The sequence below is a fragment of the Cyprinus carpio genome, chromosome B23 (assembly GCF_018340385.1).
Source record: "Cyprinus carpio isolate SPL01 chromosome B23, ASM1834038v1, whole genome shotgun sequence".
Classification (NCBI taxonomy): domain Eukaryota; kingdom Metazoa; phylum Chordata; class Actinopteri; order Cypriniformes; family Cyprinidae; genus Cyprinus; species Cyprinus carpio.
Genome location: NC_056619.1, coordinates 18,899,253 through 19,043,431, shown reverse-complemented (window position 1 = coordinate 19,043,431; position 144,179 = coordinate 18,899,253). Strand labels below are relative to the sequence as shown.

At 36.1% G+C, this 144,179-nt stretch overlaps 7 protein-coding genes and 1 long non-coding RNA gene across 12 annotated transcripts in view; 5 read left to right on the top strand and 3 right to left on the bottom strand.

Annotated features, from left to right (window-relative positions):
* Positions 1–18,672, top strand: part of LOC109053779 (HBS1-like protein) — a 22,933-nt gene extending 4,261 nt beyond the window's left edge. The window contains exons 5-18 of one of the 2 annotated variants that reach the window (XM_042750295.1): positions 8,021–8,129; positions 10,384–10,610; positions 10,813–10,978; positions 11,074–11,191; positions 12,808–12,954; positions 13,094–13,168; positions 14,446–14,563; positions 15,189–15,257; positions 15,477–15,581; positions 16,166–16,256; positions 16,348–16,456; positions 16,563–16,663; positions 17,457–17,601; positions 17,732–18,672. In XM_042750295.1, the coding sequence (XP_042606229.1) occupies positions 8,021–8,129; positions 10,384–10,610; positions 10,813–10,978; positions 11,074–11,191; positions 12,808–12,954; positions 13,094–13,168; positions 14,446–14,563; positions 15,189–15,257; positions 15,477–15,581; positions 16,166–16,256; positions 16,348–16,456; positions 16,563–16,663; positions 17,457–17,601; positions 17,732–17,743 (1,592 nt within the window). In that variant the 3' untranslated portion in view covers positions 17,744–18,672. Of the gene's footprint in view, positions 1,231–8,020; positions 8,130–10,383; positions 10,611–10,812; positions 10,979–11,073; positions 11,192–12,807; positions 12,955–13,093; positions 13,169–14,445; positions 14,564–15,188; positions 15,258–15,476; positions 15,582–16,165; positions 16,257–16,347; positions 16,457–16,562; positions 16,664–17,456; positions 17,602–17,731 lie in introns of those variants that run through there. The other variant, XM_042750296.1, reaches the window with a different exon arrangement.
* Positions 18,673–20,471: 1,799 nt separating this feature from the next.
* On the bottom strand, positions 20,472–23,334 carry LOC109092656. The gene is made up of 4 exons (XM_042750324.1): positions 22,434–23,334; positions 22,170–22,325; positions 21,732–21,824; positions 20,472–21,524 (listed from the first exon to the last, which is right to left on the bottom strand). Exons 1-4 carry the CDS (start codon positions 22,968–22,970, stop codon positions 21,231–21,233), a joined length of 1,080 nt encoding a protein of 359 aa, XP_042606258.1. The 5' UTR covers positions 22,971–23,334; the 3' UTR covers positions 20,472–21,230.
* Positions 23,335–23,347: 13 nt separating this feature from the next.
* On the bottom strand, positions 23,348–28,137 carry LOC122141865. The gene is made up of 3 exons (XR_006158151.1): positions 27,862–28,137; positions 26,623–26,775; positions 23,348–23,516 (listed from the first exon to the last, which is right to left on the bottom strand). It is a non-coding gene; the product is annotated as an uncharacterized LOC122141865 (long non-coding RNA).
* Positions 28,138–31,353: 3,216 nt separating this feature from the next.
* LOC122141863 (2-aminomuconic semialdehyde dehydrogenase) lies at positions 31,354–35,690 on the top strand. The gene is made up of 7 exons (XM_042750322.1): positions 31,354–31,613; positions 32,272–32,419; positions 32,899–33,054; positions 33,148–33,297; positions 33,754–34,010; positions 34,769–34,930; positions 35,113–35,690. The coding sequence occupies exons 1-7, from the start codon at positions 31,479–31,481 to the stop codon at positions 35,563–35,565; spliced, it is 1,461 nt and encodes a 486-aa protein (XP_042606256.1). The 5' UTR covers positions 31,354–31,478; the 3' UTR covers positions 35,566–35,690.
* A 23,760-nt stretch (positions 35,691–59,450) lies between these two features.
* LOC109066502 (serine/threonine-protein kinase Sgk1) lies at positions 59,451–81,229 on the top strand. 3 transcript variants are annotated; one of them, XM_042750308.1, is made up of 14 exons: positions 59,451–59,717; positions 59,858–59,979; positions 62,682–62,921; positions 71,802–71,999; positions 72,258–72,318; positions 77,411–77,486; positions 77,828–77,903; positions 78,015–78,203; positions 78,315–78,446; positions 78,862–79,098; positions 79,199–79,294; positions 79,433–79,588; positions 79,762–79,851; positions 80,040–81,229. In XM_042750308.1, the coding sequence occupies exons 2-14, from the start codon at positions 59,902–59,904 to the stop codon at positions 80,205–80,207; spliced, it is 1,797 nt and encodes a 598-aa protein (XP_042606242.1). In that variant the 5' UTR covers positions 59,451–59,717; positions 59,858–59,901; the 3' UTR covers positions 80,208–81,229. The 3 variants fall into 3 exon arrangements, with proteins under 3 accessions (XP_042606242.1, XP_042606244.1, XP_042606243.1); XM_042750310.1 differs by lacking the exons at positions 59,451–59,717; positions 59,858–59,979; positions 62,682–62,921; positions 71,802–71,999; positions 72,258–72,318 and adding an exon at positions 74,806–75,181; XM_042750309.1 differs by lacking the exons at positions 59,451–59,717; positions 59,858–59,979; positions 62,682–62,921; positions 71,802–71,999; positions 72,258–72,318 and adding an exon at positions 75,258–77,278.
* Positions 81,230–85,238: 4,009 nt separating this feature from the next.
* On the top strand, positions 85,239–93,538 carry LOC109071059 (solute carrier family 2, facilitated glucose transporter member 12-like). Its single transcript, XM_042750341.1, has 6 exons — positions 85,239–85,390; positions 85,949–86,047; positions 87,090–88,481; positions 89,118–89,240; positions 90,877–91,021; positions 92,737–93,538. The coding sequence occupies exons 2-6, from the start codon at positions 85,972–85,974 to the stop codon at positions 92,828–92,830; spliced, it is 1,830 nt and encodes a 609-aa protein (XP_042606275.1). The 5' UTR covers positions 85,239–85,390; positions 85,949–85,971; the 3' UTR covers positions 92,831–93,538.
* Positions 93,539–93,742: 204 nt separating this feature from the next.
* On the top strand, positions 93,743–127,164 carry LOC109064049 (transcription factor 21). 2 transcript variants are annotated; one of them, XM_042750330.1, is made up of 4 exons: positions 93,743–93,844; positions 99,486–99,562; positions 125,649–126,095; positions 126,724–127,164. In XM_042750330.1, exons 1-4 carry the CDS (start codon positions 93,832–93,834, stop codon positions 126,811–126,813), a joined length of 627 nt encoding a protein of 208 aa, XP_042606264.1. In that variant the 5' UTR covers positions 93,743–93,831; the 3' UTR covers positions 126,814–127,164. The 2 variants fall into 2 exon arrangements, with proteins under 2 accessions (XP_042606264.1, XP_042606265.1); XM_042750331.1 differs by lacking the exons at positions 93,743–93,844; positions 99,486–99,562 and adding an exon at positions 125,432–125,558.
* Positions 94,346–99,007, bottom strand: LOC109071060 (TATA box-binding protein-like 1). Its single transcript, XM_019087531.2, has 7 exons — positions 98,763–99,007; positions 97,930–98,132; positions 96,770–96,852; positions 96,568–96,631; positions 96,382–96,485; positions 95,755–95,849; positions 94,346–94,982 (listed from the first exon to the last, which is right to left on the bottom strand). The coding sequence occupies exons 2-7, from the start codon at positions 98,062–98,064 to the stop codon at positions 94,903–94,905; spliced, it is 561 nt and encodes a 186-aa protein (XP_018943076.1). The 5' UTR covers positions 98,065–98,132; positions 98,763–99,007; the 3' UTR covers positions 94,346–94,902.
* Positions 127,165–144,179: the final 17,015 nt, after the last annotated feature.

Genomic DNA, 144,179 nt, shown 5'->3' with positions numbered 1-144,179 from the left:
AAAAAACGTGTCTTTGCTAAACCATCTATTTTTGCATTAGCGATGTGTGTGCGTGTGAGAAACCAGAAGAGCCGGTGCAATAAAGCGACTCATAATGCTTTCTTATACAGCAGACAGATGGAGAGAGTGAAAGAACGAGTGCAGTGTCCACCTCTCCATCACATCACCTCGTTTTCTTTCGACACACCCTCTCCGGATGACATAGTCAAAGCCAATCAGAGAAAAGCTTTTACTCGAGACTGACTTGAGAAACACCTTTTTCTGTATATTTTTAACATCTCCCAAACTTAAAAACTCTCTGCACTTCAGGCTTATTTTATGTTTTAGATGCCACAGCCACATTTTTGGCCATAATTTAAAGGAGCAAGGCTGTATCGAGAAGTTGTCAGACTGAATGGTGAATAGTAGTGTATATGAATGAACTAAATAGATCAGCATTTATAATTTTAGGAAAATAAGTCATGTCAGCCCTCAGATGGTTTGTACCCTGATTGATTTGAGCCCTGAAATTATTTAAAGCACTAAGACTGCTATTTAATTTCATTGCCCAATAATACTTCATACTTTTGTATTTTCGAATTTTGTATTTATTTACAGCTATCCATTGCACTGAAAAGTTAAAATGGACTCTTATTTTTTATTTCATTTTTGTCTGAAACATCACAACCTCAGATAGTAATTGAGTATTACTTTTAAAGTCTTTCCTATTTAGAATTTTTCATTTGGATTTTCATATTTTCAGAATTTTTAAAATGGTTCATTAAGCTAAATATGTATTTTTGTACTTGATTATGTAGTTTTATGACATTTTGAGAAATTATGCTTAAATTCTAGAGTTGCAAAAATAGCAAAAAAGAAAATACAGAAGCAGATACAGTGCAAAAATAATGGAAAAAACAACAACAGATTCTCTCTACATCTGTTTTGCTGCCTTTTGAAATGAGGTGCAGTGTTGGTTTACCACAAACACAGAAAGAGGGAAGACATTTGGGTTTGGGGACACCTGGAGTTTTTTCTATTACGTGTTAGACACTCAGCACTGTAAAAGTGCATTTTAGTTATTATAATAAAAGTTTGATACACATTTTCATATTTTTTCAATTAATTTTTTATTATTTGCTGACTTTTTAATTTGTTTTAAAGCACTGATGTACATAAGTGACTGCTGTGGCCATGGGCCTGACGTTTTGTATATATTCTGAAATAAAGATTTTCCAGTTTCATTTCTGAGATTGATGTTGAGGTGTGTGTGAATATGTGGGGGTGGAGGGGAACTTGATGTGTGTGTTGAGGCTGAGCTTGTTTTTGCTCACCTTAAAGGGTGTGTTAACTTGTGGTGTTTATCACTTACGTGTGTCTGCTTGACTGCGTGTGTGTGCGCATATGTACATATAAAACAGAGAGTCTTTGTGGCCACATAAAGGTGTTAACACGCCCAGAGCATATTGGAAGAGATTTTTACAAAGGCTTTGCTTTCATTGTGGTAGACCATCCACCATGGGAGATGATACACACATGCACTGATCTGAAGATGGTCTGAAAACACACACAACATACACACCCCGTGCACTTTTAGATTGACTTTATTTCCTCATTGCACACTGACCTGGTCTCCAAAACCTGTTTAATCCTGATAATCACTCGAAAAAAGGGTGTTCTTTGGGATTGTTAGTGAATTAGACTTAGTTTAAGCCTAAATAAACTAGAAGAATCAATTAAGAGCCAAAAAGTTTTGAACATTTAATCACTGACAGTTCTTTTACTAGTGGTGCTGTATGTATGTACTTCTGCCACAATTTACTTCCATTCCTCTGCAGAACACAAAATAATAATTTTGAAGAACAGTTTTTTTTTGTCCATACAATGGTAGTCAATGGGGTCCAAACACTGACTTTCATTTTATGAACAAAATATTGTGTCATACAGGTTTGGAACAACATGAGGGTGAGTAAATGACCGTTTTCTTTTGTGTGGACCTTTAAATAATACACTTTGATGTGTAAACTTTCCTGCATAGTTTGGGTCACACATGAATGAGATCTTGCAGTTTAAGGAAAGGTGTGTTTTTACATTTCTAAGAAATCACCGTTATGATTTTGCATCTGGCGGATAATTAAACTGGTGAAAATCCCCTAGACTTAAATGGAAGGAGAGACCTGTGCCATATCTAGAGACCAGAATATCTGGTTGGTGGGCTCTTTTGACTTGGAACAGTAAGCAGCAACTTTATAACCTCTTTGAATATTCTTAGCAACTCCCTGGCAAACATCTGGAAAACTCTAGCAAGACAATGGTGCTGGAGTTTTGCATGGGCAAGAGTCCACTCTTTTCTTCAGAAAATGTAAAAACCCTGTTTTACTGTTAAGATGCTTTGACTACACAGACTTTAATCTTTCTTTGTCACGTGTTGTTGTTAACTCTCTGCTTGCCGAGCCAAGCGTGGGTGAAGGCCTGTGTTTGAAAAGCATGGTGCATCTCACCTTTCACACTTGCTGTCTTTCACTCCGTTTTGCAAATTCTATCTCGTTGCCATCTGACCACCTCAAGTCATCTATCCCTTTTTTCCCCCTCTCTGTTTTCTCTGCCTTCATTTGCCACCCACACAGGAAAGAGTGACTGGTTTACAGCTGGCCGTGTTACTGCTCTTTGACGTTTTCTCCCTTTTTTGCACTTTGTGGCTTTTGCAGAGATGGTGATATGTCATTGTGCCTGTGCTGCGAGACGTGCAGCACTACATAGATTGGTCAGAGAGTGAGAACAAGAGAGATTATTGACCCTATTTGAGAGCATCAATAAAGATCATTTGTAGCTAGATTTCTCTTTCTCTGTCAGACTCTGTTTCTTGTTTTCTCATTCTTTGCTCTCCCCTGAATTCTGTCAGTAGAACTAGAGATGATTTTACCCAAATTAGACTTTGAAGACCTGCTGAGGGTTCATATGCAGTAATCTCTATACCTATTTAATTTAGCTAAAAGTCAGAATGTGAATTGATTTTTAGGTTCATTAGTGGCGTTTGCCAAGTTAAGCATCATTGTTGGAGTTGCAGATTTGAACAAACCCTAAATGCTAGAAATTAAAGTTTGCCATCAAATCGTCCTGAACTGTTTGTGCTACTAAGATTTATTTATTTATTTTCATCTGACGGATGGTAATATTAGTGATACAATCCCATAGATGTAAGCAGTAGTAACCTAAGTCATATCGAAGGGTCTGAATGTCATAGAGACATGGTTGGTTTTTCTATGAAGTAAGAAACTAGTAATTAGCAAAACTAAAACTGATTTGATTCTGAGCTGAGATTCTGAAACCTTTGCAACCACTTAGCAATGCCTTTTTGGCTACATAGAATACACATTCAGGGGTGTGTTTCCCAAAAGCATCATTAGCCAACTACAGCAGCCTGTTCTGTTGAACTCTCTTGGTAACAACATAACTTGCGACCATAGTTGCTTTTTGGAAATGCACCCCAAATCAAGGAAGCCCTAGCAACAGTCTAGCCCTTGTAACTGACCTGAGCATCCAGTTAAGTGTTTAGCAACTTGCTGTCATTTATAATACTATTATTACTATTATTATAGTATTTATTATTTTTTAAATTAGCATTTAGTTTCAGTTTTTATTTTAATTTTTGCTTAATTTTGTGCGCTTTTGTCTTTTGCAGTATTTTTGTTTAGTTTTTTTTTTTTGTTTTTTTTTTGCCTATTGGTAATTTTAGTATTTCAACTTGCGCACATCTATTTAGATGCCATTTTTTAATTAGAAATTTAAAAAAAAAATTTGTTGCATTTTTTTATTTTAGTTTTTTTTAATTGTTTTTAAAAGTATTTTTTTAAATCTATTTTTTTTACTATTTTTTAAATAGTTGAAAATCATTTGTAATCGTTTTAGTTTAAAATAGCAACACTGAATTATTGAAAAATCCTATAAAATCAGAATCAGAAATGGCCATGAATTTAACTGTAAAAGAAAAAACCTGTTAATTGGTTAACTGTAAATTCCCCTATAATATACGATGAAAAACTGTATTGGACATTTCATGTAATTTTACAGTAGTTTACCGTTTTTGGAAGTGAAAAACAATGTATAATTTACAGGGAACAATTGACATTCCCAGAATTCCCTGCATTACATTTAACATTTAATGTTTTCTTCTTTGAAATAACTGTTTCTTCTGTATGTTGTGTTACATCTAATGTTGTAAAATTAATGTTTATTTCATTATTTCAGTTTCATTTGTGTTACCATGATGGTGTTTGTGTGAATGACGGTTAGGGTTAAGGTTAGGGTTAGTTAGTCAACAAGCTGGTTGTGATTGACTTTGGTTCATCATGTGACTTTCCCATCACCACCTACTTTTGGTGGTTATCAGTGTATCACAGAGGTACTAAACAGATTTCAGTACTTCCATAAGTTGGTATTTTAACATTATATCAGTTAATGAAATTATGATATTTAAATGTAAATTTAAGTTAAATCCGTAAAACTTAAAATGTTGGTACCATATTTTTTACGGTAAAAATCTGGCAACCACAGCTGCTAGTTTTTTTACTGTAAATTTTACGGATATATATTTTTTTCACAGTGCTATCACATAGCAATGTGCTAAAATTCACTCACGATGCCTTTCACTCCATTCACTCAAATGCTTTACCCTAGCATCATGGTAGTGCATTTTTTCATGAGGTAATTGCACTCACATTTTCTTAGGACAGTAAAAAGGACACGACTAGGTCGCTGTTAGGGGTGTTCTGAATCTTATTGGTTCCTGTAGAGTTGTTCTAAGTTGGTTACAAAAGTGTTAATACATTGTTGCAAAAGTTTTCTTACAATCTTAGTTTTAAGTAGTGTTTTAAAGATGGAGGTGTTGAAGAATGTCCCATTCATGCAGACTTTTAGGCCTTTGTCAACCTTTGCCCTTCCCTGTTTGTGAAAGAGATTAAATAAGACCAGTCTGTGATGCATCTGAATGCGTCTGTCATGTTCATGTATTGTTTTCAGCAGGTGTGTACTTCATGGGCAAGGCTGTATGTGAGAAAATCTGTAATAGTGCGTGAGCTGTCATTTGTAAATTGAGGATGTCTGAATGGCAGTAGTGAGGTGAGTGTGTGGGGATTCCCCATAGTTATGGGACAGCCGTGCTACACTCAATAAAAATAACTGATATGGAAAAGAAGGGGATGAAAGATAAGCTGGAGAAAAGATAATGTAGGCTGTAAGTGTTTTGGAAAGACGACCGTTCCTTCTTGGGTTTTTGCAGGGGTTTATTTGTCCTGTTTCTTTCCAGGAGTTATTACACTAGCGCCCCCTACTGGACCGTACTGGAAAAAAAACATGCCCAACACATTGGACTTTCCAGACTTCTTTAGTTAGACTGTGTGTTTTGATGGAATCCAACTTGTATTTTTATTTATTTTAACTTTTTTGTTTACCTTTTTATTATTATTTGAAATGGAGTTTAATTTTCTTTTTCTGTTACTGTGATTGCACCCCCACGGCTCAATTGGATTTGGTTCATATGTCTAGCAAACAGGAGGTGCGAGGGCTAGCAGGTAGTTCACAGATCTAGAAGGATGGAGTAAGAACAGAGTGAGAGATGTGTGTGCAGTCACTGACTGACAGTGAGTAAATGAGATGGCAGATAATCAGGTAGAATCATGTCTCCCTGGTGTTTGAATAGTCCTGGATCCGTTTTTCTAGGAAGAGCACATTTACATATCCTGAAGGGTGTGTGTCTCTCAGGTTTTTTTTTGTATTTTTCTACATGTGTTTATTGTCATCACAGTTGGGAACAACATCCGACACAGAGACAACAATGCTTTATTGACACGATATCTGATGTTTATACAGTATTTCCAAATGAATATTTATAATGCTGAAATAGACAGTGTAGATACTCAGTAAGGTAAATGTATAAATGACGTTTATGGAGGAAATAGTAAAAATAAAAAAAAAATGTTCATCAGGAGTGAATATAATTAGTGAATGTGGCATATGGAAAGTATTAATAATAATAATAAATGCTGTTAAAATAATTGTTTGAGTGTTTTCAGAGTGTAGATGTCAGAAGGCAGTGGTTATTTTTTTTCTCCATACTTTATGGTTGTATCTTAAAAAAACAACAACAAAAAAATTTTCATTGTATGTAGTGAGCTCTTTGTCAGAATTGAGTTGAATTTGGCAGCACAGAGCGTTCTGGTGGCTGTGTGTGTAGAGATATGTTGTGTGGGTGTGGTTTGTGTGTAAAGTGTTGCTGAGTGTGTGTGTTCAGATGGGAGATATTTTGTGGGTGTGGCCGAGTATGTGTGTGCGCGAGAGAGCAGGTGAACTGATATCTACATTCCCCAGCACTTCCTGTCCCTGTAACAGGTGTTTTGTTGTCGTCTTGAGCTCTGTGTGTGTAAAGGGTCCTTGTGGTGTGGCTATTCCAAGTCAGACACATCTGGGGACTTGTATGGTGTTTATTTTTATATAATTATTAACGTTAGTTTCTATAACAACACAAATACATGTAAATTCCCACGTTATGATGCCTTAAAAATGATTAAGATCAATGTTTTTTTTCCCCAAGGTGAGTCAGACATCTCGCAAATTCTCCCGAAGTTCAAAGTGTGTTTTTTCCCGTTGTATTTTTTCCTTGAAATTTTTTTAAAATAAATATAAGATCCCCCTAACCTACTTGTTTTCTCATCTTCTATTCTCATTTAGTTCTTGGGGGTTAGAGGTTGCATTATTTTAGCACATTAACCCTCTGTGTGCTGGAAGTGCACAGTCAGTGTGGGAGTACAAGTGACGTGCCGGAGTTAACCCTTTCCTGGCCAGAGCGTTCACTGCTCAGTAAGAGATGACTGGCTGTGGCCGTTGCCACTGAAACGGCTCTACTGCTATGACGAGACACCGAGCACTCGCTGTAGCAATTTACCTTACAGGGACAGAAAAAAATACTCTCTCATCCTCGTTTTTGTTCATCCCTTCCCCCTCTCTGGCTCTGAGAGCCTGTTTTGGTGCAGTGTGGAGGAGTTGACTCATGAATTTCAGTAAGATAGTGAGAAAACAAGGCTCAGCACATGTCTATTGCACTGACACACACATCTGCTCATCTGAAAATGAGTAACCCTTTATACTGTACCAAACAGGAAACTTGCCTTCATAAAATGTACACTGTCATACATTTTATGAAAGTAGTATAGTGTAAAAGGCTTGGTTTGTGCTGAAAAAGTTTCTGGGAAAACACGTCTTTTCTTTAAAGGAATAGTTCACCCAAAAATTTTTATTTGCTCTCCCTTGGAGATGTAGATGAGATTGTTGATGAGACGTATTTCTTCATCGAAACAGATTTGGGGAAAATCACATTACATTATTTGCTCACCAATGGATCCGCTGCAGTGAATGGGTGCCGTCAGAACAAGAGTCCCAACAGCTGATAAAAACATCAATCCACGCAACTCCATCAATGAACATGTGAACATCTTGTGAAGTGAAAAGCTATATGTTTATATGAAACGAATCAATCATTGATGTATTTTAACTTTAAGTCGTAGCTCCTGATTAACCTGTAATCCAGCGCTTTCTCCAGTGAAAAAGTCATCTGTGCATATTTCTCTCCTGATTCAGACAAGACAACTTTTTTTTTTACAGGAGAAAGCAATATTATAGAGGACTAGTATTTTAGCTTAAAGTTAAAAAGTTGTTCTGAATTTATTAAAAACAAGATGTTAGTTAATGGACTGCAGTCGTGTGGATTACTTGTGATTGTTTATTAGCTATTTGGACTCTTATTCCGATGGCACCCATTCACTGCACAGGATTCATAGGTGAACAAATGATCTAATGCTAAATTTCTCCAAATCTGTTCTGATGAAGAAACAATCTCATCTTGGATGGCCTTGAGAGTGAGAAAATTTTATTTTGGGTGAATTAATGTTTTAATCTTTCTTGAAATATTACAGTTAAACATCAATACTATATATATATTATAAAAAAATCTAAATTTAGTGTATGCATGCTGTTTTCTACATTCTAGCTAAAGCACGGGAGGCTTCAGAGAGTCGTGTTGAAGCAGAGGTTGTCCCGAAGGTTGCCCGCATGACTGTGTCAGGCAAGAAGCAGACCATGGGCTTTGATGTGCGAAGGTAAGCCAATCGAGGTAATGTGGAAGTGGTTTAAAGATCTGCCCCTTGTAACCCAAACATTGTAGGTTCAAACCTTATAAGGGATGCTCTATAAACGGTGATCTATCACCGACTTGCACTGTTGAACAAAGCATTTAACCACAGCTCACTCCACGGGGACTGTCCCTGCAATAAGTATCACTGTATCAGCGTGTCCTAATCAGTCAAGATAGGTCACATTTTCAGTGATTCGTCAGCCTAGAGTGAACACTAGGGAAATGCTCACAGCCACTTACAATTTCATAGTATGTGTTGTAGTTTTAGATCAATATACAGTTACAGTTAACAGGGTTTTGAATTAGATTTTATGATTGTCAGGGCAGTGTTATTTTAGTGTTATTCATATACTATTATAATATTTAATTAATTGAATTTAATTGAATTAGCTTTTACTTTAATAATGTCTTGATTTCATTTTAGTTTTGGTAATTTAATGTGCTTCTCTATTTTATCTTTTTATGTAAGTATTTTTATTAAGCTGCATTTTTACTTCAGTTTTACTAATTTTAGTACTTCAGCAAAATGTCTAATTTTCATTTAATTTAGTTTTTGCAGGGGAAGTTGTGGCCTAATGGTTAGAGAGTTTGACTCCTAACTCTAATGTTGTGGGTTTGAGTCTCGGGCCGGCAATACCATGACTGAGGTGCCCTTGAGCAAGGCACCGAACCCCCAGCTGCCCCCTGGGTGCCGCAGCATAAATGGCTGCCCACTGCTCCGGGTGTGTGTTCACGGTGTGTGTGTGTGAGTGTTCACTGCTGTGTGTGTGCACTTTGGATGGGTTAAATGCAGAGCACAAATTCTGATTATGGGTCACCATACTTGGCTGTATGTCACGTCACTTTCACTTTTTAATTTATTACATTTATAGTTTTTTATTTATTTTGGAACATTTTGAAGTATGACGCCACAGTAATAGAAAGTTTAGGTCATTTTGGATAAAATTGTCAGATAAATTGCTAATTAGAGGGTTTACCTTGTGTCTTGATGTAGTGGAATTGAGATTTGTGTCCTTTGTTAACATGCGTTTTTGAAATGTAAAATAAATAAAAAAAGACCTTCATCTTGGTCATTTGCTATCCACAGAATAGCGTATGGCAAATAATTAATTCTCCAAACCAGGCAAAGTTTGTCTACCTGCATTGCATTCTGGGATAGCAGAAAACCACAGAGATGGCTGCTGCCTGAAGATTAATCTCTCACACTCTCTAACACAAACCCACAGCCTATCACTCCCACTCCTTCAGCCACACACCACACCCGTCGAGCTCAGTAAAAAGGGTGTAGGGGTATCTGCAGGTGGAACAACCAGTGTACTTTTATTTAATAGGTTGTTTGTTCAGAACAGTTTGTTTAAATGGCTGTTCAAGGACTCATGATAAAGTTTCCACATAATCTTTCCATTTCAGAAAAAAATTGTAGGTTTTTACTAAAAATATCTCAGCATTTTGTGTTTAAAAAGTTGAAATGTAGATTGTTCAGTACATTAACATTCAGAAAGTATGGGGTTAGTTAGATTTATTTTTTGGTTTGAAATAAATAAATACTTTTTATGCATTAAATTAATCAAAAGGGACAGTAAAGACATTTATAATGTTACAAAATATGGTAACACTTTATTTTAAGGTGTCCTTGTGACATGTTACACGTACTACTATTATAAAAACAATTAATTATGCACAATTACATGCAAATAACCCAAGCCTAACACTAACCATATAATTACATGTAGTTAGTTAATATTACTCAGTACTTATATGTATAATGGTGTAATGTATAATAACATTGTAACAAGGACACCTTAAAATAAAGTTTAACCTAAAATATTTCTATGTCAATTAGAGTAAGGTGTTTTTTTTTTTTTTTTTTTTTTTTTTTTTTTTTTTTTTTTTTTTTATATTCATCAAAGAGTACTGAAAACATATCATGGTGTCCACAAAAATATGAATAATAAATTAATAAAATAATAAAAATGTTTCTTAAGCTCCTGATCAGCATATAAGAATTACTTCTGAAGTATCAAGTAACAGTGAAGACTGGAGTAATGGCAACATTTCTAAATGTATTGAAATAGAAAAAAAAATGTCTTTAGTTGTAATAATGTCTGCAATATTACTGTATTTTAATGAAATAAATGCAGCCTCGGTGAGCAAAGCTTCTTGCAAATGCAAATGATACTGACATCTGAGGTAACATTTGATTTTTTGTGTCTTTATAGTGCGGAAGAAAACGGAGTTGTTGTCCCATCAGTTCGCAGAGGCCCGAGTCCAGAGGTCACTGCTGCACCAACCACCGAGACCCCATCCAAACCATCGGCTGTGAATGAAGACTCTGCCGCCCCGACCCCGACTCGACCAGCTGGAAAGAGCAAACAGCAGCTCAACATCCGTGCTGAACTGGAGAAGAGACAAGGAGGAAAACCGCTACTCAACCTGGTGGTCATAGGCATGATATTCTCTCTCTCTCACTATTCATCCACTTAATATTTTGGTGTTGCATTTGAATTAGTTTTATTCTTTTGATTAATCCAATTACCATAAAGTCACCCCCTAAAGTATTTGGATGCGTAATGTCTCTGTTAGATAAAAAAAAAAAAAAATTATATATGCAGTAAATGTGAAACTTGAACTTTTTTGTGTGTTTGTAGGTCATGTAGATGCTGGTAAAAGCACTCTCATGGGTCATCTGTTATATCTGCTGGGGAACGTTAATAAGAGAACCATGCATAAATATGAGCAGGAGGCCAAGAAAGCTGGCAAGGCCTCATTCGCTTACGCGTGGGTACTGGACGAGACAGGAGAGGAGAGAGACAGGTACGTTTAATACAAACACATTCAGCTGTCATTTCTGTTTGGTATAAGTAACCCGAACCAAGATTTATTTGTTTATCATCTGTTCTGTTTCATAGAGGAGTGACCATGGATGTGGGCATGACAAAGTTTGAGACCGACTCGAAGGTTATAACTCTGATGGACGCACCGGGACACAAAGACTTCATTCCGAATATGATTACAGGGGCTGCACAGGTACTTTCCTTTTTGTTTGTTTTAAATCTTCCCCACAGCACTGAATAATTTTTTCAGGCAGTTGCAATGAGCAGCAAGCAAGTAAAACTTTCAAAAAGGATAAAGAGGCACAGTAAAATAGGCCCATCCAACTTGTGCACTATATTCCCAATCTTATACATGTAATACCTTTGTGTTTGAATTACACAGAAATTTCCAACTAAAAAAGTGGTACACTGAAACCTTTGACATCTGGCCTACTGTAACTGATTGGCGTGTTCTTGAGAGAAGTGCAGTAACATTGTTTGATTCATAAATGAATCATTTTGTTGCGTTGGATCTTTAATGAAGCAGTTGATATGGGTAAAAAATGATCTGAATGAATCAATGACACATGGGACTGGTTCAGAGTTCAGCGCACTAGCTCAATGGTCTGGCCACAGTGGTTAACAGCTCACTACAGGGGAAAATTACCTTTGAATAGTGATGTAATTATGGTCTGTTTCTCACACAAAGTTATCGTATTGCTTAAGAGTACTTGGAAATTAGTGCACAAGTCATATGAACCACTTTTATGCTGCTCTCATAGTGTGTTTTTTGAAATTTGAATTGTAATTGCATGGGCACTTAATTCAAAATTTCCCCACATAAGAAAGACTTACAGATTCAGAGTGACAGTGAAGTGAGTAAATGACCTAGTTTTTTATTTCTAGTTGAACTAATCTTCTAATGAAATCCTGTTCTTTATTTGCCTCCACCCTTTTTGTGTGCACAAGTTTACGAGAGGACAACTGATGTCTGTGCATAATTTCTTGTGCAAAGCAAAGTCTCAATGAAACTTGTTATTTGTGGGATTTGGGTGCCACCACCACTAGTAGTCTGTATATGAGTGTGTGTGTTTGGATTTGGCTGATACCTACAAATGCACTGAATGAAATTAGTCACATTGTATGGGCCGGATTTACTCATTTCCTCCTGACAGTCTGCTGAGAAAGGGCTTTTGGGGGCAATGGGTGTGTGTGTATATTGAGGGTGGGTGTGTATTGGGTCTAGACTTTTACTGTATGATTTCGGAAGCTGAAATTGACATGACAAAGCAATACTGATTTAAGAATCCGAGAATCTGTAACATATATATGTATAATAAAAAATCAATACATGTGTGTGTGTGTGTGTGTGTGTGTGTGTGTGTGTGTATGTAAATGTGTATATATATATATATATATATATTATATATATATATATATATAAAATATTTTTTGTATGTATATTTTTACATTATTTATTAATATGAATATTTTTATATATATTGTATACATTATATATTATTATATATACAATATGTAATATATATTACTTGTTTATTACATATGTGTGCATTTTATATATAATTTTATATATATGTAATATTTACCCATTTTTATTTGTATTTAATGTGTGTGTGTGTGGATATATATATATATTTATATATATACACACACATACACACACATTAAATACAAATAAAAATGGGTAAATATTACACATCACAATACTTTTTTTGTGAGCGACTTCAGTGTATGGGTTAACTTGGCAGGTGTCATTAGTGGTGGATTCTGGTCAGAGTGTCTGAGGTTGTGTGTGTTTGTGTTTTGCAGGCAGATGTTGCTGTGTTAGTCGTAGATGCCAGTCGTGGGGAGTTTGAGGCCGGGTTCGAAGCGGGGGGGCAGACCCGTGAGCATGGGCTGCTGGTTCGATCCCTCGGAGTCACGCAGCTTGCCGTTGCTGTCAACAAGATGGACCAGGTGGGTAACCATAGTGACCACAACAGCATACAGTAACCCACAGCAGTGTCAATCATAATTTTATTTATGTCTGAGAACTCTGCTTCAATCCCTCTCCCACCACTCCTGCTCATCACATTGTGTGTGTGTGTGTTTGCAGGTGAACTGGCAGCAGGAGAGGTTCCAGGAAATCATCTCGAAGCTTGGTCACTTTCTGAAGCAGGCTGGTTTTAAGGTAATGTAGTCTTTGCACATAGAGGATGTTTATGTATTTTCCCCCCTCTACATGTTGTCCCCGAGTAATTTCCCCCCAAATTTTGTTACTGTCATTTATGTGCATGATTTTGTATGAGTGTGTCTGCAAGCATTTGTCTGTTAGTGCTTCTGGATAAAGTAAGGCTTTATCTGATTGATGACACATCCAGAAACTCCATTTTAAAAATATGTTTCACACGTTTCTGATTGAATCTAACACAATATGTGCTTACAGGCTGATACTTGTCAGTATTTTCTACCTGGTTTTATGACTTATTTGCTTTTGCTTGAATATGTTTTGCAAAATGTTCAGTGTGTTGTTTTTATGAACTTGATACGATATAGCTGTGTGAAAATTAGATTGAAAATCAAGTGTTGAAAATCTTCAAATATTTTAATAGAAAATATAAGAGCTGAAGACATTTGACAATGACATCAAACCTGTTTGCTGTGCATTTTGACATGCTATATTTTTTTTAATTGAGCACAGAGGAGGCCGTGGTGTAGGGGAACATTTTCCTTTTTGCATAAATCATATGAATTATGAATGACTTTGTTAAAAAGCTTACAAAGTCTTAGTACAGTAAGGCAGTTTGGATATTTTGCAAAATACAGAATATTTTTGTTTGAATGGTGCCAAATAAGGACGAGTAAAAAATGACAGAATTTTCAATTTTGTTCAAAACCGTACATATTATGACACAAGAATAGAAGAAAATTCTTACACTGTAATAATGAAATATGGGCTACGGAAGAGAAACTGACTGCAGGCCTCAGCTTTTTAGTAGTTTCACCTTTGCTCAACTTGTTTTTAGTACATCTAGTTTCTAAAATATTATGAGTGCGATGTGTTAATTCTGGTCAACATGAGAAATTCTTAACATTTTTTAAATGTAAATGTAGCTCTACTGTCACAACAATGGAGACTATTGTGCATGCAGTATTTGTTATTTTTTGGCATTTTTTAGTATTTTAGATTATATAAATAGATCTTTATTACATCTTCTTGATCTTCATTAGATGTTTTACCAGTTAACTGTATTGATAATGTTGGATATGTCATCTGTGATGTACCAGCACAAAGTGTAACTGTAAACATCCAGTGGCCGATAAAAACGTGGGAGGTGAATGGTTTGGAAATGTACAGCAACATTTAATGGTTCCTTTCAGCCTGTTGATTTACAGTAATCCATCAACAGCACATTGCACTATGGAAATGATCTGTGCCATGCGTTACAAACGTGCTTATCTTTGCAGGATTCCGATGTGTTTTACATCCCTACCAGTGGCCTCTCAGGAGAAAATCTGACTACTAGGAGTAAAGTTGCAGATCTTACAGCCTGGTACACTGGACCATGCCTACTGGAACAGATAGGTGTGTGTGTGTCCATTTTCATTTTTTTGTGTGTTTTGGATTGCATTCAAGCAAAGATGTCATGCACATGAATAGAATATAGAAAAAAATACGTTATAATGTCATTTTATTATTTAAATAGAGGAAATTTGGAAAAGAGGAGCTTTGACATTTTGAGAACTATTTTTCTGTTTTTGGGTGTGAAAATCCTTTCTTTTGTGCAAAATGAGGGTGAGTAGATAATGATCAAATGGTCTGCAGAATGTGCAACTGTGACTAAATTGACCAAATTTTGACATGTGCATTAGTTTTTCACCTCCAATACTTATGCAAATTAATTATCAAAGTTTTTTATTTTTTATGTTGCATTAAAAAAATCCACCTGGTTCAAAATTCTGATGTGGCACATTTAAATGTTTGAATGAGTGCTTCTGTGTTCATGTACAGAGATGTGTGTGTAAGAGTAGAATTCACTGCTGTGATGATTTTCACAGAAATTCTTGTGTCATGATGCCGTGAATTGATTGGTGGCTGACTGGCTAGTTTTACTTCAGCAGTTTTACTCTGACTCATCAAAACTTGATGAGGCAAACAGAAAACCTTCAGACTACTGCATCTTTCCTCACCTCTTTCTCTCGGTCTGCAGATGCGTTTAAACCACCCCAGCGTTCAGTGGAGAAGTCCTTCAGGCTTTGTGTCTCAGACGTCTTCAAAGGTCAGCATGGGAACCACCATAAAAGCAAAATGTACAAAATCTAATGGATTGTTAATCAATTGATTTCTAATTGAAATATCAAGGTGGATTCTGTGCATGTATTCCCTTGTTATTTAAAAAAAAGAAAGAAAAAGAAACAACCCCTTATTTTTACTTTCATTATAGCCAGTTAAGAGACATTTTACTTTATGATAACCTAAACAGCCCCACTGTTTTCAGATCAGGGCTCTGGGTTCTGTGTGACGGGGAAGATCGAGGCTGGCTTCATTCAGACAGGTGATAAAGTTCTGGCCATGCCTCCTAATGAGACCTGCACGGTTAAAGGTAAACACACAGCAGCTTTATCAATTTAGAGAGTCAGGCATTGCTTTAAGAGGACATGCAACACTGCCCTCTTCTGGTGTTGTCATGAAAGACTGTGCAACATATAAATATTAAATAATATGCAATAAAGACTAAAACAGTATATAAAACATTTAGTGTAAATCAAAACTAGTGTATTGATACAAAAAAAGAGTATTATCAGTATTATTGCGGTAGTTATGATACTGCATAATTTTTTTTGCCAGCAAGATCATTTCATATACATCATGAATATTATGAAAATATACACTATAGTTAAAAAAAATTTGGGTCAGTAATTTTAATACTTTTTTAATACTGCCATCGCAGGAATAAACTACATCTTAAATAGTATTAAAATAGAAAACAGTGATTTTAAATAGTAAAAAAAAAAATTACATTAAATTAACAAAGCCTAGATGAGTATAAAAGACTTTCTAAGATTTTACTAGCCTCAAACTTTTGAATGTTAATGTATCGCCTAGCCGTAATTGCCATAAATGATGGCAATTATTTTTATTTATTTCATTAATTATTTTTTAATTGATGCATCTGTCTCTCTCTAGGGATCACTCTCCATGATGAAGCTTTAGACTGGGCAGCTGCTGGTGATCATGTCAGTCTAACTGTAACTGGCATGGACATCATTAAAATAAAGTGAGTGTGCAAAGAAACACTAGTGTGAAAAACTCTGTTGATTCTGGAATCATGTATGGTGTTTTCTCGTCACTCTGTCTTCTCTTTCTAGTGTTGGATGTATATTCTGTGATCCCAAAGAGCCCATCAGAGCCTGTACAAGATTCCGAGCAAGAATTCTCCTCTTTAATATAGAAGTTCCTGTCACACAAGGCTTCCCCGTAAGAAAATGCCTTCTCTCTGTTTAGACTGTATTTACTATTTATTTATGAGGGACGTGCAAGTGCATTTGTTAACATTTACTTGTTTTTTGTGTTTGATTGTCAGGTACTGTTACATTATCAGACCGTAAGCGAACCGGCCACTATTAGGAAGTTAGTCAGTGTATTACACAAAAGTAGTGGAGAAGTTCTCAAGAAGAAACCAAAGTAAGTGGATGATTTATATGGAGTCATATTTGTGCGCATGGTCATTTATTATAATTTTATTCAACCTCATGTTGTTCCAAACTTCCATGGATGACTTACTTTCTTTAGTAAGCCAGTAAACTGTGAAAAGTGAAGTGTCTGTCATATATATATATTCAAAAAAAAGTCCTAAGGCGTTCTAAACAACCCTATATGACAGATTTTTGATGATGAACATTAAGTATTGTTGTATGATGAACATAAATTTAAGAGATTATTTGCTGAGTCTCTTCTCCTTTGATGTGTAAGTACAAATGAGATTTGAGAGCTACTGCAGTGTTGTTATTGTTAATGAAAAATAAAACTATTAAAAATAAATGTTGGTAATATAAATAAAGCTGAGGTAAATATTAGATAACTTGTAGATAATTGAATTCAAAAACTTTCCTTGGAAACTAACTAAAGTTTAAGTTGAAGAATTATTATTAATAAATGAAATAACTAAATTAATTAATAACTAAAGTAGAAATAAAAATTAATTGAAGCTAAATAGAAGTGTTTTTAAAAAATCCTATAAAAGTCAAAAGCACATACAATTCCAGTTAATAGACACTAAAATATTATTTATAATTTTTTTTTTTTTTAGTATGAATGAAAAGACAACCTAAGACAAAACTCTTTCCCATATTCCAAGTTTGAGATTGCTATTGGCACTTTCTGATATCATCTTTGGGTGAATTGTTTCTTTAATGATTGTGTTTTTGCTGAAGAATCATTGTCAGCTTGTTGTTGATGGTGTATGAATGTTGTGCAGGTGTTTGAGTAAAGGACAGAATGCTGTGGTGGAGATTCAAACACAGAGGCCTGTGGCTCTGGAGCTCTATAAGGACTATAAAGAACTGGGGCGGTTCATGCTGAGATATGTGGGCTCGACCATTGCTGCTGGAGTTGTCACTGAGGTAAAAGGCAGTACATATATCCACCTTTTCTCACGAAACACATTCCTGTTTTGTATTAATCAGCATTTTTTGATATTGCATCATGAGGATGTGTTGCTTGTTAATACTGCTAATGTTTATACTGTTCTAGATCAAAGAGTGAGAACCAGTTTGAACTGGATCCTCCAGAAAAAAAAACTGGCCGAAACCTCTGGAAAGAAGTGCAATTCCCCCTCAGAGTTACACAAACATAAAGTGAATACACACAGATGCCTGCAAGGCATCATCTAGCCACAGTTCACATTTCACCTGGTTAAAGGCCCTAGATTGAGTGTGACTGTTTGTGTGTGTGTGTGTGTGTGTGTGTGTGTGTGTGTGTGTATGTGTGTGTTAGAGAGAGACTGCATTTTGTCTTGCCCCTCAACTTGCAGTATACAATTGATCTGTGTAATAATCAATCCAAAATTTCAACTTAAACCCTCCTAAAACACACACAGAACATTTACCTGTAATTTACTTTGGTTTGCTTCCATTCATTTATTACATTATAAACTGAACTCATTGTTTTATTATTTAATATTTTATTTAGATTATTGTAAAGTGCATCATTTTTGACTACAAGATGGCAGCACATAATGGACATTTAGTTTGGGTTCAAATGGAAGGTTTTTAAGGTTAATTAATCAAATTAGTTAAGGATGTGTACATTTGTAAAAGGGAAAATAGATTAAGCAACACAGCTGGCTGCTCTCATCTCCTCCATCAGTTTCTCGTGTGAGCGGGACAGTGTGAATGAAACCTGCCCTTCCATTGCTGCTACTCAGTCTTGATCATTAATGAGAAAACAGAAGGATCGAGAACCAGTGGGCAAATGGATATTCTGTGGAGAAACTCATCCGCATGTCTATAATCTAACAGTAATCACTTTAAGGACCTAACGGACTTGACTTGTAACCATCTGCTTTGGACTTGATTATTAAGGGGTTTTAATTTAAAGAACATTTTTTTTGGGTGTATGGAAGCTGAAGTTGTTCAGTTGGGGAAAAGCTTCTTCATCAGAAAAATAAAAAAAATATTGATCACTGTGGAAAACATGAGTGTGTGTGTGTTGTTGGGCCTGTAAATCTATACACAGTATTTATACAGTCTTACATTTATTTTGCAATTTTGTTGGTTTTATCATGGAAGCCTGATTCCACCACATAATTAAAACACAAAAGTGAGATTTAAAAATAGTTGCAGTTAACATCTGTTAAAATGAGCTTTATACTTTATGACCCTGCTCAACATTTACAAACACGTCTATTATTCTCTGGACAGGAATGTATGTTTTTCCTGCATGCAAGCTGTTTGTTTTCATCCTTACAATTTTCATGGATTCTTGATTCGGCTTTTACCTCATTTTGGCCTGATACTGATTGACATGAATCCCAGTACATTGATGTTTTGTGAACATTGCAGTATAATGAGAGTTATGCGAATCATGTAATTTTCCACTTATTCCAGAAAGTGCTCACTCCGACAGATGCTCATTATATGTGCTCAAATGCTGACAGATGTAGCTAATAAGTTGTTTTCTTATGTGAGAATGTGCTGCTGTGATATTCCACTTCACGGCCTGATAATCAAAAGATTTCACGAATGCAGCTTGTTCAGAATAGATAAAGACTGGAAGATGATGACACGTTGATTCAGTGAAGCTTGGTTTAATCAATTCGTCTCTGCGTCTTGGTTGTAGAGAAATGCGCTGAAAAATTTATAGTCTGTTTCCACTCGTAGGCACAAAGAAAATATACTGAAACTGAAGATAAATATGCTGCTTAGACTTTATCCACCACACAAGATAAGAATAATTACCATCAGAAGTGAAAAATGGGGGATTTGACCTTTTAGTTTCATAGCACTGGGGTTGTTGAAGTGGTTCAATCAGTGTAACAAATGACTTCTTCTGGACTGAGGATTGGGTTGTAATGTGTATGTGCTCTGTGCTGCAGAGTTAGGCCAATTACAAGTGCAGTAATCACAGTCTCAAGAGATTCTGACATTAGCTCTGCTTTAAAAGCATCAAAGAGCTTTCTGAATTACCCACAAAGAACATTTTTGACAATAGAAACTTTTTAATGTTGTCTTTCTCTAATTTCGGCTCATTGTTCTCTTTGATCCTCTTTTTAAATCATCCAAAATAATTGTCTAATGATCGTTTCCTTCCTTTAATTTTCTGAATCACTGCATACAATGGCATTTTGACAGTAAGAGTTGTCTTTTTTGTGCTTGTTAATTCTCCTTATAGATGTTATTTTTCTAGACATGGTGGTTTATATCTTTTTCTTGAGGAATGAAATTTCAGCATCCACCCACTTTTTCTCTGCACTGTAAAAACTAATCTATAGAATTTACCCAATAAATGTGAGGTAACAATTTGCATCGACTTTGGTGGGGTAGATTTAATCCCATATATTGAGTATAAACTATCTGAAGTAAAAAGCTATTAAATGCTTGCATAAATTGGGTAACAATACCTCAAATTTATGTATATATTTACTCATTAAAATTAGGTAAAAATTATCTCTTCAAATCAAAGTTAATTAATATCAGTTAATAACAATTACTTATTCAGAGAAGGTAAAATGTACCCCCCCCACAATAAAGACATTCAGATGGTTCATCAGATCAATGTTTTTAATCCAAAAAAATCCTATGAAACACACAAAATATAGTGCAGCACAACAGCTTTACACAACATGTCAAGTAATGAACCTGTTTTATAACTCACTGATCTATCAAATGTTGTTTCAATAATGTTGGATAATAAAACATATCCCTGTTTTAGGACATCCAGATCAGAGCGGAAAAGAGAAGTGAGGAGAGAAGGGAGAAGAGAAAATGAAAGGAGAAGTGAGGAGATCAGAGCAGTGCTGGATGTCCAATCACATTAAGATTTTCTTGTATCTAAACTCTTAGACTAAACTCTTTGTGTCTCTTCAGATTTACACAACAGTGACTGACCAAATCTGTGGTCCAGGTATTCATATAACAAATAACCGAACAGCCTTGTTTATATGCAGCAATGATGCACCAAATTATCAAAAAACACAGAATAAAGTGCTAAATAAAGTAAGCTAAATAAACAGCTTCACACAACAATGAACGAATTGCCTTTTTATAACTCACTAAGATAACAGTTTGAAATGTTGTTTCTGGATAATTGGCTACTGCAAACAACACATGCCACTTATTCTATTTTAAAAATCAAAAGCACACACACAAACTCCACATGGTTGTTTCTGTGCATGTACAGTATCAAATATCTGGATAAGGATAAAACAGAACACCAAACTTCTTTAGTTTTTTAGCTTGCTCTCACTCTCAAAGATAGGATGAGAATAAAAGAAACAAACAAATGGGGAGGGAAAGAGGGTAGAAGGAGAGATCAAAATTCTTCAGGCCACTTTCTATTGGTATTCCTTTTCTGTCAATCTGGGGGAAATCACAGAGCAATGGAGTGGGCTGAGAGAGAGTGGATGGATCTGTGTCTGTGTGTGGAGCAAATAAGGGAAAAGAAGAAAAATATAAAACTACACTCCATTACAACTCCATTAAAAGTATGTCCAGACAAAAGATCCTCTTCGAACAACAGGGGAAATGTGTGTCTACTGCATGAGCTTATTTTTGAGGCTGTGGACCTTTTTCAGTAGTTTTGCCCCGTCAATTTCCAAAAAAAGTTTTTGAAAAGCTTCAAACGTGTTCTTCAGCTCCTTTGGATATTCGATGTTGATTGCATAAATGAGTCCCATCAGCAGTATGCATGCCTTTGTTCGGCTTCCACATCCTTCCATCACTTGGTTTCCCTCGATCACAACAGACAAATCTGATGGATCCTCCTCAGCCATGACACTGTGCTTCACAATCACCTTCATCGTTTTGTCTGTGTAGTCCTCACATTCCTACATGTTAAAAAGAAACAAACAAAAAGCATACACATTTTTATTTTATTTAAGATGCTGTTTCAATATACTTCAGTTTATCTAAAAGGAGAGCAGAGGGGGAGTGGAAGGCAAAAGGAGAAGGTGGATATGAGAGGAGAGGAGAGGAGAGGAGAGGAGAGGAGGATCCCTTGAGTTAATCAAAAATCTGTTATCAATATGACATACCTGGAAGTCATGGAAAAGATCTTCTTGTCTTTCACCGAGGTAGTTAATGAGGCAGCAGACAACAGCATCTCTTTTTTTCTCAATGTTCTGTGTCTGTAGGGAGATACAATTTAGTGATAAGACTGTTAGCGGTGCGGGGAGTGATTTACATATACTAAGACCGAATTCTGGCCCTGCAACAGACTGGCGACCTGTCCAGAGTGAACCCTGCCCCTTCGCCTGATAAATGCTGGGTTGGCTCAAAAATCTTGTGACCCGAACGGACAAAGCAGTAAAGAAAATGGATGGATAAGACCAAATTCACACATTGATGTTAAAAGGTTTAAGTTGGTAAGGAGCTCAACTTTGCGCACAACAAAGCAATTGTTTACAAATTACTTTACTTTTAATTCACTCATATCAATAATTACATATTTGTGAAAAAATAAAATAACATACGTCATTTAAAGTGTCCAGCAGAGGACGCATCTTGCAACCAGCTGCTCCTCCTTTGGCACGCATTAGCCGCAAAAGACCTGGTGTGTACTCATCGAGCTTCCGCATGAATGTCTCCTCCAAGGAAACTGTTGTGATGCGTCTAAACTCCTCCTTGATCTAGGAAGTAAAAGGACCAAAAATTACATTTTAAATTAAAGACCAGCTCTCATAGTAATCACATGAATGTATCCTAGTGGGAAGAAAAAATTACAAGACATCTCTCACCTGAGCCTCAGTGAATAATGCTGGCCACCTTTCTTTAAACACACCCACAGAGGGGCTGAGGCTGACCACTTCAACTCTTCGGCTAGAGAAGGTTTTATTCATTTTATCTGCAATTATCTTTGCATTGTTTTTCTTTGTAATTTCAAAAATTAAATCAAGCCTCTCTTTCTCCAGAGTCTCTTGGCTTTCACCAGTAGGGTGCGGAGGGAGGTAATTAACCTCTGCTTTTTTGGGCTTTTTTATATTTTTCGAAGGCACTGCATCACCTGGATGCTTCCTTTTTAAGGTGTTGATTTCAATTTCCGGGTAAGAATATTTACGAGATCGTAGCTTGGCACGATAATTGTGCATCTTGTTTTTTATGCGCTGCTGCCAGCCATATAAGCCTGCAAATGATCCCGGCTCCCTAAGACACGGAAACTTAGAAACCAAGGCTTCAGCCACTGAGAGGATTTGCTGATTGGTTGGGTAAGCAGTGTAAGAAAAAATTACTTTTGCAAGCTCTTGCATTATTGCTGATTTAACACTGACATCCATGAAGTGTCTTCCAGTGGCATCATATAAGTTGTTTGCCTCTGCGAGGATGAGTTCTACGTCTCGGGAAAACTCCGGTACTTGGAATGGCACTGGCCATGCAGCAGAGCGACATGAATCAGGGAGAATAATGGTGTCACTGGAACTTGACGATGCGTAGTTTAACACCTCTGAGGATGCATCATGATCTGCAGGGCAGATGTCCGTTTCAGTAGTACTTGCAGGATAGGTGCTCACTGAACTCAATGAAGATGATTCAAGTACTGGGTGTAGGTCAAGGGTTATCGTCGGCTCTTTTAGGATCACTTTGACAGTGGCCTTGTCATACAAGTCAGCAGTTGAGGTGACACTGAAAAACTCATTGTCAAAGTGTGGTCTTGGTATAGTAGTCCAATTTCCCCATGCAATTGAAAAGTTTCAGTAACTATGGAAACAAGATCTTCCACTGTATTTGGAATTCCTGTTGGAAGTTTCAGCTTTTGAATGTTGTGTTCTTCTAAAACGACTCTTAAATGGACCGCCATTGTTGTTTGGTGTGTGTTTCCTCAGCTGTAGAGACAGAGAAAGAAAAGAAATTGAGACAGGTTATTAATAGTTGATGAGCTTACTTGCATAGGTTTGCTTCAATATTCTTCTGCCAAAGCAATAAACAGATATTTAGTTCAGTGGAAATTTCAATAAATAATCTTTGATTGTCATTATTATTTTAAGAAGAGGTAGATGAGGAAAGGAGGAGAAAAAAGGAGAGTAAGTATGCATCACATTTTCCCATTTTCTGTGGCAATCGTCCCTGTTAAATAAACATTACAATAAATAAATAAGACAGGATTCCTGGCCATACAGCTGTTAAGTAATTGTTTCAATATCTACTTGAAAAGTGCACAAATATTTGATATGACAACATAAATAAAATCAACCCATTACACTTACTCTTATGTGCAAATGAAGTGTTTAAGGGTCACCATACGGCCATCTGCTGCATTGTATGCAGCCAAGGGGTATGTTTCTTTTAATTCAGAATGTTTAAGGATTTCTGTCTCTCCTGTTGGCTCTACTTTGAAACTCCTCAGGTGTTCACAATACCAACCACTAAGCAATTTCAGAACAAAGAAAGGAGTTTCACGCACAATGATTATTTGCTGGATTTCTCCAAAGTCAGGTAGGCCTCCTGTTGAGCCAAACGGCAGCACCATGCCAATATTATAGTCTGTGCCTAAAATGGTTGCTTTATTTGTCATGTTCACAAACTCTTCTCCAGGGAACTTCCTTGCGAAGGACTCCTTAATGCCATCTTTAAGAACATCAACTGCCACAAGAGTCCTCTGGGACACTGACAGTGCTGGCCTTTGGTTGGTGCAATTGTTGGTATGATACGCAATCATTGATTGGTGTTTTCTTGCCATTGTCATGAGAATGTTTCTAAAACACCCAGTCTGCCTCACAATCCTTTTAAAGAATCGATGTTTGGCTTCAAACCGCATAGTCCAGAAATGTACCAGTGGCCCGTAAACAGTTGTAAGCCATGGATAATGCTCGAGAAAGTGGTGTTTTGGTCGAACTTTCTCCTCTGGGAACACTTGCAAATATCTGTAACGGTGTTCTGAGATCTTACTTTGCATGTATCCTATTGTCTCATCTGTGTGGAGAGGAGCCATGACAAGCTCCACAACATCTTTAAGGTTCATCAAAACCTCCCAAGCAGGCTCATCTTCTGGGACTTTGTCACCAATCATGAGTGGCATCATTCTCAACAAGCACCAGTTTTCGTGTGCGTTACCTCCTACGCTTTTTCGTAAGTTGAAATGCGGGGCAATGGGTTGTGGACAGTTTCTTTTGTCACTCCATTTGTAAGGAAAGCAACGTATGGAATGGTTGAGCTCCTGAAGAGAGATGTATTTCTTTCTGATTAACACATCAAGACAGAGTGATATTTCCACAGGTACAATTCCTTCGAGCAAATCATGCAAAGCATCAGGGGGATAACCTGATATAGCATGAAATTTACTGAGTCTGTCTGAGATGGGACACTGTCTTTTAACTCCGCAGTGGTGACCTTCTGCTGGATCAGACAGTGCTGCTTTGACATGCATGGCATAGTTGGACTTAGTCCGTGGAGGAAACAGTCCTTCTCCTACTTCATGCTCCTGGATCTGTGACCGTTCTCCAATGCAAAAGCGACAGAAATGTGAAGCTGAAAAGCTTTCAACAAAGCCACCTATTGAGTGAGCACCAAGATTGTCAGCGACTACAGCAAGTACAGTGCCCTTGACCACTTTGCCCAGACTTGAAACAAAAATACCTTCATCTTCAAAGGACTTCAAATCTCTGAGCAGTGGGTCCAAAACCTTTGCATAGCCATACTGGTTGACATCATTTGCCTTGCACAAAATGGTTAAGTAAATGGAAGTCAGTGTAGATCTCAATGTGGCATGTATGTCTGCGAACACCCAGTACACTGCTGTGACTTTATGCTTCTTGCGGGATGTTCCCAGAGGGTTGCATATCTCAAAGTCATCTATATATAATATGAGTGGGAGTTTAAGTTCATCCTCACATAAAAAGCTGTTTTCTCTTAGTAAAGATCCATCATTAAACGATTTGTATCCAGAAGAGGCATCAGATGGCTTTTTGTTTTGTAATATTGTGTTTTGAATGTGGCTGTTGTTCACAAGTTGAGATAATAATGGGAGGATTGGTATATACTGAAATGATTTTTTCTCTGTACTATCAAGTATGTACTCAATTGGTTCAATCGATGAGAGATGCTCCTTACTAAATTGCTCTCTCCTGAACTTACTGCTGAAAGGCCCATCCACTCGTAAAGCAGCACAGACAGGGCTTAGCTGGCAAAGGTCTTTGACCAGTTCTGATATCACTGAGTCTTCAAATGTACAGCCATGTTTTCTCAAAGTACTCAGAATGATCTCTTTAATGACGGGGCCAGATGCAGACGCTGTAAGGAAATGAAATTCCTCTACTAGTTCATTAATGCATGAATTTGAGACATTAAAAATGTTCTCCATTTTCAGGAGGAGCAACCCCACTCTTTTAGTAATAATTTTGTTTAAGTCCTCACCCTCCTCAAGGACTAAGCCACAGTTGTTTTCATCCTCAACAAAATCACTTTCTTCATCCGGGTTGTTTTGGTGTTGATAAAGAACATTAGTCTTGAAATCTTCCAACAAATGTGGGTTGTGTTTTCTACTCTTGTGGCTGTGGAATGTTGTATATCTGTTGGTCTTGTAATCACAACCCTCAAAAACACGTCACAGTTTCAAACTTTTTTAGATGGCCACCAAGATGTTCAAAAAAATGCCTCTCATTGTCAAAAGAGCATGAATTACAGACAATGCATGTAAACGAAATGATGTTTCCTGGCTGGGTTGACTGAGAATGATGCCTTGACAAATGTGTCCTTAATGCACCCCATGTCTTGACTGTGCAAGGACAATCTGCATAGAGGCAGGGTATGGAGTGGACTCGACCTAAATGCTCATGTATTAGTCTGCTGTGTTTCAGCAGGTCCAATCTTTTTGATGTTGTGAATTTGCACAACTTACATTTCCAGTTCATTTTCCCATAACTGAGGACTTTAGTTAAGGTAACTATACCTTTAAGGACAATGTGATTTATTTTATTTGGAAAACTTGCATACCTGTACAGGATACACTTGTGGTGGGGACGTGGGTGGATGTGTCAACACTAGAACTGGTAACAGTGGTCTATCAGTGAGTCTCTGCTTGTGGAGGACAGACAAGAGGAACTGAAGAGAGGGCAAATAGTGAGTGTCCACATACACAGACTCTGCCTGCAACAGAAATAAAAACAAAAATTACACAAAACAAATTATCAGACATGTACCTGGATTAGATTTTGTACAGATGATTTTGGGTTTACCTCAATATAATGCAAATAATCACCCACTTTGGTTATTCGGGTGGGTGTTTAATACGCAAAATGGATTATAACCCCAGACGTTTAAAATAACCAGGCGGCTATTTGCACACCGGTGATTAATTGGGGAAATATGGTAGTTTATCAGTGCTCCTCTGATCTGGGCAGTCTGTCTGTCTGACAAGGGCCGGTCATGCAGAAATAACAGACTGTGTACTGACTTAAATAAAGGCATTGCAATTACATATATTAATATTCATGCTTCATATAATTAGCTTCATAGATGTAATGTGTTTCATAGAACATATTACAAAATTATGAAAACATTTATTAAGCACTGATGTTCTAACAATAACAAATATAATATAAAATCAATTCTAAAATGTTGTACGTGATCCCACAATTCCTTAAAAAACTTAGGTGCAGCAACAGTTGGTGTTTTAACACACACTCGTGGGATACAGTGGTAACGTTACTATGTTTTTATTTTTAATCCTGTGCCCATTTAATATATTAGAAAAAGCTGGCTTTGACTAGTTTATAACCTTAAAACCAGCGGTCAGACACAGTCATGCATGCTGACTAATCTTGTAAAAAGCACACCACGACGGCATTTCAACTTAACGGCAGTTGTGCAGACGGTGAAAACCCGGGACACAACAAACCGATGGCAAAGAACTAGCAGCGACGAAAGCAGACGTGCCGTTGCGTGTCAACGCATTCTCATCCTAGCAACGGCACGTCTGCTTTCGTCGGGGTCAATTTGTTTATTTGAACACATCAAACCGACGCGTGGAACACAATAAACCAAGTTGCCTGACCGACGGTCCGACGTTGTCCGACGTGACTTGATGTGTCCCGGGCCATGGTGACGCCAGCGACAGATTCAAACTTTAATTTCAAGTAATGGCATGTTAAACAAACGAAAGCCGAATACAAGTGAAGTGTAATATCATAATAAAATATATATATATACAGCACTCCTATGTAAATAGCTTACCTTCACTTCTGCTGTTCGATGGCAGCCAGAGAGAGGATCCAGCGTCGACCACACTCACTCAAAACGCGGGCTCACGCATGCGCAATTTAAAAGCAAAAAAACTCACGGTTTGGGGGTATATTTTACTGCATTTTTCTATGTGATGGTTCTTACTGTTGACGAATGGGTAGCATATGTACAATTTACCCATTACTTTAGAATTCGTTGGCTGGCTGCAATAATCATGTACATTTTATATGGTTTCCACAGATTATATTTACCACTCTCCAAAATCACTTTTTTCAGTGTGGGGTGGTCTTTTGATTTGGAATGAGCAACGTCTCTCACTCTCTGCTCTTCTCCATAAAAGATTCATGTCTTGTTCTAATGCTGCTTCATGAAACATTAAAGTGATATAAAATAAAATCTTTCTAATTAAGCTTCTCATTGACATGATGTATATACAACAGGGTTTTTTTGTCTTTTCATATTCTGATTCTCACACATTCATTATTTGCTTTCACTCTCCTGTTGTCAAGCTTTTTCTAAGTTCCCTGTTCTGAATTGGTGTAATATCTCACTCTAAACTTCAAACTGACAAATATGCCTCGAGAGACTCTTCATTGGTCTCTCAGTGAAGAGGAGTTATCTCATGAAATTGAAATTGAGGCCTAGTGTTGCATTGAGAACCTGAGTCAGATGTAGAGTGTGTGAAATTAAGTGTGATTGGATTTCTGCCAGCAGTACCATCTTCTGCAAAGTAAGAAGATGGCAGACAGCCACCAGCCATCTTGGTTTAAGTGTGGCCTGTCTCTCTTCGATGTGATTTAAGATCTCTTAAAACTTTTATCACATGTCCGCTGTTTCTATTGGAGACCTGGTTGCTATTAGCCTAAATTAAGTCACTTAATTTTCAATCTATTTACTCATAATTTAAGTCAGTAAATTTCTGTAGCTAAATGTTTTGTCATTGCTATCTTTTTAATGATATAATTTAAAACAATTTTCTTGTAGAAAAACTAGTTTTTAACAAAAACTAGAATGTATTATAAGTTGTATAACTGTACTGTATACAAATAATTGCATAAGTCGAAAACATAACAATGAATATCAGCATGTTACTGAATATCTCACTATAAAAAGACCTGAAAATCCGCACAGGAAGTTTTGTAAAGGGATTGAATCTTTTTTTTTTTAATCAGTTCATTTAACTAACCACTTCACCCGAATTTCGAGTCTGGCGTTTGCGTAATTTCCTCCTACGAAGTTATTTCGTCGTGCTACTCCAATACTTTATGGAAAAAGTAGCTTGTTACTGGAAAAGCCACAGTATTTTGAACAACTAGGCTACTGACAAACGTAAATTTTTGTAGATACGTTTACTATTCATAATACAGTAACATAAAAGAGTTCAGTTTGAGATCATTTTATATATAGATATTTTAAGGAACCAAAGGTGAAACATTGTTAGCCTGTGTAAATATAAACCATCACATGCCTTACCAGTGACTTTTCTCAACATTCGTGGACTTGTGGTGACAGAGCCGATCCTCCCTATACGCAAAGTATACAAGCTGCGTAGGGGCCCCGAAACACCAGGGTGCCCCCTTGCTCTCAAAGATGATTTAATTTTAGTTTTGTTTTTGAATTTCCCTTTCTACATAAAAATCAGTCAAATCATGTAACGTGAATGTCATACTGTGTCCAAAAAAACAACAACAAAAAAACAGTTGAACGCGTAGGCGCGGAAGAGACACTGCTTCTCAGTCATTTTCTGTGAGTGTGATTCTAGAAGGGGGGAACATGGACAAAGGCGTTTCATTCATTCATAACTCATCCCTTGCTAACTTGTTAATCATCCTAACCAAATGAGAACACCATGCAAGTAACGTGCTAATAATGCTAGAATCAAGCTAGTAGCATGCTAATCATGCTAGCAACATGCTAGTAACTGGCTAATAACATGCTAAACATGCTAGAAACATGCTAGCAACACAGTAACATTAATAATTCTAGAATCATGATGTTAACTTCTTAACCATGCTAGTAATATGCTAGTACCTTGCTAATCATGCTAGAATCATGCTAGTAACATGCTAATAATGCTAGAATCGTTATAGTAACGTTAACCATGCTATTGACTTCCTAGTCATGCTAGCAACATGCTAGTAACATGCTAGCAACTGGCTAGACATCAGCATACTGTAGTGCATTAATAAAAAATACATACAAAGACATGTTAATAATGCTAGAATCATTATAGTAACGTTAACCATGATAGCAACATGCTAGAAACATGCTTGTAACTTGCCAATCATGTTAACAGCATGCTAGCAACGTGCGTAACATGATATAAACATGCTAAAAATGTGGTAGTAACTTGTTAATCATGCTAACAAAATGTTAACACCATGCTAGTAACATGCTAATCATGTTATAATATGCTAGTAACTTGCTTATCATATTAACAACATGCTTATAACTGGCTAATCATGCTAATAAAATGTTAACAACATGGTAGTAACATGTTAACCATGTTAAAAACATGCTAGCAACACGCTAGTAACGTAAATAATTCTAGAATCATGATGTTAACTTGTTAACCATGCTAGTAATATGCTAATAATGCTAGAATCATTATAGTAACGTTAACCATGCTATTGACTTGCTAGAAACATGCTAGCAACATGTTAAACTTGCTAGAAACATGCTAGCAACTGCCAACTGGCTAGACATCAGCATACTGTAGTGCATTAATAAAAAATACATACAAAGACTTTTCTATCTATCTATCTATCTATCTATCTATCTATCTATCTATCTATCTATCTATCTATCTATCTATCTATCTATCACATTGCCTTCAAAACATTAAAACTTTAAACTGCAGAACTACTTAAAGCTATTACAGTGTTTTCAACCTTTATGGCCTGGCTTTTTCAAGCCAACTTTAAAGTTTGACCACAAACTTTACTCTTCTAGTTTCAGGCATGAAGTTCTGCACTCAGAAACACAGCAACACAGACAGTCCCAGTGTAACCTCTTAATACTGTGACACATTTATCAGCCTCCTCCACACCTGTACATATTTTGCTTTTCATTTCCTTCCAGAATGAGCTTCCTCAAAACGTGTTCCTCAAATACCTTATCAGCATTGGGTGCTATTTCTGTGCACACTACAGGATAAAAGCACCCACTCCAGTTTCCCAAATGGGCATTTCAGTATATTATAAACACGTTTGTCTCTAATAATCCCTTTAAATGTGTTGAGGATTAGTCTTCTATAGTTTATTTAGTTTTGAATTGATTTATTTGGTAAAATTTATTGTAAATGTATTGGTCAGCCATCAATAGCAGTGTTTAATATCCAACTCAAGACATCAATTCCCTTTTCAAAGGGAATGTGAATAATATCTCAAAACCTCCAGCAAGGTATGCCAAACTTGTGCTCTAATTAATGAGTGTCATATCTACTGGAGGAGCCATTTAGTTTACTATGCAACCTCTCATTTACTTGAGTAAACAGATTGCAAAAGAGTCCGGTGAAAGCTCATATGTAACCGTGTACTGACTGGTGCGCAAACATTTCAGGTTTTTCTTTCGTCTGCAAAACTGATTTTTAATCAAATTTTTCTACAATGTCAAAAGACAAATACCTTGTGCTGGAAAACTATATTGGTGGGAAGTTTGTACCATGTTCCAAGCTAATTGACTCTTTCAACCCATCGACTGGAGAGGTTTATTGCAAAGTTCCAGACAGTGGACCTCAGGAGGTAAGATTTTTCTTGATCTCTTTCTTATTATTCTCAATTTCTTTCTAATATTTGAAGATGTCAGTTTTGCATTATCAATTATCTTCTGTGTCGCTTTAGATATACTGTCTTGTCCATTTGTCTGAATGTGTTTTTTTACTAGTTAAACATTTTCATTTGTTTCTAGTGTAAAAAAAAAATTAAAAAATCATTGTAGTTTCACCTTTAATAATATGTAACTAGTTAGAAGATTATTTGGCTAAAGACACAAATTCCAAGGAAGGCAAGAGTAATGATACTGAGTCAGTGTGATGTACCTTTGGTCTCATATACTTCTCACAGTAAACACTGGTCATAATCAGGTGGGCAACGCTCAAGGTCCAGTGTTTAATTAGTAACTATTATAGCTCACACCAGAAGAACTTGTCTGGGTCAGTGGAACAGAAAATAGTTTAGATGTAGAATGTACAGTCCATTACTGTTTTGTTCTGTATTATACTATAGATTCACTTAATATATTTTATAGTCAGTATAGTCCATTTTTATGCACTTAATAAAGAGTTTTAATACTTAAATAATGGCATTACATAACACTATCATATCCTAAAATGGGCCAATGCCTGTGTAAAGGAAGATATACCCAATTCACATGAGTTAACCCTTTTCCCACTGCTTATAGGTGGATGCTGCAGTGAGGGCAGCCAAAGAGGCCTTTCCTGATTGGTCCACAAAGAGTCCAGCAGAGAGATCCAAAGTACTGAATAAACTAGCAGATCTGATAGAGGCTCGACTGGAGGAGTTTGTCCAGGCTGAGTCTAAAGACCAGGGTAAAACACTAGAAACTGCACTGTAATACAGCACAAACTAATCAGCTTACACTTAATACGTTCAAAGGACTTACTAATGCACCATAGACCAAAGGTAGACAGAATTTAAATGAGTCAGCAATGTACTTTTCTTGTGGTCAACAGATCTGGTGTTTTTCAGTGGCTTATATGTAACCTGAATGGCCACACATATGAGTGTTATTTAATAGAATTGATATACTACTATAGTGTCTTATTAATATTTTATAATAGCTTTTATTTTATTTCGTCATCTAGCTCTTGTCTATCTGACTTTAGCTTAAATTTAAACTTTTTAGCATTTTTTTTTTTTTAATTTAGAACTAGATAGATAGAAAGATAGATTTGTCAGTATTACTTTGTACTTTCTGTCACTGAACATTTTCATTCACTTTCATTCATTTTGTTTCGGAGGTCTCTTAAAGCATTAAATGGACTCCGTTCCGCTTCTTTTTCTCCAGGGAAGACTATAACTTTTGCCCGCAATGTGGACATTCCACGATCAGCGTACAACTTCCGTTTTTTTGCTTCATCTGTCCTGCATCACACTAATGACTGCAGTCAGATGGATCACATGGGCTGTCTCAACTACACAGTACGCTCTCCTGTAGGAGTGGGTATGTGTCTGTCTATACATACTATACTATTATTCTCATTAGTGCATTACTCCCTTTCATATGGTCTATCTGTGTTAAATTCTCTGTCTATAGCTGGTCTCATAAGCCCATGGAACCTGCCTTTGTACCTCCTGACCTGGAAGATTGCCCCGGCTGTTGCTGCAGGCAATACTGTGGTGGCGAAACCCAGTGAAATGACCTCCGTCACTGCCTGGATGATGTGTCAGCTATTGGAGGAAGCTGGTGGGGGATTTGTGTGTTTTATGTCAGATTTGAAAAATGAATAGTTCAAAATTGACAAGATGTTGATGAGTTTGTTTCTATATCAGGTCAGATTTGGAGAAATTTAGTTTTCTATCACTTGTTCACCCCTGGATCCTTTGCAGTGAATTGGTGCCATCAGAACGAGAGTCTGAAAATCTGATTAAAAACATCAGAATATTCCAAAAGACTGATTTGTTTATTACAAACATGCTGATTTTCATTTCACAAGACATTAATTGATGTACTGGAGTTCTTGGATTATTGTGATGTTTGGACTGACGGCACCCATTCACTGCAGTGAATCCATTGGTGAGCAAGTGATAAAAAGCTAAATTTGTCCAAGTCTGTTCTCATCAAGAAACAAACTCATCTACATCTTGGATAGCCTCCGAATTGAATGAATGTTTCTGTATTATCCGTGTATGCTTTTTCTAGGCTTTCCACCTGGAGTGATCAACATTGTCTTTGGTACGGGCCCACGAGCCGGGGATGCACTGGTGTCCCACCCTGACGTGCCGTTGATCTCATTTACGGGGAGCACAGCTACAGCAAGACTGATAACAGAGCACAGTGCACCGTACTGTAAGAAGCTTTCACTGGAGCTTGGCGGGAAAAACCCGGCTATTATATTTGCTGATGCTGACATGGAGCAGTGCATCAGCACTACTGTACGATCCAGCTTCTCCAATCAGGTTAGCCCATTCAGAGCTTAACCAATCAGATTGCATTTTCATATAGTGCAGAAATGTACTACAGTGTATTACTGAGCTCAATCAAATCCTGCAGGTTTCTCTTTTTAAGACTAGCTTTGTGCAGAATTGCATACTGCCATACTATTAAAATGCGACTTCTTAGTAAAATATAATATATAATAATCAGTTATTGTAGTATTATTTATATAGTATTATAGTATATTTTAAATTAACTTTCTTTTTTTTTAATAATGCTGTTTAGCTTTAATTTATTTTTTAGTTTCAGTAATTTTAGTAATTCACTTTTATTTCAGTTAGAAAAAAAGTTCATTTCTGTTTTTTTTTAATAGGGAAAATAATCTTAAATATGATTCAATTTTAGTTAACAGTAACAACACAGATGATAACCTGACTACATTAGCAGAATTAAACAACATATTGGGTTAACATTGAAATTATATTATTATATTATACTGTCTCAAACCTTTCTTTTTAATGGGATGACACCATGTAGTTCAGTTTTCTGCCACACTGTGGTGCTCAGAACACATAAATTAATACAGCACTGTACATTGTTCTCTCACGCTTTCTCTTTCTTTCTCTTTTTCTCTCACTTAGGCCTTCACATCACTCACACACAAACACATCATCTCTGTGCTAATATTTACAGTGTCTGTATATAATTAGTTTACACAACCCAGTGATAATTGTGAGATTTACTTAAGAACTTATTTGCATCTTTTTCTCTTCTCTCTCAGGGAGAGATCTGTCTGTGCACCAGCAGAATCTTTGTTGAGCGCAGCATTTACCCAGAATTCCTTGCTCGTTTCGTGGAGGCGGCTCGTCAGTGGAAAACTGGAGTGCCCTCTGACCCCTCCAATGACAATGGAGCACTCATCAGCAAAGAGCATCTACAGAAGGTCTGATGATAATCACAGATGTGTTTCTATTGATAAAACAAACTGCGTTTTCAGTGTTAAGTGTCAGGCAATGTCGGATTAGAAAGTGGATATATGAAAAATATCTTCGTATAAAATGAAATTACTATGTTTACAAATAGATAGACACGTAAAACATTTAAATTGCCTGCTAACTCCTACAGGTTAAAGGTTATGTTGCTTTGGCGCTGGAAGAAGGTGCCCAGGTGCATTGTGGGGAGGGTGTGGACAAACTTATCCTTCCACAACCAAATGCGAGCGGCTATTTCATGTTGCCCACTATCATCTCTGGAGTGAAAGACTCCTCCGCATTGATGCAGGAAGAGATTTTTGGTCCTGTAACCTGTGTGACACCCTTCGATGAGGAAGAGGAAGTGATATCACGGGCCAACGATGTCCGCTACGGTTTATCCGCCACAGTATGGTCCCGAGATGTGGGGCGCGTGCACAGGGTTGCTAGGAAACTGCAGGCTGGGTTGGTGTGGACCAACTGCTGGCTGGTCAGAGATTTAAACCTCCCGTTCGGTGGCATGAAAAACTCGGGCATTGGTCGAGAGGGGGGAAAAGACTCGTACCACTTCTTCACTGAGGTGAAGTCCATCACCATCAAACACTGACACTGAACGAAGCAATATATGAGTCACAGTGTGCTTCATGCGTCATTTCAAATATGTATACAAATTATATAGAGGAAGCAATCAGACTTGATATGATTGGGAATAAAGTCCAAGAGAAAATCTAAGTGCTCCATACTGATTTTGGTGATTGAATGTGGGTGAATCATCTCGGTGGTCTTAAACTGACATATTCTTTAGCGTATTTCATTTTAAGACATATCCTAAAATCAGATATATCTTAATTAAATATGAATATTATATTTTTTTTTAAATTAATTAAAAAAACTTTGTTTTTCCTAAATTTCCTAAAAAAAGATGCAAATTAGTTCATTTTTAATATGAAAATTCATTGCTGTTAAATGGAGGGGCAGATCTTAGCTTCCGTAATTCGGTTTTGGACGAATTTGATAAAAATCTGTGAGTTTTGATTGCAGATTTTGATATCTTGGAGTGGTACTTTAAAATACTGTATAAAAAAAAAAAAAAAAAAAAATATATATATATATATACATATATATATATATATATATATATATATAAACACATATATATATATATACATATATATATATATATATATATATATATATATATACATATATATATATATATATATATATATATATATATATATACCACATATATATATATATATATATATATATATATATACATATATATATACATATATATATATATATATATATATATATATATACTATGATATATATATACATATAATATATATATAAATACACATATATAAATCAGTCATAAGTAGCACAGGTATATTTGTAGAAATAACCAACAATACATTGTATGGGTCAAAATTATAGATTTTTTTTATGCCAAAAATCATTAGGATATTAATTATATAATAAGTAACATAAATATATAATGAACACATCCTGAAAACATCTGGACAAATTTAAATTTTTGATTAGTAATATACATTGCTAAGGACTTCATTTGGAAAACATTTGGACAAATTTAAAGGCGATTTTCTCAATGTTTTGATTTTCTAATATTTAGATCTTTCCTAACAAACCATACATTAATGGAAAGCTTGTTTATTCAGCTTTCAAATGATGTAGAAAATCCCAATTAAAAAAAAGACCCTTATGGATGGTTCTGTGGTCCAGGGTCACATATAATAAAACCATTTGAAATTATATATATTTTTATTGTCACATTAAATTTTATAGAATAAACAATTTAACATTTTACATGTATTTTTTTTACTTTTTTATTTTCTGAATGAATAAATAGATCATTCATTTGTTTTATTTTTAAATGCCACTCATAGTGGAAAAGTAATGAACGCTGTCTGTGAAACTTTAAAAACTTAATTTCCCCTTCATTAAATCTCATTTTGCTGTCTTGAGACACTATGTAACTTTTTCTGTGTTCAAAATTTGCTAAATGTATATGATAAACGAGTACGTCATAAATTCATCTACCAAACCGCCTTTTTGTCTTATCCCAAATCACTACGGTACATTTATAATAAGTGATTATATTTGGACTATTGTAGCCTGTTCGGGTCGTCACCGCTGCGGAGTAACACATACCTGTGTGAATCGCCATAGACATGAACTTAAAGTAGCAGCTCCGGTTAGAATGTTCTTCCGCGGGATGCGTGCAGTTCTGTTTATTAACCGCTAGAGCGGATTTATATCCTATCAGAACAACATATGTGTGCAAATATTGCTGTTAGGTTGGCAGACTCTTGTGTTAGCTTCCCACAGCTGGGTGTATGGATTAATGTGCTGTTTCCAAGAATTATCAGAGTGTGAGTTTTATCACAGTGTGGGAAGTGACTATCTGACACATTCTGTAGCACACATAACTCACACATACACATTTAATTCCTGCAAAAGCCGTTCTGTGCTCCAGAATGTTTCACATGAATCAAAACAGCAGCTGAAGTGATGGACACGTGATCTCTATTGAGTCCTCTCTGGTCTTTAGGGCAAATCTCTTTATCACAATCTTTCAGACCTTAAAAAATGGACGCTAACAAACCAAAAATGTGATTTCTAGGCCATGTAAAGTCATGTGAGTAAATAAAATATACATTTTATATACAGTACATTTAAGTAGTTCCAAAATATAGAATTGTCTGTAGATTGCCTCTAAATTGTATTTTTTAAAGTGTCCTGAAAAAGACATAAAAACCCAGAGCAGCCTACGTGTCTGCATGGTGCCGGAAAGCAGTGATATCGTGCATCTATATTGAAAGGTTTTCTCAGTTAATGAGGGGTGTGTGCACGTTTGTGTTAGAAAACTAAAGGAAACTTGTGAATGTGTTCAGTCACGTCTCTGCATGCTCACACACCATCCGTGCTCAAAGGGCAGAGCCCTTGCTACCAGCTTTTATTTTGATTTGGCCACAGGCAATGGCCTGTACCACCCTGTGTGTATACACACATGGACACACACACACACACACACACACACACACACACACACACGCATGCATATATTGAGGATGCCACCTGTAATAACCATGGATCTAGGGTCTGATGCCTTTAGTATGTTTCTTGTCAAGAATAGCCTTTTTTCAAAATGTATACATATTAATTTAGTAAATAATTGCTTTTTATTATTTTGATAAACGCAATTCTACCTGTTCAGAAACCATTGTTGTGCCCCAGGTCAAATCTGATACAAAAAACCTAACAAAATGCAAAACAACAGCTAAATCTGGAAAAGAGGTACATATGTTTTCATAGCATTATAGTATGTTGGTTAGTGTATATATATATATATAAACCAGACATCTATGGCATGTTTCCATTAAATATCTAGATAAACATGTGCGTGTAAAAATGTTCTGTGAACAGAACAGCAGGTCATATCAGGGCATTTTTCCATTGAGGCCCTCGGTGGGTGGAGGACATCTAATGCTCTGATGAATATTGCTGACTTGTGAGAAAAATCTCAAGTGTAATCAGGTTAAATAAACTCCAGGAAACACAAGGAGAAAGCCCTCTCCTTCTCTTTCTGTCTCTCCCCATTCATTAGCTTGTCTCTGGTGTGCGTGACCCAGGAAGAAAATGGCGGAAGATCACGTAGCTTGGAAAACTTCCTTCAAAAGGGAAAAAAAAGTATGGAATATGTTTGTGTCTGTACCACCCTCCCAGTCCACCCTTCTTGCTAGCAGAGGAGTGGAGAGAGATTGCTAATGACCTCCGTGAGGAACAGGTGTAGATATTCTAGAGATGGAGTAGGATGGGAAAAACAGTCTATTACTCACATCAAACTTTCTCAATCTCAAAATTCATGCTTTTATTTCTCATAGTTGTGACTTTATTTCTCACAGAGCGCACAACTGCGACTTTATATCTCACAACATGACCTTATATCTCAAAATTTGCTACTTTATTTCCCATATTTTTGACTTCCCATATTTGTGTCTTTATATCTCACAGTATGACTATTTAAAAAATGATCTCACAAATAACAGTGTCATATTTAAAAATTTATTCAAACAAATAAAAATTAACGTTATTTTTCTGATAGTGGCTTTTTTCTCACTGTGTCTATATTGCGACTGTATCTCATGACTGCATCTTCAGATAACAATTATGACTTCATATATCACAATTACAACTTCACATGTCAAAATTGTAACTTTATATCTCAAAATTGTGGCTTTGTCTCACAATGTGTCTTTATATCTCAGATTGCTACTGTACTTTATTTCCCATATTCATATCTCACAATGTTACTTTATTTAAAAAAATGATCTCACAATTATTTTAATTTTCAAAATATGTCATTATATCTCAGAATGTATGACTTTTTCTCCTAATTGTGACTTTATTTCTCACGATGTGTCTTTATATGTCGCAACTGCAACTTTGTCAAAATTGAAACTTTTAAAAAATTCTCTAATTCCCCACAACTTTGACTTTAAATCCCAACAACTGACAATTTAAAAAAAACCAATCTAACAAATCAAAAAACTGATCTTACAAATCACAATATGTCTTTATATTTCAAAATGTGTTATTTCTCAAAATTGTGATTTAATTCCCACAATTGCTAATTTATAATTCAGAAATGTTACTTTATATCTCACAACTACAACTTTATATAAAAAATTATGATTATATCTTAGTGTCTCAGAATTTGCTACTTCTTGCAACTTTGGCTTTATATCTCGCAATGTGACTTTATTTTAAAAAAATTTAAGATTTCTTTTTGGCGTCTCTGCCTTTATTATGATAGCACAGTAGAGATAGAGAGAGGGGGACAGGATCAGGAAAGTTTGATGAGCTGGGACTCAAAATGATCTTACAAGTATTTTCACTCTGAGACAGAAGCAGGCTTTCATTCAGTATAAATGATTATTGTAGTCACTTTTATCTCAAAAGCTCTCTTGAGTTTCTTTTAGATCATCAGACATGATGTTATGGCACATTGAAAGCTTGTCTGATGTGAGTTTCCATAGAAAATCATCATTAAACACAACACACTGGCTGTTTAGCCCTTGACGGATATAGACACTTACTGTCCAGCTTTCTGGAAGCAGTTGGACTCACTGTTATGAAACTCATGACTAGGCCTGTACGGAATCTGTGCCCACAGCATTCCACAAAAAGCTCTGTAGCTTTCCATTCATAAAACTCTAAATATGCCCCTCACCAGTCTGTTTTCCTAGTTTGATTATGTTGATGATAACCAGCTGTGACTTCTAGATATTTTTACCACATTTAAATCCATCCCAACAATATTTCATACCACAATTACCACATAAATTGTGAATAAATAAACTGATTTCATGTTGGCCTTCACATGACTGGGACTTACATAATTGTGTATCTGCTGACTAAAGTTTAAGCTCTGTGACACAAATGAAATGCCAAAAAATAGTGAGATTTGGGTCAGACATTAAAGATGGTGTATTTGAACGTGTTTGTGAATGTATGTTGATTTAATATGTGGCAAACATGGGCTTTTAAAATGAGGTTTTCCATAATGCTGTGTCAGGACACATTGAACTCTCTCTGTTTATATAAGAGTGAGGCTGATCACCCAATTCGGACATCCTCTGTCATTTGTCAGTCATGTGGGAGGTGCAGTTCCCAGTCCTCCTCAACATGACCGTGGGTCTTGCAACATGCACTGTGGTGTCGATGCTCAAATGAATCCAAGTGTTGGATCACTTTCTGCTGACTAGTGATTCACCATTCACCAGATGGTCTCGCTCCATGGAAACAACATAAACTACACACACAGCAACACAAATGACACAGACACGTTTGTGCATGATGATGAAATCATGCTCAGTGTTTTTCTGTTTGTGTCTGATATAATTTTGTAAGATGAGAGAGGTACAGAGCACACAATTATTTTATGGAAGTGAGATATTGAAGGAGTTTTATTTGGTCTCATTACAGTCCAGAGGAAATTGCAACAATAAAAATGATACACCTAAAAAAACTTATAAAAATGAAAAATGATTACAGAATAAAAACTAAGAAAATAATAAAATATTTACAAAATAAAAACTATTAAAATGAATTCAATATTTTCAAAAATCATTTTGAAATCTCTGACCTTTGATCACAGGAGAAAAATATGAGAAGCGGTGGATTTAAAAGTCTCAATTTGATTTCCCTTTAATCTCACTATTTTCTAGGAGAAACAACAGAATAGTGTTTTCAGACAATAAAGTTGTTAAATTCAGCTTTTAAAATGAAGTCAATTTTGTCATTTAGATTATAGTTCCATCACGGTCAATTTTGTCATTTAGATTATAGTTGGATTGCGTCCTTCACCAAGTGTGTCAGCCAGAAGTGTCCTACGCAATTTACCAACACCAGTTTCACACAAACATTTAGTCATGTGACATAAAGACACTTTCACAGGGTTTATCACATGCAATTACATTTAAATTAATCTAACACAGTCCTGCGTCATAGTAAAGCAGCCGCACTCTGAAGAGCGAGAGAGAGGTGGTCAGGCGTCATCCTGAATGCACTTGATTGATTCTAAACTCACTGGACAGCTTACATACTTGTGATGAATGAATATTGTCCTGGATGTGTAAACAATACAGGCAATTATGATGAAAAGATAACAACTTGTGCGTAATTCCCATTGTTGACAGGGGAAGTCATCGTGGCGATTAAAAGAGTTTTTGAGCTTTCAAATAATATTCACAGAATCGATTAAACAAACTAAATTTTTATGTCAAGCAAATAAATGTTTGTGAAGAAATACAGGCAGACAGCTAGATCTCTCTCCGAATTGGTGGACAGTGACACACCTCCCTTAACATTCCCCTCACACACACACCCACTGCAAACACAAAGGTGACTGGCTGACCTTGTCCTAGATACGGAGTGCGTCATTGCTTTTATTTACATTCTCATCAGGGCCAAATCCACCATAGACTTGGAGGGGAAAATGTCCCCCAGTATTAAAAATTCATTATACTAAGTCCAAATATTTGAAATAATCAGTGGTCAAATTCCCTGTAGGGAAAAGTACTATTTTGTTTGTTTGTTTGTTTGTTTTTGGGCTTTCCAAAGTAATTATTATAATTATTATTATTAATAATATTATTATTATCATTTTTGTATTGCTTATTAGGGCCCGAGCACCGGTGGTGCGAGGACCCTCTTGGAATTGCTCCGTTTATTATTTATTTGTTGCTCTTTTATAGTTCGGAAGTTCATAGTTACAGCAGGTCTATGTTTAATTTTATTATACAAAAAATAGAAACAAATGAATTGTCTGATGTCTAAAACAAAAAACTGAGGTATTAAAATATTGTATAATATTTATTTACTATAGTTTTTTCTTGTCCGCTAATTGCAAAATATGAGTTTAGAGTAATAGGCACAGAGGTAAACTTGCATTTATATTAAAAAAAAAGGCTCAAAAGCATTGCGCTTACTTTGGCAGCACATGTACCAATATTTAATCTGCACTGAGAAGATTAGTATGGACAGGATAACACACAAATCCATGGACATATCAGATGTTGTGTGTTGTGATTTAGGCTGCAAACTGCAAAAGCCAAGGTTGAAAGGATTTCACTTCATAAAACACAAATTTTCTGCTCTCTTTTTGGACTCATTGATTGATTGAAGGCAGTTTTGCAGGTGTGTCAGATAAACGACCCTAAGAGAGACAGACGTCTTGACTCCACTGCTGGAAGGGAGTGTGTAGGTGTGCCGTCCATGAGACACAAGGGAGACGTCTTGACACGGAAGACTACAACTGTGTTTCCCGTGTGCGTGTGTTTAGATACTTTGTGTTACCGTCTCTTTCAGTCTATTATACTCCTTCCGCCTCAGACAGGCGTCTCTGTCAGCCATTCAGGCAGTGTATCAAAAGTGTGTGAGTCCATATGTCTGTGTATCTGTGTTTTAACTGTATTCAATGAACATGCAGCAGCTGATTTCCTGACTTGAACAAAGCCTGTAGAGAAAGCAACATTTCCTTGGATTCTTCTCGGCCCACATTGTCCCTTCAATACACACACACACACACACACACACACACACACACACACACACACAAGAGAGCAGGTAAATGAATATGACGCAGATGCACTGCAGGGAAGATTTCAAAAGAGTACTCAGAGACCACAGACAAAAAGAGAGAGAAATTTCACTTTTATAGTCACTTTGTTGAAACATCATAGCTAGTTAGACTGACTTTAAAACAAAAATGGTTCGATGTCTTATAGTATCATAAGAAAGGCAGATAGATGAATTTAAACCATACCTCACTCACTCCACCCTGAAAGAGAAAGAAAGAGCTAGATGAATACTAAGCTAACTGATTTTAATTTTGAAACAAATTAAAAATAACTTAATCTACGCTAGAACTAAACTTAAACAATCTATGAAACACTGCAACAGAGTGGTTCTCAACTCCAGTCCTCAGGACCCACTGCTCTGCACATTTTGTTTGTCTCCCTTATTTATCGCACCTGATTCAGATCATCAGCTCATTAGGAGAAAGAATCCATGAACTGAACTGAGTGTGTCAGATTCAGAAACATTCAAAATGTTCAAATCAAAAAAACCCTAAAACCAAAAAAAACATAAATATTAGAAAACCATAACAACTTTAAAAAGTACTGTAGCTTTGCGAGTAGGTTTCTTGAAGCATCTTGGAGACGTTGCCACAGTTCTTCTTAAGTCTAAAACTTAAATTAAAACCTGATTTTTTTGTTGTTGGTGAAAATACTAGTGGCCTAAGACTTTTGCACAGTACTGTACAGTATATATCTTTGCTTCCATATTTAAATTACATTGACAAAGTATTAAAACCTAGGTTACTTACAAATAAAAACAATTTCCAGGTCATATATACGGCACATCTGCCAGTCAATCATTTTTCGTGTTCACAGCAGGAACTCCATATATGGTCAGCTGAGCGCGTGGTACATGCAGTTTGGATATTTAATATTTGCGATTTTTCATCTGTCATCAGCGGGTTACAAAGTCAAACATCCGTAAAGGCATGGAAGACAGTAAATAAAAAAAGAAGGAATATAAAGAGACCAAATTGGATTTGGTCCCACTTGCTTTGTTTGAAAGGTAAAATTACGCCAAATCGACTAAACATGTCTAGCATTTTTTTATACAGTCTATTGTCTAGCACAAGTTCTACGACTAATCATTTTAAACTCAGTTGAATTGTGTAAAACAATTCTATTTTAATCATTTATGTGAGCAATGGCTACCTGAAAAAACAGTTAACTTTAAATATCTAAGTACTATGAGATGATCATTAGGTGTACCTGTATTTAGTTGAGTACTTTCATTAAGATTCCTTATAAGTACGTTTACATTTTTAAGGCAGTAATTTGGCATGCTTTTAGCTAAGGCCAACCAATTAAATGTTACAGCAAAGACAAAGAACTAAAGATTGCCTCCGGAACTCTTTCTCCAGAAACTGCTGAGGGTACAGAGCGTACCCCTCACCAACACACTGGTCATAGCCAAAATGTGTGCGTATGCCACATAAACAAAACAAAACAAAAAAAGGTTTTGCTTTTGTTATTTGTTTCCTCAGTAAACGGAGGTGGTTCTAGTGAACAAAAGACACTCTGTTCCACCCTAGTCAGCTGACCCATAAGCATGAGTGGGCATCTCAGACGGCCTTCTACAGGCAATCGTCAATTTAGAAAGCCACAAACTCCCAGAACAACTAAACCCACACCCAATGACACCCATCTGATGATTGCTTTGCAAGGGTGTGATGGCTTTATTCTTTATATGTGTGGTCTTTATATTATGCTTTCTTGTTGTCTAGCTGGCCATCAACATGGCAGAGTGATTTTTACTGTTGTTTTGAAGCCAACCTTCTCGCTCCCCTCTAAAATTCTTCATTGATCCTCTACTAATCATTAATTCTCTCCTTACGTTTGTGTTGATTTCCAGTGTTTGGGAGTATCGTGAATGCTGTGCATCACAGGAGCACACTGACACGTTGTCTTCATCCAGACGTTGTTTTGGTTTCTGTGTTTGGATGGGTATGTTGCACCATAACATGAGAAAATGCACATACTCCCCCCTACACACACTTTGTAGGTATGCCTGAAAAGTACATGTTTGTAAGGAGGTTATTAGAGGTTATAAATATAGGTAACCAATCACATATCTTTAGGCAGAGAAAGAGAGAGAGTTGTGTGGTTGGTTGAAAAAAAAACAAGATTTCTGCAGGTTGCTATATTCTAAAAAGATCACAATACCCTTTTAAAAAAACATTTTTTCAACCCAAAAACAAAAAAAAAAATGAAAAATTTTTTTTTATATATAAAAAAAAAAACATTTGAAGATGTTTTTTGCACTGTGACACTATTATCACCATGTTTCCCCCAAATTGTCCTTACTGTATTTTAAATAAATTATTTTCATATTGAAGATAATCAATAAAACTAGATAATAATAATAATAATAATAATACATTAAAAACTTTGTTAAAATTGTAAATTATTTATATGTCATTGTAGTATTTGTTGGGTCTATTTTAATCAAAAAAGAATAAATACTTGTACATAGATAGGATGGTTTATATTACAGTATTAAATTTTTTCCACTTTAAAGTCATGAGAATTTTAGGGCTAAATTTATTTATGTAATTGTCTTGACTGTAATGTCAAAATGCAAAAATCTTATTGGTCCTTAAATAAATTTCATTGTCTTTATGCAAAATATGTATTTTTTGATTTTGGGCTGAATCATGACCTTTCAGAATATTTCTTTGTAAGATTCACCCCCCCGCTAAATGACCCATGATGGTCTTTGACTCATCATACACAGAAACCTGACCTTGCACATATATGGGGTCATCAGAGCTCTTATAAATCTGCCAACAGACATTCAGATGTCAGAGCCTGCTTTCCGGGATAATTCCCAGCGTGTTTCCAACAAAAAAGATACCAGGATTGCACTGTTAACCTCTCTCTGTGTCCAACAATAAAGAGGCACTAAAAATAACAACAATCTGCAAGTGAAAGAGAGATGACACTCCATCTCCATGTGATAGTTTCTTTTATGCTTACTACTACTACTATTGTCTTTGTCATTTACATACAAATTGTGTGTATACCTTTGTGTATATGTGTGTGAGCACACGGTGGGGTCGAAAAGTTTCAGATCACATTGAAAATCTAAATAAAATCTGTAAATAAAAAAAAAGAACCAAATAAAAGTAATGATGTACAGTTAAAATTTTTACTAGTAAAATTAATCTGCTGATTACATAATTTGTTTAAAAAAAGTGCTGGATTAAAAAAAGAAAAATAAAAGCATTTCCACTGGTGGCCTCAGACTTTTAGACCCCACTGTGTGTCTTTTTCCTGCAGAGCTGTGCATTGTGAGTAGAGTTGTGTGTGACTCTTGACCCTGAGCTGTGCTGTGCAGACGGCCGTCTCCAGCTCTTCTCTGCTACTTCCTGTCCATACACACCCCTCTTCCTGACCATAGAGTGAAGCTATTTTAAAGCCAGTGAAGGCCTGGAATGGCATAAAAGCAGCCAAGAGTTGAGGCATACTGACTGCTGACTGTGTGTGTGTCTCTGTGTGTGTGTGTGTGTGTGTGTGTGTGTGTGTGTGTGTGTGTGTGTGTGTGTGTGTGTGTGTGTGTGTGTGTGTGTGTGTGTGTGTGTGTGTGTGTGTGTGTGTGGAGAAAAGATTCCATCAGTTTATGGCTGTGATGATTGAGGAAATCAGGAGAGGACGAGAACAATGATCTCACTGTTCTTCCTCAATCCTCTTCTAATAAGGAAATTACAGTTTTTTTCAAAAGATTATTTTTGTAATGTGTTAATATGAGAGAACTGATTACCAAGACAAAGACCTAAATGAACCAAATGTAGAATGACCTAGTTTTACCACGGATTTGCCAAAAGTAATTTTGTTATCTTAAAGACAAAAATAAAAATGACTAATTATAAAACCATTATTCCCTCCTTTAAACTGTTTTTCTGCTTTAGAATATTAATGAGTGAAGAAAACTGCAGTGCCACAGAAATATCAGAAGGAACAAACATAGTAGACACAATAAAATCACACAGACATACATTAAAGTAAGTGTCAGCTATATAATGAAGATACATTTTGACCAAAATATTATACCTTGTTTTATATATATATATATATATATATATATATATATATATATATATATATATATACGTAAGATAAGCATTCATAGAGAAGTTGACTTCTGTAAAGATTTAGTTCTTTTCCTAATAGTTTAGTGAAGTAAAGCGAGTTTATTTTGTTTGCTAAATTTGTGTGGAGAAGGCCAGAAGCACATTAGCACCATCATGCTTTGCACACTTACAAAACAGACACACCCATGCATCACATGATCTTTTTGAAAAGATCAGTCAGAAAGGAATGTACAGAATGAAGAAATGATGAAGTGTGATAAATGACCAACAGTGTCAGTGTGCAAGCTGGGGATTTCACAATAAAATGCAAAGGGAATTGCAGTGTATTGTGTAGATATTTCTGAACAGGAAGAACATTTCAGAAGTTTTGTAACTTTTGTCCTAACGTGGGAATAAAGCTGTTTGTCAGGGCTGATGGGTATAAAGTTACTCCATGTTTGGCTATGAAGTGATATATTCAACATGCATTTCAAGATAATCATTAGAAAATGTTCATGTTGATGCCCATATTACATTTGAAAGAATTGTGAATCTTTAATTTTGATCCAAAATGTTTTGTATAGAGCTTTTCACAATACAAATGTCTCCAGTGCAGTTTTACAGAGAATATAAAAGTGCCCTACAAACCACCATTGTGCAAGCCAAAACACCACAAAAATTTTAACAAGAGAGGCAGTGACCTTGCTGTTGTGTAATATGAAGAAGCAAAATATATACACACATAAGACCTGTAACCCAAAATCAAATGCACAATAGACATATCATCCCAATGTTAGACGAGATGTTAACTGCACAAATATTTTAAAAAAAAAAGCAGTTGACATGCACAAATATTTTAACAAGAGAGGCAGTGACCTTGCTGTTGTGTAATATGGTTGTGGAGGGATGATTGCATTAGTGGTCTCATTCATGTGCACACAGTCTAAGAGGCCATTGGCCGTCAATATGGACTAAACCAGACATTGTAATCAAATTCACCACAGGAATCTGCCCCAAACTAACACGAAAGAGAAAAAAACACAATATGGAAATCATGGATAGCACTGGAGCCCAAAAAAGTGCATTTAGACATTTCAAGGGTAAGTACAAAGGAAAACTGTGCAAAATTTCTAATTTCAGAAAGACCAATTACTGCAGAATCTGCAAGATAGAATTCAGATACTCGCACATGCCACATTCTACCAGCATCAGATAAAGAAGATGCTGATTGTCAGTCTTACGTAAGCCAGGCCGAGAAAAGAAAGAGAGAGAGCGGACAGCTGGTCTCCTCCTGCCTTTGGCCCTCAGGGTGAAGGGAACCGGCTGACTTACCGTCTCTTCAGCCCCCTTAACAAGCACAGCATCCCCCCAAATGCAGGTTACACAAGGATCTTCACCAGCAGTGATTCACAGTGGTAATTTGTCTATGTTTTTAGGATCAGCCTTAAGCCCTGAATGTCTGGGACTGGATGTGATATTAAAATTTAACTGTCTTACCATCATTTTTATTTATTTTACTAGCTTATTTTGTTTATACAGATGATATTCTGCAGATTAAAATATAAGAAGGCAGCCAGAAAAAACAAAACAAAACAAAACAAAAAAACAGAGGAGGAAGGGAGAAATAAAAGATAAAACAGCCTTACAGTTGCAATAGATCAGTTTTATTGATGTATTTGACAGCTCATGGTGGTTTTATTGAAAAAAAAAACTTTTTGAAGATTCTTTAAAAATTCTCTTTTATGTTTTTCACAGATTAAATGTGGCTTTGGAGCGATATGAGGGTGAGTAAATAATGACAGAATTTTCTTAACTTTAATACATCAAATATTCACTAGAATGTGAATGTAAAAAAAAAAGTTGCCTGTTTCACTTTATCCCTTTAGAGGCGGATGCTGTTGCTGGGATATTGTTGCCTGGATACCATTGTTTCCATGTGTGGCCTGTATCATTCTGTGGTCAGATGAGACCCTTACAGTTGTGTGACGTTAAGTTCCAGCCAATCAGCATGCAGGATGAGCTGAGGGGTGCTTATGCAAGTTGTAAGAGCACACAGCGTGCATACAAATCATCTTAGTGCACACACAGTCTGAATACTGATCAGCAAACACACACAACAGTGCTGCACTGAATTAGAAATGTTTCCAGCTGTAACAAAAGAATGAAATTAACTAATTAGTTTTCATTCATACAAACCTTGACTTCTAATTATGTGTGTGTGTGTGTGTGGTTGAGAGAGAAATTCACTCACATCTTCATTAGCACATGAATAACCATTCAAGCCTTTAACACACTTCAGTCACTCATCAAAAACAAACAACTCACAAACTCAAAGCAGCACTGCCAACTTGAAACCCGTACAATACACTAGCCGCAAACTCCTAAAAAAAAAAACTTGGATGACAACACTCCTGACATCTGTTAAACTAACTGCTTTCATATGAGCTATTATAGTAAGCAAAGAAAGAGCGCAAATTATTTTATTTTGTACGGTAATATCTGTTTTGGTGTGATCTGATCACAAGTTGCTTACATTTAATATGGGTGCAAATGGGGTCCAATGTGTCTTTTGATTGATGACTCACACCGCATTTGAGGGGCTCAGGATGTGTGATCATGATTGTTTTCTGACTACAGATTAAGCCTTGTAAGTCCTGTCCTGATGAAGCTCTCGGCAGCCTGAACCTGGAACTCCGGATGGGATCAAGGAAGTCAAGGGTACCGGATCTTCACTGATGCTTCAGGAAATCCTGTTGGACCTCTACAGAAGCTGACATGCTTGTCTGATGGACAGAGTGATAAAGCGAGATGATTTTCGTGAGTTGTGTAACCCACGTTTTGCACACACTGTAAATTATTCAACAAATAATTGTGCTTCTGAGCTTTTAAAAGTTCAACAGAAATTAATACTTTTATTCAGTAAGGATGCATTAAATTGATCAGAAGTTACAGTAAAGACTTTGACATTGTTACCAAAGATTTCTATTTCAAATAAATGCTTTTCTTTTGAACTTTATATTCATCAAATACTCTTGAAAATGTTTACACATCACAGCATTGATAATAATAAATGTTTCTTGAGCACCAGTCAGCATATTAGAATGATTTCTGAAGGATCATGTGTAACTGGAGACTGGAGTAACGATGCTGAAAATTCAGCTTTAACATCACAGGAATAAATTACATTTTACATTATATTAAAATAGAAAATAGTTCTTTTAAATAGTAAAAATGTTTCAAAATATTACTGTTTTACTGTATTTTGGATCAAATCAATGCAGCCTTGGTGAGCAATAAAAAACGTTATAAAATCTTACCAACCCCAAACTTTTCAGCAGTAGTGTTATTAGAGATAATAATAAATAATGAAAAAATAAAAATTATATTTATTCTTTTCACCATTTTGCTGTAATTTGTGCCAAAATCTGATGAAGAGTTTGAGACTTTATACAGTACATCTGTTTGATGAGGAAATGAATAAATATTTTGAAAAAGCAACATCATGTTTTGATTTTGCCTTTTATTTCTTTTGTAGCGTACCTGTATTAGTCATGTTTGGATGTGCATGCTTCACTGCATTTCCCGCAGTTTCAGAATTACTCAGCTGTGCACATACAACACACAGCGTGTAAAAACACATGGACACATTATTCACACAAATCCATTCAAACACACATTTAGACAATGTTCAAGCAGCCTCATAGCTTTGTAATATGAAGAAGGATGTCAGATCGGAAAAGAGTAGAAATCTGAGTTTGTATGTGTGTGTTGAAGGTCATTTTGAAGGGCAGTGGAATGTTATCAGCACTGGTTCTAATGCCAGGAAGACTTTTTTTTTGAGTTATGTAACGTTGTACAATGGCATTCCACACACTGGACAATAAATGACTACTTAGCCTCTAGGAAACAATGCAGGGCGTGTGTGTGTGTGTGTACTGTGTATGCATGTGTGATCTCCTCTGCATTTTTTACCTGATGCCACAAAGCTGCAGCAGAGAAGTGAAACTAGGTTAAGATCCCACTTCAGGCTGTCTGTAAAATCTACAGATCTGACAGGTTTCAAGGAACTGTGAGAAAGGCATATTCCTGTGTGAGGAAGCGAGAGAGTTGTTAAGAAGATGCTCACTTCTGTCATTATTTGGGTCATTCTCTCTATGTTAACTCTTCTCAATATTTAACGGTTTAGCATTTCGGACAATGCCGATATAAATTGGGGGTGACTTTGGACCAATCAGCTGTGAAAGTGAGGTGTGTTTCTCTTTTCTTTTTTTTTTTCAACAGTGAGAATCCAGGCCGAGTCCTTTGGGATCTCTCTGCTCATATCCAATTCACTTTAACACAAGCCGTCCTTTCTGCTCTGTCTCAAATTTATTGTTTTCATCTCTCTGACTCATCTCTCTCTCTCTATCCTTCTCTTTTCCTTTATATCTTGGTTAAATATTCTCTTTGTATGGTCTTGTCTGGGTTGTGAGTGACTCCTTGTCATTAGTCAGTGGAGGCATTTCCACAAATGAGCGATGAAATGCTGTCCAGCTTCAATCCTCTTACAGTCAACTGCTGTTATCTAGTTTACAAGAGTTGCACACTCACTGCATACAGAGTACACTCAATATCATACTGCAATGTTTTCCAGTAAAAATTTAGCAGGATAAATGTATCTGAGAAGCAAAACTGCATGAGATATTAAGGAAATAGTTCACCAAAAAATGTCCAAGTTTCTTTTTCTCCATGCACTAAAATTGGATTGGGACCAAGGAACTGTTCACTCCTGTTGTTTTTACTTATTTTAAGCATGCATTTCCTTAAAAAGAGTTAATGTAAACATGTTTTCATCATATAATGGGCTTATACCATTTCCATCAGATTATGTGGTTTTAGAATAAAGAGTGTTTTAACACTTTTAAATGCTGTATTGACCAATCAGCATCCAGAAATGGAATTATCCATTTAATGATTAGAATCTATTCCATTTTATTATTAGTTTTTTAATTAAATAATTAAAATAAATAGTTTTAAAAAGAAAAAAAAAAAAGATTATGTATTATGATATATAAAAAAGATGGTATAATAATTAGTGAGATAAGACAGAAAGAAGTAGGTTTTATAATTATATTGATTTTATGTAAGCCTGTAAATGAAGTTTGTTTAGATGACTGTTGAGAACAAGAACAAAACAGTTGTGCAACTATGGAAAATCCTCAATGCAGTTTTGTATTTACTTAAAGACATTAGAGCTATACTGTGACAAGAGCTTTATATAGACTTCCAAAATAATAGGATACTCCTCACCCTATCCCTGCTGCTTAAAATCATTCATAGTTTTCCCTTCTTTCTGTCTTATCTCACTCATCTTGTGCTTTGACCTTTTCAGAAATGCAGAGCAGTTTAAGGAAATACACACATGCCCTGAGTGTCGTGTGTGTGTGTGTGTGTGTGTGTGTGTGTGTGTGTGGTGTGTGTGTGGAAGGAAGAGAGGGTCTGTGCAGCAGCATATGTCTATAGCTTAACCTCATGTCATGTTTGACACGGTCTCTTTCACGGTCTTAAGCATGAAATGCACTCAAACACATGCCATGCGTCCAGTCTGTTGTTGTGTCAGTCAGGGCATAATCAATCTGTCCCTCAATTATTCTCTCTATGTGCACAGAATGTGAAAGACCATCCTCCAGATGCTCACTTTTGTACACATATGCTGTCTGTAACAATAAAAACTCCATGATCACGGGAAGAAGGAGGCGAGAACCGGCGAACATTCAAATAAATCTTTAATGACAAAATAAATACAAAACAGCGCGACAGCCCCTCACGGTCGACTGCCGCGCACAAATAAAAACCAAACACAAAATAAAGCCCAAGCCTGGTCCTCTCTCGTCCTTCAGTGTCGTCGCTCCTCTTTTGTATCCTCCCGATCTCCTCCGTGGGACTCGAGACCGGTGAGTGGAGCAGGTGTCGCTCATTTCCCAATCACTCCACCGGCCTCGCTCCGTTCCCACGGCTCTCAGCACCATACAAAACAAACACACTGTCATTTAAGTCAGTCCAGCAGGTTAAATTCAGTAAATAATGGGTTTTAATAAGTGTTTATAGAAATTGAGAGGTTGTAAATATAGGTTTGAGAGGAGCATCTAATCTAGCATATAATACAAAAATATGCAGTTTTGACAATAAGTGTTTGGACATGCTTACAAAATACTTCAGTGTCATTCTGTTAGATAACAGCTTATCAGATCAATGGATATTTAAACAAATTATGTTAGACCTTTTCTGGCCCTAGCTCTTTCTTTAAAGATTATCAGTGTAGCATGACCAAATGTTGTGAGCCCTAATTGGTCTGTTCACTTATGCAGGATTCATTGTACTGAATCAGTATGTTCGGACAGACCTCATTTTCATATCTTACGCAGTGTACATTTAATCATTTAGCAGACGCTTTTATCCAAATGAGGAGAACAAGAAGCAATCAGACGAAGGAGAGATCAACAGTATATAAGTGCTTTTATAGTATATAATTATAATATAACTATTATAAGTGCTATAATAGTATATAATACTATAGTATACTTATATATTAATATTTTGAAGTAACTTTATTTTAGATTTTAGTTATGGTTTAATTTCAATTTTAGTATTTTATTATTAGTAATTTTATAAATGTATGTGCTTTTGATATTTATATTAGTATTTTTTTTTCAGAATATTTCTATTTATCTATAATTATTTTCATTTCATTTTTTTTTGTAATTTTATTACTTAAACTTTATTCAAACTTTATTTTAGTTAGCTGCCAAGGGAATATTTAAAATGTTTGTCTAAGTTAAGTTTTAATAAGCTATAGTTTTTCATTTAATATTTTTATTTTGTTTTATTTCATGTTTATATCAATCACAGTTTTTAATACTTGTGGTTAAAAATAATTCTCATGTAGCATTGGAGAAGTCTAGTTTTTTTTTTTTTTTTTTTGGATGGTCCTCTTTCCTCTTTCTCATATGTTGCATTAGAAAATTCAGATTCATTTCAATAAATTGGTTTGTTTAGACAGTCCTCTGATGTATCGATAGAAAATCTAATTCATTCTAGTGAATCGGTTTGTTCTGACAGTCCTGTCGTGTACATTTAGAAGTGAACTGATTCATTTGGTCCTCTCCGATTCATTTTAGTGAATCAGTTTCTCCTAAATGGTCTTCTTTCCCACATAGAAAGTCAGATTCATTTTAGTAAATCAGTTCATTCAGATGTATATGAACAGGGGGACAAATAATTGTTTTCATAAATTAGGGTAACTTTATTAATAATTTACCTCTGAGTTTGATACTGTCACTCTAATTTGGATGATTCAGTTATTCATACACAAACCTCAGTGACTGGATAATTTAGTTTTTATATTTGTAAAAGCATATTGCTCTTTTTAATAACTTGTAATAACTTGTTTTTGTTTGTAGCTTGTTGTGTAACTTGACAGTAGATTTGATATTTTGTTATCTAACACAATGAAATCTAAACATTCTAACTGTGGATTTTTAAATTAATTTTTAAATAGGAAAATTTAGAAGTCAAGTCAAGTCTTGCATCCCTGTATTTTGAACAGCAATTCAAACCTTTTCATCTTTAAAGAATACATGAGCATAAAATGTGCATGTGTGTGTGTGAGAGAGAGAGAGAGCCAGTGCCTCCATACACACCTCTAATGCACAGACACAATACACACAAACACACACTCCTTTCACAGTTGCCCCTGCCGAAGCATCATGATACGTCTCTGCTCTTTTCACTCCCACGCTCGTCTCGCTCTCGCTGCAGAAGTCTGAAAAACACCGAATCCTGGGAGATTCAGAATCTTAATGACTCATCATGTTTGAAAATCTGACACGCTGACACATACTTGCTGTTCAGCTAAAGATGTCGGCGACATCGGTTTTATCTCACTAGCTGCTCTAGACCACATTCGGCAGTTGTCTTCTTTGAGAAGTGCCAATGCTTGCATATAAATGAACAAAAATGTGCATATTGTGGTGTGGAGATTACATTTCTAATTTACCTTCCTGTCAGCGGCCTTGAATATCAGCCGTTGCAGTCATTTTTACCCTACATTCACACACACATACACACTTAGTACCAAGATGAGCCAATGCATCAGTCACAGCTACTCCTCCCACTCCACCTGTCAACCTTCCATCCTTGCCATCTCTCTCTCCATCTCTCTTTCAGTCTGAGTGCTATATTAGCATATGTACCACTACCTTATAAACTTTTTAAATGAAAAACTGGAGCATTATTGTGCGTCTTTCCCTTTTTGTATGCATAATTGTGCCAATAATTGATCCGATTCGATACTCCCGTCTGTCTGGCCTGATTTCATGTCTTGCATTTTACATCGAAGTGAGATTTCACACTTTCACGTGTTACTTATTCTGTTTGGCTCTGAAGCATCCTCAGCACGTGAGGGGAAAGAAGCTATTCTGAGAATGGGAAGAGAGAGAAAAAAGAAAAGAGAGAGAAACTGTGTCCCCAAAGATATCCTGCCTTCCCTGTAGCATAGAGAGAGATGAGCAGAGAATCATGTTTATTTTATAAGGCTTACGCTCTCTCTTTTATGTGTGTTTGTGTTAGAGAGAGAGTAACTTTGAAAAGAAGCTGAGCATTTGGAGGGAGAGGAGAGGAGAAGAGGGCAGATGATGTTGTTGGTATCATAGTCCCTGTGGGTTTTTTGGACTGAGGTACTGAAGGCCAAAACGCTCCAACATTGATCTAATCTTTTCCACAAAACACAGCTCAAATTACACTACACACACACAGAGGATGACTCAACATATATATGAAGTGATGTGAGGAAGGGAGGGACATTTATCTCCAGAACACCTAATGAGAAATAACTATGACTAGGCATGATTCTGACGTTTTCATTTCCAGATAACTTTTTCCACAGAAAAGAAAGATTGCAGATGTGGTCTCCTTAATATTTAAATTGATTCAATGGGTTTAAATAGAGAGCAAACTGACAATTTTTGCTTGAGTCTTCTGTCGCTTGAATTTTTCTTCTGGGAAATAGTCCGTTAGTAGAGAGTGGTTTGCACAGATCTTCAAATAAAAGCCTGAGATCTCAATATGAACTCAAACATGTCTCATCAGATTCTTCTGAGACTAAATTATCTCTATACTTTTACTGTATTAAAGCAATTTGAACAAACTGATTTTAGGAGTAGCATCTGTTGATACATACACTAGCGTTTTTTGGGGTCACTGCAATTTTTCGTTTTGACAAAAATTTATAATGTTATTCAGCAGTGATGCATTAATTTGATCAAAAATGTACAGTAAATAAATGTATAATGTTACAAAAGATTTTTTTTTAAATAAACAATGTTCTTCTGATCTTTCTATTCATCAAAGAATCCTGAAAAATGTATCACAAAAAAAAATTAAATTAAGCAGCACTACTGATTTCAACATTGATTATAATAAGAAATGTTTCTTGAGCACCAAATCTACATTTTATAATGATTTCTGAGAGAAGAAAAACTTCACAAACTTTAAAAATTTCACAATACTACTGTTATTTTTGATCAAATAAATGCAGCATGAGAGACTAAAATGTAAATGCAGTATGTATGAAACATAACTGAAAGCTCCTTTTCAGACATTGATCGAGCAAAAATGTTCTCTAGATTAATTGCAGAATTCCTTTCCTTTTCTTTTTCTAGATTCACAAAATACAGTTCCCTACATTTCCATTTTTCTCTCTCCTGTTGCTCTAGTTTTGATCTTCAGATTTGTATATCAGAATAACAACTTGAGACTAGTGAGAAACCCACTTCAAAGAGATATGAAGGCACAAGAGAGAGAAATAGAGGTTCTGTCTGGTCTATGTGTCAATTTATGTCAAAATGATGAGTTTTGATGTCTTATCTTGCATACTTACAGGAAGAAAAATATTTCTTTAGCTGGAGTTGTTGGGGTTGTACATGCTGTGTGCCTGACAGACTCAATTCATTGGACAGTATGGCCAGTGTGCTGATGAATAAATTACTCTATAAATAATAGATGCCCTCTGCTACACTGTGCTTTGATTACTAAATATATGTATACAGATATTGATTGATTAAAGCCACAATCCATTGACAATGATATTTGTAAAGACTTTAAAGATGTGCTCCCACTCTCAAATCTGCATTCTGATGGGTAAAGTCATCCCAGATTGTGTATGCATTTTTCCTAAATGTTTTAACTATAATTGTCTGTCCTCAAAAGTATAATAACCAGTAATAATCCAACCTAAGTTGGTGTCTAAAAAATACTGTGTTCTATGGGTCAGTCTGATACATATAATGTGAAGCCAAATAGCACACCAGGAAATTATGCATATTTATTTGACTTATGGATATCTGAAATCGCTCGCTTTTTGTACGTTTCATATTTCATGGAGCAACTGATTATATCAGACAGATCATATGAGACTTCTTTCACTGCTCAAACTGATGCATCACCCTTTTTTCTTTCTTTTTTTTAATGAAAAATGAAGAGCGTGAACCATGAAATGCATATAATAATCATATTTTCCAACAGCAGTTTATTCTTTGGTGGCTTCTTGCTCTTTGCAAGGTATTTTGGGTTTGACTGGACTGATCAGACAGCAAGATCAGTGATATGCATAAAATGAATACCTCTTTTGTCCAGGATGAAAGACGTTTTTCTTTCTTTGTCAGGTTGGCTCTCGAATAAAAGGATCCAGTCTGTTATAGTGAATCAGACAGCTCTCACAGTCAAGATGGGAAATGCATTTTCTCCTTATCTGTAATTTGTGAAATTGGCTGTGTATGGCATTTTATGTTTCTGTCATTTCCAAAAAGAAGAGAATATTTTTTTTGTGTGTGTGTGTGGGATTCAGATTTCTTTGATGTAGGTTTAGAGTTATGAGTCATATAGGTTACACAAGGTTTGTCATCCACACAAATCAAGAAAATGACCCCTGAGATTTCACAAAATTATTTGCCAGCTGTGTTCGCATGATGAATAAAAATTAGTCACTACACACAGTGCCAGGCTACTTGAAACTGTCAATACATAAACAAATCTCAATTAATTAATGCCATGACAGTTTAGTTATTTTTGCTTGCCTGTTTTTTACTCTGTTATAGTTTTTTCCCTTATTTTTTAATAGTCTTTTTTATTAATTACTATTTATATTACATTTACATAATACATTTATGCATTTAATTGCATTCAATGTATATATTTAATCATATATTTAATCATTTAAATTTAACCTATAAATTTAATTTTAACATAATTATATATATATATTTTATAGCACAACATACAACATCTAAATATTTATTGTTTTATACAATTTAATAAATATTAATTATATAGATTGTTACATTGTATTCTTCATTGCATTGTTATTGTTTATAATTATAGTAATATTTATAACTATGATGTTATATTTTATTTAATAGGTGGGGTGGTTTTATGTTACTTGGTTTGGTTTGTTTTGTAAATTAACATTATATATATATATATATATATATATATATATATATATATATATATATATATATATATATATATATATATATATATATAAAAATCTGTTGAGGGAAAATCCAAAATTTCCATTCTTACTTGGTTTGGTTTATTTTGTAAATTAACATATTTATCAAAAAAAATAAATAAATAAAAAAAAATAAGGTCCCCAAATGCTCCCCATTTTGAATCTTTCTTTGAATTTTGTCAACATCCTGATATACTTACGACTGACTCAGAAGAACACGGAGTTGATGGATCTCTGTCATTATGTCTATAACTCAGTATATCGATTCTCCCCTCATTATCTTCCATTCCCTCTCCCTGCAGATGTGTGACATCCGCTGCTTGCAGGATGACGAACCTGTTGACTCATTCACCCCTGCTCATTCATAAATGAATCTTGACCAAGAGAATCCTGAAAAACAGACATGTAGGACTAAAAGAAAAAGGACCTGAGAGATGCTGTGTGTGTGAGTCAGAAGAAGGTTGCAGCACTGCAGCGGTTCCTGTAACGGCACTGGTCTCTGGCTAAACACACCCATCCAATCCATCAGCCTTCATTCATCCTTCGCCCATCCTTCCATTCACACAATCAAAGCAGCGGGGAGGGTGGGATGGAGAGAGAGATGCTGCGATAGAGAGAGCATCTGCTTCTGCAGAAATCGCAGTGGGGAAGGGGCGGAGGAGGAGGAGGAGAGAGAGTGTATCGTGCCATCGCAGAAGAAAGAAGAGCTACAGAGAGAGAGAGAGGGCAGGGAGGAAAGTGCGCTTCTCTCCAATTGCAACACTTTCTCTCTGTCACATTGACAAGGTGTCTGTTCGGCTCCATCTCATTCTGTCTGTCTCTCTGTCTCTCTCTCACACACACACACACTCACACAGTGGTGGTGCTGCAGAGACATCATCGGGACGGACCACGGCATCAGTGCAGCGCTGATATCATCGGTCAGCAGTGACAATCATAACAACCTGGACCGAGGAGGACGACAACACAGGTACAGCCACAGGCATGCACACACACACACACACATGTGCTTGTCAGGCAGCAGATATCACAGATTAGTGCTGTTGTAATTGCTTCAGGCAACACAGAAGAGCTCATAATGGTGTTTTCACCTTCTCGTCCCTCTCAAAGGCATCACGCTGGGGTCCGCAGAGTGCGCGGGCCGGCCAGAGGCCATGAGGCTGGTCCATAATGCAGAGAAACAATCTTTCTCCTTTAAGAAGTGCTCTGCCTTCCAGTTTGTCAAGAGAAAGGTGAGTGTGTGAGAATGCTGGGTGCAGAACTTCTGTGGCTTGTGGAGACTTAAATGTGCTGTTCAGTTGGAGACATTGCCTGGTGGGTAATGCACATGTTCTGACATGTTGCACGGTGGATGAATTTAGTTTGAAATCGGGCTCAAGTCATTTCCATAGAAATGTTTTAACGGTTTAAAAATAATTTTCTCTATGGAGGAAGTGAAGTATGTATATTTAACTGTGTTTATATATATAAAATATATGCATGTATGTATGTATTACATTGTAGTTATTTGTAGTTATTACACTGTGGTTATTTGCGATCATTTTTGGATAGGGATACAAAATTCAGTCAGTAGTCAATAATTATTTTCATGTTATGAGCAATATTAAAATTATTAATATTAGTATTTTATATAAGTAGGTAAATAAAATAAAAAATGTAAATGTAAATATTTAAATAAAATAAATATTATTAAAATAAAATAAATATGTTTATCTAAATAAAGAATAAATTAGATAAAAAATCTAAAATGTATAGATAAAATATGCAAAAATATATATAAAAACACTGCAAATGACAATTAATAATTTTAAATGCTAGAAATTAATTTAGGCATCACAGCATTATAATGTGCACTATAAAACATGCATATTCATTTTGACACTTGCAAGATATTACATTTAACAAGTGTTTAATTATTTAATTGTTCAATTATTACTGCTTTTTCTAATTTTTATTGTTATTTTATTCCGTTATTATTGCTTTTAAAGATTAAGTGAGCATTAGATGACAACAAAGGTAATCAAAATGTACAAATAGGGGAAATGAGCATAAACAATTATATATCCAATATCAATCAATATTTAAAAACTTCTAACATCAGCCAGTAGCCAATATAGTTGTGGTTTACATACATAATGTGCTGTTTGTGCCATGGCTGTGAGATTGACGTCCAGTTGTGAATATGCACGCAAGTTTTTCAATCTAATTTGTCATTAGTGTTGAGATTGTTTATGGATTTCTTTTGTTTGCAATTTAACAAAAACGAAATTGCTATTCCAGCTTGATTTGTGACTGTCGTAATGGCCAGTCTGAACATGTTTGGAATTATTTATTTAAATATAATGTATTTGTTTTGGTTATAGGCAAGAAAGTGTGTGTGGTTTGGGATTTAGTCCAGACTCCTACACACACACACACACACACACACACACACACACAGCAGATGGAGTATCAGAGTGTGACTCAGTAAGATGGTTTTGTTGGATTATTATGTATTTATGTGTACACCGAGACTGAGAGAGAAAGAATCTTCTGGAGTGCCAAGGTTGATGTTTGTCTTTTGTAGGTCAGCTTGCAGTGTTTTTTCGTACGTGTTTTGCATTAACACAACTGGATGGTGCTGTGTGTTTTGACTTGTGGGTTTGTTAACTTGGTCTGTGCACTGGGCAACACACACACACACACACACACACACACACACACACACACACACTGATGTTTTTCTCTAGTGACTAAAGTTTGGTGGGTTGCTGAGTCATCAGTAGAGCCTGTATTTGGAGTGGTTTATTGAGTTGCCATCGCTTCAGTGTTTTATTCCTGTAAAGAATGATTCATGTGCCTGACATGCAGATCATAACAATAACACACTGACATGGCTACTGCACAAAAAACGCAGCATGTCAGATGAGATGAGACTAGATTAATATATAAAATCTTTGAATATTTGCTTTAATTTCTTGTCAGACAAAATATTATTTTTGTTCACTAAAACTGACTAAATGTAATTAATACGACATTGCAAATTATTGATTAAATTTAACTGACATTTAATTTAATATTAAAAGATTTAATATTTATTTTAAGAAGAGAAGGGTAAGGTCTTTGAAGCTTAAGGCAGCGAGACTCTGAATGCTAGTTTATCATCACAGTGACAACATACGATGACGTAACTTTTAAAATCCGATCAAAGAAGAGAGACAGGAAGAGAGCAGTGAATTTTTAGGATCTGTGGCTATATGCTGTAACTGTTTATGTATGCGAGACATTGGGAAGCATTGTTTCATTCATTTCAGGATTTTTTCTCCATTGTTTCCTTCATTCTAAAAAAAGACAAAGGTTTGATCATATAGAGCTTTGAGACTGTGTTTTCATCTGGCTGTTTGGCAGCTGTATGAAATGAAGTGAGAAGTGGAAATCTCTCAGCCTGTGCTCGCCGTGAGTTCCAGGATTTCCTGGGGCCAAGAAAATTGCTTTTCACTCAAGGGATTGAAGTCATTAAATACATTGTAAACTACAAAGAAGACATGCGACCCTGTGCCCTGCCTCTTTTAGTCAGTCACTGCTGGTGATTTGGAGGATGCCTTTCAGATTTCATTGTTTAGTTTGTAAAGACATACACGGGTATGGCCCTGAGATGCCTTGTTTAATACAGGAGCAAATGCACCAATCCAAAATTCATATTCACAGATTGCCTTAAACAATTCAACATGTTTTCAAATTATGAAATATTATAATTGTCCACTTTGAAAAACATTTATTACAATCACCACATGACCAGTGGAATTTGTTTCCTGCACTTAATGTGTTAGGTTCCTACTCCAGGTGAAATTAACCACCAACTTACTGGCAACCAACCCTTGAGCCTTGAATCAACTTGCACCACCACTCATTATATAATGCACAGATGTAAGACTCTTTCATGTTTTGCCTCCAGGTGCGTAGGTGGATGAGGAATCCGAAGGTGAATGTGGAGAAGGTCCAGGCTAAGGGCTTCCTGTCTCCATGTCCGAAATGTCAGGAAGGCCAGGACCTGTGGTACTCACACTTCCCAGCTCCTTACGGCTGCTGCCACTACAGTCCTGGAGGATACTACCTCCCTCACCCCCCCAGCCCTCTCTGTCAGCCCTGTGCCCCATGCACACCTTGCCAGACAGACAAGAACAAGACATGCAAGGTCAGAAAACTGTCTGTTTATTAACCTTTCCATCATCTGTTAATTGTTTATTCATGCATATATTCGTTCTCCGGGAGTGATTCTAAACTTTCAATCTTGAGCCTTGCTTGATGGACAAGTTTTAAATAATAATTTAAAATTGCAGTTTTTGTCAATAGACATTGTGTGGTATATTTTCATCTTTCAAATAAAAATTTAAGAAACTTTTAGACCAACTAAAAGATGATTCCCAAGAAAACATTAGTTTTAATGAGAGAAAGGAAAACATACAAAAAACATTTGAGATATTCTTTAATAAATTGCCAATTTTACTTGGATACATGGCAAAATACCCACTTGCACTTAAATAAATAAAAATAAAAATAAATCTTCCATGTGTTCACTTAAATCTGACTTTGTGATTAATTTGGGTTTTTTTCAAACTAGGGCCCACAAGGGGGTTTTAGACGGTCCGTAGAAAGTTTGAGAGAAAATAAAAGATTTTATGAAACAATTGAACAAATGAGCAAAAAAAAAAAAAAAAAATTTGAATTTTTTTTTTTTAAAAACTCAAAATGTTTCTGAAATATATGATATAGAACACCAATATTTTATGAGAAAAGATATAAAATACAAAGTTTTTATAAAACTTTTAAAAATACAATAAAAAATAAAGAGCTATAGAAAAACAAACGTAAAAAAAAAATCAAACAAAAACAACCTCAAATCTCATATAAAAGAACAAGACTTCAGAATCAAAAGAGCTTGAGAATCGCAATCATAAACAGGGTCTAATCATTTCTACGCAATCCATACTTCAGAACCTTCAGAGCGTGCTGTAGGGATGCATAAGAGGCTGAGCATGTTGTATTTCCATTTAGCAATGCTAAACAGCTTCTCAGGGTTGGACTAGGTTAGCTGAGTTGAGCGCTCTCTCACTTTCTTCCACAGTTGCTCCTCTAACTGTTTGATTGGCTCTCAGAGACAGTGAGTATTAGAGAGATGACACAGAGCTCAGAGGAAGTCTGTATCTCAGTCATCCCTGCAGAGAGAGAGATCACACATGACAGCAGCACTGCTCGCTATATGTGCCCTCAGTTTATGTAACAGACAGGCAGGTTTGAAATGCATTGTATTGTATGTGTTGTTATTTAGGGAAGCATTTGTATAGCAAACTTTCAGAAATGTGCTGTGGTACTTTAACTGCAGAAGCATATAATTTGATTAATTACACAATGGCATGAAAATTAATAGGTTGGAAGCTAACAGAATGGAAATTAAGAGCTAAACTTAGGCATTGCTCAGTGAGGAATAATGTTAGCTTGCATAAGGTGTCAGCTTGAGATTTTAATGTCATACTGACTTCTTTGATTTTATCAAACATGATGGAATGTTTTACAGTGACACAAAACATCACATAATTATTTTTATCCATTGCTAATACTTCAGCTAAATCAGGAAGTAACAGGCTTTTTTTTGGACTTTGCAAAAGACTAATGGAATGTGATGTGAGGGCACAGCATAAATCTATAAATTGTGTACCAAATTGATAATTAAAACATTATTTTCAAGAAAAAAAAAATTGTGAAACGTTTTGAACAGAGAAAAGAAAACCTGAAGTGCAAAATCCTTACTTGCACTAAAAATATTTTAAATTTAAAGTTCAATTAATTTGATATTGTGATAAATAAACTAATTCAGGAGTTGCAAGGAGAGTGTAAGTCGAAAACTCCAGAGAAAATGTAATTGATTTTATGAAACATATTTTATGAAACACTCAAGCAAAATAAAAATTGTGAAAAGTGCTATACAAATAAATTTTAATTTAACTGAAATTGTTTCTGTAATATATAAGATATAGAACACAAATATAATATAAAAATATTTTTTAATAAAACATTTTTTTACACATTTTATTGAATATTTTCACATAATATTTAATACAAAGTAAATAATTCTACATTTATATTTTAATAATTTACTGTTTAATAATTTGATTAACTTTTATTTTTATAATATGACACAATTTTTTTAGTAAAGGGGTCCCTTACAAGTGTCATATTTAATTTTGAAAACCTCTGAACTAACAAATATGATTTCCATCTTTAAAATTTTAAGTTTATTATTTTATGCATCCTATTAACCTAGCTGTATTATATCTTGATTTCTCATATATGTTGGTGTATTTGTAGCACTATAGACGGATAGACTGACAGACAGTGTCGATTACATAACAATGGCTAAACTTGAAGCCGTCTGAGGTTGATTGAATTTTGTGTTTGATTGATTTGATAACCTCTTGCCCACTTTGTCCTCTGCTTTGCCACAAACAGTTCTCAAATAACCAGAGAACTAATGCCTGAGCTGTTTTATTCATGAATTCTGTGTAGGAGCTCCAATTGGGCGGCTTGTATATCAAGATTAGGTTGGGTTAAAAATATATGTGTCCTGACAGAGAGAATGGGAGAGGAGAAGAGGAAATATTATGGGAGAGTGAAAAAGCGAGAGCGATGACACATCATTTTGTGTCCAGTCGGTCTCGAGGCTGAAGTTATGTAATGTGTATCAGGGTGCGAATGATGGAATCGCAGGAGCCGTCTATGAATGACTGAATTCATTCAGCAACCTGAGAGTAATATCTAATTCTGTTTATCCTCATAACCTGCCTTCATCATCACTGCCAGCTCAGATCTATCGCTAATCAGTCATGCTTTTAATTATTATTATGCTAAAGCAACAGCTGAGGATTGATTTTATTGTTATAGTCCTACCAAACTCTCCCCCACTAACCCAGGCTTGTTATGGATCTGTATTATGTTTCCTTTATTTTGTTCTATTGACTCTTCAGAAGGAACATGATCGTGTTTTACAGTAGATGTTGCCTGGAAGGATTTTTATTTCACGCCCTGTGAAAATATGGAGAGCAGTGGGGCTCCTTCTCGCTCTGCATGTGGGTTTGTGTGCTTGTTTGTGTTTGTGGAATTAATGTGGCAGAGAGATGCGAGGAGCGGGGGGTTGCGCCGATGACTCATCGCTCATGAGGTCTGTGGATCACACAAACACACACGCAGGGCCAGTTTTTATAGTGCCAGGTTTCGCCGGGTTGAAGTGAGCATAAAGTTTGATCGACCACATTGCGCCTGCCTTCGGTACTTCGGTAAGCCTGTGATGAGATCATATGTGATTTATTTGGAGGATCTGCTGAATAATTATTGTATGAAGCAGATTGTTCCCCGTTGTGATGATTATATTAAGTGCCTGACTGGTTATGACTGATTAAACTCTTCAGTGTGGAGGGCCTCCTCATGTCTGTTTATTAACTTTTCGGTCATCTGTCAAATGTTTATTCATGCATCTATTCATCCTTCAGGAGTGAGTCTGAGATTTCAAGTATCTTAAGTCTTGTTTGACGGACACATTTTAAAAAATACATTAAAAAGTGGTGGTCCATAAAAAAATGAGGAAGAAACAGTTAATGAAAATAAGGGACAAATGGAGTCCTATACAGATGAATTAATTGAACTTAAAATGTTTCTGTAATATTATTTTATAAGAAAGGATATTTAATACAAAGATTTTATGCACATGTAATATTTCACATTAAAATACAAAACAAAGTAATGAAGCAGGCTGTTACTGTCATGATGATTATATTAACTGTCTGATTGCTTATGACTGATTAATCTCTTCAGTGTAGAGGATTTAAAGTGAAGTCAAATAACAAAATTAAACATTTTTAATATCTCATTTGTTTCTTTTAGACAGTAATATAATCAGAAACTTTTGTTAAAAGGAAGAGTTTGTCCAAAAATTTAAATTCTGGCCTCATGTACTCACCCTCTTCATGTCGTTCCAAACCTCTATGAATTTCTTTATTCTGTTGCAAAACAATAATACATTTTTAAGAATGCTTCAAATGTTTTTGTCCATACAATGAAAGTCAGTGGTGTCCAAAACAACACTGGACCCCATTGACATTCACTGACATCACCAACACATTTCTCAAAATATCTTCTTTTGTGTTCTACAAAACAAAGAAAGCCATAGGGTAAAAAATGACATGTGATCCTGTTAATTTCTCAATTGCCTCTCCTAGATGGCAATGGGATAGCATTTGCACAAGTCTCCTTTTTAGTTTTATCCCCTCAGAAAGGGACATACGTCTCCTCTAAAGGTTAGATTCTATCTGAAGTAAAAAACTCAACATTTCTCATTACATTCTCCCAAAACTTAGTGATCTGACATATACACATATGCAAGTTTTATTGCTTTATCCTCTTCTATTTCTATTTTTACTAAGGAGAAACATCTGAGACAACAATAATACAATAAAACAAATGTCTCCTGAGCAATGAAAGAGCAACTTTTGAGCTATAAAATGTTCCCCTGGGCAAACACAACCACAAAAATACACACTTCAGCCATCATCTGTCCACAGTCCAGAGCATGTGTCATTAGTTCTCGTAAATTCAAAGCTGTTTTGATGTCAGTGACTGGAATTCCAGAGCTTTGACTCGGTGCGTAAACAAACGGATCAAGCAACGGTTTTCCTAACCCTGCTGAGATGCTGTAGATGCTGAGATGCTGTAGACTTTGTTAGTGTGATTTTAGAATCACTCAGATTCTGTTGTAGTTTTTTAATTATTTCGATTTTTTTTCTTTTTCTTTTTTTCTTTTTAATTTTAGTTAAAGTTTTAGGTTTTTTTTAATTATATTTTAATTAGTTTTTTTATTTAAAAAAATATTTTACTAAAAATTAGATTTTTACTTAAATATGTCTATAGTTTTTAGTCAGTGTTTTTTCAGTTATTTTAGTATGTCAAGTTAAACTAAATGAAAATGAGAACTGCTTTGGCAACTAGCTGAAATAAAATAAGTTTTACACTTTTTATATTTTATTTCAGTTAACATTCATTTTAAGTAACAGTTTTAATGGTTTTAGTTAACTATAATAACTCTGGTTGGTTATTATTATAATAACTCTGACTTTTTTCAGTACAAAACAGCATTTGTGTTGTATAAGGCATCAGGATTATACAATAATGGCTTCTGGACTGTCAGCCAATTAGCAAAGTACTATTTTTATCTGTTTGTTCACGCGTCTTGTCTCTGGCACTTCAACCCTTTGTCCCCTATGAATCTCTAGTTGGGGTTAATGAGGCTAATGGTTACTAGGTTTCAGGGGAAAACACGCCACACAGAAGTGCTGTCACCAGAGCACTTAAAATGGCAACATCAGCGTCAATTCCAATTAGAGCTCTTGCTCTGGTTCAGGTGAATCTTTATCTCTGTTTTGGGCCTCTTGTCTTTCGCCCGGCCCTTAACTGTGCTGTTGCATGCAAACTCTGGTGCTGTGCCAGTCGAGAGTGGCTCCGAGCCAAATTCCCTCTCACCTTCCAAGCGTGGGCCAGCAGTGTCAGCTGGGTAGAAGTTCTTCTAAGGAAGTTCATGACCTTTATATATTTTCCGCTATCGTGTTGAAGGACCGATTATATTTAGAGAGCTTTGTACTGGTGCAGAAAAGGCCTGAATCATTCTGCAATCTTTCCTGAATCGTTCTGCAATCCTCCTACAAAGAAGCACAGCAGGCTAATAGATTTTAGGAGGGAAGTAATACTTATTCTGTGGGAATGGAACTCTTTCCCAGTTCAGAGCGGGTTTAATTATGCTTATAGGATTTAGTGTGTAGGGCTTTACTTCGCTATACTTCAGGGACAAAAATGACCACTGTATTGAGCTAAACCTTTCAACGGTAAAAAATTATTCACAATTAAAGTGTTTTTTTCTTTTAATTGCAGGGTTTGTCTGCATTCATTAAAATAGCTTAGCGTGAAAACAGCATAGCTTTATGGTATGTCATGATTTAGATAACTTGGGTTGGACAAACAAGACTTGCACGCTAAAGCACTCAAAAAATATTTTTAGCCTTTGTAGAAATTGATCAGTTGTAGTCGACACATGATGTGTTCATGATTGTTTTTGTTTGTTTGTTTATTTGTTTGTTTTTTAAAACAACATCACAATGTCAAGTTAAATTTTGCATTAAGAAGGGAACGTTTAAATCTTAGGTTCTGGGACTGGTCACAATTTCTCTTTTCCACAGTTTTTAATTATGTTTTGCCTCTGAGTGTTCATTTTAAGTGGTTCTGCGGTGTGACAAATACATTTTTAAAAGTGCAACTCTTATGGGCATGAAAAACTGCATTGTAAAAATGTCACATAGAATAGATTTTGTTTGATTTATACACTTAAATATGATGTATTTTAATATAATATATTGTATAAAATATGTACACAACTGTTGAAAAGTTAAGTATCAGTACTTTTACTCAGCAAAGATGCATTAAATTGATCAAACGTGTCAGTAAAGGCTCATACAATTTTTTTTTCATCTAATAACTGCTGTTCTTCTTTAACTTTATCAAATAGTCCTGAAAAAAAATTTATCCACAAATATATTAAGCAGAACCAATGTTTTCAACATTGAAAACAATAAAAATCATGCAAGATCAAAACTGGCATAATGGCTCCTGAAAATTCAGTTTTTCCTTTACAGAAATAAATTTAAAAAAATATTTAAAAACATGTAAATATATATATATATATATATATATATATATATATATATATATATATAACATTTAAAGGAAATATATACAAATATAAAAATATATATATATATATTTAAGATAACATTTAAAGGGAATATTTTCAATTGTAATATTTTACAATATTACTGTTTTTACTGTAATTAAAGTGTGTAATCTTTAAAGTGTGCACATGTTATGAAATCAGAATAAATGTTAAGTATTTTAGTAAAATTAATTAAAAGTATGAAAAATATCAAACCAATGTCTAAGGAAAATATACATACATAATAAAAATATAATTAAATAATACTTTTGCCAGGAACATTTTATACATCATAGGACATCTGTGCAGGACAGCTTTCCAAAAGTATTTCATGTTAAAATGTCTAAGGAAATGTGACTTTCAGTAGCGTTTGTTCCCAGCTGGGTTTTGTGATGGGATGCAGAGGGAGGAAGCCTTTGGGAATTCCACATAGGTCAATACCATACAAAAGTTTGGGTCTAATCTCCTCAAACAGAGTAATAGTGTTTGATTTAACCCCCATGGCTACACACATAAACAGACACAAACACAGCCCAGGGCTTCGAAAATATAATGACTTTGTATTGACTAGAAAATCTCTGCGAGATTTTAGTTTACAATAGCAGTGCAAAGCTGCAGTGCAAAGCCTTGCATGTGAAATGCCAACTCACACACTGTTTGGAGGACAGGGGAGGGAAGAGTTGCTGATTAACCATTTTTTTTATCTTAACATTTTCCTGTAAGTGCACTTGCATAATCGGCAGCTTTTGATGTAGAAATATTTGGGCCAGGCTGAGTGTGTGCACAAGCCTAGGCCCTTAAGAAAGGCTAGTTACAGTTCCAAGATCACCTTTCCCTGGAATATGTGCTTCATTCTTGGCATCAAAGGCTAAAGAGCAAAGTGTGTGTGTTAGTGTGTGTCCTTCTGATTATTGTGGATTATAGAATAAGCTTGAGTCGCTGCTGTGACGTCTTTCACTGACCCTTGAGCTTTTATCAGCACAATTACACCCACACAGACTTAATTTTGTCTTTGAGTCAAATTTAGATCTAGTCCGTTGACCTTTAGAGGAAAATTTGCTGAACAGACACTTTTGAATAGGTATTTTTTTTAATCCAAAAATAGGTATTTTATCCTGTGAGTCAGGTGCTAAACCAATGCAGTCAGCTCATGCAAATTAACTTTTAGCTATTAGCGTAATATTTTCTTAGTGAATTTCACCCCTAAAACCTTAATTTGAGATGATTTATCTCTTGATTTACTTATTTACTGAAATAAGCGCATGACAAGAGTTACAGCACTGATGACAAAATGCTTCTATTTATACTTTACTGTGCCACTTATTGTGCTGTTTTTGCACATCATGCTTACTCATGGGGTATTGTGACGTAGTGGTTAAAGTCTGAGCTGGTAACTAAACTTTTTTTTTTTTTTGAACCTTGCAATAGTGAATCCATGATCTATTGTCATTATGGCCTTGAACAAGATTGAGATTAATTGTTCCTGTGCTAAGTGTACTCTGTCACTCTGAGTCACTTTTTTAGTAAAAACATGATCTATATTAGGGGGTTCACAGATAACCCCAATAATGATATTTGAATTCATGAGTTCATTTTGTTTTAAATATATCAATGTAAAGGGTTTTTACTGTCACTTTTGATCAATCTTATGCATATTTTTTTTAATAAAAATTATTAATTTTCTGTAATATTTGAAAAAACCTTACTGACCTTAAACTCAAACAGCAATATATAATCATTTCTTTTGGCTTCAGTGCAATAGCAATATAACACAAATTATATATAAACAAGTAAATTAAAAATTAAATAAAATTTATGCATTTAGCAGACGCTTTTATCCAAAGCGACTTACAGTGCATTCAGGCTATCAATTTTTACCTATCATGTGTTCCCGGGGAATCGAACCCCCAACCTTGCACTTCGTAACACAATGCTCTACCACTTGAGCTACAGGAGCACTAATAAGTAATAATAATAATAATAATAATAATAATAATAATAATAATAATAATAATAATAATAATAATAATAATAATAATAATAACTAAGTAATGCTGTCTTTATAGTTTAATGCTATTTTTCACACACAATAAACACAGGTCTTAGATATAGAATTTAAGAAGTGTGTTCCTTGCAAGGGGATATATATATATATATATATATAAGGGTCCTAGTAATTGAAAAGTTTGGAATCCTCTCAACTAAATGACTTATTACTACTACTAGGCCATATCAGTGCAATAGCTTACCTCATTTGTGTTTTACAAGGTGAGAAAATGGAAGATGCTCAGTCGACATCACAATGATAGTAAGGTGAAGGAGGCCGAATCAGAGGGTCATGTGATCTGCCCCTGGACGATGTCACCACTGCTGGGAAGCCCCGTATTGCTGGAATGTTGCATCTGCAATGGACCCTTCATCACTTACGGGCATGAGGAGGCATGGCAACCACGTCAGCGCACACAGGTCAGCACACAAACAAATGTCTCATGCAAAAATGTAACAGTATCATTGCATTAGATAACAAAATATACCATAAAATTACAGCACAAAGCACATTATATTAAAGGACCAAAGTCCTAATTCTAATATTCAGTGTTTTCATATTCAAGGAAGAAGACATCTTGTGTATAGGTCAAAAGAGACATGCGGTACTAAGACAACAAAAGAGTGTTTTCATGGAAGACACATTGCACTGACCTACATTACTTCTTTTTTTCCCAGGCAATGGACCTTTACTACCATGGAGACCCCGACTCTGATTATTGCTGTCTGTCTGACACCAGTAAGTTCTGTCTTTTTTTCTCCACCAGTCTTTTCTTTATTTATTATCTTTTCTCATTCATTCACCTTTATAACTCTTTCAGGATCTTTCTGCTTCCTGTCGTTGCACTTCCTTCTCTTACTTTTTGAGTTGTTTTGTTTCTTCTCCCTGTTTTTCTCTCTTGCTGGTATAAGCATAACCCATAATCACCTTGATCCATGTAGGCTTAGAGTTGAACCTTTAATAACTATTTTTAGGCAAGTGCTTAAAACAGCACTTCTGTGAATAAAACACTCCTACACTATTCAATTACAAATACCAAATGCCACCCGATAATGGTAGAAATGCACCATGCACATTTATCAAGTGCTTCTCAACATGCATTGTATGTGCTAAACTATACCACGACACTGAGAGCGAATTATGATTTTATGTGTATGGGTGAATTTTTCTTTTCCCTAGGACGATTTTAAAGAAAACAAAATCATTTTAGTTTTAAAGGATAGAACATAATTTGCCATGATTTCTCTATTTTGGGCTTGTTTAACTTTTCTCATCAAGGAATTTATAAAAACTGTAAATATAATTTTTTTTTAATTTTGCACATCATAAGAATTAAATGAAACATATTAAATATTATATATAATATTATATTTAAAATATTGTATATTAAACAAAAATATAAAATGTACATAAAATATTGTTTTCATATATCATTTGAAATTTAGGTGTTAATTTTCATAACAAAGTTTTAATATTAGACCAACCATTTTAAAGAACAGTTACATTACCGATCAAATGTTTGGGGTCAGTTTAATGTTTTTTATTTCAAATAAATGCTGTTCTTATGAACTTTCTATTTATCAGGAATCAATCACATAAATAAATTACATTTTAAAATATATTAAAATAGAATTGTTATTTAATTTTAAATTGTAATAATATTTCACAGTGTTGCTGTTTTACCATATTTGTATCAAATAAATGCATCCTTGGTAAAAAAATAAAAAATAAAAAAAAATAAAAAATAAGAAAAAAAGTTTCTGGTTGGTTATGATGTAGATGAGAGGTGACAAGGGAGCTGTTCGCAGTGACATGGCTGTATATTACCAGTCTTTTAAAGGTTTGGATGATAAGCTTATCTGAAAAACGGCAAATGCAAAAATACTTTTATCTCATTTCTGTGGAAAGTGTTTTTTTTTTTGTCCTATCATAACTTAACACTGAACTCAGGAGAGGTACAGAGAGAACAGTGTCCTGAGGAGTCTCTTGGGACTGGTCAGCTAGATAAAATGTGCTTTCCCATTTAAAGAAACATGCCAAAATACAGAGCACTCTGGAGATGAGGTAATTTGCAATCACTGACATAGCTGTCTCATAATTGAATAGTACAATCCCTATGAAGGCACAATAATCTGTAACTACACTATAGCTGCATCTTTAATATATTTGTTTGTGTTCATATTACATTACTCATAGTCTAAATTTGTCTAAATGATCTCATAAGCTCCAGAGTTTCTCTGGACAGAGTCACTGCAGGTGTGTTTGTGAATGCACATATTTGTATGCATTCATGTGAATGTGTGTGTGAAGGAAAATGCATAATGCTCTTGAAACCAGAGTATGATCCAAGATCACATTAGTATTCATAATGTTTGGGTCCTGTATTGAGTGCTTAGCTGCATTTAAATAAGATTTTACATAATCCCCATCTTCCAACATAAATAAACAAAGTGTTTAGACACTTAGGACTGAAGCTCTCTCTGTCTATCTATCCTCTCCAATACCTCTATTCACTTCCTATTTACACAGAGAATGAAAGACTGAAAAGACCAGCATCTGGGTGATATGATGAGCACAAGGAGACAAGGGGAAGATAATCTAAATTAGGAGTATTGAACTGAGAACTTAAAGTTGAAAAGTTTCAAAACATTTTGTAAAACTGTTGTGAAATATAGAGAACCGCGAGGAGTGTAATGTATGACAGTGACAACATACAAAAAAACACTGGAAAGTTGTTTGAATTTGTTCTAATTTTATACAATTATCCAATCACAGTATCTTTTGGCCAAAACAATGTTTTAATATTTTTACATTTATGTTTAAAATTTAGCTATGAATTGTGGTTATTATTTTATTATATTAGATTAAACTTTTATTATTATGTAATATAATATAATATAATAATAATTGTATCTTTGAGTATTTTATATGTAATCAATTTCATGCTTTGCTAAATTGTAATTAAATAACCAACAAAGTATCTTTTGGCCAAAACAATGCTTTATATTTTAAATATTTTTTATGATTAAATTTTATTTTATATTAAAACTATTGTAATATATTAATACATTTTTGTAATAATTTCCAACTATTAATAATCATAGTTGCCATTATGACTTACCTCATACAGTGTGACAACTTGCCCCAGTCTTAAGATTGTGTGTTTGAGTTATTTGTGTGTGTGATCATTTTCATGCTTTACTAAACTGTAATTAGTGTTTGAGAGGTGTGGATAACTTCTCTTCTTGTCTAACTTCTCTTAATTAGTACAGAAAGAATACAAAACATTTTTGCTAAAAAAGTTGTAGGACTCCATATCCGCGTTAAAAGTCTCTTTATCGGTCTCAATCGAGTCAATGATGCCCAAAAACTGTGTTCAGGTAGAGTTTTCATTTAGCTTCAGCTTCTCATGAAAACAGTGCAGCACATTGTTGGAGGGCTGGAGAGACTCCGCCCCGCAGATATCCGGTGTCAGATCAGCTCTGATGGAATGCAGCGGATTGAGAAAATTCTTTCACCCCCAAACTTCCTCATCGAGCGTGTCTGCGGCTCTTTACGCTCTTTCCTGACCCCATGAAAGACAAAACTTCTCCGCTGTCATGTAAGTTGAATCTCGCCGAATTCATCACGGAAAAATGGTGTTATGGAACTGTTTTTATTTAAATGACGTTCCACTGGAGGTGTCCGCTTATAACTAGGGTGTACTGGAGACATCTGTAGGTGCGTTACCGTAGGGGCAGTGACCCGGTTTTAACACCTTACTCATATCTATATTGATTTAGTCTGATAAAGGCACTTGGCTCTGCCTTTGCTAAACATAAGGAACGCTAGCCAGTCTTGGCTCGCATAAGAGACTTTACAGTCAGGATTTACAGCACAATGAGAACTTCCGCGGAACTTAAAGGTTTGTACTTTTCTCAAAAACCCATTAATCATCATAAACCAGTGATATGTATAAAATGCACAATAGGCATATATATAGTTTATATAGTGGTTTATTTAAACATCTGGAAGGTGCGTTCAGTCTTTTTCTCCGTTAAAATGGTTATTTAACAGTATTACCCATTGTAATGTACAAACATGTAGGCTATTTACATGTTTGAGTAACATGCAAGCAGAACCAAAAAAAAATAAAAAATACGTATTAAGTGCATGTTGATCGTCTTCATGTTGTATTATTTAATGCTGACTCCAATGTGTTTTGTTGTAAAGCTCTACAGTGCCGCGATCTACTGTATAAAAAACTCTGCTGCAAGATGAGATACATTGTAATTACAAGCGTCAAAATGGTTTTTTGCCACAACCCAGTCCATTTATTAGTTTCAGTCTTTTTGAGGCTAAGGTTCTGAGCTTTTATTATAATTTAATGAGTTGAATGAGTAACTCTAAATGACGTTAATAATAGACTGCTGGGGTATGGAGTTGCATAACTGTGGAAAACTAGGGCATTTCACGATCTTATGTAAAGTTCCTGGTCTCTAAATGACAGAAGGGAAGAAAGCAGAAGAGGAATGCTTGAATTTTACTGGAAGCAATTAATTATGTGAAGTTCGACTCATTTCCTCGAATCGGTTCTTTCGAACAGTTCGTTTCGAACACCAGTTCAAAAACAAATTCGGCTTATTTTACGTCGATATTTTTACACCCTGACATCGCGGTGTGGAAATTTACTTACAATTCTTAATATGCATCCGCATATTTAACGTTTACTGCATTTTAATAACGTTATTCGTTCAGTGAGTTAGTTGTGAGTAGACTCGATAACGGCTGCTACTGACTCGCTCGGACTGTGAATTGAACAAGTTCAACCGATTCATTAAAAAGACCCCACACAAAAGAACGGGTTATTCACCGTTAATCCAGTCAGTACTTTTCGTGCTGATGTTTGGCTCGAGTCCCTTTGCTTTTGTCTCATTCATGCGTCATCTGTCACGACGGTTAAAATGGGGCTTTGAGAAAAAAAAGTGAGGTAAAGCGTGAAAGAGCTGCTGTAGGACTCATTGACTTTTGTGCACACGTGGATAGCTGTTGTTTTAGGAAGTCTTTTGAACAGGTGTGATGATTCAACCGAATCTTTTCTGCTTGATCTTTACCTTTGTACACCTACATACTGAATACATTGTTTACACTTGCGATAAAGTAGCAATAAGAATGTGTAGCAAGACTGTTTGTATTATGACTGTATTCTAAGGCAGACAGGTTTGTTTATAAAAGAGAAATACAGTGACTCAATTTTGAGTCCTTTTTTTGTTGTTAACAGAACATGTAGTCCTGCTCAGCTTGTTACATCTGGGAAGATCTTGCTTTCAACTGTATGTAACATAACATAAGATTTTGGGGCGTTGCGTTCTCGTTCACTCACAGCTGGCCCCTTATAGACGTTACAGCTGACTCTGCTAGAACCTGCGGTACTTAAGCCAGGCCACGCCCCCGCATACAGAGACTTGATTCAGGACACGCCTCCTCTCTAAGAACGAATGCCAAGCCACGCCTCTTAGCGGAACGCGATCTCTAGCCTCCTCCCCCCAGCCTTTTAAATAGTTGGAACAGTAGTGTAGGAGTTCAGTAGCGCTTTGTGTCGTTTTGGTTACGGGCCCGGAGTGGAAAACTACAGCAATGACAATCCAAACGGAGACGGGCGTCCCAGCTCAAGACTTGACCTACTCTAAAACCAGAGGACTAGTAGCTAATCTCAGTGGTAGGCTTTGTTTTTCAGATGAATGGAATCTCCTCAGCCAACTTTAGCACAGAATGGGAAGAATATTAAGTGATCTATCTTTTTAATGGACTTTTTTTCTCTCTCTCTCTTTGCTTTTTCTTTTATGTGCAGCCTTTATGAAACAGAGAAAGATGGGACTGAATGACTTTATCCAGAAGCTTTCCACAAACTCTTATGCATGCAAGCAGTAAGTTTATTTTATGCAAACCTGTAAAGAAATTGTAAATATTTACATATTTATTTCAAATATACATTCATGTATAAAGAAATTGTATTTATTTACAAACTTATTACAAATATGTGTTTATTTACAAAATAGAACATATGTATAAAAATGTTTTTTTTCTTTTCTTTTTTTTTACATTTTATTGTTGTTTAGATAATTATTGCAGTAATATAAAATTCCAACTATAATAATACAACTATAATTATAACTACTCATATTCAGACATTTTTCTTTGTTTGTTTTCTAAATTGTTCTTGTTAAAAACCATGCATCTGATCATCGGTGGTCTTTTCTTCCTGCAGTCCTGAGGTTCAGTCCATCTTGAACTTGACACCTCCACAAGATGCTGAGCTAATGAACAGCAACCCTTCCCCACCGGTAAATCTGCGTTTATTGTCACGAAAGCATGTGTGTGTATATGCATCATGCATCTGTCTACAAAACAATATGTGAATCATATTTGCCTAATCTTCTTTCTCTCCTCTCCAGCCAAGTCCTTCTCAGCAGATAAACCTTGGCCCTTCCTCCAACCCCACTGCCAAACCGTCAGACTTCGACTTCCTCAAGGTCATCGGGAAAGGCAGCTTTGGAAAGGTTCTTCTGGCCCGCCACCGGAGCGATGAGAAGTTCTATGCAGTCAAGGTGCTGCAAAAGAAAGCCATCTTGAAGAAAAAAGAGGTATTGAATTCACTCCTTAGTGACAGCTGCTTTGGGCTTTGGAGAATGCATGTGTTTAAAAACAACATAGTAGTTCTAGATGGTTGGTTGACCTCTAACCTCTGACCTCAGGAGAAACACATCATGTCTGAGCGCAATGTGCTACTGAAGAATGTCAAGCATCCTTTCTTGGTGGGCCTGCATTACTCCTTTCAGACTGCTGATAAACTCTACTTTGTACTGGACTACATCAATGGCGGAGAGGTATGTTATATTATTTGCATGTTTTTAAGTTACACATAGTAGGGAGTAAAACAATATTTACAAAAGAGAAAATAAAATAGTCCAAAATGTTGGAGACAGTGAGGTAGTTGCAGACAGAAAAGGGATATCCTGTCATGAGAAGCAAAGAGGAGCGGCTGGGCTCTGAATAGGAAACTCTCCTCAGGAAATGGCTGGGAGGGGAAAGTGTGTGAGGTAGGGGAGCCAGATTTAGCTGCTATGATGTTTTTGACTCGGTCTAACTCAACAGACATCTCTGAGGGGCTGCCGGTATTACGTTCTCATTTCCTGCCATTGTTCAGGATTGTGGAGTCTAGAAAGCCTTGATTAAGTATGCCATTCAGGATATGGAATTCACAGCCTAATCTGTCTCCTCTCTCTCTGTATCTTTCCATAGCTGTTCTATCATTTGCAACGGGAGCGATGCTTTTTGGAGCCGCGTGCACGGTTCTATGCAGCCGAGATCGCAAGCGCCTTGGGGTACCTGCACTCACTGAACATAGTGTACCGAGACTTGAAGCCTGAGAACATTCTCTTAGATTCTCAAGGACACATCATTCTGACTGACTTCGGCCTGTGCAAAGAGAACATAGAACCCAATGGAACAACATCAACGTTCTGTGGAACACCAGAGGTAAATAACATTCACTTTTAAGTGGCTGCTTTCAAACAGTGCGATTGCATTTACAGTCAGAAAGCTAACTCATCTTGATGTTTCTCTTTCTGTCTTGCAGTATTTGGCACCGGAGGTGTTACACAAGCAGCCGTATGACCGGACGGTGGACTGGTGGTGTTTGGGAGCAGTGCTGTATGAAATGTTATATGGCCTGGTGAGTTATTCCAGAAAAAGAAATTGATTTCATTCCTTTAATTAAATGTATTTAACTAATTAGTTTAATTGAATTGGAATTGCCTTGAGTACTTGGCTTTTTACATGATTGCTGACTGCTTTTATGGTTTCTCCACAGCCTCCGTTCTACAGCCGTAACACAGCGGAAATGTACGATAACATTCTGAAAAAGCCACTGCAGCTCAAACCCAACATATCTAATGCTGCCAGACACCTGCTGGAGGGCCTGCTGCAAAAAGACAGAACCAAGAGACTGGGCTTCACTGATGACTTTGTAAGTGTGTTGGAATTCATTTATATATATATATATATATATATATATATATATATATATATATATATATATATATATATATAGTTATTGCTATTAAATATATTAGCTATATCATATTAAATAGCAATTTTGTTGCTCTTGTATCTAATGTATCTTCTGTTTCACTTTTGTAGACTGAGATCAAGAACCACATGTTCTTCTCTCCCATAAACTGGGATGATCTAAATGCCAAGAAGCTCACGCCGCCCTTCAACCCCAACGTGGTACGTTTCACTGCTCTTCTGCATTGACTTTGCGTTATTACCACATAGCACTGGGTGTTATAGATAAATAGACTTAGTCATTCTGGCTGATTTGTGATAAGAGAATGCAGAGAATCCTGCTATGCAAATATCGCAGCATCTTATCAATTAATTTCAGTTGTGTAATTTTGACGTGTTTTTTGTTTCAGACGGGGCCTAATGACTTACGGCACTTCGACCCTGAGTTCACCGATGAGCCAGTACCGAATTCAATCGGCTGCTCCCCGGACAGCGCTCTAGTCACAGCCAGCATCACCGAGGCAGCCGAGGCTTTCCTAGGTTTCTCTTACGCCCCTGCCATGGATTCCTACCTGTAGCCCAACGACGAAGAAACGCCATCCCATAGACTCTTACCTGTAGCTCACTACCATGGAAATGCTGTCCCATGGAATCACACCTGTAGTGCATCACTATGAAGAAAGCAAACCCTGTCTCATTCCCTTCCTCCAGATAGGGGGCATTTGCACATGGCGTACGGCAGCTCGAAAGGCCTTTGTTAAAAGGCCTGAGTTTTACACATTAAAAAAGACTTGTCATCTTCATCAACTGCATCCAAATGCACGATTTCTCCTCCGCTTTCACCCCGGGTTGTGTCAGAGAGACAGATGGGGAAAAAGAGAGAGAGAAGATTGATGCTGATGGAAGATTGTTATGTACTTTTCCTTTCTTGAGATTTATTTCCAGCTTATTTACTTTGAAAGGATTGTCAGTGCTAGACTTCATTGTTTTGGATGGATTGGATGTGTGTGTGTGTGTGTACGTGCCTTCACACATGTTTGTTTAATCTAAATCATGTGATCTGGCATGTCAGTCAGTGTCGGATATAAATACAGTCAACGTGATGCAAAAACCACTAAAATATGTCAGCATCTGATGTTTTTGTGATCTTTCAGTTGTGGATCTGGGATCTGGGATCATTGCACATTTATCTTCCTAATTTAAAGAGCACTTCCTTTTTTATGTTTTTCTTGTTCTTTTGACTCAAGCGGAAGGTGCTAGAGGGATGTGCTGCTGATGTGTGTAGATACGCACTTGGACCAAGGAATCAGACGCCTCTGTTTTACCTTAGTCTTCCAGCCTCCTAGGATGTACAGTAATCGTACAGCTCAGAAATGGGCCAGTTTGTGTGAACATCACATTCCATGGAATATGACTGTATGGTTATTTAAATTTGTTTGTATATTTTAAGGTCTATGTATTAGTTTTAATGTATATGGAACAAAAACTTAAGGTATGCTTATATGTAACTATAAATGTACTGTAAAATTGTAAAATGTTTGAATCATGTGACCTTGTTTGGTTCACAATAAAACTTTATGGTTATTTTTCCCCAAAACAACTTTTGCATCTCCTTTCTTTTTTTCTGTAGATGAAACTAAATCATTGGGTCATATAATGTAACAAACATCATTTCAGAAACGGACAAACATCACATGCCGTGAAACAACGTCATCAGTCTCCTCAGCTGGCCAAAGGTTGCTTTTAGTACAGTGTTGTGCATCATTTTTACTTTCCCAACCCAGTGCTCACGCCATCCCTGCACATTGAACCCCATCTTTAACCAGCCATAATTTAAATTTCTCTGGCAGCTGTCAATGTTTGTAGGCCTATGTATTAACTGCAGCTCCTGGAACTGCTTTTCTGAGACCCGGTGCAATGGTCTGAGCAAGTTCACTAGAAACGCTGCACTTGAGGCTTTAAACTAGGTCACGCATCAGTGAAATTACTGGTAATTTGTTAAAAATAAACCTGAGCATTTCTTTTAAGAGATTTCAGAGACATGCTATGCAGGATGAACAGGGAATTACAAGCTGTAAATATACTTTGGCTCTCAACAGGCCAACATGGCTATGGGACTGAAAAAAGGTTTCTAAATATAACACTTATCAATATCCTGCAGATATGCATTCTCACAATTTAAATATTTTTATGTTTTATAAGGGACCATGCTGCATTGCTATAATAATAAAAAAGTGCTGATAAATAGAACGGAGTGAGTTACGATCTTAGATATGTTATCCACTAGCGCCCCCCAATGTTACTTTTGAAACGACTGGACACATTTTTTTTTCTCCTAAATATGATCTGAAGCCAAACGTTCTACAAAATGCAGTAAAATGTGATGCTACGGTAAATACATACAAATGTATATGTAATGAAGTTATTATAAACCAAAAGTATGTATAAATCATTCAATTTCTGTTCACTTTGCTTGGTGTGACAGAATTTGTATTTCTTTTCTTTTTTCTTTTTTTGCTTTTTTTTTCTTGCTGAAAATAGTTGTGGTGGTTTATTAAGATTTTTACATATTTTCACAGAAAACAAAAATAACCTTGTCAAACTGAGCCACACAGTCTTTGCCGTAGAACTTTAAATTGTAATGTAGTTACATATGTAATTACAATTATCTGGCCAGTAGTTGGCACTATATTACAATAGAAGATGTTCTGGAAACAACAGGTGATCTTTATACAAATTTAAAGTCCTATGTGATTATTTTACAAAAACATGTCATGCGATTTTATTAGCACTGCAATAACAGTGCAGTACGTCTATCTGTCTATAGTTATATCTTTATATGTAAACTACGGAAAGGCCACATATTAAGCTGCTCAAGTATTACACACCACAGCAGTTTACACACAGTGTCTAATGACTCAAACTCAGCTTATCTGTGACACAGCAGACCGCCATATTGCATTTTAGCTATTATCACAACCATAAGTTAACTTTCAATCAGGTTAAAAGTTATATTGGACCATATATGTTTATAAATTATTAAAATCTATTAATTATGTATGAGATTAAAGGGATACTCCACCCCAAAATGAAAATTTTGTCATTAATCACTTACCCCCATGTCATTTCAAACCCGTAAAAGCTCCGTTCGTCTTTGGAACACAATTTAAGATATTCTGGATGAAAACCTGGAGGCCTGTGACTGTCCCATAGACTGCCAAATAAATAACAGTGTCAAGGTCCATAAAAGATATGAAAGTCGTCGTCAGAATACTCCCTCTGATATCAGACGTGCAATCTGGGTTATATGAAGCGACGGGAACAGTTTTTGTAGGCGAAGAAAACAAAAATAACGTAATAAAATAAGAAGCATAGAAACAAACAAACAATATGCATAAGGCGCCCGCGGGTAAAAAACGGAAAGAAAAGGGTGGGGCTGAGAAGGCGAGAGAAAAAAAAATGGCGGAATTTAGATTCTGATAGACATTTAGATACTAAATGTCGCAAATTAACTGTAATATTTATCAGCACAGTCAGCAGCAGCACCTCGCAGTTAAATATTAGCAGCAGTGAAGAAGTGAGCCAGACAGCTATGCAGCAACATGCCACCAGTGATGATGATGAGGGACAGAAAGATGAGCTGGTTCCACAGGCAGATCCAGGGCAAGTAGGTATGGAACATGAGAGGAGAAAGAGAGTTACTTGCTAGGGATGATGTTAGGAAGTGATACTCAGGTTGCTACATTTTTAATGATTAGTTAAAACAGCTAAACTTCAACATTTTAGCTGTTAAATGTCACATGCAGTAGCTAATATTAAGAAATATGTTGTGCTTTTTACTTTTAAAAATGTTGGTAACGTTACAGTTAATGCTTACAAACTTTGAAGATTTTGAATACAGAAGTTACATTTGTAATGGTGTATTTTCATTTAGATGTGGTATTATTATTTGTGCAGTAAGATTAATTACTGCATAAATTAATTAAGATTATTAAGTAATAAATTCATTTTAAGACAGCATGGAATAGAGTGTATAATATGCTGTTATAACAGCATATTATATAATCTATTCCATGCTATTTTGGAATAAAACCTGTTTTTTTTTTTTTAAATCCATTCCATAATTTGTTTATTCAGGTTGAGCTTAGACCAAGAGCAGAGAAAGACACCCACTCCAGCTCAACTTTTAATTACTTTAAGCGCCCAGTCATATAATTTGGATGGTATAGTATCATGAGCCACAATTAAAGTCTTGTGACACTCATGCCAGGCGTTATTGTTGTTGTTGAGTTTCTGCGCGTCGATTGCTTTGGGCCAGGCCTAGTCAAAGTCCAGGGGCGTTTTTTAGTCCCAGTCCGTCCCTGCATGGGGGTAAGTGATTAATGACTGAATTTTCATTTTGGGGTGGAGTATCCCTTTAAATTATGTAGGTGAATTTAAGTAAAACTGTCCACTTGATGACTGTCTAAATGATTCGGCTGTCCAGTATACAAGTCACAAACATACTTACAGAACGTTTTATTTACAACATTTCTTCTGCCGAAACATACTTGATGTGCGTTTTTGTGTTGGTCTGCAGACCTGTAATAATAATAAATACTATAGTGTTTTTGAACCATAGTAAAGTACTTGAATTAATTTGTTGTGGTTATTCTATAGTTGCTGTGGTAATAACACCACTATAGTAATATAAACACATTACTTTACACAATACTCTAAGTTTTCTACAAATATAGGGTATAGTATATTACAGTTTACTGCACTAAGTTTATCAGTTCACTATAGTTAATACAGCATGCTGTAGCATTCATTAACAAAGTGTTGTAAATACTATAATATATACAGTAAAATATACTATAGTATGGTTCTAAAACACTATTAGTATTTACTATTAGTATTTACTATTTACTATAAATTACTATAGTATTTTTTTCATGTGGGTACTCAAGCGGGCGATAGTTACATTCTATCGTCTGTGTCTCTGAAGTTAACCCGTGATGTGTTATTATTCAGGTAGGTTTTGTGAGCATGTTAACTATTTTAAAATATTTTCTTCAAACTGTTGCTCCGCCATGACAATATTTGACCTGAAAAGAGCAATCTCAGCTAACAGTTTCTGGTTTCCAGAACGTTTTGGAAACAATTCGTTTACAGAAAAGAAACTACAAAGAACGTTCCCAAAACGTGAGGAGCACTGTTTTCGCTGGGTGCCCAGTTCGATCAATTCACCACAATATGTTCTTAACTCCCTCAGTATTCAAGGAATCGAGTTTTTAATCGGTCGTCCCGATTTGATTCGTTCAGTCCGAACCGGTTCAATGATTCATTGAACACCACTGACTTCATGATTCAAATCAAAAGAACTGAACTCTCGACTCCTGAATGAATCAGACACGGCAACAGCTGACAACATTCTGCAGTCTTCTTCACTAAACAGAAAGTTTTTCTTTTGGTCACCACATTATTTCATTCAGTCCAAGCATGAAAGACGATGAATTTCCTAGTGAAATAATGCATATTAATTTATGAACACAGCTCAGTAAGAGCTGCTTAGTTCCGCTTAGTTCTTCAACCCCTTCTGCTTACTTGACACTTTCAGTCTCGCTGTTTAGCATTGGTCAGTGTAGGCGGAGTTTAAGTCACAGTGCCTTCCAAAACAAGTAACGTGCGTGTGTCGACACAAGGACTGCCACCGGGAGGAGAGAGTCGAAGAGCTGCGATGATTTTATAGACAGCCTTCCCCGTTATTGACGTTAAGAAGGTAACGTTGGCATCAAAACGCGGAGGTTCTGTTTGAATGGTCTTAATAGTTAAAAAAGGTTCTACTAGTTGATCCGCGCCTACAGCAATGGCACTGAGAAATCCAAGATGGTCAATGGCTGTGCATTCCTGATTGGGACATGCTGTTATACTTATTATGTGTTAACAGCAGCAAATAAAGTTGTTTATGCATGTTGTGGTGTACCCATTGGTAGCTTTGTTAGTAAGTATGAGCTTCCATGATTTGGAGAAACAGTTTGCGTTTTTTAAGTGTTCAGTGGTTACTTGAATACTTATTAGAGATGTGTTTGAATGATGATCTTATTAAGAAGCAAGCTATGCTTTTCTATTGGTTTAATCCCAAATGAATACCTTTAGTGTTGTGGAGGTGTCATGATCGAGATCTAGGAGAGCTCTGAAGGTTGCTTAATTTACAAATGTGTTTCATATCTGTGTTCTTTTCGTTGATAATATTATTGCTGGTGAAATGCATTATCACCTGATAGGTTATTATGAACCTATTCTTAAATAATCGTTGTTTAATGTCCACCTACCCTAGCTGTACCACAACCTTTGAAGAACATGGATGCATCTGAAGAGAACATAAGAATGACTTCTGATTCTCAGAGCAAAACATGTGTACAGAATCAAGAGTCAGGTAGGTACTCCATTACAGGTAAACTTTCAGTATTTTTATTTTTTGATGTCAAAGTCTGTGCATCCAGTTAAACTTGACTAAAACAGATCTTTGAGATATAGTATACATTTTCCTGTTATTTTCTTAATTAATTATTTGTGTGGTAATAGATAAAATTTAGAAGCTCTCTCTGTTATAAAGTTTCATTGCAAATAATTCAAATGAACTAATATTGACTTTGACTCACAATTTTTATGATTATTGTAACTCAAAAATTAAATTTATTATGTGTGTGTGTGTGACCAATTAGTAACTAAATCACAAATGTAATTCTTAACATGTTCACCTGATCATAGTTGTGTAACAGTTATGTAATACCAATCATAACTTAATGAAACCCTGTTATTAATGTTGTAAATTTCTTGTGACAGCTGTGATGCTGTAATTACACAGTCATATCTTGTAAAGTATACTGGAGTTAATTAAAGGTGATTCATGTGCAGACTGTTTTATCATTTATCTGGGATGATTATAAGGTTTGAAATACAGCAATTCAAACACTTGCCAGTGCTTAATTTGAAACTGTTTGTAAGCTGTAAAAAAAACGTAAAATGTACTGGTAATTTGAGGAGGACATTTCCGTTAATCATAAAACACAATGCAGTGCAGTGCAAAATTCAATATATGTGCCCTATTTTTAAAGATCTTTTTTACAGTGTAGGACAGCATAGAACAAACCTTGAAAACCAAAGCCATGTGAGGTTGTGTGTGCAATAACTGCTGTTAACACAATCAAGCAAGAGATTCTGTAATGACTCTGGTTTTTGTTACATACTGTAATATTCTATATTCATTAGCTATTTTGGTTATACTATACTGTAGTAGTTTGAGAATCATTTTAATGTATTTATGTACTTTGGTATGGTGCTTGCATGGCATGTATTATGTACTATCCTGTAATTATGTAATATTGTATTTTGTAATATTATTTATGTATCTATTTATTTTTAAATTTAATATAAAATGTCATATATTGTACTCTCCTCTCTCTCTATCTCTGTAGGCAATGGTGCAGCGCTGGTGTTGTGTTCTGTATCTGTGGCCTGCCTGAGTGGGTTGATGATGGGATATGAGATGAGTCTGATATCAGGAGCATTGCTTCAACTCAGGGACGTTTTGACTCTCTCCTGCCCGCAGCAAGAGCAAGTTGTTGGCTCTGTTCTGTTTGGAGCCTTCCTCCTCTCCCTGGGTGGTGGCACCATCCTGGACCGTTATGGACGGCGGTTCTCTATCATCCTCACGGCGCTGCTGTGTGTGTTGGGCACACTTCTGAGCATGTGTGTGGTGTCATTTTGGGCGCTAGTTGTCGGGCGGATGCTTGTCGGCATGGCTGTTGCGCTGTCAGGCATAGCGTCATGTCTTTATGCGGCAGAAGTGGCACCGGCCACCTGGCGCGGGAGGTGCGTGTGTGTGTATGAGTTGATGGTAGTTTTAGGGATGCTGTTGGGTTTTGGACTGAGTTGGGCATTCGCAGGGGTCTCGGATGGATGGAGGTTTATGTTTGGTGGCGTGCTGTTCCCTGCTTTGCTGCAAGCTGGCATCATGCCGCTTTTGCCGCAGAGTCCGCGCTTTTTGCTAGCCCAGCAGCGTGAGAAAGAGGCTCACGCAACACTCCTCCGTCTTCGTGCTGGAATCAAAGGAGTAGACGCAGTGGAGGACGAACTTCATGCGATACGCATGGCATTAGGGGCAGAGCGCCTGCATGGCTTCCTGGACCTCTTCCGGTCTCGTGACAATATGCTTCAGAGACTGCTTGTTGGTGCTGCGCTAGTTTTCTTGCAGCAGGCTACGGGACAGCCCAACATTTTAGCGTATGCGTCGACTGTTCTCAGCAGCGTGGGCTTCCATGGGAATGAGGCAGCGACTCTTGCATCCACAGGGTTTGGTGTGGTTAAAGTGGGTGGGACCATTCCTGCAGTCTTTCTAGTGGACAAAGTGGGGCCTAAAGCCTTACTATGTGTTGGTGCGGTTGTTATGACATTGTCAACAGCAACACTGGGGGCTGTTACTATGCAAAGCCACACACATGTTTCTAGCCTATGCAGAAGCCCCGTTAATAAAGCAAACCTCACAGTTTTTGGGACGGAAGAAGAGACTGATTTCCAGACAAACACTCCACTGGGTTTGTACCAGCCTTCTTACCATGAACTTCAAAACAAGCATAAAACAAATGCTTTCCTCACTAGCATTAATGACACCAAGGACCACTGGGTTTTAAACTACACTCCTGATCATAGGACAGCATTAATGGAATTGGCTGAGGGTTCCGAGAAAGACAGTTCCAAAATTGCACTTCAATCTCTTCATGTTAATGAAGTGTCACCCTCTCTGAAATGGATCTCTCTGGTCAGCTTGCTGGTATATGTAGCTGGATTTTCCATCAGCTTGGGACCAAGTAAGATTCAGTCACTCTTCATACTGTCACAAAAAACAAAAACATCCTGTTAAAGGAATAGTTCACCCAGAAATGAAGCTCTGTTGAAAATGTACTCACTCTCAGGCCAAAGATGTTGATGAGTTTGTTTCTTCATCAGAACAGATTTGGAGAAATTTAGCATTACATTACTTGCTCACCACTGGGTCTTCTTCAGTGAATGGGTGTCGTCAGAATGAGAGTCCAAACATCCGATAAAAACATCACAATCATCCACAAGTAAACCACATGACTCCAGTCCATCACTTAACATCTTGTGAAGCAGAATGCTGCATGTTTGTAATAAAAAAATCCACCATTAAAGCATTTTTAACTTCATACTGTTGCTTCTGGTTAAAATATGAATCCTCTATTTATAATATTGCTTTCTCCAACGAAGAAACAAACTAATCTTGGATGGCCTGAGGGTGAGCTAATTATCATTTTTGGATGAGCTATTACTTTAAAGGAGTGGTCCATCCAAAATTAAATTCTGTCATCAGTTAATCACCTGTTTCTAATTTGGATCACAAAAGAAAGTTTTTTTATTTTTTTTATTTAAAAAGGTCTTTTTTAAACTACATTTATTTATGCCTTTGTGTAATCATCAATCTGCAGTGGTTCATGTGGTTTTGAGTGCGATCTTCCCGACTGGCATCCGTGGAAAGGCTGTGTCCGTCATCTCTGCCTTTAACTGGGCCACAAATTTGCTCATATCGATGACCTTCCTTACTCTGACAGGTAACACACACACAGACACAGAGTGCAGTGTTACTTACAGCAATGAGATCAGTAGATTATGGTGACCCAGTTGTATTGCAGGATGCAGTCAGTGTATTTATCAGTATCTGGGTTCTGAAGGTCATCCAATAAAACCGAGAAGATTGAGGCTGTCTCTATTTAGATAAGTAGTTAATTTGTGTGTTCTCATGGGGTAAGCAATTGCTGATTTGACACTTTTGTACTCTGGGTGCTTGATCTGACCCTGTTAGGAGAAAAATATTACAATTAATGTTACTTTTTCTCAAACTTAAGGTTAGTGGTAAATTCCTAAGCCTAAATACAAAATCTGTCTCTTACTGTTTGTGCTACAGACATGTATGTTATAACATTTCTAAAAAGAGTCTGACAAAGCCAAACACCACAGTGTCCCTTCAAGAGTTATGTAAGAGCACAGTTAATTTTGCCATAGATCATTAACTAACAAGGTAAAAAGGATAAGTTGTTTTGATTCAATTACTACTCTTTAAAAACAGTGGATTGATTATTAATGTTAGAATTTAACCCAGCCTGTTTTTCCTTTAGGTTACAAGCATTGCTCTAGCTACCCTAAAATTATATAAAGCAAAGGTTTTCAAACAGGTCCAGGGACCTCAAGGGGCCTGCAATAGGGTTATCAAGGGGTCCACAATGGGCTCTGTGGAATCTTTGAGTTAAAAAATGAAGCATGTCAGTGTCTCGAATAATATCTGATGTGAAAATATGGAGCCCCACACATGGCATGCAGGAAAAAAAATAGTAGATTTGTCTGTAGTGACCTTTTCATACGGAGCCCCACACATGACATGCAAGAAAAAATAAATAAATTGTGCGCACGATTTACTAATTTGTTCCCTCGATGTACTAAAACGTGTGCACAATTTAGCAAATCGAGAAAACGAAATAGTAACCGTGAGCACGTTTTAGTACATCGAGGGAACGAATTAGTAAATCGTGCCCACAATTTATTTATTTTTTCTTGCATGTCATGTGTGGGGCTCCGTAAGAAAAGGTCACTACAGGTAAGTTTTAAATAAATTAACTTGACACAATAATGGGTAGAAAAAATGATAGGCTTAATACAATGTTTTTATTTTTCATATATATTTACATTACAAATCAGATGACAAGCAGCTCTCTCTCTTCACCTCTTTGTACACTCTTGTTATCCTCTGTGGTTGATTACAAAGCATCAAACCCAGGAGCCTAACTTTCACAGCTGCTTATTCATCTTATTATATCTTAAAGTAAACAAAAGAAGTATTGCAAGGACTTTCCATATCATTCAAACATTTTTATACTCAAGTATATATGGCATTAACCCTAAAAACAAGTAAATAACATAACACTGAAACAGGTAAATAGCAATATCAGTATCCAAACAATATAAGCAGTGTTTTGTTCTCAGAAACTGATCGCAAAGTGTGGATGGAGTTAGGATTGTGTTTAGAGGCAGTCTGCCAAACATCCATTTGCCACCTGTGGGGATGTTCCTGCAGAGATGGAATGAAAACACAAACTTACAAAGTTTTGCACAGAACAATAAACAAAAAATAGGTTTTGTAGCACAAAGGAGTGTTTTTCAGAGGTCATTTACTAAATTGTGTTGTGGTTGTAGAGAGGATCGGCCTGCCCTCGGTGATCTTCTCCTACGCTGCTATGAGCTTCGTGTTGGTGGTGTTTGTGATTGTATTTGTGCCAGAGACGAAAGGCCGATCGCTGGAACAGATCTCTAAGGAGCCACACACAAACATACAAAACAAGCAAATGCTTCTCATATTAATCAAAAAATTGACCAAAAATTACATCATATTAACAAAAATATTAATCATTACAATATAATTATAAATACATTAAAATACAAAATAAATAATTCAAAACGATAAATCTCAAAATAGTGCTGTCAAACGATTAATCGCATCCAAAATAAAAGTTTTTGTTTACATAATATATGTGTGTACTGTATTTATTATGTATATATAAATACACACACATGCATGTATATATTTAAGAAAAATATGTAACGTTTATTAAATATATTTATTTATGATATAAATTATATGAATATAAATATATACATATTAATACATGTATGTGTGTGTATTTATATATACATAATAAATATACACAACACACACACATATGTAAACAAAAACGTTCATTTTGGATGCTATTAATCGCGATTAATCATTTGACAGCACTAGGTTTAATGTATTTATTAAATCTTAAAAATATATGGCTAAAAAAGTCCCACAGATTTACAATTAGGAGAGACTTAGGCATACAAAATACAGAATATCATAAAGACTTGGGATGATAAACAGTGTTTTTTCAGCAACCTGGGGTCCGTTTCAGAAAGGAGGTTAAGTGAAAACTGAGTATGTTAACCCTGAAATAAGGGAAACTCTGGGTTTTTTTTTTAAATGGGAGATTTGTCAAACCTGGGAAAGCAGGGTAAGTCAAGCCCATTTCTGAAAGCGAGGTAACTTATACTATATTACCAAGGTAACTTACTCTGAACCTAACCTGGTCGGGAGCAGGTTTTCTTTAGGAAACCCAGAGTTTCTTTCCATCTCCTCCCCCTTTTTAAAGTGTAAGTGATGTTTAAATGCCTTATTCATTCATTCACGCTGCATTTCTGCATTTCTTACTGAGTATTTTTGTCTTGTTTCAAGTACAAATATCTAAAAATTCTTAAGTTAAGATGCATTTAGATATTTAGTCTTGTTTCCTGGGGGATTTTTCTTTTTAGTGCATTTTACGTAAAACATGTCAAATTGTCCGCCATAGGGTAAGAAAAATAATCTTAATGCAAATGGAAACAAGAATATTTTTAATTTTCTAACCCCATTGCCAGATATTTTGCAAAATAAGAAAAATGCACCTAAATTAGTTTTTTTCCCTTCATGGAAACAAGACTAAATACCTTATGTTATTTATATTTAATTTTTTTTACACCATATTCCCATGCATATTTATCTGAGCGGTACAATTTAAAATGGTAGTTTTCTTTAAAACAGCAGTTCTTAATTCCAGTCCTCGCGCCCCCCTGCTCTGCACATTTTGTATTGTTTCTCTTATGCCATTAGTTCTTATTCGAATTGCCCGGCGAAGTGGACATCACAGGATATTCCACCATGATTCCAGTTCAAAGCGAACGTATATGTTCCATTCAAAGTTCACTGAAGTGTGCTAGATGTGAATTTAAATTGTATTTATTTACAGAGGTATATGATGTCAATATATATATATAAGTCAAGTTGAGTTGGTTGTACCTCCTTATTGAAACGGGCCCCTGTTCTACAACAGTTACACACTCAGTTCGGCTAAAAATGACTTTATAATAGTGGAGTGAGGGTCAAAAACATTCATACACCCAATTTATAATACTTGCCACTTGCCCAACATTGCATGCGTCAGTGACTTTTTGTTTTAAAGTGCATCATCGTAATGATCAGACATGTGTCTTGTTGTGCAGGAATCACCTGAGCAGCAGACTGCTGTGTGACAGAAGAAAACACGAGGCTTCAGCACAGCCCCCACAGGAGGAAAAAGCCCTCTCAACTGTTTGACTTTTTGCCTAGATGAAGAGTGGAAGAGCACAAGAGTAGTGCAAAGGACAGATTTTTATTGGTGCCGTCTGGCAACTTACAGGACAGACAAACCTGTGACTGCACTTTTCAAAGTATTGAAGAGATATAACTGATTGATGTTGTTGTCATGGCTATAATTTAGCTTAATAAACCTTCCCATGGCATGATGGGTCAGTTGAGAAGAGTTAAAAGAGAATGTCCATCTGATTTATTTGTATTCTTTTTTTAAATGCATTTTAAGTAATTTTGTTACTTATTGAGATTTATATGGTAAATTAACAGATTACTGTTATGAAACACTTTGGAAATTGTGCAATCATGACCATAATCATGCCATGACAAGTCAAAGCCAAGTTCTGTGGCCCAGCCACATGTCAGTGTTTGTGTGCTGAGCTGCTCCGGGTGTATGTTCACGGTGTGTGTGTGTTCACTGCTGTTTGTGTGCACTTTGGATGGGTTAAATGCAGAGCACGAATTCTGAGTATGGGTCACCATACTTGATTGTATGTCACGTCACTAATATAGACAACACCTGAAGGTGTCTCTCTGGCTAGAGATGCCTTCATGCAATCAGGTTAACTGCAAATGGGCATGTTTTGTAATATTACAAACTGAAATTTTGTTCAATCATAAATATATGTGATTATAATCAAAAATCAAATCTCTTTTTTTCTTGCTCCATCACTAAGTCGTTTTGACTTAAAAACAAAAAAATTGTTTTTGTTTTACATTGAAATTTTTGACAGAATTAGATTAAAAACACATTTAATAATTATAAAACAAAAATAAAATGCATGTAAATATAGTTAAAATTGTAGCAATATGCTTTTCTATAGTTTTTTTTCCCAGTTATCCAGCGAATTATGTAAATGTAATCTAAACATGACTTCCCTGAGGTAAATGTGACGTCACGTGACCTGTTGTTCACGAGCTGTTTTATCGACGGCGCTCCAAACACGTGTTGAGCGAATACACGAGGCATGATACGTTTATGTAAGTTGTATTTTATCTTTTGTGACCTTCTAAAGTTTATCCACGTTTTTCCCGCACTGTACTTATTTATACTCGCCAAATACTTTAATTTCCGCTGAGGCGGCTAAAGCGATGTCACGCCACAGAAGAGCGTCAAAACGACATTTATTGTTAAAATTTCACAATATAACCCACACATTGAAAACTCAGTCCTCCGAAAAAATATATAGATTTTTTCACTTTGCTTATAACCGCGTTTCAAACGGCCCATTGTGACTAATTTGCATAGAGTTAGAATATAAATGGCCTACACTTGTTTGTGCGGATGAAATTTAAACGATTAAATGAAAGAATGAATTCAAACATGATATTAGCATAACAGATAAAAGAACAGTCAAATGAAACAAAATAGTTACTAAACTAATAAGTGAGGCAGTGGACATGCAGTACTTTGAATGACATATGGGCCTAAATATGAGTGATGCTGGGGTATTCCTCTTGCACAGACACAGATGCAATGACTTAATATAGGGATTATTTTATTTTGTTTATTATAAAATACAAAAGTTTTCATATACTACATAAACATATGAACCAACAACTCCTTCACAAGCCAGAGTGTTCTTGTCCACAGTATACACCAGATATACATCACCTGCTGTTTAAACGTGAAGTGTTTGCCCTTTAACCTCTCGCTTCTGTTTTAAAGTATCAATAAAAGAGCTCCAAAAAATGTTACTAGAATCAAATTAGCTAAAATTTCCAAGAAGTTTTTACTTTGGTGTCCATGCATTATATAATACAGTTAATTCAAGTGTTTATACTACACAATGTCAGCAACACAATGTCAATGCACTAATGGTCCTCTTCTGAGCTTTAAGAGGTCGTCATTAATTAACGTGGGGTCCGAAAGTTCAAAGGCATGACTCTGAAAACACACGACCCAGACCTGCTTGGACGTGAAATGGCAAAAGCTGCCTTGGAGACACATACAGTACAACAGTTACAAGCCTTAAAACATTCAATGATAAGGTGCTTTTCATTTCAAACTGGTGCCTACGTGTGTGTGTGTGTGTGGTTTATGATAGTGTTTTCTGACACTCAAACAGCAGAGGATAAATCTGCTCCACAGCAGACGCCACACTCTGCACATTTGGTCCTAGAGAAGAGGGAAAGACGGTCACTAATACGTTAAGATCTAACATTAGTGCAGCTTTTTGTTTTACAAGAAAGCAGGTACTAAACAGTGGGTTGCATTAATTATTCATGGTTATATTTGTGTGAAAAGGATCTCATGCAAAAATCATAAAAATATTCTTAAATAGGTTTACGCTTAAATATAAAATAAAATTATGATCCCACTCAAACCATGCAAAAATATTAATAATTAAAAAAATAGGATTCTTTTAAAAATCAGACCTAGAAACATTAAGCTGAAATGTTTTATCTATTATTATATTAAGTCAAATATGCAACAATATTATTAAATATTTTCTGCACATATAAGAACACGAAGACATTTATTAATTAATTTCACTGATAAATAAAAAAACATTTTAAACAAATAAAAAGATTCCAGAGCATCATTGTAGCTTACTACATTATATTTGTTAATATCCAGACCTTAAGGATTTACACAGTCATGTGGGCTGCTTTTAATGCAATGTGGCTAAATAATCTGGGAATAATTCTTACAAATGCATTAATCTGTATGAGCTCTATGGAGGCAAGCACTGAAGTCTTGGTAAAAATTTTAAGTAACTTGACACTGAAGTCATTTTTATTGGTAGATTTCATACAAATTCAGTAAATATTACAGACTGGCATTGTGTCCAAAGGTTCTTCAACTGTCCAGGTGTTTGCAGTACATTCCAGATAAACCCAGATTACGGTAGTGAAATGATACTGAGCGAATGCTGTGAGTGGTTTACCTGTAACAGTGATATTGCCTGTGGAAAACACCTGCACTGTACTCCTGAGGTTTTTAATTCTGTATGTCGCAGCAGGATGGAGCTCGGGTTCATAGCTAAAAATACACACAGACACAAATAAAGTGATGAGACCTGTTCCTTGGCATGTTTTAGACTGCTCAATGCCGCATTCACCATTGCACCACTAGAGAGCACTGTTCCCCTTTTTTAGACCCTCAAGGTTCCTTTGGAGCCAGTGTTAACATTGGTCTCTGGCTAAACGATCACAAGTGGTCAGGCGAGACACATTACTGTTCACAGCTGGTATTAACATGCATCTCAAATGTGCCTCCTGTGACCACTTGTGACTGGATTTCATTGAAGGGAAGGTCTCGGATTTCATCAATACATCCATCACTAACTGTTTAAACCTGTTTTTAGCTCTGACCAGTTGTCAAATTGGCCCAAAACGGATGTTAATACCAAATGTTAATGAGCATGAGCACAAATTGTTTGCAAAGCCACTCCATTGTTTCTTAATTGCTTTCATTAATACTAGCCATCCACAACACAAATGCACATACTATTAAAATAAATGGGTATAATGAAGTTTCTGTGGACACCATGAGAGCAAATATAATGTCTTACCTGGCAATAGGACGGTTATTCTTAGTGAACTCAATGAGACGGATTTGAAAAGGCAAGGAGCACACCGCTAACACATTGACAACCTTAAAGTCCGAGAACCTCACCTGCAGATAAGATTATAACAATAATACATCATTCAGAAGTTCTACAAAGCTGTTTGCAGTAGATATTAATCAATTTAGACACCTTGAATCCAATCTTCTGCAGGCAGCGGGCCAACCGTCGAGCACCTAGTTTGGCTTCTTCCTCACTAAACAAAAATAAACATGCATGAAATTCACCAGATAGAAAAAAGACAGGATTTTAGAAGACGTTGATAATTTCAGTAGCACAAACAACTCTTGGCTTATTAGTATTCTGAGAATTGAAAAGCAGATTTTAGTAAGACCTTGTTGCTCCAGTGCAAATAATTTTCCCTGATGACCATATAGAGGCAGTGATACGTGGTTTCCGCAGCTTCATCAGGACTTTCTGGAAAAACATAAGCAACAACATGCGTTAATGATTGGCCATATACTGATACAATACTGCTGATACTGATGATTTTGAGCAAAAGGTGAAAACATGATGGCACTTTCCATGAATTGAGCACATGTTGGTGTCCCATTACATTATTTTTAAGCTGTAAGGGACAAAATGCATGTTGTGTAATAACTCTAGATGTGTTAAACGATTATATAACCCAACTGACATAGCAGGAAAAGTTGCTAGTCTTCAAAAAATAAATAACATCAATTGGACCTTTTCTCCTGCAAATCTTCTCATTTTTTTCTCAAATATATGACTCTGGACCACAAAACTAGTCATGAGTCGCACGGGTACATTTGTAGCAATAGCAAACAATACACTATGGGTCAAAATTATCGATTTTTCTTTTATGCCAAAAATCATTAGGATATTAAGTGTATGTTCCATGAAGAAATTTTGTAAATTTCCTACCATAAAAATATCAAAACTTAAATTTTGACTTGTAATATGCATTTCTAAAAACTTCATTTGACAACTTTAAAGGCGATTTTCTCAATATTTTAATTTTTTTGCACCCTCAGATTCCAGATTTTCAAATAACTGTATCTTGGCCAAATATTGTCCTATTCTAACAAATCATACATCAATAAAAAGCCCCTTATGACTGTTTTTGTGGTCCAGGGTCACACATGTTAGCCACATTCATCAGGCTTAACCATTCAACTCTGTTACCTATTGTAATAACAATTATCAACCAAAATTTGTTCGAAAGTTGATAACTTTATGCATTTAAAATTTTTGCAAAAGATTGAAAAGACTAAAATCACACAAATTTATAAAGTGTTTTAAATTGCATTTAGACATGACAAATTTTGGTACGTAGCTTTTGAGACAATAACATCTAATGCATCATTTGAGTGATGTATAGTGATGACAAAATGAGTTTAACGTCATAATAATACTGTTACAAATCTTTCCACACTAACATATGTAAATCAAGAATTTATATATGTTAGTGAATCAACTTCAGAGACTTAAGTATAACAACTCATCTCCAAAGGTCTAACTGTCTAGACTTACTCCCATCTCAGGCTTGTAGATGACATTAGACCCCTCTAGGCCGATGGTACGCAGGTTTAGATGGCACCTGGTTCTGAAGACAGATACGACATTGGTAATGATGATATCAAGCGCCACATCATTACTGGGTTCCATGGAGCCGCTGTAGATGTTTCAAGCTTGACGACCCTTTTACAGATGCATTTCACGTTACATAACACAACCTGCAAAACACATAAACGTAAGAATTTTTCTCCAGGTACTGGGTGGTTTTACGTTACATTTTGATGTTAGTTAGAGCTAAGTTATACCTGTCTTAAATGACTGGTAACCAAATGTTATCTAGGTTTAATACCCACAATAGGTGGTGATTCATTAACTATGACCAGTGTGCTTCAAACAAAGGCAGTTAACCCCAGCATTTCAATGGGGAATGACCCCTCTAACAAATGCACTCTAAGTCACTTTGAATAAAAGCATCTGTAAAAATGACCACTTCTACAGTACTAAAGTGAAGACTATTTTAGCATTCAAGCTGTGTCCACAAAGCACTGGCAAACAGTTTGAACTGATCAAATGACAAAACAATAACACAGCAACTCCTAACAAACTGATTTACATTTCATTGTAAAATATTATATTTAATCACAAATTAAAGCAACATAGGCATCAGCAGGAGACAATAACATTAAACCTGCATGCTAGCTATTTCAGCTCAAACACTAAATAACAGAGCTGCACTGTTAGAAATAAATGTCAATATGCATGCAAAAGCAACCATAAACTAGTTTTAACAACACAGAGAGGTTTAGTTAACAACTAAATGAATGGCAAACACATAAACTTTCACTTACTTGACTGATGTGGGCGTCCAACGGTGCGTCCGAGAGAAACGTATTATTATAAAACGTGATGAGACGATCTTAAAACGAGTGTTTAAATGTTTTTAAAATCTATATGAATAAAATTAGCGGTCGGAGAAATACCAAAAGTAAACAAAAGCGTCAACACACAAACAACAGACAACCGGCGATTGTTGTCAAGGATGCATCAGTTCCTGCGCGAGACGAGAAACTGTCCGTTCCAATACGCTACAGCGCCTCCACACGGACGGGAGAAAATCAGCGACACGAGTTTTAATGTAAAACCTATGTAGAACATACATTTTCCTTCATAACTGACAGCCTACTAGTGCCATCTTTTGGTAAAAGAAACTTTAATCTGTGCCAATAATAATAATATACTTTGAATATTTTTAAACTTGATCCTGATATTGAATTTAATAATCAATGTTAAAATATGCCTCTCATCTCATGGGCCAAATATGTCCCTCAACTTTACCTCCCATTTGTTAAAATAGGACATTTCTGCCAGAAATCAGAATTTCATGTAAATTCAAATATACTGAATTAGAAGATACACTAAAATAAACAGAAAATAATTATGAATTCTTAAAAAACTTACAAAACACTATTTTGTTTTGTTTAGTATTTTCTATAAGACTTTTAAAATAATGTTTTATGTTTTGTCAGCACATTTTGTCCAGACACACAGTATTTTTTTTTTTTATCCGACAGTATCAAAGTCAGCCTTCATCCTAAAGGCCCTTTTTCCATTTCACCTGCTAGGAGTTAAACAGCATTACAAAGATCAGGTGAGTCTTATAGTTGTTGTTGTTGTTGTTTTTAAATCATTTCAACTCGCTGTGCTTATTTTCTGTCACAATCTTGATACATGAATTTCATGTCACTGGGATTTTTATTTTTATTGTAATTACTCCAGAAAAACAAAAGGGCTGCTGCATTTATTATATGAAGATAGGTAACATACTATGAAATATGGTGTTGTTGTAAACACATTTGCAGACTATGTTGAGAGTTTGCTAGATGAAGCTGACTATCAGTTTGAAGTGTAGCATGATTTCATGCATCCGCTGAAGAAAATGATATTTGTCAATGGGCATATTAAATATTTTACACTTCTTTCATACCCGAAGTTGTTAAACCATGTTGAACCAATCAAGTGATGGACAAGGAGAAACACATTTTGTAAGAAAATGAAGGAAGCAGGAGTTTGCACTCCCAGCAGAAGTGGATACCTCTGAACATGTTGAACTAGTTAATCCAAAGTAATTACTTAACACTTAAACAATTGCCCTTTACAGTCTCCCCTATACTTAGTAAAAATTGTACATTGGCCATCTGTCTGAAGGTATCATCCAGCACTACATTGTGTCCGACACTCTTTTTTCCGAGATATTATTCACCGCTTTCCACGGCTGTGTTTATTTTGTCCTGTCTCAGGTCCAGGTTTAATGGGGTCAGCAGCTTTTTGTCCGAAGTGGACACATCTGGACAGAAAGCATTGTTAGCGGTTTTGCGGTTTCTGGAAAGGTGACAGCAAAATTGAAGTAGCCACTCTGGCATGACCAGGAAAAAAGGATATAACTGAGGGCATTCAGCTGTCTGAATGGACCTTCAGCACTTTTAGTGAATGAACTCGTGACACCCAAATTATGTGCTGAACCAGCCTCAGATAAATCTAATTTATTTGATATGATACTCACAGTAAAGTCCTTGGACGAAAGTCAAGTTACCTTCATTTTGATAGTGCTTTAAACAATACAGATTATTTCAAAGCAGATTCACAGTAATAAACGGGAGATAACGGAATCAATGATGATTAGAGAAATTTAGCATTTAATCACTTGCTCACCATTGGATCCTCTGCAGTTAATATCCAGTGGAGTAAAAGTCCATCATTTAAAATCTTGTGAAAAGCTGTATGTTTATAAGAAACAAAACCACTGTTTCCAGCTAAAAATATGAGTGAACTATCTCCAGTGAAAAATTGTCTTGTCTGAATCAGGAGAGAAATATGCACAGAACAAGTAATGTTTACAATTGAAAACTGCTCTAAACAAATGTGTCGGTGGATTTTGATGTGGGAGGACAATATGGGGTGGACTTTTTGTGGAAGGATTATTATGGACTGTGTGCTCAGATTTTGTCCAGAAGCAACAGTTAAAACCATCTTAATGATGGATTTGTTTCTTATAAAAATAGTTTGTTTGTTTTTTGCTTCACAAGATGCTAATTGATGGACTGGAGTCGTGTGGATTATTATGATGTTTTTATCAGCTGTTTGGACTCTCATTCTGACGGCACCCATTCACTGCAGAGGATCCATTGGTGAGCAAGTGACGTAGTGCTTAATTTCTCCAAATGTGTTCTGGTTAAGAAACAAATCTACATCTTGGATAGCCTGAGGGTGAGTAAATTTTCATTTTTTAAGTGAACTATTCCTTTAATTGTTGATAAAACCCCAAAGGCAATTTACTTTCATCCATCCCTAATTTTCATTCCAAAGTGTTTACCGAGCCATTCTGATTTTACTAATTTGGGCTCGCCTGAACTCTGTTGCACTCTAAGACCTTTGACTCTCTGTCCAAACTGGCTGTTTCCCAAGCAAAACAGCACAATAGTTTCAGAGTGATTCAGTGCTGTTATTTGGTTCCTCCTTGGTTACCAGATAGGCTTTGTGAAATCTCAAGGGCCTCTCTGGCAGAAATATACTGAAGTAAATAAAATAAATTGTGTGTGGAAAGCCCTGTAGAGATGTCTAGAGCTGTTTACTATAAAGCTAGAGATTTAAAGCAGGTTAGTGCAGTGTCAAGACCACAAGCGACGTCTGCCACGCCCCCTGCCGCACTGCAACTTCAGAGACTTAAGTGTGTTTATAGACTATAAAATAGACCTTAGCATCATTGAAATTCTCTTCCTAAGAGAAATAATACGTTGTTCATTAAGATAGAAGATACATAAACAGACAGAACAGGCAGAGTAAACACATTCTCCATCACTCCCTTGCTCCTCCATGAGCCCTGCTCGGCCCCGACCACCAAGATCCTCTCGGATGAGTCGGATCTTCTGTTCTCCTATCCACTAATCTTTTGGATGGGGGAAAAAATAGCCATTGCTCTTACTCCAGTCGATTCCAGAACCATCATTCTTGTTTACCGCTCTGGAGGTCAGAAAAAGGAAGTGCTATCGCTGTTATCTACTCTGCCAAACAGCATAAACACAGCCCGATGGCTTAATACCAGCATGACGCACCATTTGCATATTGCGCTAGTACAGAGGACTTTAAAGTTTGCACAGGACTTGGGTCGGAGGTTAAGAAAGGGTCAGTTTCATTGGCGAGTGTTTAGGGTTAGATAAGGGGCATTGGACGGCGTGAGCTTGCAGGAGGATGTGAGTTCTGGAACCCTTTAGAACCCATGTAAAAGTAAAATCAAATGCATCTGGACGCCTCTTTGTCTAGTTTGAAGACAGAGATGCTGAAACGCCATGTCATATTAAACATTGTTTGTGCTGTTGGATGTGTTACTGAGGTAATGAGGGTGATTTGTAAACAAGGAGGGGTGGAGCATGACCCTCCACTCCGTGTTTACATTGGGCAGAAATCACAGGAACCAAACACTGGGATTGCTGCGCTGCAGTACTGCATTCTGGGTAATGATACGCATTGGGGAGCAGCCATCCCAGATTTTCTCTTCTTTACAGATGAAAATGCTTTTGGCCTTGTTTTTACAGCTTTATCTCAAAGGTTTTCAGGTAAATAAATGAAGTAATGTGCATAAAACCACTTCCAGTAATCAGGTCTTCCTCAGGCCACTAAAACAGGAATGTGCGTAGTGCGGTTTCTCATATTTAGGTCGATTGTATTTTATTTTATTTCTAGGCCATGTTTTTCCCCAAACTAATTTGGATTGTTTGTGACATTATTTTGTAATTTTTTTTAATGGGAAAAGGTTCTCAAACTGTTGCATAGAGGTTGCAACGAATGTGTATGTTGTTATTTTGGAATAATTAGAATATACACTTTTTTACATTATAATAATGTAATTTATTATGCATACATTTTCTATATAATTACAAATGATACATTCCTATGTCACTTGAGAAAGTGCTGTTTACCCTAATCTCATATAATGTTTTAGATTATTTTAAGTTTAAAAATGTCCTACTACATTTTCCTCTTTCCTTGACTTTGTGCAAATATATACAGTTTAAATCAGCCAAAATGTGAAATTTCCTGATAGCTTGTAAATAAAGAAGCAATTTATGGAAAAACTTCCCAGCTTTGCGAACAGTTGTGCCGTAAACTCATAGAGAGCGAGACTTCTTCACATCTGGCAAAGCAGAAAAGAGAGCAGGAAGAGAGTGCAGGACTGAGAAAGATAAAGTGATATAAAAAAGAAAGAGAGACAACCACAGACAGAGAGAGACACACACACCTGCTCTATGCACTGGTTTATTTTCTACAAGTGATTTAAAGGCTGAAGATTTATGCACACTGGAGTGTCTGGTGTTTCAGCACTAAGCCATAAAAAGAGAACAGACGTAGGATCTGAGTGTGAGAGAACAGACTCTGTCTCAGCCATAAACACAGACCTGGGAACTTCCATGTGTTTACATCATCCATTCTTACCAGCTAAATCACACACGACCATCGACACACACTGCTTACTTCTACCACAAGTTTGCAGATCAATGCTTAAATGTAGTTCAATCATTTACATAGAAATCAGCTGCTTGCGCTATTAAATCCCAAAATGTATAAAATAATAAAAAAAAAAAATCTGTGCCACTTTTTTCAGTAGTCCCTATAACAGATGACACAATTTAAGTTGTGGTGCTTCTAATTAAGTGATTAAAAAGCAGATGCAAATGTTGTACAAAATAATTATACTTATCTTTGCACCAATCAAACATGCAAAATTTTGTCTTACTACCAAAGTATTTGTACTATCTAATTTTTTATTAATATTTAACATACATTGGAAAGGTTTCCATAACCTATTGCAAGATCTCTGCAAAAAGTCTCATGATTTATTTTCAAAACATGATGCATGATGGGATACACTAAGCTACGAATAGCACTAGTCTGGAGCGGTATTCAAAATATTGTGGATTTAGTGTGCATTTAGGGCACTGCACTTTGGTGTTTTTAAGACCTGGGACAGACTTGTGCACTTACTTCCTGTCGTGTGAACGCTCTCTCAAGTGGCCAAGACCGCAAGTGTGAGTATTTAGACAAGGCATGTGTTTTCTGCCATTGGTTGACCAATCAGATGGTACTGCCCCCAACTCACACCATTGGTTAAGCCAGTATTGCTGTTGTTCTGATTTGGATGTTAAATAAACAGAGCAGTGTTTTATAACGCCACAGTATTTACATGTTTCGGGATATCACCCTTTGAATTGCTTACTTATATTTGTCTTGCCATATTTAGATAGTATAAAAGAAAGTATTTTAACATTCAGTAACTACTGAATATTTTTAAGCTATTTTGTAAGCCATTTGAATGCCATTGACTCCTCAACTATCTGCCACTATGAATATTTGTCCCGCTTCTCTGTGGCATTTCTGTTAAATGCTCATAAACAGGAAGTTCAAGCTTGGTTGAGGAGCTGGCACAGGTGAGGATGGAGGTCAGAGGTCAGCTGGTTTCTATGGCGATGGAGTGCTTGGGTGTGGTGCTCTGGCTGTGTTTGGACTGAGCCAGAAAGGCAATGAAGATGTGTTTATAAAGACGAGCCTTTCTCATCACAAACACCTCTCTCTTCTCCTCTCTGCCTCTCTCTATCTTTCTCTCATCCTATCCTTGAGATAAATAAACTGATAAAAAGCGGGAGGGAAAGGCCATGACGTCAGCCGGGCCCCTAAAACTGTGAGTGATGTCACAGCTTTCCCTGACCTCTGCTGTCACTCAGGCTCCTCGAGTGTTTTTATGTGAGGGCTTCTCCTCTGAGTTCAACTGCTTAAAAAATAACAAAGCCGGACACTTTTTGTAAATCTACTACATCTTGCAAAGTGGAACTAAACATGAGTTTGTGCCACGTATGCACTGCAAAGTTTTGCGAGTGACAAACGCATTAGGCTAGTTAATGCTGCATGTGTGTGGATGGATTGCAGGAGTCACTCCTATTTTCCCAAACTCGCAAAGTTTTGGCTGTTTGTTTAATAATTTATAGCACCGTGCCTCAAGAGAACAATCATTGCCCAAAAAGAGAGAGTAAAATCGCTGTTTTTATGAGCTAGTTATTCAGTCTTGTTCTGTAGTCATTTGATAAATTTTGTGTAGAATTGGTTGTCAGTATCTGATATTTTTTTTTTTTTTTCCAGGAGTGAATTTGGGAATAAATTTTTGTCAGTGTATGGCTTTCACATCTTAAATTGTTAAATGTATTGTATCTTATCTTGTTCGATGTTAGTTAGTCAGTAGTAGAGATAAACCCATAATCGATTTGACCAATATTTTTAATAATAAGGTATTTTAAAAGTGTAGCTTTAACAGTTAGTTTGTAAGTATTTAGATTACAAAAAACTTTGTATGAATAACAATTGTTATTATTAGTAAAATATTCATAATGCATGTTTTTATTGTATTTTGTCAAAAAATACTTTGTACTATACTACGGCAATTAATTAAAAACTGATTTCACATTGTCTATCAAAAACTTAAAATTATTTTTGTGTTGGTCATAAAAAGGCAATATCTTCTTTTAATAAGCTCTAGTTTGTTAGTCCTCAGATTTTGTTATATTTCAAAGTGTACATTTGTAAACAATGGTTATTATTCTTATTTGCATGTGTACATTACTGTTAAATTTTATTTTTTTGTATACACAAACTGATCAAAAGTGGCAGTACCGACATACAGTTACAAAAAGATTCTATTAATCAGAGAATCCTATAAAAGTGTATAATCTTTTCAACAAAAAATATTAAGCAGCATACTAATGACTGCTGAAAATTAAACCAAAAATTGCATCATAGGAATAAATTACATTTTAAAACATATAATAAAATGTACATAGATATTTTAAATTATAATTTTACAGTAACAGTATTACAGTTCTACTGTATTTTTGAGCAAATAAATGCAGCATTTTTGAGCATAAGAGACTTCTTTTAAAAATATTTAAAAATAAATCGTAGTAAAAAGGCAGTTTATGATTAGTTGTTTAATCACTATTAAAGAAAGGTGGTTTGTATGGCATGACATAATACAAGTTGCCAGTCAGTGACCATCATCACGTATATGAAATGTAAGCGTTCCCTGGCAGGGATTGTACAAGATTTTTATTTTCTTTGTACTGGAAGTACCAAAATATCTGTGGTCTGGTGATCCCCAGTGAGTGACCGAGGTGGTGAGACAGTACAGATAAGACGGTAAATGACTGTTTGACCTCAGACACATACGTCACTGTCTGCTGCGGTAAAGTGCACATGTAATGAGAGTGTGTTGTGTTTTCATGGGGAAGTGCGTTGGAATTTTATCCCAAAAAAAACCATCAACACAAATTATAATGCAGTAAATGCTGGTGATACTTGGTTAATTTCTGGAAGATTATTTTTAACTTTTGTTCCATTATATGACCTTTTATATTCTCTCTGTGTTTGTTTATGTTTTTTTATATTTGTGTGTGTGTGTGTTTTAATGTTGGCCTGTGTAAGTCAGCCAAAGGTTGGACCATTTTAGAAAAATAATTCCTGGAAAAGAATCCTTTATCATTGTCATGGCAGCCCTCATTTGAAATCATAACGATCCAGAGCATAATGAACATAACGGTCAGATGACACAACAATTCACCTCTTAGATCTGAGGATGTTATTAAAACTTAAAACCATAACCAATAAAAATCTTTCAAATATGTGAGTGACCCCAGCAGAGAGAGATTAATCATCAGACTTATTCACATGAGAGTTGTATTTCTCCTCTTGGGTTTCATATCCTGTTACAATGCGTGGGTGACTGCATGAGTTAAGCAACCCTCTTTCTTTTATTACTTTTTTTTTCTTTACTGTCCCAATACTTTTATAGTATTGGAACAGTAAACACAAAATTGTTCTGTTTGCTGTGGAGTCAAAAAATCTGTAAATATGATTAAAAGATGAATATGAGACAAAAATACAGAACGTCACATTTTGTTATTGAGTGATTCAACACCGATGTTTTACCAGTTAAGAAGATCAGCACTTCTAGAGTTTCATCCCCCTATCTGATGTGAATATAAGTATTGGAACAGTTGCCTCACAGGTCTCTCTAAGTGATCAGCTGTGTCCTGTTGCATTAATTCTTCAGATATTAAAATCAGGGAATGTGTCGTATCAGATATATCCATTGCTTTTGCATTCTGAGTCTTGCATTCGATGACAACACACACAAACCAGGATGAAGATGATGATGGAGCTGACTTTGAGAGAAAAGCAAGCAATTTGGATGCTAAAAGAAAAGAGGAAGTCAATTAGAGCTACTGTATAGCAAAAACAGAGGGCATGGAGAAATTAAGAGTTTGGAAACCACTGGCGACATCAGCAACCAACGACGGGTGGGGTGATGCTCTGACAATCTACTGTCTGCTGGAGACTTTGATACAGAATTACAGAGGCTACACAGCAAGATGCAAACCTCTGATTAGCACCAAAAATAGAAAGGCAAGATTAAAAGCACAAAGGTAAGCCAGTAGGGTTTTGGAACTGAGTTTTATGGAGAGATGAGACAAAGATTAACCTTTATCTAAGTGATGGGAAAGCAAAAGTGTGGACAAAAAAGGGAACTGCAAATGATCCTAAGCATACAGCCTCATCTGTAAAGCATGGTAGAGGTGGTGTCATGGCATGGACATGCATGGCTATGTCTGGAACAGGCCTTCTCAATTTTAATGATGACTTAATGTATGATGGCAGTAGCAGAATGAATTTGGAAGGGTACAAAACCATCTTGGCTACCAGTATTCAAGAAAATGTCACCAGACTCATCAGAAAGAAATTCATATTGCATCAGGACAATGACCCAAAATACCCTGCCAGTTCAGTCAAGGAGTTTATCATTGCAAAAAAATGGAAATTCTTAGATTTCCCAAATCAATCTCCAAATTTAAATTCGACTGAACAAGAATTTCACCAGCTATAGAGGAGACTAAAGGCAGAAACTCCCAAAACAAGCAACACTTGGAATTGATTGCATAAACGATTGGGAAAAGCATTTCAAAGGATAAGACCAAGAGTCTGGTGATGTCTATGGGTTGCAGACACATTGCTGTGATTGCACGCAAGGGATCTGCAACTAAACAATAGCTTTTAATCTTTTACATCTGCCTTAAATTCAACTGTTTCAATACTTATGCTCACACCAGATAGTAGGATAAACCCTAAAAGTTCTGTCCTTTTTATTTGGTAAAACATGTATGTGTTGAAACAGCTAATAATAAAATGTGACATTCTGTAGTTTTGTCTCGTAATCACAGCAAACAAAACAATTTTGTCATTACTGTCCCAATACTTATGGAGGGCACTCTATAACAAAATCTACAAATTTTATACAAAATTGTTTCTTTAAAATTACATTTTAATAGGGATATAATGGGTATGAATTAAGTAAATAATTAAAATGTATTATACATTTATTATAAGTCATACACATATTTTAATAAATTTAAATAAATTCAATAAAGTATTTAAAATGAAAAAAAATTTAATTACACGCATACATTTAATGAATGGTTATGTATGTATATATATATATATATATATTATGTATGTATATATATATATATATATATATATATATATATATATATATATATATATATATATATATATATATATATATATATATATATATATATTATATCTAGGCAATGTATATTATACAGTACATCCGGAAAGAATTCACAGCACTTAATTTTTCCATATTTAATGTTACAGCCTTATTCCAGAATGAATTAATTTATTTTCCTCAAAATTCTACAAACAATACCCCATAATGACAACATGAAAGAAGTTTGCAACAATCTTTGCAAATTTATAAAAAACCAAAATAAAAAAATCACATGTACATAAGTATTCACAGCCTTTGCTCACTATTTTGTTGAAGCACCTTTGGCACCAATTACAGCCTCAAATCTTTTTGGGTATGATGCGACAAGCTTTGATCATCATCATTTGGCAATTATCTGCAATTCTTCTCCTCGCCTCTTCACCTCTGAAGCTCTGTCAGGTTTGATGGAGCAGATGCACATTTTCAGGTTTCTCCAGAAATATTTGACTTCAATCCCAGGCTGTGGCTGGGCCACTCAAGGACATTCACAGGGTTGTCTATAAGCCACTCTTGCTGTGTGTTTAGGGTCATTGTCCTGTTGGAAGGTGAACCTTCTGCCCAGTCTGAGGTTCTGAATGCTCTGGACTAGGTTTTTATTAAGGCTATCTCAATATTTTGGTGCATTGAGCTTTTTTTCTTTGATGAGTCCCTCAGTCCCTGCTGCTGAAAAACTGCCCCACAGCATGAGGCTGCTACCAGCACACTTAACTTTTTGGATGGTACTCTGCAGGTGATGAGCAGAGCTGGTTTCCTTCAAACATGATGCTTAGAATTGTGGTTCATCAGACCAGAGAAACCTTTAAGTGCTTTTTTGTAAATTCAAAGTGTGTTTCATGTGTCTTCACATGGAGAGGATTGAGGATTGCGTTTGGCCACATCACCATAAAGCCCAGATCGGTAGAGTGTTGCAGTGATGTTTGTCCTTCTGTAGGTTTCTCCCATCTGCATATATGATCATGGACCTCAACTACAGTGACCATCAGGTTCTTGGTCACCAGTCTAGACAAGGCCCTTCTCCATCATTTGCTCAGTTTGGCCAGGAGGCCATCTCTAGGAAGAGTCCTGGTTGTTTCAAACTTCCAGTAATGGTAACAGAGACTACATGCTTCTGTGACCCTTCAATGCTGCAGAAATTTTTCTGCACCCTTCCTCAGATCTGTGCCTCAATACAATCCTGTCTCGGAGGTCTACAGACAATTCCTTGGACTTCACAGCTTGGTTTGTGCTCTGACATGTACTGTTAACTGTGGGACCTTAAATAGACAGGTGTGTGCCTTTCCAAATCATGTCCAATCAACTAAATTTACCACAGGTGGACTCCAATCAAGTTATAGAAACATCTTAAGGATGATCAGTGGAAACAGGATGCATCTGAGCTCAATTTTGAGTGTCATGGCAAAGACTGTGAATACTTATGTACAGGTCCTTCTCAAAAAATTAGCATATTGTGAAAAAGTTCATTATTTTCCATAATGTAATGATAAAAATTAAACTTTCATATATTTTAGATTCATTGCACACCAACTGAAATATTTCAGGTCTTTTATTGTTTTAATACTGATGATTTTGGCATACAGCTCATGAAAACCCAAAATTCCTATCTCAAAAAAATTAGCATATCATGAAAAGGTTCTCTAAACGAGCTATTAACCTAATCATCTGAATCAACTAATTAACTCTAAACACCTGCAAAAGATTCCTGAGGCTTTTAAAAAACTCCCAGCCTGGTTCATTACTCAAAACTGCAATCATGGGTAAGACTGCCGACCTGACTGCTGTCCAGAAGGCCATCATTGACACCCTCAAGCGAGAGGGTAAGACAGAAAGAAATTTCTGAACGAATAGCCTGTTCCCAGAGTGCTGTATCAAGGCACCTCAGTGGGAAGTCTGTGGGAAGGAAAAAGTGTGGCAAAAAACGCTGCACAACGAGAAGAGGTGACCGGACCCTGAGGAAGATTGTGGAGAAGGACCGATTCCAGACCTTGGGGGACCTGCGGAAGCAGTGGACTGAGTCTGGAGTAGAAACATCAAACCATCCAAAGCCACCGTGCACAGGCGTGTGCAGGAAATGGGCTACAGGTGCCGCATTCCCCACAGAGAAGCAGCACTGGACTGTTGCTCAGTGGTGCAAAGTACTTTTTTCGGATGAAAGCAAATTTTGCATGTCATTCGGAAATCAAGGTGCCAGAGTCAGTGATGGTCTGGGGTGCCATGTCAGCTGCTGGTGTTGGTCCACTGTGTTTTATCAAGGGCAGGGTCAATGCAGCTAGCTATCAGGAGATTTTGGAGCACTTCATGCTTCCATCTGCTGAAAAGCTTTATGGAGATGAAGATTTCGTTTTTCAGCACGACCTGGCACCTGCTCACAGTGCCAAAACCACTGGTAAATGGTTTACTGACCATGGTATTACTGTGCTCAATTGGCCTGCCAACTCTCCTGACCTGAAACCCATAGAGAATCTGTGGGATATTGTGAAGAGAAAAGTTGAGAGACGCAAGACCCAACACTCTGGATGAGCTTAAGGCCGCTATCGAAGCATCCTGGGCCTCCATAACACCTCAGCAGTGCCACAGGCTGATTGCCTCCATGCCACGCCGCATTGAAGCAGTCATTTCTGCAAAAGGATTCCCGACCAAGTTTTGAGTGCATAACTGAACATAATTATTTGAAGGTTGACTTTTTTTGTGTTAAAAACACTTTTCTTTTATTGGTCGGATGAAATATGCTAATTTTTTGAGATAGGAATTTTGGGTTTTCATGAGCTGTATGCCAAAATCATCAGTATTAAAACAATAAAAGGCCTGAGATATTTCAGTTGGTGTGCAATGAATCTAAAATATATGAAAGTTTAATTTTTATCATTACATTATGGAAAATAATGAACTTTTTCACAATATGCTAATTTTTTGAGAAGGACCTGTATATGTGAATGTTTCATTTTTTATTTTTAATATTTTCAAAGATTTTACTACATCAGTATTTCGATGTATTTAAGCATTGTCATTAACTGCACAGGCTTTGAATGTAATCCTAATGATCCTCTTAGGTTTCACATTTGTCTTGAATGGCATATTAAACAATGTACAAGTGCAAACATTTGCATTACAGCATAGGCATACAGCATCAGGGTAAATAACTTTCATTTTGAGCAAGTGTTTTGTTTAATCTAAATTGTGTTGGATTACTGCACCTAGGCCTTTGTAAATGTCATAAAAAGATGGAAAACGGCACTCTCTTTTCACAAGCCTTGATACAATACCATTTTTTCTCTTTCTCCGTTACAAGAGAAGAGAGAAAATGGTTTTGTTTTAGGTGACTAAAACAGGCTAAATAAATGATTCATGTTTTCTGCTTCCCTTAGAAACTCTTTCTCAATGAGAACAAGATGTTTAGAAAGCAGTGAATGGGAAAAGATGATTATAAAAGTTGGATTTTCCAATTTGGCCTCAATCAAAGCCAGATTTGTGCTTGCCTAAGCAGTCATCCTATCCAACATCTCGTTTTTACCTTCTCTCTCATATTTAATTTGCTTTTCGTCGTCTGTAAAAGGAGAAGAACTGCACTTTCATCCACTAACCGCCTCTGATAACTGATCCATCATGCTGAATGTGTGTGTGTAGCTTGTGGGTTAAAAGTTATCTGTGCAGCTGTGTATGGATGAGAGGCTGCACATATGCATTAACCCCTCTCAGACACCTGTGTGTGTGTGTGTAGACCAGATAGATGAATGAGAGACTGTAAGGAAAAAGACACAAGGGAAGTGCATATGCATTTATTATCTTTAATCATGAGGAAAAGAGATAAGAACCATCATACTCTCAGTAAAATGATAGATTGAAAGCTTTCTTACACAAATACACGTGCATGCAGACACACACCACATCCACTCCAACTGTATAACACTCCTTATTTCCTTTCAAACACTTCTCTTGTGTGTCAAACAGGTCTTGTGTGCCAGATCCATGTATACAAATCTATGAGGCATTCAATGAGATTAAAATAGCTAATATTGAATTATTTCAAGATAAATATGAGCAACTAAAAGGAACAAGGCAAAAGATGCACAGAACTTGTACAGAGGGACTGGAATAGACACATTCTCTGAGAGATAGTTTGACCTTTGACCCGAGGAGGTTTTCTAAAAAGTGTAGCTCAAACACTCAACTTGTTTTCTTTCCGCCACAGACACTCGGACTGAACTCTGTCCACCATCTTGACAGGAAGACTTGACACTTTTTGGAGACATTAAGCATTTTTGTGCTTGTTTGGAAAAACTCTGACCGGCTGCACTGTGAGCGAATATGTGGATGAATCAGATAAACTAAGTTTGAAATCTGGCCATGATGCAGATTTACTGCGAAAGTTATTCGCTGACAGTTATCAAAATATTTGGCTGAAGCGTGTAGTGGATACTGAGGTTACGCTGAAGAGAAACTGGAGTGATGTTTAAGGGGGAGAGTTAAAGTGTTGGCAAGATATTCGACCAATTTTTTGTGGATTCATTTCAAGATTGTTTGGAATGGAGCTCTTGAATCTCCATTGAGTTTGCGTTTAATGCAAACTAGTTTAACATCAGTGCTGACTGGTTACAAGACTTGAGAACCAATGAAGTTAAGGCATTGGCTTCAACCTGGTGTAATATTCATGTCGAGATGAATTTTTATGCTTTCCTCTGTTAAATTACAGTAATTCAAGGCATTCTTCTTCATTAGTTTCAACAATAAGAAATGATACAGTTCCTTGTGGAATATGTAGAAATTTGGTAACGTTTTCAGAAATCTATTCTTATGTACAAATAATTTTCTCAGGATAATAACTGTTACTTGCTAAATCATGGGTTTCATCTTTCACAGATATACCAAAGATCACATTTTCCTTTTTTAATTGAGAAAGAAACTGACAAACGTAGGAAATAAGCAGTAATGCAAATCCTCCCAAACAGCATAAGCTAAATTACAATCATAAAATAAATGTTCTGTTGTTTGAATCCATTCATTACTAAAAGAGCTTTTGTTAAAATCTAGACCAATTTTTTAAATTCTCTGGAAGGATATATTCTGTTAAGTGTTTTAAAAAGGACTTCCTTTGTTTTTGGTGCAGTTGGAAATGTAAAATATATATTTTTTAATATCATAAGCTTCATTTTTAGAAAAATATTGAACATTTAAAAAATTTTTCTTAGAGGTGTCTACGTGTCATGTTTGAATTGAACACAGAAGCAAATAAAAGAGTGAATATTTTAGAGCTTTGCTTATACAAAGGTATTATAAGACTTTCAGTGCATTTTCGCTATTAAAAATACAGTTAAGGAAAAAAGCAGCATGGACAGTCTACAAAATATCTTCTTTTATAAAAGCTGTGATTAGTTATCACAACTTAAAATGTAATCATGTTTACAAAGCGAGAGAAGGATGAAAGGACCATGGGGAGGAATCGGAAAATATATAAGGTGCTTATATGTATCCCTGTGTGTGTCTATGTGAGTGCATGTGTGAATGAGTGAGAGAAAGACTCATAATACATGAATCACTCAGTCTTGATTATCCCCAAGTGTTGGTGTTAAATAAAACGCCTCAATCATCAGTCATTGTTCACCTCATCTCTGTACAACAGAGCTTAAATAACTAATGAAGCTTCAGCTCCTTAGAGAGAGTGTTTGTGAACATGGGAAGTGTCGTAGAACGCCTGCAGCTGGTCTCTTGAGAAGCAGACACACACTTAACACTGTGTTAGAGAGACAATAAACAAAGATAAAAACATAAATACCGCCAACTTAACAAAATAGTAACAAATATGTTCAAAGGAAGAAAAATATCTAGCAGTTTAGCTTTTCAGAGTCACTGTTAATGATATTGCATTCCATGGTAAGAACAGATGGAGATAAAGAAATACTGGAGAGAACAAAAGAGGTGGAAAACAAATGACATTGATTGTGTTTTAATGACCCTTATTCTTCAGTCACTCTACACACCTAAACGTGTGTGTGCGGGTTTACTTAGCAAAACTTTGGTGACAAAATAAGATAAATCTGACAAAAAAAAAAAAAAAAACTTATAAAATAATAGTTTAGGGTACAATACTGTTGAAAAGTTTGGGGTCAGTTCTATTTTTTAAAAAGGAAATGAATGCTTTTATTCTGCATGGATGCATTAACAATGTAACAAAATATCTATTTCAAATAAATGCCTTACTTTTGAAATTTCTATTCATCATTGAATCATAAAAATATTAACCAGCACAACTGTTTTCAACATTGATAATAATAATAAATGCTACTTGAGCACCAAATCAGCATATCAGAATGATTTCTGAAGGATCAAGTGACACTGAAGACTGAAGTAATGGCTGCTGAAAATTCAGTTTTGCCATCACAGAAATAAATGACATTTTAAAATATATTCAAATAGTTTAAAATATATTCAAATTCATTCATTCAATTTCATTTTAAATTGCAGTAATATTTCACAATATTACTGTTTTTACTGTATATTTGATCAAATACAGCCTTAATGGACAAAATGGACAAAACATTATAAATCTTACCAACCTCAAACTTTTGAACGAGGTAAATGTGTGTGGTATGTAACCATGTACGCTATTGATTGATAGACTTTGGCGCTTACTGCAACATCTCCTTGAACCATTGCCTGCTTTGATGCACGCATTTAAGTTTCACACATACTTGCACCCCAGGGACCACTTCTCTCTCCTCGTTTTCCTTCCTGTAGTAACATCCTTTTGGAAAACATTAGAGCGCATTAGACCAACCCCATCTGACAGAGCGGTGAAGGATTTTGAAGTGACAGTTCTGGGGGTTCAGTCTCTGCTCTGACCCTTAATTCATTTCCCTCCAAGATTTACAAATACTGCAGTCCATGGGCAAGAACTCTAGACCACAGATTCAGATCAGACCATTTTAAATGGCCTTTTAAAGGAATAATTCATGCCAAAATTTATATTTTAACATCATTTACTCACCCTCATGTCATTCCAAACCCACATGGCTGTCTTTCTCCTGTGGAACACAAAAGTTCTGAAGAATTACTTTTCTTCCACACGGTTACTACAGTATGAATGAGGGCTGGAACACACTGACACAAAAGCAACTTTAAAGTATCTTATGTCATTTGTGTAATATATTACAATTCTTGTGAAGAAAAACTCATTAGCTATATATGAGGAACAGACTGAAATATAATTTTCTATTCACTAATAATTGTCCTTTCCAGTGGCCTCTTGCAGATGTTTTTGTTGAATTCTTGTTCTTGAACCAGGGCTGCATTTCCCAAAAGTGGTGTAAGCCTAAATAGATCACAGAGAACACTGGTGACAATGGCTTCTATACTTTGAAAAAAGTAGGCCTGGATCAGTCTGTGCATCTGTGCAAGTGCATCTTCCAGTTTGAAAAGTTATGAATCCACTGAAAAGTTTTAAATCAAAAGAACAATTGACTTATGAATGATTCATTTACTGATTAATTTGGAAACAGTTCATTTACAAACAATTCATTTATGAATGACTTATTCACTGATTCATTTAGAAACAAAAAATAATTTACTAATAAATAATTAATGAATGATTCACTAATTTCTCTCACAAACTCTTATAAACATTCCATAGAGAAATAGGGATGATATATACATTTTCACTGGATGGCAACTTAAAATCATTTTTTTGGAGTATCGTTTTCTTAAATTGACTCAACTTTTTTTTTTTTTTGATGGTACATTACAGTTTTTGTTTGTTTGTTTTTTAGAGATTGTTGGTTCTTCGTTCTAGGTTTTTAAAGGAATCCTGATTCACAAAAAGTGAACAATTATACCATTCTTTAACACAAGCACATGGAGGTTTTCTTTAGAACTCCGATAGTAAAGATTTGTAAAATGACACTGTTTAATGTAGGGTCTCCATATCTGAACTGATAGGCCTCTCTGTGGATGGAAATCTATAGAAAATAGAGAAAGCCATGTGCGTTTGTGTGTGAGAATTGGGAGGCAGTCATGTTCGGTATCATAACGTAGGAGTATGAGACATATTGCATTAGAGGCAGTCACCATGTCCTCGCTATCACTGCTGCGATAGGGCTTCTCTCCGTCTGGGCAGACACTCGGCGGACTCCAGTCTGCCTCTCCGCCTGGTTATCAGCTCCACGCCGTGAGCTCAGTGCTGCAGATGCCCAAGAGAACTCCATCTGAGCCATACTGATATCAAGGCTTCCTGGGAGTGGGTCAGAACCAACCTCAAAACCGCTCATTACCATAATGTTGTTTGGCAGGCACTGTTTTCAGAATAATTTTTGGTGATAAGACAGTGTGGGGAGTGAATGTGGGCGCAAATGCAAACATGTATGAATGCAAAACCCATCACATTAAACAGTAGACCTCAAAATATGACTTTTCTATCGGAAACCTGACCCTTGACCTCTGACGAGGAGAAAAAAACACTATCTATCTAAATCTTTCACTTTAACATCTCCCTCCTCTCATTTTTATTGCATGATATTAATTCCTGTTTGTAGATGTAAACAAGTGGTGTCAGGCTTGTCAAACAGACTGATGGAAGTATGATGCTGCATTATGAGTTTAATATGTGTGTTCAGGGCCGGCGCTAGCCATTTGGGTGCCCTAAGCACAAATGCTTGGCGGTGCCCCCCCCCCCCCCCCTACCCAACCAACCACCCACCCACCCACCCACCAACCAAAGAAATAACTACCATTCAGAATTTCTTAGTTAGGTTCTCTTTACTTCCAAAATAACTGCTGCAAATGAATAATTGGAACTGAACAATGTAAACACAGAAAATTAAAAGTGCAAAAAAAGTTTAGTGCAAATAACAGTATAAGTGTATGAATTTTATCAAGTATGAATTTTAAAGTGCACATTTTAAACTGCATATAACCATGCATAACTGCACAGTAGAAATTACTCAACAGAGGGACTACATCTCTATAAAGAGACCATTCTGCTATTCTATAGAACTATATTAAACATTTTCACTACCATCAGTTGTCAGAGGCCCTACAGAGGCACACGCCTACATTTCCTAGCTGCAAAATCAGCTATCAGGTCATCATATGACAGTTTCTGAGCCACGTCCCCATTGATGCTGATGACAGCCAGACCACTTAAACGTTCCTGCCCCACTGATGAACGCAGGTACGTTTTGATGAGTTTGAGCTTTGAAAAGCTTCGCTCAGCAGAGGCAACTGTGACAGCCATAGTACAACAACGAAAAATCTTTATCTAAGCGGTCTAATTTGGCAAAATCACATCACGTTCAGTTGCAGGGTTTTTCTAAAGTTCAGACTGAGGCAGATAGACATTGTATTGAAGCGAAGAAATTACAATAGGGAACGTTCTGCACTAATATCTATATGCACACGTGACACATCTGTAACGTACGGGGAAAATTAGCTTTATTTGTCATTCAAATATGACGATGAGGACCCCAACAATTGGCCTTCCTTTCCTTCTCAAACAAACTGCATCTTTAACAGCCCAAGTTTCACAAATTCCCCGGACCCCGTTAAAATAAAAGACTCAACATGCAGGGCTAAAAGCCCCGGATCTTTTGCACTACTAGCGACGCGGACGCGCCGACACCCCTGGACATGCATACTACAACGCAAGGGCTACAAAACTAACATTTTTATTTAAAACATTGTCTTACCTGCAAGCGACGCGCGAGCATCATCCCGCTGTCTCTTCCTTTTTCTTTTTTCCGCCCCCGACTCTTGGTGCCTTTTCGAGGCCATGTCTGAGGTCGGTGTCTGCCAAATTTGACATTGATTGAGGCATAATCGAACAGACCACTGGGAGGTGGGGAAGGGGGGCACCAGAGGGAGACTGGCACAGAGATTATTACTTTTGTATTGCTTTTGTATATTAACATGCTTTTAGAAATATTTTATTTGTTATTTATACTAGTAGCCTATTTATAAGACACATACGCAGCATTACGATTTTTGGTGCCCCCCCAAGCACTTGGTGCCCTACGCGCAGTGCGTGATGTGCGTGTGCGGAGCGCCGGCCCTGTGTGTGTTTGTAGTGTTTGAGCTATGAGTCACAGATGCAGCATTACGAAACGAACTAATGGGCCGACTGGCAAAAACACAGCCACTAATGATGAGAAATATCAGATGTACAGTATATGTGAGAGGAAAACAGAAGTTTGTCAGTGTTAGTAATGTAGTTTAGGATTATTTGCGTCAAATATAATCTCTTTTTATAAAAGCTTATTTCAACTTGTGTACTGTTTCTAGGAAAAAACAAACATATTTCTGAGTGGATGCCAAGAGATTTTCCTATACTATTATAGTTTATTATTTATTAATATTTTAAATGAACTTAATTTAATTTAATTAAATTAATCTTTTTTTTTTATATATTACAATTGGTTTTTTGTTTTTTACTTAAGCTTTAGTTTTTATTTATTTCCAGTTAGTAGATTTAGCTTATTTCAGTTATTGTCAAGTTGAAGATTTTTCATCTAATACTTACATTTTATTTTAATTATTTTATTTCAGCTTTATTTCAAAATTAATTACAATTTAATCTCAAAATTATGAAAAATGTTTTAGCTTATTAAACTATATATTTTTTTACCATATATTTTAATATACTAAAAATAATCAAAATTTGTAACTATATTTATATATAAATTGTAATTTATTTAAATTTTTATTACAGCTTAATTTCAAAATTATTTAAAAACAATATCAAAAATGTTTTAATAGTTTTAGTTTAGTTAACAATTATAATCCCAGTGATTGCTAGGGCAATGCTATGATGGTGTGGGTGGTTCCCAGGGTGTTACTATGTGGTTGCTAAGGTATTCTGAATAAATAGGGTGCTTTGGATGGTTGCAAAGGGTGTTGTTAAAAACAGTTAGGCTGCATTTCACTGACTAGATATATCTGAACCAAAGGGTTCTTCCAGAGCCTAATAGGGAAGACATGAAGCTGAGAGTGACACAGACAGGATATCTCCAATCTTTGGACACAGGAGGTTTGATAGTGGAGTTTTGCTGGGAAGTTTGGGGGTTGTTAGCTGTCTGAGCTGTCCTCACTGGTCTGTACTCTCATCTTGATGATAACATGCTCTCTGTGGACACAGAAACCTTTAACTTTATAGATTGTACTGGCTCTGCTCATTTGAAAACTGTCCCATGTGACTCCCTCCCACAGTACTCGCATGCACAAAGATCGCATCCTTCCATGTCGGCCTCTCTCTTCCTATCTGTCCCACTCTGTCTCCATCATAGTTTTCACAGTATGAAGTTTCATGCACCTGGTGAGTTTGAGCGTGTGTGTGAGCATAGACTTTAAGCGATGAGAAGAGGAGCAGTAGGTTGAGTGTGATGAAGCTCATATAGAGGAGAGAGTCGTTTATCTCTGGCCTTGTGAGAGATATAATGTAAATAACCTCGGCCTCACACGATCGATTTATCAGACCTTCGGCTCAATCTCCCATAAACACAGCTTTGGGGTGACCCCACATCTGTCCGGCCGTCCCCACATGTACAGCTTTAAGATGAACCCAGAGTGTGTGAGTGTAAGAAAGCCTGCCTGCCTTTTATATAAACACATCTTTAAAAGAACTGCCTAGTGAGAATTATTACATTCTGAACTGTTTTCCGACTGGATAGAATGCCAGCTTTTAAAAAAAAAAAAATCCAGAGTTTAAATCAGTGTGTAAAAAAATTCCATTCCCATTGTGTTATTATTTATATAATATATATATATATATATATATATATATATATATATATATATATAAATATGTGTGTGTGTGTATATATAGATGTATGTGTGTGTGTGTATTAATTTAATAAAAAAAATTATATAATAAAAATTCAAAAATTAAAATATATATTTTTATTTTATATTCTATTATATATTAAAATTAAAAAGAAAGAACCTTAAATCTTTTGGCCTCACTGACTCTGTAATTGAAGGTATGGATAATAAAAACAGGTAGGGATATTAAAATGTTATTAAAACTATTCAGTGTATTTATTTTAAAACTGTAAAACCATATATGATTCCAGCCACATTGCACATTATGCTATATTAATTTGGAGACCGAAAAACAGATACATATTTGACAATATATGGGCCCTGATATGTGTATGTGTATGTGTGTGTGTTTCCATGGCTTCATGCACTTTGACATCTGAATGTGGAATGTGTTTATTAGAACATTATTTTGAATGTTTATGTTTGTCTGCTTGAAAAAATTCACTGTTCTAGGGAATAATTCAGCACATCACAGATTTACAACAATAGATACACCCCAAAGATGAATTATTGTTTCCATCTTTGTGCAATAACTTACAAAGACTGCATCGTTGACCATTGATAAACACTGTAAGGGTTTGACTTTGTTTTGAGCAACACCTGCCAAAGAACCTAAGACTTCATCTCCCTTGTATCGTTTAAAGTGATTTTTCTTTTCAAGTATTCATGTCCGGCGTTGTTGTGTCCTCCCTAAAACTTTGCGACAAGGCAAAACACTTGTGCATTCCGACTGTGGACATTGACCTTAGCAGTTTGCAGCTCCAATGCAGGGGAGTAACACTGCCACTCCCAGCCTCCCTACCCCAAAACACACACAAACATAAACACAAGCCACACACACATCCACAAATACAACACATACACAGCTGCAAGACATCTTGATAATATCAGACAGCCGATCCATTCCAGGTCAGCGTTCATCCCAGACTGCACTCCATGCCCTCGTCTCTCTCCTCGCTTGCGTCCGTGTCTCTTGTGACACAGTAACCATCCTACAGGTCAGATGCGCAGACTTAACTGTATAAGATTATCTAAACAAAAAGCTACATCTTCGCTAGCCAACAGATTTGTCTCATACATTCCACAGTATTGTATGTGTCAGGCTTCCTCTTTTAAAACAGAGTCCTTAAGCAGCATTTAAAACCACACCATCTGTCTATATTAAACAGTTTGTCAGTATAAAGTCTTTCATGAGGTGTTATGTTTTTATTAAGCGACTCCGCAATGTTTGACCCAGGAGCTGCCTAACTGGATAATTTGTATTCAAGCCAGTAAATCATTGTTTTTTTTGTTATTCTAATTCATCTCTTTATTTTTTATCAGGGTCGTCACTTAATTTTTTCCCGTCCTAGAGTTTAGTTCTGGCCTAGAACTGCCATTTGTAAGTTGCCACATTGCATAGAGTGTGTCGTTGAAGTACATGTAAGATTAAGTGTGTGTGCAGTTGCTGTTATCTGTCATCTTGCGAGTTGGGTGACCGCCTCTCCTTTTTGTTTGTGAGTGTGTATCTCAGTATAAAAGAATAACACTTTTAATGTGCTTGAGCTCTAAGTCGGATGTGGACATGTGAGTGTCCAGTTTCCACTAACCTTTGACCCTATACAGCTAATTAGTGATATCCCCACTAACACCACTGAGAACTTCACATTCTGCTGCATATGTTCAATCATTTTTCATTTACAAAGACTGCTGCTCACCTGTTGCTGTCTGTCACCATTACACCAGAGAAACTGAAAGACAAATGAAATGCAGTTAGTGATTACAAAAGATTTTTTAAATAAATATCATATATGGTCATTATTTCCATATATTATAAAATGCATGCAAAATTTGTATTTTGTTATGCCTGTGCTGTTATTTTTATTTATATAATTAAGATAATTTGATTTATATTATTAATAATTTACTTAAAATCAGCTCAGGCATTACAGTGTGTGTGTGTCTGTGTGTGTGTGTATATACATATATATATATATATATATATATATATATATATATATATATATATATATATATATATATATATATATATATATATATATATATATTAGGGCTGTTTGTTTCAGCATTAACTTAATTAGTTATGAAAAAATAACTCTATTAAAATATTTTAACACCGTTAACGCACTGGCCCCGCCCCCAGACCTGTATGTCATCTTACATTTCATACAGTTGACTGTTGACAAATATGATGAAGGACAACAACTCCATAAATACAGTTATGCCCTAAAATCCAAGATATTGGGGCAAAAATGCTCCTGTATGAGTTTCTGTCTCATATTTATATCACATAAGCGATATCACACCAGTGCTGTCGAATACCATGAGTGCAAATGTTATTTTATACAACAGTTCAGTAAATAAGAAGCTAATATTGTGTTATATTTTAAACACAGTATTGTCATTTTTTTTGCTCAGTTTTGCCAACAAAAACCTATTACTTATAAAGCCACAGCAGAACTGCTGTGCGTCTCCGAGCTTCTGAATAAATCTGCTTTTTGAAAGAATTGTGTGAACCAATGATTCAAAGGCCCATTCATAAAGAGAGCCATTTATTTCATTCCTGAATGAATCAGTCGTTTGAACAAATCGAATGAATTAATAAATGACTCATGAAGACATTTACCGCCACCTGCTGGCAGTTTTAGTTTCTTATGTAGAGTATTATTTAATTTAAATCATTTACTCAATCATTTACTTTATTTCAGTAGTCATTTACTCAAACCTAATTGCCTTACTTTCTAAAATATTTATTTCTAAAGATTCTATTTGTAATGCCTACTTAATACTTTCTCATTTAACAAAAAATAACACACACACACACACACACACACACATATATATATATTTCTTCTTTTTTGTTATATTGTTAATTGTTTTCAGTTATTTTAAACATATAAACATATATATATAAAATATTTTTTATATATATATATATATATATATATATATAGTTAATTGCTCAGTGCATGCATATTAAAAAACAGCAGTATGTGGTTATGGCCATACAGTCTCTGTTTATTATTAACAACAACAAAAATTGCAGTATTTGATTTGTCAACAATTTCTTTAGATTTTTTTATGCATTTTTTATTTCACTGTAGATATCTGATTATGAATGTTGCAAAATATGACTAATAATAATGTATCAAAAATTATACATGTAAATATAATTTCTGTAGGTCACACCTGAGTTCCTTTTATAATGTTATTAATACATTACATAATGTTATTGAATACAGTATATGAACTGTTCTGTATTAGGCTGTCTGTTTACCTTTTGGGGTTTTAGTGTCAGGGAATATGAGAGAGCTCAGTCTGAGAGTGAATGTGGAAAACAGTGGCTATTTTAAGCTCTTCACATAATGCTGCACCAGGACAGGACGATTAATCTTATATCCCGCTTTTATTTTCATTTGACCAGCCCACCCAGGGAGGAAGAGAGATAGAGAGACTCGCAGTCAGAAAGACTGTTTGGCCCTATTGCCATATCCTCATACTTTTATATACCTGCACTGAGCATCTGAAAAGTTTCTTTCAATTACTTCAGTTTAAGATAATTGAAAACAACTCTATTTGATTTATCACACCTTTTATCTCTGTAAAACCTGATATGCCACTGCAAGAAACAAGATCTGTCCATTCATCTGTCAGGTTAAGGACTATGGCAAGGTTAAAATACCTTTGGTAATTTGCTGTGGTAGAGAGAGAGGAGGGATGCTGTTTGTGAGACACCGGAACTCTGAGGTGTCAGAGGGCAGATCTCTGGAGATTCTCTCTCCTTCTTTGGTAATCTCTATAAGCTTGCAATTAGCACGTGAACGTCTCGTTCTTTTTGTAATTTTACACATTCGTTTAATCTGTGCGTAGCTATAACTAAGTGCATCTAAGGATGATGGGCACTGACTAGCATGCTGAGAGGAGAGCAGATGCCCCGCGTGTGTCGTAGCAATCATCACCTGATTTAAAACCACTCGAGTTGCCTTCAGCCGCGCCACTTAGAGCTCGCACAGATCGGGATGTTTTGGCTTGAATTAGTCGGTTGTATTAGAGACCGGTGTGGGGAATCATTAAAAAAGCAAAACATGGGGTTTGGGGACGCGGAGTATCCATTTCACGTGCCCCTCCGGAGGCGCCAATGGGCCATTTGAGACGCTTTTCGTGGGATCCTATTATAGGGCATTGGTGCTGAAAGCTGCACGGACTCTCCCATGAGCAATGCGCGATTACGCGTGGGGTCACCACTGTACCATTTTATGAATCCCACTGTTGCAGTGCGCGCACAACCGTTATTCCCGGTCAGAGACCGACCATTAAAATCCTCAGTCAAATGCCACCTGACAACTCCACAACATTAAGAGCTTGTGCAAGTGATGCTCAGCGTGAACACAAACATTAACGTCTGTCAGCAGTTATACAATATAAATGTGTAGCTATTTTACTATTCCAACAGATTAAAAAAAAACAATTAAAAACGTTTTTGGAAATAAATACAGCTAGTTGCTTTAATAATTGAATCTAAATTGGATATACTGAACATTGTTACAGTTTTTCAGTTCTGATGATTACACAATTATTTTAAATTAAGAATATGAAAATTACATTTCTTGTCAAAATTACGTTTCTTAACTGAATGGGGGGGGGGGGGGGCAAAATGTTTTACTAATACTGAGAAAGGAAGAGGCTGAATTGTGCTCTGAAAAACATTAATTTTATAGGAAACATTTACAATTAACTGTTTAAAAAATTATTCTGTTTAATGAATGGATGCTCATTGTGGTTTTACTGCCATTGGATAACTTGTAGTATAAAGATATACTAAATAATACTTTTATTACAAATTAAGTAAAACTTTAATTATGCTTATACTATACTATAATATATTATAGTATAATACACCAAATTATTATGCAGAATAGCCTAAAAATGCACCGTGAATGATATCCTATATATAGATATACTTGCATGCGTGATAAATGACAACATAACACTATATCACTGCAAAACTGGTGCACCATTGTGATGATCTGTGCAGGTTTAGTGTGTGCCTCCACTAGGAGAATGTTGCCGCGTGCGGGGGTTACGCCCCTGAGCACGAGAGATAAATGGTAAGATCCTTCAGCTTGTGAGTTAGGTTACCCTCATCCTCAGCTCGCGCATGACGCGTTTCTGCTCCAAAGTAAGTCGCGTTATCTCAAGGTCCTTTTAGAGAGCCACAAACTCGCATCTGCTCAGACTTACCTTTTCTCCACTACATCCCCGTCTCCAGCTCAACATGTCCACCGGCTCCATCAGCGATGTGGATGAATTTCACGAGTCTGAGCTGCTGGATGGTCTTTTGAAATTCGGTTCCGGTAAGGATCCGGGGACTTCAAACGAGAGCACGGAGGACAGTTCCAACTGCGAAGGGGCATCGGTTACAGAATGTACGGGGAAACGGCGCAAATCAGCCGCCATGCGTAAATCGGCGCCTAATGGTGTGGCCCAAGAGGGCAAGCAGGTTCAGAGGAACGCGGCGAACGCGCGCGAGAGGGCGAGGATGCGCGTGCTGAGCAAAGCCTTCTCCCGGTTGAAGACGACGTTACCGTGGGTTCCGCCGGACACCAAACTCTCCAAGCTGGACACGCTACGGCTGGCCTCCAGCTACATCGCGCACCTGCGACAGATACTCGCCAACGACAAATACGAGAGTGGCTACATACATCCAGTCAATCTGGTGAGAGACTTTTACACCCTGTTTGAAAAAGAAAATAAATCCCAGTAAGCAAGATCCGTTTATGGTCAATACAGTATGTACAATGTAACACGTTTTTGTTATTATATCAAAATCTGTTTCCAGCCATTTAACAAGTAATTTCTGTCATTTTTATTCATTTTTGAGTTTTAAAAATTCGGTGCAAATTCGACTTTCAGTGTTCCAAATGTTGACTTTGGCAACACTTTTAATTTACATTTACATTTACGAAATGGAGGCAAAAATTAAACTTCAAGTTTTAGTGCGTTGAATTGTTTTGAATTTATTTCAAACGAATTGGAGACAGAAATTTAATTTGAGTATAAATTGTAAAATATCAGGCCTAAAATACTTTAGACATGTTCTGGAAATTATTAGTCCTTCAGAAATGATATGCTTCTTGACCGATACCATCTTGCTTTTTATTTTATAGACGGTAGTACTTGACAAAATGCTATGGAATATCCTCAGTGTAGGCTATATAGCTACTTTATGTAGGTTGTGTTTACCATATATAAATTTAAAAAGCAAACATAAGTTATCATTTCACATTTATTTGGTGTGTTTACCGATTTTTAACTGAACTTTCATTCATATTTTTTTTCCACAGACGTGGCCATTTATGGTGGCGGGCAAACCAGAAAATGAACTCAAAGAAATGCTGAATTCTACACGTTTATGTGGGACTACAGCTTCCTGAGACACTAGATGAACTTAAAACATGGACCTATTTTAAATATTTTAATTAAAAAAAAAGAATAACACGTCATCTCCTATCCTAACACACGAGTGGGAATAACTGGGGACAACATCCTCACTCGCATTCCTGTAAAGAGACATTAATATCTATTTAAATAGACACGTGGGCCTTGCTGGTTCAAGGCAACAATGTGTGATTTTATGCAACTGTTTTTATAAAGATTCCGTCAACACTTTTTATTAAAAACACGAGATTCATTATACATAAGGCTTTGGTGACGCAGTGTCATAACATCATGCGCCTTTGCTGTTGGCATTAGAATAACTGTAAATAAAAATGTTATAGTTTCAAGTGGTGCAAGTTACCTCGTTGATCGAGCATGGGCAGAGAGTTCATGTTTATTCACTTTGCTTTGACCTGTGTGAACCTTGTTATCATTTCGCCCCACCTTTTTCTCTCAAGATTTCTTGCAAAAAAGACGTGTCACCCTGTCACCCTGCCTGCAGAAGATAACATGATTAATTCCCTTAATCGGAAGAAACGTAAAGCTTCTCTTTATCATGATATATCTGTCATCAGATAAACGTGGCTTTAACCATTTTGGAAATCAGAGCGAGCGCTCCTGAGTTAACAGAGATCGAGAAACCAAAAACACTTTTAATTCCCCCGACTCTGAATTTTTTTAAGTAGTCAGGCCAGAAAAAAATGTAGTCTGACGTGGTCCGTGTTTAAGGTCAGTTGTTTTTAGATCAGTAAATCGAGCGGCTCTTAATCTCACTGTGCAGCCGTTGTTTAATTTCTCGCGGGGTTGTGACCGTTGTGTTTATAACGCGCGGACAGATATTTATGCATCACTCCTCTGAGGGGCGCGAGAGCACGAGTTACCCGGAATTACCGATGATGGGACGCCCGATGTCACAGCCACGCCGCGGCCTCACAGCTTAGAAAAACACTGCCCCCGCGTATATAACTGTATTCCACATTAAACTAGTCATCACTGTTCTCTCGCAGAATTACAGAAATCCGCGCGGTGAGACGAAACGGTTTGATGGCGCAAGACAATAACAAACCCGCCGCCATCATCCAACAAACACTTTTAATACAAACATATGCTGAGAGCGAGGGAGGCTTATGCACACTCGGGCAATAAAGCAGCTCTAAACATTGTGAAATATTCTGATAAGTCTTAAAATAAGATATGATTACAGGAATACTTTTTATACTCATATTTTAGACCTTATAGGGTTTTAAATGAGATGTGTCGGTTACTAGGCTATTTAGTTATAGGCTTGTGCTTTGTTTTTGTTAGTTTTTTTAATTATTATGTTTTGACTTTTTTTTTTTAAATCAACAATAATATTCGGCATTATTTGAGCATATATTAATGGCAAATCCAGACTGGCGTAAGACATTAATTAGCCTATTAATACAGAGCTGTCATGACACCAGTTTGAAGGCCTATCCTGAAGGCTAATTGGGTTCCCAAAGAAATATCCTTTTGCTTTTAGCATGGTGGTTAATGATTAATGCGATTTTGCGTTCAATTTCACTTAAATCGCACAGGTTATATATCAAACACAAAACACACAAACAAAAAACAACAAAAAAGTTGCTAGCAATTCGTCAACTTTTTTTGTGGTTTTTTGTTTGTGTGTTTTGCGTTTCATATATAACCTGTGCGATTGGTCTCTCTCTCTCTCTCTCTATAGATCAATTAATATAGTGATTATTTGTAGTCCGTATTTAACTACTTAATAGGAGCTTTTAAAATATAAGTAGGCCTATGGTTGACTGTGCAATTTATATTGTAAAACAAAATATTTTCAAGTATTGTTAACACACACACACACACACAGACACAAAAAAAACATTTTCTTTCTAGTTTTTGGATTATTTGGTTAATATATTAATATTGTTCATCATTCATAATATCATCGTTTGCAAATACAGGTGTAGGCTAGTTGCAGCCTGTTATTTTAGCAACCATTGGAGGAGTAACTTGATTTCTATTTAGAAATTTCTATTTTTATATCGCCTTTTTTTGTACAACACATTTTTTATTTCCATTTATTTTATTGTTCTTTTTATAAAATTGTCTCAATCTACTGAGACAATTAAAGTGGCATTTTCTGTGTAGACTTTTAAAGGCACTCCAGAGGATGTAAAAAAAATTATGTCTCACGCTAATACGTTTTATGGGACATCTTTTTCTCACGGACGCTGGAAAGCTCCCCTCACCTCCCCTCAGAGAATAAGACAGAACGATCTTTTCTTTCTCCCCTTCTTGGTCTTCTTTTTCTGTCATCATCTGAAAATCAAAAGAAAGCCTTTTTTATTATTTGAAGGAGTTCCCCTTATTTCCTGTGCGAAGCGCACGTTCATCGTATATATATATCAGCACGGATGAGTCGAGGCGCTCCATCACCGCAAGACCACCGCAGAGAACACTGAACACTGGCCGGGTCAGCTGCGCTCTCCCCGGCAGCGGGAGGAGGAGGAGGCAGGGGCGCTCATTAGAAAGATAAAGTGGACCCTGGATTCCCATGCGCTTCGGGAATATGGCTAATTGTTTTGTTGGACGGCTGCCCAAAGCTCTCTTTTATAGTCCTAAAGTCTCTTGAGAGGGAACATTGGCATGTGCTCTAGATGCACATAACTAAGAACGGCCAGATAAGAGTGCGTGTGTGTGTCAGCTAAAGTTTATGATGAATCTTAGACGTTGGTTTTAAACGGCTAATGTTAAACCGCTCGTGTCTGGATTGCATCTGAGCTGGTATGTCACCCTTCACTCAAAACTCCGTTCCTTTAATAGGTTTTTTTGTGGCTTAACTTTATTTATACTTAACATAAAACAACACAGAACCTAAATGACCAAGACCATTTAAAATGTTCTTTTGTGAGTGCGGTGGGGGAAACTGCATCAATCATGACATAACAGGTTTCAGCACCTAGACACTGAACAGCGACTGAAGAGCTCAATCAGTCTCACTACTGTAGGTTACATCAGAGACGTGAAAACCAACATTGCAGCATTATGTATTCATTTTACAGGCTGGATTAGGACTAAGTGCACCGCAGAGTAACGAAGGCACGAGTTTGTTTCACTGTAGGTCTGCTGGTGCAAGAGAAGCCTATAGCATATACAAAAAAAAAAAAAAAAAAAAATAATCTACTAAAACGGAAAAGCTTTTAAAATAAGACATTTAATTGTCCTACATTTTAAGTAAATCCAAACTACCAACTGCAGTGATGTGCTGATTGGCACTTTTTGAACCACTTTGAATTATTACTGATGCAGATTTAAACTCTGTAAACTCATTAAAAAAATCGTATAAATGATTGATTATAAATAAAACCGAAATAAAAAGTTTATGACGTAATATTCTGGGGTTTTTTTTCTCTCTCCATTATTATCTCTAATGTCTATAATCTCTAGTGGTGCTTCAATTCATGGGGATCACTAATTCATTAATCAATATTACCTATTAATGACTATTAATTATTAGCAAACGCTTTAGGTTTTTACATAATAGTGGGATATTTTTTTTTCTTTTTTTTGGGGGGGTATTATTAAGTGGGGGGGGGGGGGGGGGGGGGGGGGTATTATTACACTGTTTTAAAAAAGTGGTTAATAATGCAATGATAATTGGAGTGAAATTAATTGTTACTTGCCGCTTCTTTGTAATTATTTGTAAAAAAAAAAAAAAAAATTACTAGCAATTTCTGAGACAAAATGGTTTCAAAGTAAATCCTACATAATTTTTTTTTAATATAAATATTTTTTGTCAAACTTTAATCTTGTATTTTTTGACGTTTTTTTTAGCTATTTATTTATTTTGATCCTTACAGCAATGTGTCGTGAAACGTTCAGTGCTGGACCCACTTTCATGCAGAAATGCAATATTTAAACTGAAGGTCGACCGTGTCCTGCAGAGGGAGCTATAATACAGTTGTTCACAGTACCTCTAAATTGTGTCACCAAGAGTTCAAGAAAATGGCCATTGGGTGGCAGTAAGACTGCAGAAAATCAACTACAGTATGATCTCATGGCAATCGTGTACGTATGTGTATCTGCATATCTGCTATGAAATTAATAATTTCAAAAACTAAAATAAAGCTGTAAAGTCACACTCCAAAAAAACATGAGTACATTGTTGTAGAAGGCACCCCCCCCCCACAAGTCTAGACCCACATCTGTGTCTGTATATGTAGTGTGCGCCTGTGTCTGGTGAATCAAGGCTAAACTACTTCCATTTGAGTGAAATTTACCAGCTTCTTAACTGCCCCCGCCACCCTATGCACAGACTCAAGAGCTTTAAATTCAAACCAGAAGCCTACTGCACATTAAAAACACACAAAGACTGTCCTTCACCTCTTTAAGTGTTTCATTAGAAAGTGTATTTTAAATTGAAGTAAATGTGTGTGTGCGTGTGTATTTTGACTCATTTGGATAAGTGTGCAGCCAGGGGTGGATAGTGAAGTCTTGTAAACTCTTACCATGATGAAAGTGCAGCGAATAAATTGCTCAAAGTATCACACAAGGTAAATGTTACAGGAACACAACCGTGAGCGTGTGTACAGGGTGTGAAATGTTTGTCCAGGTGGGGGTGATTACTGATTGAGTGGTGCGGTAGAAGAGTAATTCACTGCGAATCCTGTCCTTTGAGAAAAAGCAGGTGTTTTTAAATGTGTGAAATATTTTTGAGGGAATATTATGGGTTCAATACAAGTTAAGTTCAGCTGACAGCCTTTGTGGCATAATATTGATTACCACAAAATAGTTTTGACTCGTCCCTCATTGTCTTTAAAAATACAAAAAATTGAGGTTACACTGAAGAACTTGAAAATAAAAGTGAATGAGGGCAATTCTCAGAGGACTTATACATATTATAAAATTGCTTACATTAACTTTTCTGTGCATTATTTGAGGTGTCAAGTTGTTCTCATAAACACACTTGGTTTAAATCTCAATTAAATACACATCTTTTTAGCCAAGCATTTACATAATGCTGCCCATAAACCTACTACATTTATATCTGATCAAATAGTTCTTCAGCTGTTGCCTTCCTGTTTCTACCTCAGGATCTTCGTTAACTGAATACATGATGTTTACAAACCACATATATGCATTATTGTACAGCTGTATATTATAGACATTACTTTGACACACTCATCTCTTAATGATGACAGAATACTTCCTTAAACATGCATCAAAAAATCATTTTGAAAGTGATTCCAATGATACCGTTCCGCTGCATTGTTATAGTTGTGGTGTGGATTCTGCTGTTCCTTTAAATTTAGAATGTTTTTTTTTTAAGACTATATCTTTATCTTTATCATTTTAGTTATTGTCTTGGTGCCAGCTGGTCTTAACCCAAATTTTTGAACCCAGAATATTCCTTTAAATGCTTGTTTGTCTTTCTCATTTCTCTCTGTCCAGTCTGCCTGCCTACGTTTGTAAAAATGACTTTATCCAGCACTATAACAGCCACTGCTGTTTCTGCACCCACTTTCTTTAACTGAAGCTCAGCTGTGTGTGTATGTGTGTGTGCATATGTTACAATGTGTGCTGCTCTCTGCCCAAGCGTACACCTCCCTGATAGCCACACGGATTCAATTAAAACTGGAATTCCCAACCTAAAGACTGGAATCATTCATGTCTCCACCTCTGTGATATTTCAGGGTGTCCCCAACCATGTGCTCTGTGTTTGTACGTGTGCATAGAAGCATCAAATCTGCATGTGTTTCAGAGTACTTCTGCATAAGCATGCAAATGCGTGTGCGTGCGTGTGTGTGTGTGTGTGTGTGAGGGGAATTCTGAAGATAATTGAGAGCGGGTGAGGTTCCCACTCTCCAGCAATGAACGCTGTAATAAGACTGTGTTTGGGCTGAGACAGGGAGAATGTCTGATTTTAGCGTTCCTTTAAACAAAAGTGAACAGTGCTCTCATTCAAAACAGATGGTGAAGGTCAAATCGAGGAAACAGTGACAGGAGTGAGTGAGAGAGAAAGAGCGACAGACAGACGGAGTGAGAGAGACAGAGAGGGAGGAGGACAATAGAGAGACAGATCGGAGAAGAGGTAGAGGGGAAGTGAGGTAGAAATTGAGTGGAAAAATAGTAGTGAAAAATAAACTCAGCTGGGCTTTCTAATCCTTTGTGGGATGGGAATGTTTATCCACTGTACCTGGATAAATGAGAGTGATATAACCCTGATTAGTCAATCACTTAACTAATCACAAAGTTAAAGTAATGCTTATAATGCTATTATATATTTATAATACATTTTTAGAATATATTTATTTTAATTTATATTGTAGCCATAAGCTTTTATGTGGTCTTGGTAGCCTATACTTAGTATTGATGTTTGTATGCAGTGTAAATGATGCAACATGACTTTGTACTAACTAAACTATCATTATTAGTTCCTCGATTGAGTGCTTCAAGTATTCATACTTGCTTCTTTCACTGCGTCTCCGTTTGTCCACCCATGAGGCCACGATGCCCTTCCGGAGCGGCCGAGGATCACTTTTCACGCGACACCGGATAACAGTCTCCCTCCCGCTATTAATATTTAATCAAGCAGCGCGCCCGCTGCGGACAAATGATTTTTTATTTCTGACTGACGGCGGCCGCGGGCTCGAGTTACACGCGTCACGCGGGAACGAGCCTCGTGCCCCAAGCCCCCAGTGCTTCTGGCACGGCTCACATAATCCACACCAGTGCACGCGCTTGCAGTCAAAACCCATCAAGCGTTGCGCTGCAAGCGCGAGGACGCGACAGTTTCATTAATTCGGGATTACGGAGACTTTTCGTCTAATTTATATGGATTAAATTAGGTCTACTTATTGCCCATTGCCTGCTCTTTGACATTGGAGATGTGTAGAGAAATCTGTGAGAGGTAAATTGGCCGTGTTGGCAGCTGGCATAAATGGGCCCTATAAATCAGGATGTACTGTATTATTTTACATAAATGAAAAATGAGGGGGAATAGAGGTAAAACGTACTACAAACTAGTCCAACGACTAGTTCAGAGGTTCCGAACCCTGGTCCAGGAGGCAACACTGCACATCCAAAATACATGTATATATTTATATTTATATTCATATAATTGATATATTATATATAAATATATAAACATACTATTTATCTTAAATATATACATGCATGTGTTTGTGTGTGTGTGTATAATAGACATAATTTTTGTCTGTGTGTGTGTATATATATATATATATATATATATATATATATATATATATATATATATGTACAGACATAAATTATGTAAACAAAAACTTTTATTTTGGATGCAAATAATTGTGATTAATCATTTGACAGCACTACTTCATAAAACTTTTTTGTTTTGATATTTTTGTTAACTATTTTTAGCAGTGCTTTATTTATAACGCACATGATTAAGCACACATTATCAACTTTTAAAATATTAAAATATTATCTTGATTAACTGATGATGTCATTCACACATCTGCCTTCTCATCAGTTAAACTCCATTTCCCATGATGCCTCAAGAGACACAAAAGGTCACAGCTCAGGCAAGTCTCCTGTTACAAATCAATACTGGGAGTTATTGGCAGTGAACAGTAATTCATTAAGTGCCATATCAGATGCAGCCTAGTTTGGTACGCAACTAAAATATATGACCAAAATCAAATGTCATGAGCAATATGTTTAATATTTGGAAAGTATCTCTTTACAATGACTTATTCTGATGTATAATCCACTGTATCTAATCTAATGTTCAATTGGCCACAAGTATTTACTGTTTGCACTCTGCTCTTTAGCTCTGAACATCTGTATTAAGTTCAAATGGACGTGGAAGTGTCTACAGAACTGTAAATGTGAGTGTCCAATGTCATAAAAATATAAGATATAAAACGTAACTCCATTTACTTTCTATAATACAAATTTTGTTCTATAATACAATGTTATTTATTATATATATATTATATATAATTTTGTTTCTGAACACTTCTTTAACAACCTGTTTGCTTAAAATAAAACATCACTGTGTGGGTGTTTGTTATTTGCAGCCATTTCCATTGTCTGGTGGTTTCTAGCTTCAGGTGTTGTTATGGCTTATTCTGTCCCATTTCTAAGCCTTCGTTTCACTCGCTCTTTCTCTTTTGTTTCTGTTCTTTTCTTTTCTCTGAAGCTGTCTGTTTTTGGGACAGGCCAGGCTGAAAGGAGTTTTTTTTTTTTTTTTTTTTAATCAGATCATTTACTAAGAGAAACTAGAGACGTTCAGGGACCTGCGTTTGCTAGAGACACACTGGAGGATTATGGTATGACCCCCCGGGGACGCTCACAAATGTGCACACAAACACACATCTACATTCTTGAACGGGCACAAAAACAAATGTGTGCAATCAGGAATAAATGTTCTGAAACACAATATTTATAACAATGAGGTTTCTGAGATTATGGCGATATCATTTGAAGGGGAGAAAGAGACACAACAGACAAACATCCCTTATAAACAGCGGCATACATATTGTCTCTCACACACCTGGTGTCCCTGTCCGTACCTGTGACTGTGCTTAGCAGCTGTTGAGGCAGTCAGGGCCAGGATGTCCTGCACCACAGATGGTGCAAGCGTGGTTGAATAAATATAAGTAATGATTTATTATATTTAGATGTATGAATTTGGTCAGAGTCCTGAAGTATTCATGAGTGAGAGGTTATCTCTCTCTATGCTTTTTAAATCCTGAATTTTGAAGTGATGCCAAGTACAAATACTCAGACTGTGTGAGCGTGTATTTGTGTGTGGGTGAAGGGGACGGGATCATTTTACCCCAAAAATGTGGCAGCTACACAAAAGCATCCCATCCGGCTGGACCTGAGGGACCAGAGGAGGGAGGGGTTACCACGGCGATGGCAGAATCCAGGAAACTCGAGATGACATAAAATAATGCATTAACAGAGACAGAGCGAGAGAAAAGAGAGAGAGAGAGGTAATTCCAAGAGGGCAAAAAGAGGTAAAACAAGTTAATCATTTTGAACTGCTGTATGAATGAGTGCATGATTTGTGTGTGAGTGGGACAGTGTGTGTGTGCATTGTTTGTGCCTGGGATCCCATGTTTTTTGGGCGTGTTTGAGGACACAGTGCGTCAGGTGTAACATTACTTCAGACCGATTCTGAGCTGTTCGCAGCACGTAATAAAAAATGCATATACAGTAAACATTATAGTTATACATGCAGAGTGTGTGTGTGTGTGTATGGGTGATATGTGACTTCTATGAATTAAGATGTATTAGAAAGTTAGGGATTGTTATCAACTTCAGTGTGTATTGTCCTCAACATAATCTGGATCTTTGTGACCGACAAGTATTGCTGCTTTCTCTTAAATACTCTACAAGGAAACAGCTCAGTTTCAGCTCTTTGTATGAATAGCACTTATTGCTTGTGTACAACTAGGCCTATAAATCTGAATATATTGATAAAGGGTTAATTCACCCAAAAAATAAAATTGTTATCATTTACTCTTTGCATCGTTCCAATCATGTATGACTTCCTTTCTTCTGTGGAACACTTTTTTTTTTTTGGTCCATTCATTGAACATCATTGGGGTCCAGTGTTGTTCAGACTCTCAGTGTGATTGAAAATATAATCTTTTTGTATTCTGCAAGGGGGTTACATCTGAATATTTTCACACACACACACACACACACAGAGATTTAATTGATTTCTTAAATTGCATTGACTGCTTTAAAATATGAGACCCCAATGTTTCAGGAAATTGGGACAGAATAGGACACAAGCTTATTCAATAACTTTTTATTTTATTTTATATTTGGGTTGATGTATATGCTTTATTTTTTTCCCAAGGCATTGTTAGATGCCATCGTTTCCTGTAATAGCTATGCAAAGATTTGATTTCAAAAAAACATATCATAGCTATTAAGCTATATCTCATGATTTGAAATCAGCATTTAACCCCAGAACGATCTCAAAGTGAAAAGAGGTGCTGAAGTCTAATTTTGTAAAAAGTAATCAGTTGCATTAATTTAATAACGTAATTTAAATAGTTACACTGCTTATTACATTTTAAATATGCCAACTTGTAATCTGTAATTACATTTCCAAAGTAACCTTCCCAACACTGCGTACAGATTTGGAATGACATGATGGTTAATAAATGACGACTGAATTTTCATGTTTGCATGAACTAACCCTTTAAGTCATAGACATAGACCCTGCATAATAGACTTGCTGCAGGACATAATAGTCTTAATAAAATTTTATGATAATAAAATTTACACAGTTTTCTTTAATTCTCACTCACAAACACACAGGCATAAAAGAAACCGGAGCTTCTATTAGCTAATGAAAAAATCATTAGCACTCCCTTGATAGCATAAGCCTTGACCCCTTGAATCAAGGATATGGATTGGTCCTTGTCAGCCAGGTTCAGGTCACACTCGTTCAGTTGCAGCCTTGTTAAAGAAACAAGGGCATTATTTGTAATATGAGCCTGTGCATCGACTGCCTTACTAGGGTTAAAACAGCCAACTCTGTCATTATTAGCACACTTGACCATCACAGTGGCCTTTGGATCACAATTAGCTCTTTTTTTATGTTAAGCTTAAATGGCTTGTGTGGTTAAACCACACTTACACTTGAATAGTGAAGGCTTTCATGTTGTTTGATGTTAAACAACAGTTAAGCTAATAGTGAAACTATCTATACATGGTACTCCAGTAATCATTTTTAAGGAAACTGTTTTGTTACCATATGAACATAAATGGACCAAACATTGCAAAAATAATGATGTTTTTTTTTTCAAACAGATTTTGCACTCCCTCATTTACCACAATATTGTTAAATTATTACAGGCATTCGGCAATAATTGATAATGCATTTGTTGTAACCTAGGGTAGTAAAATGTATTCTTGTGAATTGGTTTGTTCAGACTGTTTATTTCAGTGAACTCAACTGGTTCAAAATATGATTCACTAATGTATTACATCAACACTTATTCTGTTCTCTGGAGTTTCCCCACTTAAAAATGACAAAATGTTCATGGCAGCCATAGTTTCCAACAAAATATGAAAAAGTCACTACAGTTCTTGCTTTAAAACCAAAAGAATAATAATGTTTTATAAGTCTTTGTCATTTTTTATTTTTATGATGAATAACAAGTTTTTATGAATAACAATAACTGAATAAGCAATGGTATTTTGAAGGAAAATATGATTTCAAGGTCTATTTTTGGTGAAGTTCATGCTGCATTTCATGGCTTTTTGGTGGTAAAATACATTTTAGTTAAATACTGCTTTTATCACCATTTTATTAGTTCCCATCTAAAGTTATCCATTTTTTTTCTTTACAGTCAAGCGACACAAAACTTGAATCATTTAAAAAATGATCTGTGTCAAAATAACAATTGGACATCACTAGTTTGTAGTTAAGGTTATCAATCAAATCAGTGGCCAGTGTACCACAAAAGTGTTTGTCCAGCGGTCTGCTGCTCTGCATCCTCTGATGACAGAGTGACTCCCTCTCTGGTTTGTGTGTCAATGCTGGCGCCAATGCTGGGGGGATTGGCTTTGTGTATGTATGCGTGTTTAGATATATGTGTGCAAGTCAGGGAGAGGGCAGTATGGGTTTTTGTATTTGAAATGGTAAATTAGCAAATTCCAACACTACCAGTAAATCTTCCCTTTGTTTAAATCTTAATGTCATCGTAAATTAAAGGGTTGATATCCTCAGTTTCACATTCTAGATGTTTTTTTTTTGGTCTCTTGATCTTTATGTTTCTCTTACTCTTTCATACACACAAACACACCCACACACATGAAAAACAAGAAATTAATTCAGGTGTCAGAGTCCAGCAGGGTTGGTTGGTAGACGGTGACTAGTTAAACAATGGGTCAGTCAAAGAAAGTTACAGATCTCTGTTTAATAATGGGTACTGTCTAACAGAACCATCTTCAAAGACAGATAACCAGTGATCCTAATTAGTTTCCAACAACACAGCTGTGTGCTCATCACTATACAGTACAGTGGTTCCTCACAGCTCAGAACAAATTCATTCTGTGCGCTTTGCATGATTTGATGCTTTGGAACTTTTAAAAATTAAGGAAAAGGTGTAGTTTGATCATTGTAAATGAAAGTTATACCTGAAATAGCAACAGAGTTAAGTAAACAACCGTCTGAGTCAAACAGATTATTGAAAAAGAAAAAATGTGTGGTGCGGACTTGTTTCAGTCCATCGGTTGTTGATTGAATGGATGGAGGCAGATGTGAATGTGAGCTTGCAGTCCATTGTGAGAAAGAAGCAGGATCTAAGTTTGGTACACGCCACCAGTCAGTTTCACCGGAAGATCGAGTTTTGATATTTTAATTAAAAGTTACAAGGTCAAAAATGTGTTAAAGAATGAATCATTCACAACTTTAAATTACTTTTAGTTGCTGGGTTGCATTTTTTAAATAAAGGTATTAATCTCCACATTTTTGTAGTGCAAGAAAGGATATCCAAGAACTATGTGTGCAAACCAAAAAAAAAAAAAAAATTATACCAAAAATCAAAAGTTTTTTTAAATATGTATTTGTGCATAGAAGGACCACCAAAAATATAAAAGGAGTTGGTAATTGTACTAATGCAGTGATGTTGTTTCAGATTTAGTAATTTATGCAAGTTACTTATTAGGATCCTATCACATTATTTTGAGGGCCTGAGTTGAGGAGGTATAATTAGAAAGTGATATTTGAGAGGCATTTCCAATGCATGCTCAATAAATGTGCATAATCTGATATGCTTTAAAGTGCCTCAAAGATTTCGCCAAAGTCAGATCCGTGTTCTTGGAGTGGGAGTCACGAGTTTGGTTCTGGCATGTTTTGTGTATTAATCCCAATTTGACTGTCACCCCATAATTTCCTATTAACTCTGTAAAGCCGACCACCACCAAAAAAATCTCTGAAATTGCACAATGTCCCTCTAGACTGTACTGACTTTAAAAAGTATGTAAAGTTCTAGTTCATGTCAGGGTATTTCTGAAGAAGAGCCAATTTACTTTCATTTGGACAAGTTTGACTGCCTTGTAAAATGGGAAAGGTGAGTTTGTATTAACCCCTTGTCAAGAGAGTGAGTGAACATGAAACATCTGGAGAAGTCTTTTGAAAGTTTTGATTAACTAAAAAATTGTTTTGCTGTGTTGATTAATCAGAGCACAATTTAATGCTGTTTATACTTAATGTTACATATAATAGTGATTCACAGTTTCCCACTTTGTGCAGCTAAAGAGCCAGTTAGACATACAAAAGCTGATCATGATATAAAGCTGAATCCAAAATTTGTGCAATCAGTGTCCTTGTACGTTTTAGTCAGGCTGATTTATTAAGGGCTCTGGCTTTGTCTTAATTTGGTGTCTCAAGACTCTTGCCGGGCTCGTAATTGTCAATTTAATTTCACAGTGACATTTCACAAAATTTTTATGGTCATATTTGCAGGTGCAGGTCATTGGTATGAAATGTGTTTTTTTTTTTTCTCTGAACTGGTCAGGCAGACCTGTTCTCTGTCACTGCCAGCACTGAACTCTGAAGTTGAGAGTAATTGGGGACCTTTCAAACATGAGGTCATTAGCAGTGGAGATATACCACACCTAGAATCAAAATGAAAACATTTCTGTTGATATTCGTGCTGGAAGTTTATAATTAAAGTTCGGAAGGCTAATTAGTTGGATTATTAAGGCATGTTGAAGGAATGTGCCTCTAATGGAAAATAGAAACATGTGAACCTCTCTGTTTTCTCACTCTTTCATGCAGTTATATTCTGATCATGTCTCTGCTAATATAACCCTCAGTGTTTATTTCCCCTCATGCGCTCATTAGCAATGAAAACATTGTGCACGCTTTTGCTCGCAGGTCTTGGACAGAAGAGCATTGTATGTGTTTGTAAGTTCTATCAGGGATTCCAGAAAGAGGCGGAGTTTGAGATCAGCAAGTTGCATATTATCCTTAGAGATGGTCATTGTTGCCAGGATGTTGAAGCCAGGGCCGCAGTCTCAAAGCATGCTGGGAGTTGCATGCATTCCACTGTATCCACATCATTTTGGGGGTTGCGGGTAAGAAGGGTTCACTGTCTTATCATGACTCATTGGTTAACAAATTATCTAATTCACTTTCAGTTTTTTAGCTCTTCACCATGACTGCTCATAAACTTTAAATTGTGGTAGCCCACTAATTTGTATATACTGTGAGGACACGCACATGCTGACTTCAGTCACCAGAGAATAAGTCAGTAGTCAGACACAAACTCTATTGGCAGCCAAAGATGTGGTTTTGTTCAGTTCACCAGACTAACATAGTGGAATGCATTCATATTCTAGCAGTCATTAAAATGGCAGTATACAGATGTTAATTATGGCAGATAATTTCTTCTCCACCTACACAAACATACTAATGCTTTATGAAGACATCATTCTCTAGTATATAACCTTTTTGCTACCTTTCCAGAGACATATAAATTGCTAGTGTAATTCCAGTGTCTGAGGGTTTCTTCCAGTCGCAGATGACCAGTCAGGATCCAGTCTGGCATGAAGGAATGATTTGGAGTGCTGCTGAGCCATGGAGGTATGTTACTAATTCACCTTATTATACAGTACATTATTGACTACTCATTGAGTCACAGTTAGGGATGCAACGATTATAGATTTTGTTGGTACGATTATTGTCTGAGAAAAAATCACAGTTTTATGATTATGACGATTATTATGCATTTATTAATTTCACAAAATGATTAATGTTTAAAGTCACATGGAAACTCTTTAGATATTAAAGTGTTATTTATTGCTGCTTTTTGAAACAGAAATAACACTGTAACCAATAATACAGGACAAAATAATAATAATAAAGACAAACAAAAGTCCATCTCTCCAATTGGAATTAAAAAGGTGACCTCTTCTCTGTAAACATGTATGTCAGTATTTCCTTTTTGAAAATAACTAATGAAAGTAGATCACAAAAGTATTTAGTGTTTTCAGTTTTTACATTCTTTACATTTCTTTTGGACCTGAGGCAGAGAACTGGAAACATGGTGGAAAAAAAAATCTTGTTTGTTTTTGAGTCATGAATAATACTGTAAAAGGGGTAATAAATAACAATGTTAATGAAGTATTATTAATATAAGATTATTAAGTTTATTTATCCCACAGGGGAAACTATTAATAATGAGGGGAATAAGCTGAACTATAATTGTAATCAACTGTCATCCATACATATTCTTTTTAATCATTTTTATAATAATTCATAGGATTTTACATGTGGCCTGAGACAATCATGTCTATTATTTTGGTTTGTGAGATCGGAGATCGAGCTGCCCTCACATACAAACATTCAGGGGGACACCAACTTGTTGTGAACGCTTCCCCTCGACTTTTATTAATAAAATAGCTTAGATACTGAATTGCTACATTATATTCATCAGCAACAAGGGGGTAAAATCACTGTTTAAGTAACTAAACACACGTTTGTAGAGAGACGCGCTGACACAGATTAATACACACATACACACACTTCTCTCTCTGTAGCTCTTTCCCGATCGAATAATTAATTCAAGCAGGTAAATGTTGAAATTAATTAATTCAAATAAATGTGATCTTACCGGACTATTTTTAATTTCTGTCTGATCTGAAGTGGGCAGAATGCTCCATAGCTTCGCGTCAGGCTTGTCTTCACGTCCTGCATTAAAATAGTTTAAAGCCGTTTATTTGCTCTTTAGCCGCAGTTTTTACGGAAATATTTATATTTCATTCTTTGTGTACCCAAAATAATCCCACTTTATCGACTTCAGTCATTTCTCTGGTGGAAACGAAGGATCACTGTTTTGTTCCTCTGTCATAATTAATCTATTGTTTGAAGTAGCCTCCGTGTCTCTGATAAGCACAGCATTTTAAGCTGGTGCACCACTAGTGTAACTTTGTTTGTGTAACTGTTTTGTTCCATGCAACAGAAACACTTGGTGTAGCGGGGCCTTTACGATTAATTAACCGTGCCGTTTTAAAGCGCGGTTAATCGTGAAACCGGTTAATCGCTGCATCCCTAATCACAGTCTAACTCTAAACCAAGAAAATTTCCTGCTAAAAAGACCACATTGACTCCACACTGCGAGTAAAATGGTAGCAAAAGCAACAAAAAAAATAAACAGTTGTGACTAGATGTAACATCTAGACCTCTAGTGCAATATTTGTGTGTGCATATGTGGTTTTGTCAGATATCATGTTAGAGTGCACACCTGTGTTTCATGCATGTTGCAGTGAACACAGCACAAGCTGTGATGTCCGATTGGCAAACAAATGTGACTTGCTCAGTGAGTATACAATCAGTCAAAAGTTTGGAATGATTAGGCATTTTTAAATGTTTTTGAAAGATGTATCTTATGCTCACAAAAGCAAGCTGCATTTATTTGATCAAAGACAGTAAAAACAGCAATTAAAATAGAATTTATTTTAAAATGTAATAATATTTCACAATGTTGCTGTCTTTTTTGTATTTTTGAATAAATAAATGCAGCCTTGGCGAGCATAAGAGATGACTTTCAAAAACATAAACAAAAAATAATTATTCCAAACGTTTCACCTGTAATGTGAATATAAATATAGTGGTACATTTAAAAAAACATTCACTGTTTTTACATTTTGGTTTAGCAGAGTGACTCCAGTAATAAAGTTGAAACAGCTGTAATGTAATCTTTGTTTAGAATAAGACTGTAAGGTGATTGTCATGTTGGAACCATATTCTGAACAACCAGCCTGAGAATGTAAATTTGGCAAGTAGAGTCAATTGGCTTGTAAATGTTTTACTTTAGAAGCCAATAGCTCCCTTGTCATTTTTTTTTGTCTGGAGCTCTGCTGCATCTTTAAGGTACATGTCAAGCTCTTTATTCATTTAGCACTAAGCTTGCCTTGTGATACTTTAATGGAAAGTCCATGTGTCCATGAGAGAGAGAGAGAGAGAGAGGTTCTTTAGGTCCAGCCGACATGCTGAGTTAATGGAAGTAATCCTACACCCTAATGAAATAACAATGGTGCTGGACAGGACACACACGCACACAGACACACAGACACAATTCTTCTCTGTCGCTCTCCTTCCCCTATGTCTCTCTCTCTCTGTCTAGCTGTTCAGATATGATGTGCCCTTTAAACTCAGATTATGTGCAACTTTAGATCATGCATCACTGCTGTGACCTCCAGACAGTGCATAGTCACACAAAAAATTAGTTTAATTGCTGGCACAGACTATATTTCTACATTTCTGTTAGTTTAGCAACGAAGGATCTTTAAGTGATTTGACCTTTGCCCTTTTAGTGGATGATACCAAATTTGATAAAAAGATTGTCTGTGTGTTATT

Coding starts and splice junctions, on each gene's coding strand:
- LOC109092656 (XM_042750324.1), bottom strand. CDS start 22,970: ATGGATGTCAGTGTTAAATCAGCAATAATGCAAGAGCTTGCAAAAGTA. Junction 22,326..22,433: donor CATTATTCACTGAGGCTCAG/GTGAGAGATGTC, acceptor TTTACTTCCTAG/ATCAAGGAGGAGTTTAGACG. Junction 21,525..21,731: donor ATCTTTTCCATGACTTCCAG/GTATGTCATATT, acceptor TTTAACATGTAG/GAATGTGAGGACTACACAGA.
- LOC122141863 (XM_042750322.1), top strand. CDS start 31,479: ATGTCAAAAGACAAATACCTTGTGCTGGAAAACTATATTGGTGGGAAG. Junction 34,011..34,768: donor GATCCAGCTTCTCCAATCAG/GTTAGCCCATTC, acceptor CTTCTCTCTCAG/GGAGAGATCTGTCTGTGCAC. Junction 34,931..35,112: donor GCAAAGAGCATCTACAGAAG/GTCTGATGATAA, acceptor TAACTCCTACAG/GTTAAAGGTTATGTTGCTTT.
- LOC109066502 (XM_042750308.1), top strand. CDS start 59,902: ATGAGGCTGGTCCATAATGCAGAGAAACAATCTTTCTCCTTTAAGAAG. Junction 62,922..71,801: donor ACAAGAACAAGACATGCAAG/GTCAGAAAACTG, acceptor GTGTTTTACAAG/GTGAGAAAATGGAAGATGCT. Junction 79,589..79,761: donor TGGGCTTCACTGATGACTTT/GTAAGTGTGTTG, acceptor TCACTTTTGTAG/ACTGAGATCAAGAACCACAT.
- LOC109071059 (XM_042750341.1), top strand. CDS start 85,972: ATGGATGCATCTGAAGAGAACATAAGAATGACTTCTGATTCTCAGAGC. Junction 88,482..89,117: donor TTCCATCAGCTTGGGACCAA/GTAAGATTCAGT, acceptor ATCAATCTGCAG/TGGTTCATGTGGTTTTGAGT. Junction 89,241..90,876: donor GACCTTCCTTACTCTGACAG/GTAACACACACA, acceptor TTGTGGTTGTAG/AGAGGATCGGCCTGCCCTCG.
- LOC109064049 (XM_042750330.1), top strand. Junction 99,563..125,648: donor AACAGCATTACAAAGATCAG/GTGAGTCTTATA, acceptor CCCCGTCTCCAG/CTCAACATGTCCACCGGCTC. Junction 126,096..126,723: donor ACATACATCCAGTCAATCTG/GTGAGAGACTTT, acceptor TTTTTTCCACAG/ACGTGGCCATTTATGGTGGC.
- LOC109071060 (XM_019087531.2), bottom strand. CDS start 98,064: ATGGAACCCAGTAATGATGTGGCGCTTGATATCATCATTACCAATGTC. Junction 96,853..97,929: donor TCTACAAGCCTGAGATGGGA/GTAAGTCTAGAC, acceptor ATGTTTTTCCAG/AAAGTCCTGATGAAGCTGCG. Junction 96,486..96,567: donor TGCAGAAGATTGGATTCAAG/GTGTCTAAATTG, acceptor TCTTATCTGCAG/GTGAGGTTCTCGGACTTTAA.